At 27.9% G+C, this 144,179-nt stretch overlaps 10 protein-coding genes, 1 long non-coding RNA gene and 1 pseudogene across 22 annotated transcripts in view; 4 read left to right on the top strand and 8 right to left on the bottom strand.

The window, feature by feature from the left end:
- Positions 1-16,090: 16,090 nt before the first annotated feature.
- On the bottom strand, positions 16,091-17,081 carry LOC149058872 (uncharacterized; annotated as a pseudogene).
- Positions 17,082-24,020: 6,939 nt separating this feature from the next.
- Positions 24,021-48,543, top strand: LOC107161910 (uncharacterized). Its single transcript, XM_015508527.2, has 3 exons — positions 24,021-24,307; positions 42,918-43,540; positions 47,353-48,543. Exons 1-3 carry the CDS (start codon positions 24,244-24,246, stop codon positions 48,334-48,336), a joined length of 1,671 nt encoding a protein of 556 aa, XP_015364013.2. The 5' UTR covers positions 24,021-24,243; the 3' UTR covers positions 48,337-48,543.
- Positions 48,544-53,898: 5,355 nt separating this feature from the next.
- Positions 53,899-69,741, bottom strand: LOC107161911 (acyl-CoA synthetase bubblegum family member 1). Of its 2 annotated transcripts, none has more exons than XM_089219054.1 (17): positions 69,583-69,741; positions 60,625-60,710; positions 60,428-60,474; positions 60,279-60,307; positions 59,925-60,123; positions 59,717-59,851; positions 59,353-59,548; positions 58,315-58,416; positions 58,088-58,234; positions 57,963-58,031; positions 57,699-57,880; positions 57,022-57,187; positions 56,821-56,955; positions 56,574-56,723; positions 56,363-56,503; positions 56,033-56,279; positions 53,899-55,679 (listed from the first exon to the last, which is right to left on the bottom strand). In XM_089219054.1, the coding sequence occupies exons 2-17, from the start codon at positions 60,691-60,693 to the stop codon at positions 55,603-55,605; spliced, it is 2,091 nt and encodes a 696-aa protein (XP_089075180.1). In that variant the 5' UTR covers positions 60,694-60,710; positions 69,583-69,741; the 3' UTR covers positions 53,899-55,602. The 2 variants fall into 2 exon arrangements, with proteins under 2 accessions (XP_089075180.1, XP_089075179.1); XM_089219053.1 differs by lacking the exon at positions 69,583-69,741 and adding an exon at positions 68,986-69,530.
- Positions 69,742-70,595: 854 nt separating this feature from the next.
- On the bottom strand, positions 70,596-72,816 carry phr6-4 ((6-4)-photolyase). The gene has a single exon (XM_015508475.2). It carries the CDS (start codon positions 72,532-72,534, stop codon positions 70,927-70,929), a length of 1,608 nt encoding a protein of 535 aa, XP_015363961.1. The 5' UTR covers positions 72,535-72,816; the 3' UTR covers positions 70,596-70,926.
- A 17,513-nt stretch (positions 72,817-90,329) lies between these two features.
- Positions 90,330-93,348, top strand: LOC107161892 (mediator of RNA polymerase II transcription subunit 27-like). Its single transcript, XM_015508489.2, has 6 exons — positions 90,330-90,886; positions 90,973-91,117; positions 91,198-91,322; positions 91,404-91,497; positions 92,383-92,610; positions 92,696-93,348. The coding sequence occupies exons 1-6, from the start codon at positions 90,705-90,707 to the stop codon at positions 92,828-92,830; spliced, it is 909 nt and encodes a 302-aa protein (XP_015363975.2). The 5' UTR covers positions 90,330-90,704; the 3' UTR covers positions 92,831-93,348.
- A 2,001-nt stretch (positions 93,349-95,349) lies between these two features.
- TSG101 (tumor susceptibility gene 101) lies at positions 95,350-103,278 on the top strand. Its single transcript, XM_015508477.2, has 10 exons — positions 95,350-95,774; positions 96,106-96,176; positions 98,135-98,219; positions 98,701-98,766; positions 98,852-99,015; positions 99,086-99,206; positions 100,281-100,597; positions 101,557-101,757; positions 101,843-101,976; positions 102,035-103,278. Exons 2-10 carry the CDS (start codon positions 96,132-96,134, stop codon positions 102,219-102,221), a joined length of 1,320 nt encoding a protein of 439 aa, XP_015363963.1. The 5' UTR covers positions 95,350-95,774; positions 96,106-96,131; the 3' UTR covers positions 102,222-103,278.
- A 2,649-nt stretch (positions 103,279-105,927) lies between these two features.
- Positions 105,928-108,513, bottom strand: kud (oligosaccharyltransferase subunit 5 kud). The gene is made up of 3 exons (XM_015508511.2): positions 108,371-108,513; positions 108,196-108,308; positions 105,928-106,172 (listed from the first exon to the last, which is right to left on the bottom strand). Exon 3 carries the CDS (start codon positions 106,166-106,168, stop codon positions 105,935-105,937), a length of 234 nt encoding a protein of 77 aa, XP_015363997.1. The 5' UTR covers positions 106,169-106,172; positions 108,196-108,308; positions 108,371-108,513; the 3' UTR covers positions 105,928-105,934.
- Cdc6 (Cell division cycle 6) lies at positions 106,586-108,189 on the bottom strand. Its single transcript, XM_015508509.2, has one exon. It carries the CDS (start codon positions 108,006-108,008, stop codon positions 106,827-106,829), a length of 1,182 nt encoding a protein of 393 aa, XP_015363995.1. The 5' UTR covers positions 108,009-108,189; the 3' UTR covers positions 106,586-106,826.
- Positions 108,514-108,555: 42 nt separating the features above from the next.
- Positions 108,556-117,374, top strand: LOC107161899 (USP6 N-terminal-like protein). Of its 4 annotated transcripts, none has more exons than XM_089221757.1 (11): positions 108,556-108,697; positions 108,863-109,114; positions 109,182-109,296; positions 109,377-109,606; positions 109,688-109,907; positions 110,108-110,387; positions 112,142-112,302; positions 112,399-112,545; positions 113,378-113,551; positions 113,647-113,734; positions 115,019-117,374. In XM_089221757.1, the coding sequence occupies exons 4-11, from the start codon at positions 109,449-109,451 to the stop codon at positions 115,351-115,353; spliced, it is 1,563 nt and encodes a 520-aa protein (XP_089077883.1). In that variant the 5' UTR covers positions 108,556-108,697; positions 108,863-109,114; positions 109,182-109,296; positions 109,377-109,448; the 3' UTR covers positions 115,354-117,374. The 4 variants fall into 4 exon arrangements, with proteins under 4 accessions (XP_089077883.1, XP_089077882.1, XP_015363994.2 ...); XM_089221756.1 differs by having other exon boundaries at positions 109,380-109,606; XM_015508508.2 differs by having other exon boundaries at positions 108,863-109,296.
- A 9,059-nt stretch (positions 117,375-126,433) lies between these two features.
- Cpsf5 (cleavage and polyadenylation specificity factor subunit 5) lies at positions 126,434-131,944 on the bottom strand. Of its 3 annotated transcripts, XR_016190269.1 has the most exons (7): positions 131,414-131,944; positions 130,789-130,989; positions 130,590-130,653; positions 130,333-130,498; positions 129,985-130,059; positions 127,954-128,068; positions 126,434-127,880 (listed from the first exon to the last, which is right to left on the bottom strand). XR_016190269.1 is itself a non-coding variant. In XM_015508520.2 (6 exons), exons 1-6 carry the CDS (start codon positions 131,542-131,544, stop codon positions 127,859-127,861), a joined length of 699 nt encoding a protein of 232 aa, XP_015364006.1. In that variant the 5' UTR covers positions 131,545-131,939; the 3' UTR covers positions 126,434-127,858. The 3 variants fall into 3 exon arrangements, 2 of the variants coding, with proteins under 2 accessions (XP_015364006.1, XP_015364008.1); XM_015508520.2 differs by lacking the exon at positions 129,985-130,059 and having other exon boundaries at positions 131,414-131,939; XM_015508522.2 differs by lacking the exons at positions 126,434-127,880; positions 127,954-128,068 and having other exon boundaries at positions 129,365-130,059; positions 131,414-131,943.
- Positions 131,945-133,764: 1,820 nt separating this feature from the next.
- Positions 133,765-134,961, bottom strand: LOC149058873 (uncharacterized). The gene is made up of 2 exons (XR_016190392.1): positions 134,757-134,961; positions 133,765-134,585 (listed from the first exon to the last, which is right to left on the bottom strand). It is a non-coding gene; the product is annotated as an uncharacterized LOC149058873 (long non-coding RNA).
- Positions 134,962-141,375: 6,414 nt separating this feature from the next.
- MEP-1 (zinc finger protein MEP-1) overlaps positions 141,376-144,179 on the bottom strand; it is a 13,326-nt gene continuing 10,522 nt past the window's right edge. For 5 of the 6 annotated variants that reach the window (XM_015508498.2, XM_015508496.2, XM_015508501.2 and 2 more), the window contains 6 exons: positions 143,875-144,148; positions 143,260-143,348; positions 142,672-143,090; positions 142,353-142,611; positions 142,135-142,291; positions 141,376-141,835 (listed from right to left, as the gene is read on the bottom strand). In XM_015508498.2, coding sequence (XP_015363984.2) covers positions 142,148-142,291; positions 142,353-142,611; positions 142,672-143,090; positions 143,260-143,348; positions 143,875-144,148 — 1,185 coding nt within the window. In that variant the 3' untranslated portion in view covers positions 141,376-141,835; positions 142,135-142,147. The remainder of the gene's footprint in view (positions 141,836-142,134; positions 142,292-142,352; positions 142,612-142,671; positions 143,091-143,259; positions 143,349-143,874; positions 144,149-144,179) is intronic. The other variant, XM_015508504.2, reaches the window with a different exon arrangement.

Raw genomic sequence — 144,179 nt, forward strand, 5'->3', positions numbered from 1 at the left:
AATTTTTTCTTTAGGTGCTGTAGAACTTTGAAAACTAGATTGGAATAAACTATCATGTGTGGAGTGTGGTGTATGACGTATGTGTATTTACAGGCTTACATTTAATTGTTGGTTTTTTAATTCTGGGCTAGAATAAAATGATTTAATTGATTTTTTTTTATGTTGAAAAATAATAACCAACCAAATTTTTTGATGGTACAGCATTGGGTTAAGTTTTCGTTGATGTTTAGTAGAATACTCTAACATTCTTTGGATCAATGGTTTTTCATAATCAGATGAATCAAAATGTAATGAGCATACTCGTTCTATAACGTTTACATATATTTTAGGTAAATTAAAATAATTATATACTTTTTTTTTTTTTTTTATTGAAAGAAAATATATACAATCTGTATAAATGTATAAACAATACAATAAGTAATATGGTTGATTAATATACAAAACTGGACGGCTTGATGGAAGGGAGTGTCCAAACGACACTACTTCAATCTAGACTTTTGTTGATATTTTTTTTTTTTTTATTTTTTTTTTTAATGATAGAGGAGGTCCCTGGGAATTATATACTTAAAAACCAAATTAATCTATAGTTATTAATTACTATGTATCCTTGTAGGAGTATAATATAAAACCATATATAAATTTTATATGATTTGCCTAATAAATAACCCCCAAAACCCCAAAGTTTTTCGCTTTATTAAATGAAACTACCGACTAAATTTCATACTCAATAGCTTCAGCGGTCCGGCTAGTCGATGATGAATCACTCGGGACAAGTCATTATTTTATATATAGAGATTTATATCTATTTTATATTTTATCTATTAATTTTCAATTGTACAAAGGTATATCATACATTTTGTATTTTTTTTAAGCAATGACATGATACCAATATTTAGATTAATTTGCAATTTGGTTATTTTTTCACGGTACCAATGTACCATGTTATATGTACACGACAATCCTCAGTTTACTGACCAGAAGAAATTTTAATTTTTTCAGACATAACACTAAGTTCAATCCACAATTTTTGCAAATATTCTTCCTTACGTAAACGATGAAGAATTGGTTTAATTTCTGCAATTTTTGATGTACGACTGCCACTCGTACAATTTTTTACTACGCAAACAGGCATGATAAAAAATATAAATAAAAAAACAACAAACAACTCATTTGCAAGTATACATCCACAAATAACACATTGTGGTCGTGGATTTTCTTCGTCTCCGTTCCACGCAAATATTCCGGACAATATTTTCTGCAATTTTTTTTTTTGTTTTAATTCCGAAGAACTTGTTGAAGGCTCATCGTAATTTAATTTTCTTTTTTTAACTGTTGACACAGATATTGTCTCTATTTCTTCTTGACTTTGACTCATTGACTTTTTGTTTAACCAATTATCCATAGTTGTACAAAAGTACAAAGAAATGAATTTATTTAAAACAAAAAGTACTATTTAACATAAAACTGCGTACGTGTAACGTATTCGATGTGGCGCGTGTTACTGAAAATAATCAAAAGTTTTGAACGTCATGCGACATTCACGTATCTATTAATTTGTTTCGGATAGGTAAATCGTTATATTTTCAATAACTATTCTTTATTAATCTGATTGTGTCGATTTGACACGGCCGCTGGTAGACTCGTAATTGTCATACTCACAGATAAGGATTGACGATAAAACTGAATTTGAACTTTGAACATCAACGAAAAGTAATAGATGATTATATTTTTGTATTATTTAAAAATATAGCGCGACCCACCAAAAGTATAATCGCGACCCACTTTTGGGTCGCAACCCATAGTTTGGGAACCTCTGCTCTACATTATGAATTATAATCACTATAAATATGCTGCAGTAATAATAATAGTATAATATATTTATAGAAAATGTTCAACTCAATACAATATATTATTATAGTACAATAAGAATCCCCGCTAAATAGTTTTTCAAATTGTGGGACCGGCTGACGTTATTTTTCAAGTGATAACAATGAATGCGCGTAACAACTGAATATCGTCAGAGTTGCTGTCATACAATGTTATTTAGCCATGCAATTAGTATGCAACAGACAATATTCTTATCAATCCGATTTCTGTATTATCGAACCAATAACTACTTATCGATCATTTATGCAACCCGGCATAAAGTACTACAAGACATTTTTAACTACGCCTCTTTTAAAACAGTCCTAACTCCACTATAAAGTGAGAAGGAATTTGTGTAGTAAAAATACTGGAGCCGTTTAGGAATTAACCTGATTGTTAGACTTTTTTTGACGGGAGCCGTTTGGAAATTGAGCTTTATGTAAAACGGGAGCCGTTAAAAGAAACGGGAGCCGAATGGACTATTACCCAAAAACCAAATCATTTACCACCTACACGTAACTCATTTTAATCTATAAGCTTTTTAATTGAAAATTAATTTGAGACGTTTTCGGCTAATGGTCTATAGGCGTACCGTACCTGCATTGTTTTCATTGTTATTTTGCACGGTCAGCACGTACATAACATGAACGATGCATGTGATTGAGGTTACCTATTGACAAGCATTCATTTTTCTTGTTCCTATATAGGTTTACTATATTATTCGTTATGAATAATTTAGTTTTAGGAACCGATTTATAAGTATTTTATTATGTAATATACCGATATTGCTTTGATCCATTTGATGTAGTGTTAAACCTTAAATACTTATACTTTTCAAAGTATTGATACTATAGCTATTACTTTATTCAAATTCGATTGAAATCAAAAATGTATTAATAAACATATAATATTATTTGTACATATAGTATTAGTTACCTATGCTAATTGATTATTTATTTATTTATTTCATCTATCTCAATATCGTATTGTAACAAAAATATGATATACATTGATAAAATAGTTGCAAGTGTTCATAACTATATAATGCTTACTCTGTAGTAAGAGATAACATCAAATTACTCATGAAAATTATTCAAAATCACGCACTATTTTTTAAGTCATCGAAACGTTTGTGAAAATTAAAAAAATACTCACAAACATTATACACCCTTATCTTAAAAATGCGTACGTATTTTTAACGCGTTTTCTTCTTATTATTGTTGTTCACATTGTTGACTTCAATTATTATTGTGTATATTTTTGATTTTAATCAGTTAATTGAATTAGGTTTAAAATAATATATAGTTTTTCATTTATATGAATCATAAATTAAACTACTTTAAATAGGTAAGTTACTTACCGTAAGTATAATTTTTAGTGTAACTATTAATTATTTACTACAAGTTTTAATGGCTTTTCAAGGCATTCCAAACAAAATAATAATAATATTAAAAAAGCGGGTAAGAGGATGTCGCTCTTCTGTACATTAGGTGGTGGGGTGGACCTCTAACTAGGGTAGGTTAGATTTGAATGCAATGATAGGTATCATTGTAAACGAAAAACGATTCTGGACGAAGATGGTTTGTCAGTCTAGGATATATTATATTTAAATATTGTCATATATTCTATTTTGAAACAAATATATTATTTTTCAATTAGGACGCATTTTGAATAAGGCATGGTTAATCAATATTCTAAAAGCATTGCATGTAGTTATCATAATTCATAATACCTTATATATTATCATAGATATACTGCATGATATACATATACCTGATTTCATAAAAATTTAAAACTCAAACGCTCAAAACATTTTTCCTATAATGACGCTTCAAATTTTCTCTATAGCTATTTAAAGAAAAACTTATCTAAAACTTAGTGTTGAATTTTTTAACCTTAGATATAAATACAAACAATATTATGAATTTTGAACTACAAAATAATTTGCAACTATTCATGGTTTTGAGGAATTTTTGTCAATATTGGAACATCAATTAATAATGCTAATAAAAAAAAAATTTCATATGTATTTTTATAATTTTTTAATCACTAAAAAAATTACTTATGAGAAACTTTGTATTAAATTTTCATGTATTTTGATAGGGCCAAAAAAATTTTATCTACACTTCAAAAAAATTTTCAGAAAAATTTAAAATTTCAGTTGTCTGTAAATACCTCAAAAATAGTCAGAATATTTTGAAAATTAAATCATGTAAAGAAATTACCAATCTAAATAACTGCTAAAATGTTCAAAATCGTTTGAGGACAAATCGTTATCGTTACGCTATTTCGTAAAAATTTAAAATTCAAACGCACTTAAAATTTTTCCTATAATGATGCGTCGAGTTTTCTCTATAGCTACTTGAATGAAAACTTATGAAAAACTTAGTGTTGTATTTTTAATCCTTAGTTATAAACACAAATAATTTTATGATTTTTCAACTTCAAAATTACTTGTAAATTTTCGCGTTTTCGACAGATTTCGTCAAAATTTGAACTATAAACGCTTATAAAAAAAATTGTGACTAATGATTTTTAAATTTTTTTAGCTACAATAAGAACCACCCATAAGGAACCTTGTATTAAATTTTCAAGTTTTTTTGGTCAACTTAAAAATTTCAGTGGTCTATAAATGTCTCAAAAAAAGTCAACAATTTTTGAAAATTAAACTGTATATAGATAATACTAACACAAACAAATTTGGTGAAAATTTCATGTATTTACAGTGATTAGTTTTTGAATTACAACCATATAAAAAAATCGGTTAGGTCGAAAACTAGTTTTGCGTAAAAATTCCCGTTTTTCTGTCACTTTTTTTTTGTTTTTCTCGATTTTTTTTTAAAACTGTTGGAAAATGTTAACTTTTGACCTGTATAATGCACCAAGGATATTCACTTTTACATCGGAAACCACCCCCAAACTTTGAAATTGAAGCATTATTTCGACTAGTTAAGCTGTACACAGACACAAAAACAAAAAAAAAAACACACATCATTGTAAAATCAATACATTCATCACTTCGTTCAGAATCTAAAAGAAGTGAGGGAGAAATTGTTTATTTAATATTTATTACTTATAACTTATAAGTTATAAGATATCATAGAGTGGTCAGATGAGTATCGTCTATCTATTATTTAATTATTTCAAAATTCTAAAACGTTTAAATCGATAACCTATATTAGCTATATTATTGTATTAATTATTTTTCAGACATCAATAACGGCATTAATAGCTAAAATTACAGTACTATTTTTATTTATGATTATGTACTAAACATTGGCAGAAATAAATTTAATATGACCTGTTGACTGCATTTTTTAAAAGTGCTAGAATTCCTAAAAGTCTGTGTTTATGATTTAATTCAGTATTTTTTCAACATTTATAAGTATATTTTAAACTACGTGACGATAATCTGCAAAGTGCTAGGTGTAGCTAACAAGTTGACCGCAATTCCCTTTCATCATTCTTTGAATTTGTTTCGGTAAAAAAATAAAACAGTTTTTCGTAAATTATTTTATCTTTGTTTAAACCACAAATAAAAAGTTAAATAAATAGCAATTAATAATTATTCAAGTTGAAGTATCTAAACCTTATCTCTCTGTCATTTTCATATCAATATTTATTATTTTCATAACTTAGGCTTACTATTTTAATTGAAAAGATGGCATAAAATACAATTTCCTATGTATATACATAAGTATTGATTCCTATTCACTCATATCACATTCGTATAAAGCTATCAATAATTGATATAATTATATAATACATAATTTTATTTAAATATGACTTTGTATCTTTGAATGATTTCCTTTTAGAACTAATAATAATTTTAAAACTTTTTTGTTTTGTCGCAATAAACCTAAAAATAGTTAGTATTCGAACACAAGTCTATGCAAGTTAATCATCCCTGTAATATAGTGTAGGTATCTTAAGCTAAAATGTCTTAAGTGTGCCTTAAGCTTGGTGTAAAGGTTAACCCCTTCCTTCGTCCTTTAATAATGCGATTGAATTTACTTGTAATTATACATAAATCTAGACACATTGCCAAACAATATTTGACATAAAACGTTCAAATAAGATATTATTGTGTAGATATAGTGTAAAACTGGATAACAATATTATGTTCCAACTGAAACATATATATTATAATTAAATATACATGAACACGTGCTTTTCCAACTACGTTGTAGTAAATTTTTACATGCTAAAATAAACACACGTGAAAATTGTATTACAAAATCAGCGAACCTAAGCAAATAGTAAATACACCACAAAAGTTCACAAAGGTATATTTATTTATATATTATTTAGTATTTATATTATATAGGATATTCAAATTAAATATGCACAATGTAAATACGTTGTATGTAGAATATACATAATATATATAGTTATGTATACCAATTATATACATATGATTTATGCAGATGAGTTCTATAACAATATAATATACCTACAAAGCGAGTGTTAAATTATTTCTTTGTAGTTCATAGTATAATATAGTATAAACGTTTGTAGTTTATAATTAAAAATATTAAGTATGTATATCACCGAGGACATAATACTTAAGAAAAAAAAACAAACTTGAATCAACATAATATTATCATAGTTATCTCCTATCTAACTAGATGTTTTGTTAAAACCTAGTGTTTACTTTACATCCATTTTACATAATATTGTAGTTATTGTACCGACACATAGTTTTGGTTTCTGGTTATGGTAATCTACACACCACGCAGATTAGTCTGCCTAGGCAGTCGTTTCGAGAAAAAATAATAAATTATTTATCACACGAAGCATTGGCAAAGTGCACATCACACAATTATTCTCATCAAACATAAAATAAATGGCATCGCGTATACTTTGTAAACCGGATGACAAAAAAACACATAAAAGCACACATTGTGATAATCGACGGTTAACGAGATGAAAGCTATAGATCTATATATAAAATCCGGCTTTTCTATATTTTTTCCTCCTGTTGAAGAGTAGGTATATGAGCGAAAAATAATAAGTTGTCCTTTTACAATGTAAAAATAAAAACTTTTATTTTTATTCACTGCCTGTAAAACTATTTTTTGTAGTTTACTACATTAGGTCTCGATTAGGTACAATACACGATTTACTTTATCTATATCGTATTTGAAATATCACAGCATTTATGATGATAATACCTATACAGAGTGATTCACCAAGTATGCTCATCCCCTTTATTTTCTTAGGTAACGCATTTATTCAAAACTGATATACCCTTGAAACTAGACATCTAGTATTCATTATACTTGGACCATTGATCACCATTAACATATCATCCAAACCCATTATCATGGACCTATTATTCTTAGTACATATTATACAAAGTTAAAATTTTCAAAAACTCCTTGTTTGAAATTTTATTTTGATACGTCAAGATATTTATAAAAATCAATTAGTCGGCAGGACGTTGTTTGAAAACCGTTGTTTTGGACACTTCCTAAGTAATACAAAAATTCAATAATTTAAAAAAATAGAATATATTTAAAAATTTAAAAATCTGAATTTTAATAATTTAATTGATAAAGGAAAAAATTTGGATAAGCATGCCTGGTGAATCACTCAATATATTCTAAGACATGTATATAATTCATTGAAAATATTCGATAGCAAACCTGAGTTAACGTGCCAACAATTATATTATGTTGTTCTCTAACATTCAAAAACGATTGGTCAACGAATAAAACTATTCATTTATTTACTGAAAATTGTATAACATAATAAATAAAAAGAACCTAACCCTAGATTCCTAAGTTCCCAGAGTCTTCATCCCCTAAATACGATTTTGATTCAATCCAACAATCGGAAACTTATAACAAGTGCCAAGAAGATTACGTACACGTAAAAAAATGTAATTTTATTCCCTGAATCTAGAGGAAAAATCCACTAAAAAATAATCGCTTGAAAAACAAACACAAATGGCAAAAACTAAAAATGAATTCACAATTGTATACAGTATTTTATTTTATTCAATTCGGTAATTACAACCTGCAAATCATGATTTAAAGAGGTATATTTGAAGAAAGTAATGACAGAATAGCAGAAAGGCAAAGGCTATAATATCAATACTGATAATTAAATTAAAACAGGCTAGATAGTATAGAATCACCATAAAGTATTAAATAAATAAAAACAAATACTAATACTGGTCATAACAAATTATGCAATTTTAAATTTCTACAGGAAAACATTATTATTATTTTTTTTTCATAATGTAACCTAAGTCTACTACATACAGAACAACAAGTAAAAGTAATGGTTGAGTACAAGACAATAATGACAAAGCTATATTTTACTATTATATAAAAGCCAAGCGTTTTCAATTTCACACACATTTTAATGCAAAAATATGTTCACTACAAAATTATAAAATTACTATATTTTAGATTCTAGGCTGAGCGAGGAATATGTATTGATTTTACAATGATGCGTATTTTTTTTTTGTGTCTGTCATTACGTTTTGGGGCAGTAATAATGCTTCGATTTTCGAGTTCAGTACCTCGTTTGATCAAAAAGTGATTTTATTTGATAATTTGGAGGGTCAAAAGTAAAAAATTCTCAATATTTTTCTAAATAATCAGGATAAACAAACTAAAAATTAAGGGAAAAACGGTAAATTTTACGTACAATCAGTTTTCGACAAAATCAATTTTGGTTTTTGATGTAACTTTAAAAAAAACGACCATATATTCATGAAATGTTCACCGAATGTTTATAGAAGTATATTCTATCCACCATGAAATTTTCAAAAATTTTCGACTTAAGTGGAACTATTCATAGGCATTTGAAATTGTCGATAATTATTAGTTTGTTTTAAATTAATATCGATAAAAATTTATTTGTCGGGCAGAAAAGCTTGAAAATTTAATACAAGACTCTTAACATATTGCTACAATAGCAGTTGAAAAATAAAAGAAATTCAGTCACAATTTTTTTTTTATAAGCATTCATAGTTTGAATTTTGACAAAATACGTAAAAATAACAAAATTTCGCAAATTATTTTAAGCTAGAAATTCATTAAAAAAATTCTTTTTGAATCTAAGATTTGAAATTTTTTAATAATCTATAATATATCCTAGACAGATAAACCGCCTTCGCTCAGAATTGTTTTTCGTATACAATGGTATAATATCATTGGATTCAAATTTAATTCTATCCATTACAGTAACCAACTTGTAACCTACTGTACAGCAGAGCAACATCCACGACTTACCCGCTTTTATTCTTTTAAAATAAAAGGTGTGAAACTTAAAAAATAGTAAAAATTATAGAGTTAAAATGCCATCATAAATTATTACCATGTACTATGGGGTCTACACGAACATATTCAATGGGATCCATTATTTTCTTGGAGAATGATACAACTGTCAACTATTAAAAAGGATCCATCCATTTTTTGATGTTTAATTTTTTTAATTCTATTTTATGGTATGTTATTGTATGTGCGTTTTATATATTTACACTGAATAATATTTTTCATTTATTTTATTTTTATTTTACAGTACGGGAAGAGCCCTTAAGATCTGACAACAATAAATTTAACAACAATAAAATGTTTTATAGAAACCAGTCTCGAATTTTAGAGGAAGAAGGGTTTATATTGGCAATATGCGTAAGAAGGATGAGATTCTAAAAATAGATTTGAATTTGATTAAGTCCACAACAGACCGACTTCCCGTATATTTTAATCCCCTAAAATCTAAAAAGATACACTAAAAAAATAGAAATTATAAAATTCTGAAGTCTGTATGAAGTAGATTTGATTATAGCTTTCAGAATTCTCATCGTTTCACTAGATCAATCTATCTGTTAATAGGAACGGTTGAACTAGAACACTTTTAAAACCTATTTCGCGTAGATATTTAAAAAATCACAGAAAACCGTTCTTTTAAGAGGTACCAACTTAATGTAAAAATGTATATTATATAAAATAAAATAAAAACGTAGAATCAAAATTAATTCGAAATAAAATGATAAATAAAATATATTATGTTATACATTGTATACGCCTAGCTATGTATTATTTTTTTATAAACCTGCATAATTGTTTCAACATTTGCAAGAATTTATAATTTTGTGTAGTTGCACATTGTATATGTATGCACATATTTTATAATACCTAAAATTATAGAGTATGTTTGTCAGTATTTTTCAAGTTATGGCCAAAATTGAAATACACCATAAACTATATAATTATAATAGGTATTTATAAATTATAATACACCATATTCGTATTTATAAATCTGTGTTCCTGAAAGTTGAAAATTTTATGAATTTTATTGTATCAAAAAGCGATGACAGGCCGAAAAATTGTATTACTGGCCTAGGCATACCGCATACGTCATAAAAACAGCAGCAAAAATGTCTTAGAATAACCAACCCGACGAGACGTCATCCGTGCCAAAATATTATTATATAAATATTGATAAATAACGTCAAAATAATAATAACGAGATTCGTACAACGAACACGACGAATATAATATACTTTTATATTTATATACGCCTCTGGAGTTTATACATTAAAAAACCTGTCAATCCGAGAGTATCCGATGTATTTCCCGAACAGAGAAAATGAACGCAAAAATATTCAAATATAAAAAATAACAATAATAGTAATGACAATCATAATAATAGTATATACCAATAATGTGTATAAAAGCTAATATTGGTGAGCGCGTGCCCGCGTAATGCTATTTATTACACGCCGCTTCGGACCATCTAGATAAACATTCTTTAATTTCCTCCGGCGCTGACGGTGAAAGTTTTTCACCATTTCACGAATTTGATGGATTTAATATAATAATATAACATAACTGTATAAAATAAATGTGTATATGTTTTTTTTTCGACAGCCCAGCAATGATATAACACGCTCGCGTTTTCTTCGTGTTAAATAACGCGTTTAACGGGCAAAGAAAAAAAAACCTTCGACGTCAGCAAAATCGCAAACGTATTATATAATATAATATGATGTAATGTAATGAAATAATATTATTTATATATTATACACACGTCGAAGTTCACTGCAGCCGACACAACATTATAACATATTATATAATATATATATATATGTATGTGCAAGTGGTGTACAAGAAGAGTTCGTTTAAAAGTTTGTTTTCCAGTACTCGGTAATTTAATTTATAAATATATATATAATATATATGTGGCAAATGCACATTATTTCGCTATTAAATATTTCTTCACTGACCGGTCAGCAGCAGTTTCTATCCGACGGTGGCGATCAGTGGCGACGAGCTGTGGCGGGTGTCGAACTACATACGCACAATATCTTATAAATATTACAATAATATATATCATTATTGATATATATGATCGATCACAATGGCCGTAATCATTGCGGCGCTATTACGGTTCTGTTTATTTTCTCCTATCGCCTCCGCCGCGGCGCAATCTTACATATGGAACATAATATGCGGAAGAAAAAAATCATGAAAATATTCAACCCGTAATTCGATTGAAATTCGTACGCCGCGGAAAAAGTTTGCTCGTTTGTGGAAATTGACGGGACACAACAAAAATATTGCTCTACAGAGATGATTACACTCGACATCGGCGGTTTTTAAAAGTCACTCACCGCGCGCCCGGAACACGGGAAAATGTTTCCCCGAAGTTTATGCGAGCGTGGAGAGAAAAAATATGTTCTGGATAAATATTGTATATAATATGTATACATGCGTGATTATAATATAAATTTGGTTCTATATATATCTACCAATAAAAACTTACTGCTGCTCGCGGTTTATCAAAAGATCGGATAAGAAAACTTCCGATCAATACTAAAAAATTGTTACATATTATCCAAGGATGCATGTGTGTGTGTATGTGTATATGTGAAATTGTGAAGAGGAATCTGTAGAAAATACGGTTTAAAATCACATGTGAATTGAATCATAGGTGAACAGCGCGCTTGAAGAAAATGGTGCATAGACATATATCTCATGTGAGTCGGTCTCCGTGCTGCGAAGTCGTTTTCATATTTTATGAATCACAATATCATATCGCGCCTACAGTATAATCTATCCTCATTACAAATTATACACACGCAATATTATAATGCTATTATTTTATTCGACCACAACATTTTTGGAATATTTTATTCTTCGAAAAATTATTTACTTTATGAAACCGGAGTTAGTTTTTGCAGATTTTAGTATATAAAATGTATATAATATATATAATAAGACAATTATTATTTTTCAAGTGTTTTATGTTTAAAATACAATCTTGAGAATTTAATTTAAAAAAGTCGTGCCAACTTACTCCACTTCTAATATCATGTTGGTTTTCACATAACTATACGGGATTTATTAAATCAAATAATAAATCACAATAAAAACTTAACTTTTTGATGTCAATTTTGTATGTGTCAAATTTGTGTATAATTTAAAATAAATAACGAAATAAGAAACACAGAAAAAATCCAGCTTACAGCATAATAAATTATTATTTATAAGTATGAAAAACAGATGGGTGCAACACATTAATATTTTCAATTAGTTAAATGATATCGTCTAACTCAATGTTGACTTGTATTTGACGCGGAACCACGGTCGTCGTCGTCGTCGTGTTCGTGCTATTATTTCCGACATCGACGGCCGTTGTACCGATGATCGGCTTCTCATTTCCGGCGTGGACAACAACGACGACCGTCGCGGTGACTACTATCCAAGCACTATTATCGCGGTGGTCCAACGTGGTCGTTTTCGAGGCAGAAGCGGAAGCAGTCACATTGTCTGCGCGGAGACGACGGCGGGGATACGTCTGACGCGTCTCTGGTGACACGTGCTCGTTTCCACATCGGTCGTAAAATCTGACCGTAGGCGTCTGCAGGCCTCCACGAGTAAAGTTAGGGACGTTATGGAGGTTATTAAGGTGATCACCGCTCCCACGATGCCCCGACAATAATTTTTGCTGACGTGTTCCATAGACGTGTATCGAATGAGTGCGCACGTCCTTAAGGTCGTCCCGCGACTGAAGTGGTCTTGCGACCGGTCCTTTTTTTCTCGCTCCTGCTTCTCCTGCCCCACCAGCACTCATAATCGTGCCACGCAAAACAAATGATGAGCTAGCTGACAACGACTCGAAATGTTTCACTAACTTCAAAACTGAAGGGCCGGATACACCGCGGTTCCGTACACGGACGTGGGTCGTCGACATAGTATATAACTGGACAAGCGTAGATTATATTATAATATATTTAATACAATACGATAAGATAATATAACAAGCTGCAAAAAAGTTAGTCGGTACCCGAGCGCTGAATAATAGCAATAATAATAAGTAAACTACAAATGATTCCCATGGATATAATATTATTTGTGTATTACTTAAAGTAACAGTTTCATATTTAGTAGTTACTTTATGGCACATTATAATCGTTTAAATCGGCTATAGAATAATCATTAATTAATATAATAAACTATACAAGATAGTACAATAAATAGCCAGAGACTTAATTACTATTGAGGATAATTATAATTTCGTAAAAATGTTGAAAAAAAATATTATAATGAATACAAAACAAAAAATCCAATCAAAAAATTAATACAAATTATTTGCAACTAGTTTATTATTATCGCGTTGCCAAGTATACCTACGTGCTCTTGACATTTACAGAATTACCTGTCCACTTGTATAGATGCAATAACATCGCGAATATAAAACCAAAAAAGATAGACAATTGGGTACCACCTTGCTGTACAAGTGTCGAGTGTGACCACTGTAATCAATCTGCAGTTAATTAATATCAATGCAATAATAGTCATTGCACACGAAAAACGATTCTGAGCAAGTCAGTCAAATAATATTAGGCACTCATCCTATATTATAAAGTATATAAAATATATTATAAATTTATGATTAATGTAATTCATAGTTTTCTATTAGCTATACAGTAGGCTGAATTAATATTCACCAATGTCCCCCAAATCCAAACATTGCATTTGAAAATGTCTTTATGCGTATACAATTATTATTTTCATACACGCAATAATCAGTACATGTTATAACAGCCATAAATACCATCTAGTTATAACTAACATTGTTATACCTAACCTGTGTGACAACTAGCCCCGGTTCCTAGACTTATTATTTTTACCTATATGAATTTTATTATTTTATATAAAACCAATATTACTGACTTTTTAGTCTATTGTATTTAGTACTAAGTTCATACATTTTAACTACAAAATAACTTAATCAAATTTTGATTTTGATACATCAAAAAAATCATCCACTTTATTAACAATAAGAATGGGGTGGTTCTCATTTTTAAAAATAATATTTTTCACCAGAACACAGTCTTTAAATGTTTTATAAATGCAAAGTATTTAAAAATATGACCCATAATTAAACATGAAAAATCAGAATTTAAATGAAACATTATTAAAGGAGAAAATAAAGTTGGGGTGAGCAAAATAATTCTTGGTAAATGTCCTTGTTTAATGTATATACTATATAGGATATATGTTGTATGTATACACGTTATATCTTATATATATATATAAGATATAACGTGTATACATATAATATAATATATAATATCGTTTCCAATCAATTAGATTAATCCACACGTAAATAAATATACGCATTTTATGTATACAATATTTTTTTTATAAACTAACCATGAGCTTTCGATACCTCATTATACAAATGTGATTTCACAAGAATTTTCGATGAACAATTTGTTTTATACATTATGCTCTTCGTAAACCTTAAGGATTAGAGACACTCTGGTACACAAATTATTAGATTATCATGATATGAAAAAATATGTGCTTACATTATTGTTGATGGGTACCGTTTAGTATTTGCCTGTTTATTTTTTTAAATTCATATAACAAACGTGTTGCACCGTTAAAATTTGTTCGAACATTTAGTATTGTACAAACAAAAAAGTAATATCAAACAATAGGTTTAAGTGTGAAATATTATTTATTCATTAATTTTAAAACAATGATAAATCTTAAAATGTTACTTACAACATAAGTATATGTGCATAACAGTGTTCAGCCTAATACTACTAACATACTTCCTGGGATTTCGCAAAGTAGTAATTTTTATTCTGTCAATTGGCGCTATTTTTTGGCCAAATTAAAAAGTAAAAAAAATGTTAGTTATTAAATAAAGAATTAAGCTTTTTAGTACATATATTTCATTCTGTAAAATGTTTGGTAAAGTGTAAACACTTAACATTTTTTTAAAGTATACATACTATTCTCGCTCTTATCTATATTTTATACAATTTACTAACACATATCACTGATTATTAACTGCAAACATAACCAAATTTTATAACATTTTGCTCATGGACGCGTGATATATCTATTTATAAGTCCAAAAATAATATTTCATTCAAAATAAAATTTAAATTAACAAAATGGTTATTACCGAGTTGCGGTCGGGATTAAATTAGGTAAAAAAAAAACAAAATCTAATTGCGGTTGGGAAATATGATTAATATAAATTATTAATTAAATATTAATTATTATGTTTTAAATATTGATATAGTTGCATGTTATTGTGCTACGGTTAGATTCAAAATCGTGTTTAACAAATGTCAGCAAGTCAATAGATTCAAAATACAAATTTATAGTTACACTGACACATTTAGTTATAATATAGTTTAGTCACATTTAAAATACAAAATACATATTTATCGAATAAAAATAATAAATTTATAATATTATAATGGTTCATATTTGTATGATACGCTTTTAACAAATGTCTGCGAGTCAATTTCGTTATTTAAATACTGTTTAATTTTATTTTTAATAAACTCCTGACTTATGCTTTCCCCTATTTCTATTGCATTCCAAATCTACTGGACTGATTTTTGTATATGTATCAATTTAAATATTTTTGATAGGTACACTTTAAAAATTCAAATATGTTAGGATGTGCATGGTGATCGGTTTTCAGTTTTGAATTTAGAATTGAACGCTTCACTTCCATTATTCGTTCTCCAAACATTGTTATTGAAAACTGTCCAATGTGTGGTTGGAAAAGTAGCATCCCTGTTAATATAATTATCGACCAAATAGTCACTAAATTCAGTAACTTTTGGATCTATAGGTTGTTCGGCGATTAATTCCAAAAACACATTTCCCACTTCATCTGGAGGGAGAAAAGTCAATCCAAAAACGTAGTACAACCATTTTCCAATTTCTTAGTTCTTATTTTTGTACTCTAAAGTCAGTCCTAATCCCATGATTTTTCTCCACCAGGCTTGACTGAGATGAAACCTGCATCCAACCAAAGTAGTGTTCGGAAATTCTTTTATTGCAGCTTGAAGAATTCCTTTTTCAAAATCAGAAACTACATGTTGTGGCTTAAATATTAAATTCATTTCCAAACATTTACTTTTTAGCGTAGACATAACAGTTCTGTACGATAATTCTTTTTTATATTTTAATAAACTAAGTGCAACAGAAACATATTTGTTATTTTTGAAACCAATAACTATAAACTACTGCTGAAAGAGTTTCGTACAATAGTCAAAAGTGCCATCCACCAAAATAATTTCAACACTGCACATGAATTTCAAATTACTTTCACAAGAAAATATTATAACATTGCTCGATTTATCGTTTAGTATTACTAAATTTTTCGCTTTCGTAGATATCACTTCGTCCATAACCAAATAATCATGTACGTTATCCATACATTTTGGTAACTTTGGTAACTTTGGTAACCATTGTAATTTAGCACGATTAATATTTTGCCCTAAAAACTAACTTTATATTACTTATTACAATTTACATAATAATATTATATTATATTTCTGATAGGATCATAATATTATGTACTTATAAAATATTAATATATAAATAAGTTTTGCGTTTTTGTTTTTGTTTTTAAACATAATTTAATTTCTTCTAGACGAATTATTTCCCTTGGCTTTTCCGAAAATGATAATTCATCAGCCTTTCTTTTTACAGAGTTATTTGTTTTTTTTGTCTGTTTAATATTTGAATAGGATCTACTTCGTGATTTGTATGATCATTTGTCGTTCTATAAAACACGTGTTCTTCGCCAATACTGTATATTTTTGCATTACAATTTTTATTCGTACAACTCCAGGACATTTCTCCCGTTTTTAGAGGAGGGTACTGTCTAAATTTAAAATTATTTAATAAACGTAACATTTTTTGTGACATTTTTAAAATTTAGCCCAATATGATAACGTCTTGCAATTACCTAAACGATATAACGTCAGACTACAATTTGGATTTTGGATAAAAGCTTATCGGATAATCGATAACTGAATACGGACCACAATTACGTGCGTGAAGTTGGCCCCCCCACCGTGGCCGATTTTTTTAAAAGTCATACACTCATTTTGCAAATAATTTGCAAACATTTGCAAATTGGTTTTCAGAATTTGCAAATCGTTTCCCTCTGCGGTATAAGTAAAATAAGACAAGGGGGGGGGAACTTCACGCAGCCCCCCCCCCTTTTGAGCTACGTATTTCAAAATGCCACCAACATTTTGCAAATAATTTGCAAACATTTGCATATTGGTTTTCAGAATAGGTTATTAGGTAGTATAGCCAGCACAGTTGACAGGGCCGGCTCCAGAGACATGATTAGGATTTAGGGGGTGATAATTTTCAGAAAATGTTGACGATTTTTTTGGTAACTTTGTTTTTAACAGTATACAATTGTTTAGAAATACAGCTTGGGGGGGGGGGGTGGAACCACCTAACCTCCAGTTCAACGGATAACGGTCTGTAGGGTTTGGTCTGCGCAGACAAATTCCCTACTATAACGCAAGAGTGGGAATAATTTAGTGCAGTCAGAAAAAATCATTAAAAAAAACCCCGGTAGACAATATGACAATATTTTTTGAAAATTTTTATGTGTATAAATGTAAGTATTAAACATAAGCCCTATAATTAATGAGTAGTAGTTTTAAGGATGAGATAAGTGAGTCACCACCTAATTTATACAAAATATAAAACGATAACCTGTTAATATTTTGGTAAAAATAATTGAATAACATTTTTTTTGATTTCAATATAAATTTTGAATATTAGTGAAAAAAATATTTGATTTTGATATTATTTGATTTCTTAGATAGACTAGCGATTTGAATCGATATTTAAAATCGATTTTGAAATTGTTTTCAAGTCCTGAACATCAGTAACTTAGTTTTAAATTTTCAAATCTAAGATTTAAAAAGTAAATTTTTTATACATTTCTAACTCAAAATTTTTATGATTTTCACGTATTTGTCAAAATAAAAAAGCGGGTAAGTCAAGGATGTCGCTCTGCTGTACAAGTAGGTTACAAGTGGGTTACTGTAATGGATGAAATTAAATTTGAATCCAATGATATTATATCATTGTATACGAAAAACGATTCTGAGCGAAGACGGTTTATCTGTCTAGGATATATTATAGATTATTAAAAATTTCAAATCTTAGATTTAAAAAGAAAATTTTTCATGAATTTCTAGCTTAAAATAATTTGCGAATTTTCGTAATTTTAGATTCTGAGCGGAGCGATGAATGTATTGATTTTACCATGTGATTTTTTTTTGTGTGTCTATCATCACGTTTTGGGGCAGTAAAAGTGCTTCGATTTTTGACTTCAGTACCTCGTTCGATTTGAATTTTGACAACATACGTAAAAATCACGAAAATTTACAAATTATTTTGAGTTAGAAATGTATAAAAAATTTACTTTTTAAATCTTAGATTTGAAAATTTAAAACAAAGTTACTGATGTTCAGGACTTGATAACAATTTCAAAATCGATTTTAAATATCGATTCAAATCGCTAGTCTATCTAAGAACTAGTAGCATTTTGAAATTCGTAACAATAAAGGAAAGGAGAATTTCATGAATTCAGAACATATAATGCCAATGTTTTTAAAATTAATTGCAAAGTGGTTTACACTGTGTATAGATTACAAAGTATAATTTAAACAAAAAAAATCCAAATAAAATAGAAAAATCTTAATTCAATAAATAAAACCAAGCTGAATAAAGATCTAATTAAATAAAAAATATATAAATTGAATAGAAAAATATAAATTTGATGAAAAAATCCAAGTTGAATAAATAAAATACAAATTAAACAAATACCAAATAGAATAAAATATATTTTTTTTTTTTTTTAATTTTAGATTTTCAATCAAACTTGCCCTTTTTTTATTCAACTTGGTATTTTTTATTTTATTTCAATTTTTTTATTTAATTTAGATTTTTTTATTTATTTATATTATTTATTTATTTATTTAACTTATCTATAAATCAATTAATTTTCAAAATATTAGAATATTTTTCGAATCGACCGGGGAAAATAAATATCGATTTGCAAATTCTCTGAAAACCAATTTGCAAATGTTTGCAAATTATTTGCAAAATGTTGGTGGCATTTTGAAATTCGTAGCTCAAAAAGGGGGTCTGCGTGAAGTTGGCCCCCTTGTCTTATTTTACTTATACCGCAGAGGGAAACGATTTGCAAATTCTGAAAACCAATTTGCAAATATATGACTTTTAAAAAAATCGGCCATGGTGGGGGGGGGGGGGCCAACTTCACGCATGTGACCATTATTGTAAGAATAAATATTTATGTAATTAATTAAATATTAAAAAATTATAAGTGTTTATGTAATTAACAAACATTCGATTGGCTTATAATTATTGTTTGAGTAGCTATACTCAATAGATAGTAAATATCTAAAATGATCTTTGATACAACAGAAAACATACTATTTGTAAATTATCGGAAAAAATACGATGGTGTACATTAAACATATTATGATTTATAATAGTTATTGTAACATAGTGTAACGGGGTTGGGGAACCTGTTATATTTAGATAATTCAGTGAGGGTTTTCAGAGCCCTATGGCCCCTATGAATTATATTTTAACCGTAACTCTGGAGCTTCAGGAAAGATAGATCAAATATTAAGCTCTAGTTGATATGTTTTTTATTATAGCACCATACTTATTACATACATACACAATATTCATTAAACAATATTCATAAAATACGCAATACTTAATAACTACAAAAATATCGAAAGGCTTACTCACAGTATGGTCTTCCGGAGTTCGTTGACTTGCGGGCAGCTCTACTGGACGCAGAACTAACGAACTTAACATTGTGTGTCTCTTATATATGTCAACAGTTGTTTGTGTATTTGTGTACGGATAACCCTACTGTGTATATAATGCCTTCTTCCTTATTATTCTTATTTATACTCATATTTATAATTTAGTAACATGTAGCAGTGTCACATATATGTAATATGTTACAATAGCTATAAGTATTTCGAAAAACTCAACTGGTGAGAACACTGTAATTTTTCGATAAAACCTTATTAGAATGGACTTGAATACGCCTAAAACAATGCAAATAGTATTACACAATGGGCGTGTTTAAAGCGAATAAAGTAAAATTCTTAACACATTGCATCATTGCAACAAATTATAGAAAGAAATTTAACAGTTATATTCAATTCCATTTCATATCGTACGAATAAATTTTATTGATTTTATTTTTATAAAATACATAAAGAAATCCAAGACTCGACATCCAATTAACATGGAAAAAACATAAATATAATTTAATGAACATGAATCCATATAATAATAGTACAATAATTATTCCTTATTGGCTCAATAGTCGTGGTTAAAAAATATCTGATACTTAAAATAATTGTATTAGTTATAATATTGTCTAATTGTCATAATAAAATGTTCAGCAGCCCATATATTTAAGATAGCCGGGTGTTACTGTGCTATATCAGGTGTCCGCCTCTACATTTTATAATACTAGTTCATAGCTACATTATTCTTATTTTTAAAAAAAGGAGTGATTTTAATTTGCTTTAAGAATTTTCTATTTATTTATTTCTCGGCCACTAGATACTTATATTATGTTGATATTGCATATATTATTTAAAGCCATACTCAAACTAAAGATCATCAATACGGGTCTCCGAACACCAAACACTTAGAGGCCCATTCTGCAACTCTCAAACTTTAATCATTCTCACTTCAAAAAATATGTTGTAATTATTATACTTTTTAACAGCTGTATATTATAGTTTGATCATTTTTTACCATTTAAAATAAAAATAAAAATAATATTATTTAATATAAATATAAATAAATTATTCAAACAAAGACATAATATTTAATATTATAGTATATTACATAGCCACCACATTACCACAACCACCACAGTAATAAATTATATTTTAAGTGTTTCACGTAATTATAATATATCATTACCTAACTACGCCAACAGTCCAAATCATCTAATATGAATATTGAATAATATTCATTGAATATTAATAATTAATCATGCTTATATATATACATTTCGTATTGATCATTATTCTATAAATATAGTATGATTTACCGCATACTAATCTGAAGACTGAAATACACATTCTTTACAACTCTCGTTTTCACTAAATTACAAACTTTATTATCTGACATGGATTCCAGTGCATACCGGTATCACAGGAAACGAAACTGCGGACACCTACGCCAAAATTGCCATTTCCGACAAGGACACTCCATTACTAGACTCCCTTACCTACGATGACTTTAAAAACTCACTGAAAACATACATAAGAGAAAGATGGAATATAGCTTGGAATAGCCAGACCAAAATTAAACCAGATCAAGTCATCAACCTTCAGATGGGATAATCCCAACCTCAATCGAAAAGACGAAACTTCTTTAAATCGTTGTAGAACCGGACACACTAGACTTACCCACGGATATCTCATGGCAAATGACGAACCCCCCAGCTGCTAAGCCTGTGGTAAACGCCTCACCGTCAAACATATGCTGACTGAATGGACATCAACTTGACCGAAACCCTTGACGAAACTCTCGGTCTACACCCAAATCAGAACAAAAAAACGCTGAAATTTCTAAAATTAACTAATTTAATTGACAAAATATAATTGTATAAAAGAACTTAATGTATATAATTTAAATAGTAATTAAGAATTCTGAACTAATGGCCTATGCTGCCGAGTTGTATTTTTTTAAGATCAATAAATAAAAAATTATTATATTCCAATAAAAAATAAATTTATCATCATTAATAATTTTTGTGATATGAGCCTTTTAGTTTTGCTTTTTTGAATTTCTTATGAATGCGTCCATTCAAATATTGCTTATATAAAAAAATGGGGCCCAGTACGGCAGGACCATGGCTTATATTGCCGGCCATAGCCATTTTCCTCCAATAAAATAAAAAACAATTCTTCGCCATTTTCCTTCAATAAATAATAAAGAAAATAGTAAAATAGCTAAAATAAAATATAGTTTATGAATATAACAAAAAAAAAAATTGTAATATTATTATTATTTTTTATAATTATTTCATTTCAGAAACAAATGAATATGTATATATATTATATATATATTAAACGAATGTACCCGTTTAAAAAAAAGAAAACTTAAACATAATTTGAATAATAATATTATTATATTTTTTTTTTTTAATTACTCGGACTAGCATTTTTCGATAGCTTATTTAGATAACCGATATACCAGAATGTATAATCTTCAACCGATAAGTGCAAAATGTGATCCTAGTCTTAACGTAATACTAAAATATTGGAGGAAAATAAACATAATTTTAGTCGAAAATATTGTGGATGAAAATAGAAACCAACTTTTTTTTGTGGTGGAAAATGGACAGTGTAGGAAAACGGTATCTCGTTTTTGGAGGAAAATGGAACCACCCATATGACCCCCTTCCATCCGACCGGCCGAATCCTAATCCCAGCTCGTATGCAGTGTTAACCTAACCTAACCTAACCTGACATCTAAGTAGCTACCTAAAGGTACGTATAATATAGGTTTTATTACATACATTTATTTGTGAAAATTAATACCATTGACAGATATTGCATAGGTATAGTATTATGGTGTATAATAATTAATAATAGTTCAAATCATCTTTTTCTTGCCGTTCGATCTCTGTGACGGTACCACAGAATTTCAAACGTACTATTTCAGTTGGTATTAACCAGCAGTGGAGTTATTAGTACTTGGTATTATATTATATAATTATATAATTATATACTGTTGACATGTCGTGCGAATCACATTAATCACATTATAATTAGATAGTATAATCCAGAAAGTGTTATTAAAATATTTTTGTGTTCATAATTTCATCATAAATTATTTACAGCACGACAATTTAACACAAGTTATATTGATCGTGAGATAAAAATGTATATACAATTAACAATAATAATAATATAACATTAAGTATAAATTATTTAACAAATAATAATAATAATGTAACCTTCTAACTTACAACAGCATACGTATACCTAGGTACATGCATTACGTAATAATAATATTTTATACTTAAAAATTGAACTCCCAATATTGAAAATTTGTTTATTCAGTCTATACTTTCATCATGTCATCAGTCTATCACATTTATAAAAATAAGTTTTATACATAACAATACTGTAAGTTATCAATCTATACAATGTCCACCTTGAATTTTTTAAGCATCGTAAACACATTTAAAGCATAGCATATTATTGTATTCTTTGGTAGTTTGATAAATATTTTTTTATGACGAATACTGCCTACCTATGAGATTGCTCAAAAACAAAAAATTATCCGCTGCCGAAGGATAGTACGAATTACGTCTGGTGGATAAGAAATTAACTTTTTTATGAGGAATTAAATACATAATATGACGTTTTCATTACCTTTTATACTATTCATTAATTTTTGTCTTGTATATCATATTGGGTAAACGCGTGATTGGGTAGGTATAGATGCCTACATTGCATATTTTTAAATTCCTTAAGTGGACTTCAAAAAATATTAATTGATGACCCCTGCTTCATTCTATATATATACGCGTAAATTTAAACCGACAATGAGGCAACAACAAATAATCATACAACGCTCCCGCACTACACACACAATACCATATTATATTATCATGTTTAACATGTCTTTATTATTGTTAGAATAGTATTGTATACAAGCATAATGATATAATAAAATATATTGTCCGTTGATAAAACCGCAGCGGGGTCAGCGGGGCAATCCTAATCTCGACGGCGGCAGAGTCCATCACGCGTCGTGTCGGAACGCCCGCAGTTACTCGCAGACTCGCACACACAACTCGGCCCACCCGTAGTATACGGTATAATAAAATAGTTCAACCGTAAGCGACAATAATTCGTCGAGTGCCGACGATCGTCTTAGTCGCGTCGCCCGTTTTCATCGTCATCATCGATCGATCCGCGAAATCGTTTGGTCGTTGTAAAAATCCGTCTCCTCTTCAGTCGTCGTCAACGACATGAAGACGGCCGTTGCAGTAGCTATCGTTCTGTCCCTGTGTGGAGCTTTTCCGTTCGTCTCAGGTACGTATCATAAAATAATATTATAGTTTCATTAATATTTTATAACTATTATTGTTGTTGTTATTCGCTTACACACGACGCACTCACCCTCCCCCCACCAAAATGAAAAAATAAAAATTTGTATTGTTTTATTTATTTTCTATACCTATGATAGCTACATAATTATTATACCTGCCGAATGTTTAACCGCACGGTCCCCAGTCGTACAACCATTTTACGATTTCTCAACATTCAATAATAAGTAAAATTCTTCTTCGTTTGGCATTTAATACTCTCTAAGAGTTTTTGCCGCCATCACAATCCCTTTCTACTTCTCTCGATCGTGCAGATTTATTTCTCTCCATTCCTGTACTCCCGTCTTGTTAACGTCTTCTTCCCAAGACACTTTCCTAAGTAATAAGTAACGGTCCCCATATATATATATATTATATGCCTATAGTTTACCATTATGACCGGACGACGTGTTCGCGCGAGTGGTACAGCGGATATTTCCATTTGCAAATTGTATTTTCCGTCCGCGTGGTGTATGATAACTAATGTTTCCTTAATCTCAGGTCTGCAGTGCACCACATGTTATTATTATTATTATTATTACTATTATAATATATACGCTGCCTATAAATCTGACCGCCATATTACGGTACTGAAATCCATAAACACTCGCAATATTTACACGATATATATCGGTATATACCTACTACCTACATATTATTATAATATACGTATTGTATGCCACCACTGCACCACGGCAACTTGTATACACATTTACACACATACATGTATATCTACGGTTTGGAGCAATTAATGGTCACCGTTGTAAACATTATATATTATAATAGTATATACTTTACTCGGCGTTTAGTCGTCGTCGATCAAAAATCATAAAATATAATGGCCTTTTTGATACGTATGATACACGTACAACATAATAATAATCACTATAATGATGATAACCAAGTGCGGATTCAAGGGGACTATAGATGCTCGCCCCCCCCCCCTACAGACGTCTAAGCTAATAATAGGTGATATAAATTACTTAATCCAGTCCTCTACTTTTTTAATATCCATTTACCACCAACATAGTTTGAATATTTTCATGTACCTACCATCAGACAAAATTACCTTTTTTTTTCTATAACAAAAGTGTATACGTTATATTGGAATTATTATTATTGGTATAATATGTAGAATTATTATTTATATAATTAATTATTATTAAAACCTATATCAAATGAACCAAATAAAATAGGTACTGTAAATAATGATCCTTTTCATTTTTCTTTTTTTTTTTTTTTTATAAAAAGAGATTTCTTTGTGTACCACCTATGACCTTTTCGAATTCCACGAGTTTAGAAACGCTGCTTAATCTATAAAACAGATACAGAAAAGTATAAACATTTTTTTATTTTGATCGCCTTGTTAACATTTTCGAAATCCATGCCTAGTGAAAACGTCTCGTAGGTTAAACCATAATACTATAATAGTATTATCAGCAAATGTATCAACTCATATGAATCAGCAGATTGAGGATTATGTACTGATTTTAAAGTTACTTCAAAAATCTATCCCTTACAGTATATTCTATACTGTATGCGAGCACCCCTCACATCATGTGGATTTTATAATTGTTATAGGAACTCGCCCTTATTCCTGGAACCAATCATATGACTTTGTGATTTTGTTAACATCGTTGCGTTGTACTCAACAGTATTGTTATTATTATTTATCGTGATTTGAACTCTTGAACTCTTGATATTATTTTCTCTATAAAAGAAATTTTTTGGTAAAACTCATCTAGTTATACAAATTCATGTTTATTTCAAAGACTAGAATTGCGTAGGTAATAAATTGGTAAATCCCGGTTCGTTTGTGCAAATAAACTATAAAATATATTAAAGAGCAATATTATTTCCGTGGGCAATATTTATAGATAAAATCTAGAAAGATTGTGCTAAAATGACAATATAATAATAATAATCATTGTGTAGACAAATGTTATAATTGAAGACAACCGTCAGTCATAGGCGGTCCCCCGATAATAATCCACTGTATTAAAATCGTGCATTGATGTTAGACTTTTTTTAAACAATCGATTTTTAAATTATTATAAGCTAACGTTTATTATTTTTTAAAATTGAAGGAATATCTCATGAATATTTATAATATACGACCGCTTTTATTTTCAATCATTCCGTTTTTGACGTTTAAATAAATTTAAATTTTCGGTATCATAATAATACACAGGGTTGATATATTGATTTATTAATTATATAATATACAATGGTAATTTATAAATTACCTAAATATTATATGTATATTGTAAGTTTTATACTTTCATACAAATGTATAATCTATGTTAAATAAAACATAACACGTCATATCACGAATTATATTTTATTTGTATTATTTGTAATATATTTAATATCAATAATTATATTGTGCGGTATGTACAAAAATATTATAATATTGGACCTTGTGTGGAGAGCTATTATACACACGATCGGTACAGCAGTCTCGATAGCTATTTTGTTTATTTTTATTATATTAGTATATCACATAATCAATACATATATTATATACATATATATGTAGAGAGAGAGAGAGAAAGACTATAGTATAGTTACACATTAGCTTACTACGCTTGTTAAAGGAACTACGTCATTAGCAGGTTTTACCTATATAGTAGGTATACAGTTATTATGTAAAATAAGACTCATAAACAATAACATTACGCCAATAATATCTTCTAATTCGAAATTTCAAATTTCAGTGATTCAACAAGAAAAATGTTGGACTTGGTACGGCTTATACTTATACATGCGTAACGGCAACTATCCCTTAAACTTTAAGGCTTAAAGCATAGATTCCTAACCTTTTCTGGTCCATGCCTCCATGGACCCCTTTGAAGTATAAAATATAATCAACAGACCCCCCTCACAAAAACAAAATATATATATATATAAATAAACAATTAAATACAATTTTTATTTTTATTATTTTGTCATGATAAATCTAATACCTACGTAATATTAATAATAACTAAAACTATATTAATATATTGTGAATAACCACTTTTTTTTTATAGTCAAAATAATTTTTAATGTAACATTTGCTGTTGTTTTGATTACATTATTGCCTTGAAATCTGAGATCGTATTGGACAGAGTAGTGCATATCATCCTTAATGTCCAATCGATTTCTTGCTTTAGTTTTAATTGTGACTACTGTAAAAAATCCAGACTCACAATGATAGGTGGTATCGAATAGAATCAGAAAGGTCATTGCCCTAGATACAGCTCACGGATAAGCCTTCGTCAACGGACACCAAAATTCGATTTATTAACCCTAGATTTATTGTTTGAAAATCGTGGCGTCCCATTTCTTTCGATCTTAAATTAATTAATTCGTCTTTAACGAGGTCTAAATAATCAATTGTATTTAAGCCCACGAGAAAAGGATTGCGTAACCATATTTCTGATTTCAAAAATGTAGAATCGAAATAATTACCAAATGAATTTTCGAGCACATCAAGATGTTCACAAATTTGTGTTTTTATGAATCTGGATAAAGCAATATTATTTTTGAATAGCTCCTGTTCAAGTGTTAGAAAGTACGGTAAATTTTCCGATTGAAGTCTTTTTTTCCACAGGGAAATAACAAATGCGTTTAATTTTTCGGGCGCGTCCATAATTTTTACTCTCATCCTTGAATCGATATATTTACTTCATTCAAATGACTAAAAATACCTATCAAATATGCCAATCCATGGACGAACTCAATACTATGAAAATGTTTTGAGAGTGAGCTTTGCCTTTCTATTAAAAAATAAGAAATTTCTTGTCGAAGTTCATACAAACGTTTAATAACTTATGCTCTGGAAAGACAACGCACTTCTGTGTATTAAAGAAGAACTTAATGTTCAGATCCCATTTCTTGATATAAAACTTTGAAAAGTTGGAGATGTAAGGCTCTAGCTCTGATGAAATTTACAACTTTATCACTGCAGTCGTCATAACTTCTTTTAAATTGGTTGGTAGAGTTTTTGATGCTAAAGCATGCCGATGAAGAAAAACAATGAGTGATGATGATATCGGAAATTTCCTTCTTTATTAATTCTGTGAAACAGGATGATTTACCAAGCATCGCAAAAGCACCGTCGGCGCACAGCGAACTGAATTTTTTTCATATAATTTAATTTATTTTTAGAAAAAAAAATTAGTTATTATTTCAAACATGTAAATTGCCCTTGTAGTTTTCAATAGAGGTTGACAAAATAAAAATTTTTCTTCACTAATTCCAGAATATATGTATTATGTAACGTACAAAAACTAATAATTGGATGAACTGAGAAATGTCTGTACTTTCGTCCAACTGCATACTAAATGGAAAAGGGGTTTAATCTAATTCCCGAACTACTTGTTCCAAAATGTTAGTAGACATATCAAAAATCCCGGAGTTAATAGTATCATTTGACAAAGGTACAGCTTCAATTTGTTTTCGTTGTTCCAAACCACATACTATATAATTCTACCATTTCTAATGCTCATGGTTCTATTAGTTACTCGCCAATTTTATGTGGTTTTTTACTTCTAACAAATTGCTAGTAGCAATGTGGTAAGCTATTTTGTAAAATTCTTCGAGACAAGGTTTTTGCTGAGGTACTAATTCAAGTTTAAGTAATGTATCGGTTTTTTCAAAATGTACTTTTTTGTTTGAAAGACTTCCTAATTACCTGATGCATTTTGATGATGTACCGAAGCAAGAAGTTTTTCAAGCTTAGTTGATTTCATGGTTCTATTTACACGGAATTTTCCACAGACAAAACATTGTGGTTTTTGTGTACCGTCGCGTTAAATAATAGATTTTAAACCAAACGACATATAAGAGTCATCGTACTTTCTTTTTTCGGCATTGCGAATATTGAAATATTATTAAAATTTAAAAATATAAAAAAAAAAAATGGAACAAAAACTGGAATGAATATTATGTGGATGGTCTAAACAGCAAAATACGACGCACAATGTACGATGCGACGGTGACAGGTTAACTGAAGTGATGGGTTTCCATGTTCAATTTAAATAATCGTTAGATTGTATGCCATATTCCCATGTATTATTTTATGATTACGACAACTTTATAGTTTATATTACATATAAAATTATCGTGATCTAAATTTTATATTTAAGAACATAGTTATTTTTCAAGTGGCAGAATGCGAGCAAGACATTATTATTGTTATTTCAAAAACGCTATCGAATCGAATTTATTTTTGAGATATTTAAAAAAAAAACGCAGCTACTCCATGGACCCCCAAGCAACCATCTACGGACCCCAGGTTGAGAACATATGCCTTAAAGAGATATGGCTCGTCTCCGCAATGCTTCTTAAACTCACATAAACACTGTTGTCCTTAGGACGGAGACTTTATTTACTGTGTTACTAATGATTTACTACTATCAGAGGGCAATTGTTACGTCCAAATAGTCAATATAAAACCATTATACTAACTTAAAGAATGAAATAAAATCAATAGATACTAGAGGTTTGTGTTTGTCTGTGAATCCATGATAGGTAGTAGGTAAGTTATATTGGTTGCATGTCGTAATGTTCAACAACGCCTTTAGATTTGCTAGGATAATAAATTACTCTTGCTTCCTATATAGAGCTTACCAGCTTCCGGACTTCGAATTAAATTAATCCTGCTTCCAAAACTGGCTGTTCTGATCCTCCAATACTCGACTCCAAGTGACCAAGAAAGTCATTGAACTCGTTGGTGTTTGAGCTGGAGCTAGGAGGCCAAAAGAAACTGTTTGGGTAGACCTAACCAGTTAAATAAGAATAAAGTCACCAATCAACTGGCCCCGGTCATAGCTGCTCAATGCTGTTCACTCGGTCTGACGGCTGTCGTCCTGTCGATCGTATCATCAATTATCTGAACGCATCACGGAGGGGCAATTAAATATATTGTTGAGCACATACGTAAAAATGTGAAATTGCAAACTTTGGAAGAAATAATTAGGAATCCTAAAAGTTATAAATTAAAGAGTGGTTATCACTACAATATTTTTGTTTCTAGTATTGCTGTTACTTTTCCTATTCATTATAAATTCAAAATTGTATACCCATCATTAGTGATGTAACTTATTTTAGCAAAAAAATTTGATTTAGAAATTTCCAAGAAAATTATTTTATTTTTATTTACATGAATTTCGTTGTGATAAAATAACAATACTGTGAATGCTACTGCGCAAATATCAAATATTACCTCAATGCTTATTAGTTGTAATTCAAAACAAAATATTCAAATTAATAAAATATGTACAGTATAATTTCAATATTATTAAATATTTTTAAAAATATCAATTTCAAATTATAAAGTGTTACTTAAAGTGTGCGTAAAATGTCAAAAAATAATAGAGATTTAAAAATAATGAATATTTTATTGATACTAATATTACATATACTCTGCTTATATTTATGATGACTAATGAATTAAAATGAATTACAATAAGGTAGTTCAAATTTAATACATCTGAGCAATCTTTGTGAATAGCTACCAGGTGGAACACATGTTTCCAATAAACCATAATAATATAACGATTATAAAATGTTTCACAATCATTTTCCCAATCGACTACACCGTCTTCGACGTTCATTTGTTCTGCATTACGACAATAACAATCGTAAAACCAACTTTCATTCAAGTAACCTGGCCAACAATTTACACCGTAATTGTAATCGCATAATTGTTTCTTATGTTTGGTGTTCAAACAATTGTGTTGGTTGCAAAAAAAATAAGTCAATATTATCAATGATTTTGCACATACAAATGTGACTATGCACATTCGCTCTACAAGACTGTTACAAAGATCACACACCGTTTTACGCATATTCTATCGATTCCCATAATAATTCCACATTATCGCAATTATTTACCTATTCTTGGATGGTCATTGGATCACGGAAGCGTACATATTCGCAATGTGATACACTAGGAATAAAAAAAAAGAAAATATAATGAAAATTATCAATAAATTTGTAAAACATAAGTTTTCATGTTCGTTTACGTTTATGTATTTATATTAATACACTGTATAGAACTGGAACGTTTGAAGTATAATTAGAAATCAAACTTATAGTCGATGGCATTGATTATCACTAATAAGATCTATGTAATTTATTGATTATCATGGTAATGTAACAATTGATGTCCATAAACATTATTATAGTTAATTAAAATTTTTTTTCTCGAGTACCTACTCAAACTAGTTATTAAAATGATGTTGCATTATTTAACTAGACGTTGGTCTTGATGTATTATAAACAATTATTTAATTAGGTGTTTTAGTGATCTAGTATGACGTATCAAAAACAAAATACGTTAATAATTATAGTTGTTATAACTTATATAAGTCTTGTAAATAAAACCAAAAATTATTGTACCCCACTTCTTTCATATCAGTGTTGTACTCAAATGGCTCACGAAGCTTCCCCCCTCAGACCGAATTATTTACCACTCAGTCAATACATTCTTTATATTAATACGTATACCTATGTAGGTTGAATTTATTTTTGTAAAAACATTGTGTTTGTATAGGTACCATTTTTTTAAATGATCGGTAATTTTTTAATTAAATTATGAACTACTAATATGAAAGACTAAATTGAATTTTTTATACATTTTTTTTTACTTAATTTGAACTTGAGACAACCTAAGCGAAGATGGTCTAACCAAAGTTACAAAAAAGTTAAGAAGTTGACGCTGTATAAAAAATTTTCAAATACCTCACTAAATGTCTAAAGTTATTAGATTGAAAAAAATGAAAATAAAATTGTATTCAATTTTCAAACCCCCTACTCTCCGAAGAAAAATGTTGCGTATGCCCACGCCACTACTTCATAGTAAATACCATATATAAAATACCAAATACGAAGGTAATTATTTAAACAGTTTTTATGGCGTGGACTTGTTGATTGTGGTTAGATTCAATCAATGCATTATAGATGAAAAGATGAAAAAGAATATTACTCAATAAGCTCTCAAAACATAAATACCGAACGGGTTCAAATAACGTATCGTATAGTAACACCCACTCACTCGAGGGCTCAATGACACACGTAACGCAGCCCACCCGGAGCATACATCGTTCGAGTGTCGACAATTATAGTCTTGTCCCGTCTCCCATCATCATCATCATCAATCGATCCACAAAATCGTTCGATCGTCGCGAAACCCGTCCGCTCAATCGTCGTCGACGAAATGAAGACGACCATCACAGTAGCCATCGCGCTGTCCCTATGCGGAGCTCTTCTATTCGTCGCGAGTCCGGCAGGTATGTAATAGCGTGACACACTGCACACTTATAGCACCGTTCTTACAATGTCCGGTTAAGTGTCAGCCAATGGTTAACCGATGGTTAGTGGGATTTCTACGGGCAGAATTCCGCCGGTTAAGTGTTCGTTAACTTTAACCGGACATTGTAAGAACGGCCCATAAAATTTTATTATTATTGTGATTTTTATTATTTTAACCACGAAATACTCAGCTCCCAAAACTTACTATTTCCAGGTGATAAGTAACAGGCTGTATATTATAAATGTATAATAATAAGTAACTTCTTCTCTGGAATTTAATACTGTCTAAGAGTTTACGCCGCCATCACGAACTCTCTCCATTTTTCTCGATCCTGAACTATTTCTTTCCATTCCTATACTATATTACCGTCTCAACGCACGCCATTAAGGTCCTCTTTCTTTCCTAAGCAATAAGTAACGAGCTGCATATTATACATTATTCCTTATAGCAGTTATAATCATTGCGGACAGACGATGTGTGATGCGCATATGAGCGACGTAGAGATTCCCATTTGCAAATTTTATTTTACGTCCACATACGTGTGGAGCATAATAACTAACCTGGAAACTAAATATGGGAACTCACCCTTATTTCTGGGACCAAACATATGAACTTGTCAATAATATCACTCTTCACGATTTAAGTTCAATTGTTATTCATGACAACGTCGCGTTGTCCTCAACAGTATTTATTATTATTATTATTATTAATCATAACTTGAACACTTGAGCTCTTGATATAGCGTTCTCTATTATATTGGAAAACGTTTTTTTCGCACAATTCGACGAATTTTATTTCAAAGTCTAAATTTGCGTAGGTACCTACATATATAATATTTTAAAGATAACGCTGTCTGCCCGTTTTGTTTGTACAAACAAAATATTAATATTAAAGAGCAATATTGTTTTCGCGAGTAATATTTACACTAAAATTCAGAAAGATTGTTAAATAATAACTATGTATAGGTAGTCTGTGTATAGTCATAAATATTATTATATAAAGTTCTCTATAGCCATATATGTATATACACTACTGCACTATCTACACTACACGATATTAAATATATTAAATATATAGATAATTAATAGCCAATAGGTATTATAATATTATCATATCCCTGCATTTTTTATCCAATTATATCTTTACATATTACATGTTATGTATTACTATCAAAATTAAATATATAGGTACACGATTGTTTCAATAAATTGATGATAAAATCTATTATTTTCTATGTACTTTTAACTATGGCCACACAATGGATACCTAAGAATAACATTGTACACATAGGTACCTACTGGCTACTGCCATATTAAATAAATTAAAAGACTAAAATCTGTTATTTTGAGGTAATGAGAATAATAAAAAACTATAATAGTTTATTTTGATTGCTTATAGAGTAACACTTCTTACAGAGTTATTATGTAGGTTATATTGGCTTAATATTGATATTAGCATAATAAATAAAATAAAACATACATAACTTTTAAATAATTTGCACTATTCCAAGTGTATATACACAATGTGTCAATGTATAATATTAATATATAATAAAAACCAAAAAATATAGGCTGGAATGCAATATGGACAGATACTGGATGCGGGGTACTCTTCTTAGAGCAAGCAATTGTTATATTATTGAGATAAGCGTGTTCAGGTGAAAATAAAATGATTATATATAACAGCAGTATTTGCTTCATCGAACTTAAATTTTTTATTAGGTATAGGTGGGATTTCATCGATTCCGCCAGACCTTTTTATACTTGGGGATAAGGTTTATCGATTCCGCCAGCATCGATTCTGACAGTGCAGGTAGTCTAAAAACAACCTACCAATTTTATTTATTTAACTATGTATACTGTATTATTTTATATATATTATATTAATTCACATTGCACTAGTTTTGCATCATCATATTAAAACAATACCACTGTATAACTTAAAACTACATTTGACTAAATTAATTTATATTTAAATTAATTATTGAATTATTTTGTAGATAGCTATATTATTATTATTGTAACATTTTATTTCTTTAACTATATTGTATTATTATTATATATATATATATATTAATTCACATTGCATTAGTTTTTCATCATCATATTATAAAAAATATATTTGACTAAATTAATTTATACTAAAATTAATTATTTAATTATTTTTTTATGCATTTGCTAGGCTGAGGTAAAACTTGGAAGGTGGCGGAATCGATAGGTTGTTTTTAGACTACCTGAACTGGCGGAGTCGATACTAGCGGAATCAATGCTACATTGGCGGAATCGATAAGTCCCCGTATAGGTATACCAAACTAAACAGGAGTTAAAAATTATAATAAATAAAATTATAAACCTACCCGTACTACTGTCGTACGATTTTATTTTTATTTATTTAGTGCTATAATTATAAATACTTTTTAAACGATATACATTTGAATATCATTATTAACTAGTAACTACCTAAATAGTTTTGTGTTAGTTTTGCGTTAGTATACAATAGAAATATTTTTATGACAATAATTGTGTGTGCATTCATCCAGAATAGTGACTTCAGGTCTAGATTAAATAAAAATACATAAAACTAATACCATAATAATATTATAATCCTATTCCTTCCCTCGAAATCTAATACAATTGTTTAATATGTACCTATAGCGACAGACGCCGTAAACAGTTGTCAGTTGTACGTGTTAGTCGAGTAAATTAGTAATTCCTTTGATAATATTATATTCCATACCCGCAATACACGTCGTCTGCAAAATTTTGTAGGTTCAGAGTGTTTAGACTGTAATACTGTATTTTATATTACATTATAAAGCTACTAAATAAATGTAGCATTAGAGATTGTATTATTTTGTCATAAACCTACACGGATAGTTTACACTGCATAAGACTCATTATTATTATTATATTTTAATTATTTTCTCAGAGCTTTTTTTCTAAATTCAAATCAGCCTACGTCCAAGGTTCTAAGTAACTGAATAACTGATATTATCTAAAATATCCATAATTGAATTTTAAGATACATATGACACGTAGGATAAAGATTTTTGTATAATCCCCAATATATTATAATTTATAGGTAGGTATAATTGAGCCTGTGTATAAACGACTTAGAAAGTTAAAGTTAAGTTAAAAGCCAAGTTAATTTTAATTTTTAACATAATTTTTTTTTCCTCTCCAATTGTTCCAATTATTACCTCACTTATATCCTTCTTCAACCAGGCTGGTTTAAAAATTTTATTTATTTATTTGTAATAACTAATAATATATTTTCTATCATTAATTGTATATACTTTTACGTACTATATTTGTAATCATATAATTGTCGAAACTAATCGTTAGCAAAGTTTCATTTAGATAAAAAAAAACTTAATTTTAGATTCTGAGCGGAGCGATGAATGTATTGATTTTACCATGATGTGTTTTTTTATTTTTTGTGTCTATCATCACGTTTTGGGGCAGTAAAAGTGCTTCGATTTTTGACTTCAGTACCTCGTTCGATCAGAAAGTGAATCTAGTTGGTACTTTGGGGAGTCAAAAGTTTCTCAATATTCTAAATAATCAAGAAAAACAAACTAAAAATTAAGGGAAAAACGGGAAATTTTACGCACACTCATTTTTCGACAAAATTGATTTTGGTTTTTGATGTAACATTAAAACAAATGACCATAGATAGGTACATGAAATTTTCACCGAATGTTTATACAGGGTGTTTCTGAAGTGTGTGAGGTAATTAGTATACGCATATTTACTGTGATGCCACAATGAAGATTTTTTTGGAATTTATTTTCTAACTTCAAAATCTGGGTTTTTTAATGTTATTTTTAGAATTTTATCTTGAATGTAAAAATGAACACTCTAGTCGTATTTTTTGAAAAATTCTTATACGAATCGAGATATCGCATCATTTTTGCGCTTGTCACGCGTTTTTCGCACTCGAATCGCTAACTAAAAAAAAAGTCGTGCGACACATCGATTTGTATGATAATACCGCAAGAAAACTAGTGGTGATAATTATTTGTTGTCATTGATAATACATAATTAATTAACACATTGTTTTACATTGTCGACTAATAAAAAATATGAAATAATAACAAAATTAGGGATAACAGAGTTTTAAACGATTTTACGTATTACACGTCGCTTACGACAACTTAGTAACGACAAGTAAAATACCTAGAGTTTTGAATAAAATAAATCACCAATTGGTGATATTAGTTAAATACTTAAACTAATTAATTAAATGAATTAGTACTTACCCAACATAAAAACCATGTGCCATTGCGCAAAAATCAAAATTTAAATTAAAAACTTTAAATCTTAAAAATAAATATTAATATTTTAAATGTCGTTCAATGACAAGTATTGGACTGAGCTTTAATCAGACCAACTAATGTTTATCATGTACTCTGTAAGGAGTACGGTCAATTCAATATTAACGATAAAAGTATAATATTAGGTTCACTAATAAATAATAATAATAGTATAAAATAAAATGTTTATCTTATCGAGTCAAAATAATTATGTTAAGTACTGTGATATCCAAAAACTGGAATTTCAGTATAAACACACAAATAGGTAGTTTCTTTTTTCTCTAACTTTTATAACTTTATAAAGTTAAAAGTTATTTAATAAAGGTATTACATAAATGTATGATAATAAATTTGATCGTTTAAAACTCTGTTAACCCTAATTTTGTTATTATTTCATATTTTTTATTAGTCGACAATGTAAAACAATGTGTTAATTAATTGTGTATTATCAACGACAACAAATAATTATCACCACTGGTTTTCTTGCGGTATTATCATACAAATCGATGTGTCGCACGACTTTTTTTTTAGTTAGCGATTCGAGCGCGAAAAACGCGCGACAAGCACAAAAATGATGCGATATCTCGATTCGTATGAGAATTTTGCAAAAAATACGACTAGAGTGTTCATTTTTACATTCAAGATAAAATTCTAAAAATAACATTAAAAAACCCAGATTTTGAAGTTAGACAAAAAATTCCAAAAAAATCTTCATTGTGGCATCACAGTAAATATGCGTATACTAATTACCTCACATACTTCAGAAACACCCTGTATAAGTATATTCTATCCACCATGCAATTTTCAAAAATTTTCGACTTAAGTTGAATTATTCATAGGCATTTGAAATTGTCGATCATTATTAGTTTTTTAGATTCTGGACGAAGTAATGAATGTATTGATTTTACAATGATGTGTTTTTTTTTTTTATGTTTTTTTATGTTTTTTTTTTGTGTCTGTGTACAGCATATCTAGTCGAAATAATGCTTCGATTTCAAACGGTGTAAAATTGAAGATCCTTGGTGCATTATAGAGGTCAAAAGTAAACATTTTCCAACAGTTTTCAAAAAAATCGATATTTTTATATGGTTGTAATTCAAAAACTAATCACTGTAAATACTTGAAATTTTCACCAAATGTTAATGTTAGTCATATCTATATACAGATTAATTTTCAAAAATTTTCGACTTTTTTTGAGTTATTTATAGACCACTGAAATTTTCGACTTTTTTGAGAATTTTTTTGTTTTGAGATGTTTACTGACATTTTAATTGTTCAACTTTTTTGGTTTTTTTTTCTATAAATATCGATAAAAATTTAGTTATTGGGTAGAAAAGATTGAAAATGTAATACAAGGCTTCTAACACATTATAACAAAAGCAGTTAAAAAATATTAAAAATACATAGGCACGATTTTTTTTTATAAGCATTTAAAGTTCGAATTTTGACTAAATACGTAAAAATTACGGCAATGTTCAAATTATCTTAGGTAGAAATTCATAAAAGTTTTTCTTTTTAATTCTAAGATTTGAAAATTTAATACAAGGCTCCTAAAATATTTTTACAATACTTAGCAGTTGAAAAATAAAAGAAATACATAGTCACAATTTTTTTTTATTAGCATTCAAATTTTGAATTTGGACAACATATTATGTAAAAATCACGAAAATTCTTAAATTATTTTATGCTAGAAATTCATAAAAAATTTTACTTTTATATCTAAGATTTGAAAATTTAATACAAAGCTCCTAAAATATTTTTACAATAGCAGTTGAAAAATAAAAAAAATACATAGGTAGTCATAATTTTTTTTACAATCATTCAAATTTTAATTTGGACAACAAACGTAAAAATCACGAAAATTCGCAAAAATTTTTAAGCTAAGAATTCATAAAAAAATTTTTTTTAATCTAAGATTTAAAATTTTTTAATAATCTATGATATATACTAAACAGATAAACCGTCTTCACTCAGAATCGTTTTTCGTATACAATGGTATATTATCATAATTGGATTCAAATTTAATTCCATCCATTACAGTAACCCACTTGTAACCTACTGTACAGCAGAGCGACATCCACGACTTACCGGCCTTGTTTTTAAATTTAATTTTCAATAACTTAGTTTTTAACTATTAATGATAAAAAAAAAGTTACTTATATAATCAAATTCAAGTGACGGTAATTTATAAATAATTAAATAGTAAATATAATAAAACTATAATTGATGATGAATGCATCTTATTTTTTTCACATTAATAATATGCATATTGTATTAACATTTAGGTATTTTTACTATCTTAAATCATATCACTGGCTATTTATATAACAATAAAAAAATAAGTTAATTGTAAATCTTCATATAACTTTTAACCTATAAAGTTATAACCGAGTTTTAAAAAAACATAGGATAAGTATTAACTTTAAACTTTTTGAATGTTTTTTTTATCAACTTGACATAGCTCAACAAATTATATAATATTAAATTTCCCAGGCTTGAGTGTAATAAAATTTAATATCCATTAATTTACGTTGTAGTTGCAGATATTGGATTCTATTATGCATTTCATACATAATAAACATAATATATATTATTATATTATAATATATAAATTATTTATTTATTCAAATTCGAAATTTTAGTATATATAAAGATCATAATATGAAACAAGCTGGTGTTTTTAAATAATCCCAATCTTTTTTAATGTAAATTGTTAAGCTGATGATTATTTTTTTAAAGGTTAATGCATAGGAAATTGAGCTATGATTATTTGAAAATTAAAACTAATATTAATTTATTCACGTTTTATAATATGTTAAGATTCAGTCAAAGAACTATATTATAATATTTAATGTATTTTTGATTTCATGCGAAACCATTATTAAATCCTATCATCCTCCGTTTTTAAATGTCAATAACTCAATGTCTCGATATGAATACTTACTGGATCCATCCTCTTTAATAATTCACTTAAATAAAAAAAGAAATATTTATTTATCTCTACAGGACACTACGCGCATTAAATGATATACAATGCCTAAGTTATTTTAGTTTTATTAGAAAATAAAATATAATCTTTTAGTAATTAAGTGTACTTAAACATGTCAAAAATCGAAATGCAGATAAATGCATTATTAAAATATAAAGTGATGGGGATGATGTTTCGTGAATCACCTTGTCTATATACAACAATATCATAAAATATCATACTGCTATTATTCCGCTATGAGCTTTCCAATCAATTATAAATTGATCCTTGCATATATAAGTGCATGCAATATTTTTGTTTATACATCATTTATTTAACCTTGAGTTTTCGATAACCCGTTAAACGAATGTATAGTTTCAATGAAACTATGTTAGCGGTGGAAAATTCGTTTTTATAATTTATATTTAAATTTTATTATATTCTTCGAAAACCCTTTACATCTCTGGTCCACAACTCATTAGCCATCAATCATTATCAGGATTAGAAAAATAGATTTTTTATTATTATACAATTATCATTCTTTAATTCTTACCGTTTAAAAGGTGATATTTCTTTTATAATCGTTTGTATTTTTTTCAATTCTAATATTATGAAATGTGTTGCGACACTAAAATTTGTTTGAATACCTATTTATTTCATACGAACAGAAAAGAAATTTGACACCGTTTGTCTATGCGTCGCACTATAACAATATACATTTCATTTGGGGACTTTTTAGCTTTTAGTTAGAGAAAATGTTTTTAAAACATTTTTTGATTATCACGACCCCACATATAATATTATGTCTGCAGCTAACTTTTAGTTTTTGATATATTTTATTAAGATCTTTCTGATATTAATAGGACATTTTTTATATGCACGCTATCAAATAACTATATTAACCAGGTAATGAGATGATACCCACAAGGTCCCCAGATGATTATAACACTACACTATAGTCTTGCATATTAATTATTTATGAAACAGAATGTATAAATTCATTAAAAATAAGTGTTGTCCATCTATAATACACATGAGATCAAAAAGTTGCTGTACAATAATTATGAAGTTCTAGTTTTTGGAAATGAGAAAACAATTATAAATCTTGACATTAAAAATATTATCTATTAGTTATTACATAAGTATAGTTGAAATACACTGAAATATACATTTCTATACATGTTATAAATTAATATTGGTCATGATACTCATGAATATAATAGTTAAATGACGATTTCAAAACGTACCGAATTTAATTTAATTACAGTTATAATGTCTATTAAATATTAGCATGATATGAGTTAACTTTTTATAAAATATGAAAACTTACAAACAATTCCTTATCTGCAAAAAAATATGTCAAAATTCCATTTGCATAAAACGATTGTCATGCAATTGTTTTAATATATGTATATATTTGATGCCTACAATTATTAGACCATAGTAATTTTATTTATTTTTTATGATATTGATTGATTATATTATCTAAATGTTATTACTTGTTTTAATAATTTAAAAATATAATAAAATATAAATACATATTGAAATCATAATATTCATGGTTAACTTGTAGTATATTTTCGAGCATTATAATTATTGTGAAATGCATTATTGTCAATTTCAATTTATAGTAAAAGTACAAAGTAAACAAATTTACAAGACTATTCGAAAACCATTTCATATTTACAAAATAACACATAGGTAACAATTGATTTTGATTACAAGCCACTAAGATAATCGTTTTCTAAATTAAAGCAAAATATCATAATATATTAATTAAATAAAAATATATTTAATTTAAATTCCTAATTATATAAAAACGCATGTGTTCTAAAATATATTTACCAACGTACCAACGCGAAGATTCACTCAAAAATGAAATAATTATTTCTAAGTATAGTTTATTGTTATCTGTTTTATTGTTAGTTAAACATTTTGAAAATTAATTTATTTATGATTTTTAATATAATGTTATATACCTATCTCGGTATGGATTTAATTTAATTTAAATTTTAGTCGCACTGTCAATAAATCCCGGCTTTAAGCCTTTTTTTCCAGCCAATAACGAATAATTCGATTTTTAAATGTGTCAGATTTGATAAATCCCATCTTGCATTAATTTTGAAACTAAAACGATATTTCTTTCTTTCTTTTTTTTTGTTTAATCGAATTTTAAAAGAACATTTAAATTGATACACAAATTAAAGCCAAGAAGCCAAATTTAATAACTAAATTAATATAAGAATAAATAATTATAAAATATAAAAATAAATAGATTTCTTAATTTCTCTATGTTATACATACATATATTTTTACTATAACGAGTACAATTTACACGAGTGTATAAATGTTCTAATCCGTTTTATCATTATTTCGTTGTGAATTTACAGTTTATTATATTGACATTGAATAAGACCAAAATATATAATAAAATCAGTGGCCATATTGCCATAACGTCGGTTGTGTTGTTGTGTTGTGATTGCATCTGATAACTCGTTTATTGCTCGACATATATAAAAATGGTTCGAATAAATATGTCTTTTGCCGTTTTTGTATAAACTTGCCGATAAAGTTTCGAACACAGAAAAGGTTCTTTTGCGAAATAAACGTCCATATCTGTTAACATAAATAATATATCATAAAATGTTCGATTGCAATCTATGAGGGGGAGGGGGGTATATTTTCGTATTATATTATCTAAAAACATACAAAAGGAGTTTTCGATGAAATCATTATTATATATTTGTAAAAACAATGCCCAGGGAACGAAGCTAACTACAACTATACAAAATTATTATTTTCTTAAATATAAAAAAAACCGAATAATAATATAGATTAACATAAAATCATAATAACATGTAGGTACTTGTGTAAATATTTTGTATAAAATCCTTTCCGGAGTTTGATACAGGTTTGATATAATAGGTAAGACTTTCAGTAACTAACCACAATTTTTTTTTTTTTTATCTTAGTCGCCTTGCCGGTAGCCGAAGATGGACAAAATGAAAGTGCGACGACTGCTACCGAACCTCTAATATCCACGACCGAAATTTTGCTACCGACCTCCGACAAACCAATAGAGTCCTCAACTGAGAATGTGGTCCAGACCACCGCTGATCCTACAGATACTACGACTGAAATTGTGTACGACACCACTACCGAACCAGCAGAGTCCACGACCGAGAATGTGGCCCAGACCACTGTTGAGCCTACAGACACCACGGCCGAAATTGTGTACCAGACCACTACTGAATCAGTAGAGCCGACGACCGAAATTGTGGTCCAGACCACCACCGAACCATTAGAATTGACCAGCGTTAACGCGGAAGTTAGTGAATCAACAACAGCGGTTAATAACACGATGCCAGTAGAAGTTGTCAAAGATAAGCTGAGCGAACAGATCAGAAAAATTCTGAAACACTACCAGCGACCTGACCCCGTTGGCTTTCCAGGTGCCCCAATTCCCGATCCACTAAGCATACCCCCAATGAACAAAGACTTTGGCATGGCGTACATGACGTTCAAAAACATGACCGTACACGGGCTGTCCAAGTTCAAAGTGGAAAACGTCAACACGGACTTGAAGAATATGCGGGTAAGTGAAAAAAAAAAGAAAAATATTATATTTGTTTATTTATTTTATTTATTTGCATTAACGAAAATAGTACTATATGGCATAGTAAATAACTCATAAAATAGTGACTGATTGAAAAGTTTAATAACCTAAATTATAAAACTTAAAGAGCTAAATATAGATAATAAATAAAATGAAAGAATAAGAATGGAAGGATATTTACTGCTCATTGGTCAACCGCATCACTCCAACAATAGTTAGTGTATTGTGAAGTATTAGTTATTTGTCAGGTAGGTTAAACATTATTACGAAAGAAACAAAACTGTAATAATAACTGTTAAATTCTTGAATTTCATAAAGCTATTGCCAGACTGTTTCAAAATATAATGTAAGACCACATACATCAATAATTACAAATTGGGACAAACAGTACCTATAATTTCGCTATTTGCATGCTGAGGTTCGTTTTACAGCTTATTTACATTGTTAGAACATTAGTGTTTTTATTGCAAGTCTTGAATAAAAATTATGTCAACTTTTATAGTATTGACGACCGCAGAATAACCAAAATATATTATAGGTAGGTGAAACTAAATCGTAAATTGTATCATATTATATACAGATAGGTCGAGAACATACATATTAATATCTCTGTATGGGACAACAGTTGTCGTGGTAGGAGGAAGGGGTCAATGGGTCATATCTCCCCTTTGGTCTATTTTGTCTTATAAAATATAAGATAAATCAATGAAAATATATATTTACCGCTATAAATAACGTGACTTGAGAATAGTCAAAAATTCATATCCTTTTCACCCCCCCCCCCCTTCCACTCAAAAAAATCTGATCTTGCCATTGACGGACAGTATATATATCATTGATTTTAGTGGTATCCACTGTTATAATATTTAATTTAATTACACGAAATTTGAATAGGTACTTCGGATATACTCAGTCCCGTGACATAATAATATTTTCTTTTTTATCACCTGCATTCATTCAAATTGTGATATAATGGAATTTTAAACGATTATAAGCGATTTCTCCCACTTTAGAAGACTGCAGTAGCAATCAACGTTCTATTTAAAAATTCATTCAAGTGCCAACCGATTTTAGTATAGTACCTAAACCTTTACATAAACAGTCTATAATATGTGATGCAATGTGGCGCACAGTCATACATTCAACTGGGGAAACGCTCTGAGTGTACGTCCCGGCCGGTTTTGCTAACTCACGGATGGGTCACCATCCTGGTTTTTAGCAACAAATTCTTGCCACACTTACAAAACGCGTTCCAACAAACCTCCCCCCCCCCCCACACACACACGCAGAACACCAGACTGACAACTTTAGTAGTTGAAGCCGAAATTCTAACTAAAAAAAAAGTCTATATACCAACTATGGCTATGGCTACAATACTACATTAGATATTTATACCTTTATGCCATTTTGAACTTGAGATACACACGCTACACACGGTAAATGGACGTTTCGCCCCCGTCAAAAAAACCAGTCCACGGACGTTTCGTCCCCGGCAATTTTTAAGGTAGGACGTTTCGTTCCGGAGTGTTATAAGACATAGGACTTTGGTCCCCGGCATATTTTGATTAAAGGACATTCGGTTTAAATTTTATTTTTAATTAAATTATATTAAATTTCGAAGTAATAATACTAAAAAAAAATAACAAACACATGGAAAATCGTATGACTGAGTACATCAATGAGAAGCTTGCGTGAATTGAATACTTAAAGAAAGTTTACTTCAAATTTGCAAATCAACGATTTTTAATAATTGTATTTATTATATTTAATTATTTGTATTTTGTACCTACACCTAGTGATGACTATAGTTAACTTCCAAATCAACGATTTAAAATTATATACCTATATTATATCATTTTTTTTCTGCAATATCTAGTATAGTATATAGGCTATAGGCAAGTAATAAAGATTTTACGTTTAAATTTTGACTACGAGTAATATTGTATAACTATATTGTGTGAATATTGATTATGTATTTGTAATTTTGTAATATTGTCATTTAAAAATTAAACTGTTCATTTAAAATTAAATTGCTTATCAAAATATGCCGGGGACCAAACGTCCTATGTCTAATAACTCTCCAGGACAAAACGTCCTATCTTAACAATTGCCGGAGACGAAACGTCCGGGGACTGGTTTTTTTTACGGTGGTGAAAATACGGGGGCGAAGCGTCCACGATTCGCTACACGCATGATCTTTCGGCATATTTTCACAAGAGTTATGAATGTTATGACATATTATAATAAATTGTATGCCTCTACTGCCTTTAATACGTCATCGGTGGTTGATAATAAAATGGGGCCAAAGAGGTACAGTCCGCAATTAGGTACCATTGCAACCACACTCAATCGATTCGTTGTTGACATTCCGATGCAGTACACCGATTAAGTAAATATTTTATCCAAGTACGTATACCTTTTTATACATGAATAACAAAACGTTTTGACGCGTGAGTTCGTTTGAAATATACCCTAGGCTATTTGATCGTTCCTTTGAAACCGTATATCGTTAGTATGTTATTGGCTACGAAATACAAAGTTATACTGTCAACATAAATAGTTTATAATAACTGATATATTATAATTTGAACCATTATACATATTTCTGGATTATAATAACCATATTATATTATATGCAGTGCGGGTCGGGTCGACGTAGTATTACAGCACACTCGTTGTATGCCGCACATTTAATAACGTTTATACTGTTTATATAGCACTTATAAATGAAAATAATTTTTAAATAACTGAAATTGTTGTTTTTTATGGTCGATTAACAAACATAATTAAATTTTTATGTTCAAAAGTATTACTAGATGTGCCCTTCAGATGCGTATTATAACTTTATCTACCGTTAATACAATTCCAAATAATATAAAATATAATTTTATAACTATAAATCTAATTGTCTAGGATAGGAGGATCAGTGGCGCCAAAATATATATTTACCTATGACAGCTGTCATAGGTGATTTTAGTAGGTAGGAGAGTTACGTTTGTCATTCTAAATATATTAAGATATGGATAATTGCATGTATTAGACATTACTGTCATTGTAAAAGTTGATAATATTTCATAAAAACTAAAGGTAAGGTAATTATATGAAATAGGTGGGTTTCAAAATTTTATGAGGAGGTGTCTGATGTCATAGGTAACATTTTGGACTTTGGCGTCATTGAGCAGGATCAGTAATCAATTAATAGAATAACAGTTATAACAACCTTTATCAATATTACTTGAAAAATGTGATGGCTCCCTCAAACGGCTTCCACCCATTTTTTGCTTATTCCTGACCAGTTATTGTTCCTTCGATAAATATTTCACCCAAAATCTCCCAATGTATGATTGTTATATTTATATATTTCAATGATAAATTTAAAAAAGAACACATTCCATAATATCAAATATTTTTTGAATATTTAATTCACACTATCAAATATATCATGATATTATTATTAGTCGTTGTTTGGAAGTTAACCGTTTTGTAAAAAGGGTCTCGAAAACGATCGATACTTGCCATGTTGTCTTTTAATTTAACATTATTTAAAACATCTCTTACACCAGATGTAGTTACAGTACCTAGTACAGTACAGTAGTTTTATATCAAAAAATTGATTAACGAAGAAGGGGTTTCGGGACAATAAGTTTAGGGTGGCGAAATCTGGAGGAGATCGCAAAGTGTTATGTTTTAGGTAATCTGCAATTTCCACTAAACACGAGCATGGGTACTACTCGATCCGTCTCGATCCGTTTTTACACAGATTAGCTCTAACGGTACAACGGTGTTCGCAGGTTTATGTGCTTCTGAAAATCAAGAGGATGTACGTCCTAGGAAACTACACGTTGAGGTCGTGGCTGAGCCGACCGGCGTCGGGCCCGTTCAACGTGACGCTCATCGACGTGGAAGCCGCCGCTGAGGCTGCGCTCGAACCGGACGAGGACGGCAACCTGCAAGCCACCGAGACGGAGATGGACATGCAGTTCAAGGACTGCGAGCTGGACTTCAAAAACCTCGGGTTCGCCGCTTCCATGATGCAGGGCGTCATCAGCACAATGGGGTCGGTGCTGTTCGAGGGCATCAAGCCGTTTATCATCAGCGAGGTGAACACCAACCTGCGGGCGGACGTCAACGCCCAGGTGAAGGCCATCACTAGCAAGCTGCCCAAGATGACGGTGCCAGTACCGGACCTGGCGGTTGCCGAAGGCCGGGCGTACGTCCGGCGGATGGGCTTCGACCCGTACCACATCGCCGACCGACACATCGCCGAGGGCCCACTCAACTTCACGATCACCGAGCTCACCGTGTCCGGGCTGTCCAACTTCAAGCGGGTGGGCGACATCGGGCTGCAGATCCGCGGCCCCGTGCTCCAGATGTCCGTGCACGTCATCACCGGCGCGGTCAACGGGTCGCTGCGGTGGAGCTACCTGCTGGGCCTGACCAAGACGTTTGGCCGAGCGGGCGTGTCCAATTTCACCGTAGACCACATACAGGTCCGGGCTCTGGTCAACCAGACGTTGGACATCCGCAACAAGCCGGTGCTGGAGAAGCTCGACATCGAGGTCGGCAAGATCGAGGTGCAGATGGACAGGAAGGAGCCGCTCGACTACGTCATCGAGATTGCAGTCAACTCGTTACCGTCGCTGTTGCGGCACATCATCGTCGACGCGCTCGAGGAACCCATCAAGATGAAGGTGCAGACAATACTGGACGACGTTGAAGTCGAAAAAATGGTAGAAGACAGGCTGCCCGAACTCGACAGGATGGTCGGCGATTGATTGTCCACTCACCCACTCTCACACACCCACCCTATCATCATCGATCCTTTTCCATCCACCCACCAGACCGCAAGTTCTTTTTGAAAGTTATGTGATACCGCAAATATAGAAATGATACATGATAATATAATATTTTTAGCCACCTGCACAGGTACGATAATTGGTATCAATAATATGTACCAATAAATATACATTGTCTCTGCTGTAGTTCTACGAATCTAAATCTCTTCAAACACCCTTCTTTCCGTCAAACCAACTCTGTTCGACATTGAGTCTTCCACTTGGTGTTCTTTCAGACCTCTATAGCTTCCTGGATTTTGTTATCCTCTCTTTTCACAATCTACCTATTTGTATCCTGGTAATTTGGCCTATTTGTGTCAATGGCCTCATCGTTGGCCCGTCTTTTTTTGTAGTCCTCTACATATTATTCTCCGTCAGCTTCCTACGCGTAGCTACCATGTAAAGTTTATGGACACATAATGACCTCCAAACGTACAAGACATATTATTTCACTAAACCTACATAATTAGAAAGAACCAATTCTGGCAACACCGATGTTCGCTCAGAAAAACATCATAATATTACACCACCCATGTTTTGAATATCACATAGAATGTTAAGGTATTATACCTACTTACAGTAATTTCTGGGTTTTTTTTTTAATTATTATTATTAAGTAGGTATTTTTATTTTAGTACCTATGGATACTTAATATGTACATAATGTTTTTGTTTTAGATTAGCGTCTATAAATTTCTAAATTTCAAACAGATTTCAATCATTCGACTAACATGATATGATGCATATATTATTATAATATTATATAGCATTGTTTACGATATTACATTTTATATAGGTAGTATTACTAGTATCATGATCATGTAATAATAATATTACCTAGATAACTATTATTGTAAATACGATTTGTAATACAGTAGCTAATTTTATAAAATACACAATAGATTGTTTGTTACAAATAAAATCATAAAATCATAAATGCGTAGTACCTACCTACCTACCTACCTAATTCAGATGATTCATCGTTTGAATTTTCTACGCAGACTTAGTTATTACGAAACTCGTATTATGTGAGTATACATTTCTATTATTGTTTTTTATCTATCACGATTGTAACATCCTGAAAATGTAATGTATGATATTATATTATTATGTGTAGGAAACTGTGCGAACATTATACCTATTTGTGTGTAATTTTATCTCTGTTTCATCATTTGCAATCATTAGGTATATAGAATATAGGTCATATCTATGTATTGCGTCTAGAGGGTTTTATTATACACATGAATAGGTACCTATAATAACATAAGTTATAATTAATAACTTATAGGTAACGATTCGAAAACGTATTATAAAAATTGACCTTTTATACACTTAATAGTTTATGTAGGAAGGTACCTATTAATATTATAATCGTTCAACGCATTATTGTTTCTATATATGTTACCATATTATTTATTATTACACGCACACGCACACATTTCTCATTTGCGACAAAAAAACTGTCTAGATATTTGTATTTGGTACCTATGTGGTCCATCAACGTAAAAATAAAAAAGTACGTTTGTATCGACAGCTCTTTATAGTCAAATTTCCCTATATTATACAAACTTTATAAGTACGCATATTAAAACATTTCCTGCTTGAAAAACTTCTAAAATTGTGTGTGTTTTTTTTCTTAAAATCTTTTTTAAATAAGTATTTAAAAATGTATGGAAAAAACATATTTTTTCCTTCATCCTTTCGTAGTATTTGGGACTTAGTAGTTTCCGTCAGGCAGTGACATTCTTTAGCCTACAATGATTCATTACCTATTGTTTTAGTTTTATAAAATTTATAAGAAATAAAATAATTAATTACATTATTTATAATGATTCAAATGTGAAATAAAACATGTTAATGTTAATTTTTCGTGATGTTCAGCATAAAAAAAACAACAACAAAATAGTAACAAAAATGGCAATGAGGGATTGAATTAATACACATACTGTTTTTTAAGATACTACGAGTATATATACCTACGTGAGTACGTGACTATGGACTAGATACCTACCGACATTAGTTCGACTATTACAACTGTAGTATCGTATGTACATAATTGTTAACAGAATTATTTTGATAACGGGCTTTGAAGTCGCGTCAGGTGGAAGAAAGTGAACTTAGATAGCACTGGAGAAGTGTTTCAAAGCAGTCGTGGGTAGAATTTGGGTTAGACCTATAACCTAACCGGCATAGTAACGCCATAAGTACTCGTATAGAAGATAGAACAAACCCTGCAAAAATTACTAATATAGACTACTAGAAGCACAGCGAAAACAGTTGAATTGACAATAGATTTGGAAAAAGACAGAGTACCTACCCAGTGGCGTACTTAGAGGGGGTGCAGGAGGTGCATTGCACCAGGGCTCTTTAGCTGTGTTTTATAAATGGGGCCCTTGAGCCCTTAATCGGCCTAATCAAAAAGTAGCAACTGAAACTTTATAAGGGGCCCAAAAAATTAGGTGCACCCCTGTGCTTAAATAGATACATAGATACGCCACTATGAAAGTACCTATATAATATGATGTCATGAGATACCTGATAGCTCATATACATATAGAGCGATTTTTCCAGAGGATATCCCACATCCATTGAGAAGTGACCAAGCGACCAAGTGCATATTAATTTTTGCTTATAATAGGTTAGGTTACCTACAGCCAGTAAATTATGTTGGTGTTAGGTATTCGGCAATATTTGTCATCACGTTACATATAATGTTTTGCGTTCAAAAATGGCATAGGTCTAGTTGATTTTTAATTTTTCTCGAATACCGTAGCCCCTTGTGTGACTCCATCACATAGGAATTAGTTTTAAAATTAGGTAATTCCATTACAGTTGCATCAATCTCGTTGTTGCGTGTATAATATGCGCTTAAATGCTTAATAGTTATTAATGACCAATGATCATCAATTTGAATGTTTATAGCCTGTGTAATTTATTGTTGTGCGCATGATATGCACATACCATCTATTATCTTCATCACCAATCGTCGGTCGACAAGATGAAATATTTTTCACCAAGAAACATGCTCATCATAATAATAATAATAATAATCATAATAGCTATAGTATGGTATAGAGGTACCGAAAAAATTAGTAATGCGGAAATACAATATCTGAAATCATATTTAATTCGTATTATGAATTATGATATATTATGAAGTTTACTAGGTCAATAGGTCCCCTCCTCACGTCCCAGTTCCCACCCGCGGTATTTTTATCTAGGTACCTAATAGCCAATGGGTATATATTATACAAACACTTACATGCACTATGCAGTTTTCAGTGTTTTAGTGTTTCAAGGTATTTTGTAAAAAGTATTTTTACGATAATTCAGTTTTTTAGTGAGTTATGAAGATTTTTATTTTACAATTTATTATACATAACTCACTTAAAAACTGAATTATCGTAAAAATACTTCCAACAAAAAACAGATAATGTTCTTACCATCAAGTTTCACAATAAGTCTACTCACTCTAATTTTTAAGCTAACGGAATAAAACGTGAACTGCTGTACATTCTTTATGTTACGCGTTTGTAAGACTGAAACAACAAGTACGAGTGTTTCTCCCTCTTGACACCTTTAATTATTACCAGGGACAAGCAGACATATTGTGGAATTCTTAGCACCTATATTTTTATTTCAACTATTTATATCTGATAAATTCATAGGAAATGAAAATTCACAATATTTGCAACCTTTTAAATTATATTTCTAGGCTTTACGTAAAATGTCATACAAAAAGAGTGCATCTCACAATAATTTAGATACCTACTTTTAAAAAAAAGTTTAAATGAAATTGTTTTCGTCCGCAATACTTTGATCTAGTCCTAATTAGGTATTGAATCCTATAGAAAACCATTAACTTAATAGGTATAACACACATATACTTACAGTAGGTACCTATCTATTCATTAAACTTTTCTGACCAATTTGACAGTGGCGTCATTTCAGGTCTTGAAAGAGGGGAGGCAAAAGTTTTGACCGGCCCATAATTTTAAAAAAAGCCGCTCGCTAATAATTACATTTTTATCTCAATACAAACAGCCCTCTTACATAGTTATATTTATATACATACAAGTTGGTTAACTGAGATAAATGTGGTTACTCTAGGCATAAATAACACACATTTTTGAAAGATAACAATGACTAATTAATACATAGGTATATAAAATATAACATGTTGAGGGATACCCAATATTATCTATTAGTATTTAGTATTAAGCATTGAGTAAACAATATAATATACTCAATGCTATTAGCTACTATATGATGACATATTTTAAGGGGAATTTTACCCCAATTTATGTCCTATTTGCAACAAATATGAGTTTAATGGTATTAACAAAAAATAAAACAAAACATACAGATACAATACATTATTATATATTTATCATTGGGTAATTATAGTTTTTTTAAAGTTGCTTAAAATTTAAATGCTAGGCAGTAACAGGATATCTTCTTGTTTTCATAGCTCCAAACATATCAACAGCTTGATTTAAATTTATCAGTGAAGCTGTTTCCTTCTCCACAGCTAACCTAACCGGACGAACACTTGCCGGTCACGCATTTAAAATTAATCAGAAATCTGGGTTTTTATGCTGAATAATATTATATACTTATTAATTACTTGTCTTATTAGTTATTCGATAACATTTTAATTAATAATTTCACAATAATATTAATAAATATATATATTATAAGAGCAGCGGCCCACAGGGAAGGCGGGAAACCCGGTATTCCGCTCGTCCAGTCCACCATTGCGCATATAGAATACAGATGTCAGATACCTTAAAATTATTTACGTAATTAGTACGAGCCACGAAATCATGGTTATATTTTATTAAGCAATGACATGATTGTTATGAATCATGTTTGCGGGCCAAAACTAGCACCATATACCCGGTCTGAACCGGCCGCGTCGACCGACCCGTTTTAGTAGGCCGCCAGCGGCCCGCTGATGACATGGAGGGGGGCAAATGTCCACCTTGCCGCCGCCGATCCCCCCCCCCCCCACAAATGACGCCACTGCAATTTAAAAAATTCATTTAATTTGTATTAGTTCTCATATTATTAAGTTAATTGATTTTACTGATTTTTAAAACTTTAAAAGTTTAAAAGAATTCAATAATAATAATTTAATGATGCTATTTTTGAACTAAATATGAGCAAAAGTAAATTGTTGCATCTGAATTGCATACAACAAAACAAGTTAACACTGACAAAAATTAACTCTAATAGAATTAATATTATGCCAATGGATTTTTTTTTGCATTAGAAAAATTAATCTTAAAATATGTTATGACTGCTTTTGAGTGTTTTGACCTATCGCTAGATCAATAATTTAAACCAAAATCATAATTATATCATTTAAAGTTCATACTATGTTGCTTGTGAGAATAACATTAAATTGTATAATAGAATGTCAAACATTTTAAAACTCAGTTGTTAGCTGTAACTTATCAATTATAGGAATAGGTAGAAATTTATGTAAAAAAACCAAAAATTGTGTTAGTAGTAACAGAAAATATGTTTCATCTGTCATATCTTTCCGTTACACTCTGTATAATCAATGGTATTAGACAATTTATACACCATATATAGTGAATATATCTTCTTGTCATATCACAAACTATTGATTAATTATTAAATAAATAAATAAATAAGTATAAAGCTACAAAACATTAAAAATGTAATAACATTTCTCATTGTACTTTTTTTTAATAACATTTGACCAGATAGCACATAAAATCAATCACAATTTAAAAATAATAATGTTCTATAAGCTCGTAATAAAGTGCCTAATGTTTTAAACACATTGTTTACATAAAAATGCTCATTATCAAACTGTTAGTAATAAATATAACATTGTACTAAGTTTACAAATATTAAACAAATGAGATATAAATTTCAAAAAATAAAAATATATACTTTTTATATATACTCAAAGTAACATTAAAATGCTGTTAGGTAAAAATAATCATTTTTACCCAAATATTATTGTCTTCTTTTACAAATTACACATTGATAAATTTACAAAAACTCAAAACAGCCAAACAAATATAGATTTTAAAAAAATGTATGGTCTGATGAATGTTAAAATAACAGAAAAAAAGCCACAAGTGCTAGAAATCTAATAAATATCATTGCCGTCAAAGAACTAGAGTATTTTTTTTGAAGAATTATGTTTTATTCTTTCTAATCGAGGATAATCATTTTAAACAATGAACACAGGTATGCATTGATCCTTACTAAGTCAGTTCTAATAACTTAATCTGACTTAACTTTTTGATAAAGTTAAGCAGCTTAGTGAGTACATGTGGTAAGCAGTCACACACACACACACAAATGATTCACATCAATGACAGATTCAAAATAATTTAACAAGTAAAACCAGACTAAGGGAATTAAATTTAAGACTAAACAGTATTTCTGCAATTCAAAATACAAAAAATTAAGACAAAACATTGTTGCACGATTTTCGTTTTAAAATACACATAATTCAACAAATGAAAATTATATAATGGATACTATACTTATAAATTTATGTATTATATTGTTATATAAAAACATTATAATAATAATATAATAACTGTTACTTGTAACACAATATTACATTAAGAAAAATTGACAACATTATCACACATACACATGAAACCGTGCAACAAGTTTGTAGTCTTTTAATAAGTATATATGTGCAAAAATATTAAAATAACAATTAATGTTATGTTTATTAATTTTATCACCAATTAATTAACTTAATTTTAAATAATATTCAATTAAAATATTTCAATAAAAATTCTAACTGTTTTTGTTTGCAAAAAAATAATATCACAATAAAAATATTTCTACTAAAACAATAATAAATTGTCTATTTAAAATAATTAAATTAAAAAGATAATAGTTACCTACAGAAAACAAATTTTGTACACAGCGCTAGTACAAAAATTCAGATCAAAAGGTAACGGGAAATATAATAAAAATAACTTACTCATATTAAGTACAACAACAATAGTTTCAAGAGATAAAGAAGAAGATATACAATAAAAAATAAAATAAAATTTTACAAGTTTACAGATTTGAAACTGGTACAAAATTAAAGATAACTGCTGACCTAACCTAACCTAACCTTGCGTGAACGATTTGTTTTTAATTTCCTTTTCTTATTTAGTAACATGAACAAAAATTGTCTTATGCCGATGTGGTTTCATCAGTTCTTGTAGAATTCTTCGATTAAATCTTTGTATTTTTCATTCACCACGGGACGTTTAATTTTTAATGTAGGACCTAAAAAAGTTAATCATTTACAATATTAGTTGCTTATTAAACAATAACTTAAGTTATTTAAAAACAAATTTATATATATATATATATATATGCAACTCATTATAGTTGAAGAGAAAAAGATAATAAATTATTGATATTACTGTTGAAAACTTAATAATTGAAATAATTAAATTTAATCATTTAAACACATCTCAAGAATGCAAGAAGGTCATTTCAGCTCATTTAATGACTGTAAAGTTTTGAAATATATGACAGTCAAATTAGAGAAATATCTAAGAAATAGTATTAATGGTGGCATAATGCAATAAATAAACAATAGATAAAAGTAAAATCTGGTTTTTTAATTGGCTTACCTAATTCACCAGTAGGCAAGGAGAAGTCAACTGGCAGAAGAGAAAACTTTTGAATTTTTTGTGCATTAGATATAGCTTTTTTGTTGGCTGCATCAATGCCTTTTTGTATTGCATCAAAAACTTCTTTAGGTTTGTTTGCTATAACCTCTGACACTTTGGTAAAATTACAATTAAGTGACGATAGCCATGAAATCACTTCAGGTGTTAAAGTATCAAGTGGCTCAGCAGTTTCAGCATCTACTTCACACTAAATACAAATAAAAATTTAATGTATCAAAATGGATAAAAAAAATTTAATGAAAATAAAATATATATAAGTTTATAATATACCTTTAGGGATAACAATATGGACAAAAATTTTCTCTTGTCACCTATTAAGAAAGCATTACTAACAACTGGTAAGACGGCTTTAACATTGTTTTCGATTAATACAGGAGGTATGTTCTCTCCACCAGCTGTTATTAACAATTCCTTTAACACAATACAACATTAATGAATATCTGTGTAAGATGGAGTTTTTAATTAATTTAATTCTCTTTACCTTTATTCTTCCAGTAATTGTAACATATCCTTTATCGTCTATTTGGGCAATATCACCAGAATGAAGCCATCCATCAGTGTCAAGTGTACTCTCTGTTTTTTCTATTAGATTCAAATAGCCCATAAATACATGACGTCCATATATACACAACTAAACATAATATGTTAAATTAATATTGCCATAAAAATGCTATAAATGATTGATTTACAAGTATGTTTTTGCACAACATACAAATGTTGATATTTACCTCTCCATTACCATCCTTGTCAGGTTTGTCAATTTTTGAAGTGACTCCTTCTAATGTTTTTCCAACGCCAGCAACATTTTCATCAGTTGGATTACTCAGTGTATGTGCACCTCCACACTCAGACATTCCAAATGCCTGTTAAATTTGTACAAAATTAATTTAACGTCCAAACAATTGTTAAGAATATTATTATCATATTACTTCGCACAAAGGTATGTCCAAACTCATAAAATATTTTTTTAGCTCCACTGATATAGGAGCAGCAGCTGAAATAAAATATTTGCATCTATCGAAACCAATAGCACTTTTGATACGACCATAAATTAACCATCTGAAAAATTTATACGAGTACGTTTCTCTTTCAACTCTGTAACATAAATATCAAAATTATTATTTAATAGCATGAAAAAATAATTGATTCAAAAAAAATAATTCAAGGTGAAATATAAACATATATGATTATATAAATAATAATTGATACTGATATAGATACAAGAATCATATTTTGTTTTTACATTTTTATTGAATATCAATCTAAATAAAATTAATGTTTATTGTTACTATACAATAGATAAAACAGTAGCACGCTACTCAATATTTTTCCTCTACAAGAGATCTATACCTTGTACCAAATAAGAGCGCGCCAAATTTACGTAACAAAACCGGTTTTGCCTGTGGCCGCCCGGTGCGCTCTTATTTGGTACGGAGTATATAATATATCATAAATGTTTTTGTTAAGAAGTAACCATGACAACAAATACTTTAAAGAAAAATCAGTCAGAAACAAATAAACGTGTATCCAACCCAAAAATATATTTATGAAAAAGGTTAAAAAACAATTTCTCATTATAGTAATGTCTAGCATTAAATGTACTAACCCTTTCATTGCTTCTTCATAATGATTTAAGCCAACTTCTTTAGCCCAATCAGCAATGTACTTTTTCAATGAACCTGATTTTCGGCCGATACTCACTAATTTTTCATTAATTTTTTCCCAAACACGAGGAACACCCAAAAAAACTGTTGGTCTGGCAGCTTGAAGTGTGCTCACTAAAGAACCCTAAAATTACAGGGAAAAAAATATGAATGAAATAAATACAAAATAAGTAGGTATTTTAATATTTTAATTTTTACAAACTAACCTTAAGAGCGTCTTTTTCACCAAAAAATACTTGAGCTCCTATTGTGATAGCACTATATATATCAGTGATCTGCAAATATTAAATGTTGTTAAAATTTAATTATAAATTTTTGTAGATTTACATACTTGAGCTGCTACATGACTCAAAGGTAAATATGAAACGAGAACTTCCTTTCCTTCCACCAAGGACAAGAATTTTGTGATCATATATGCATTGTATGTTAGATTATCATGACTAACCATGACTGCTTTTGATGCGCCTTCGGTTCCAGACTATTTTTAATAAGTATAAAATAATAATATAATAGATAACAACAGGAATGTTTTGATAAAAATTTTCAAATAAAATTTACCGTAAATACTAATGTACAACATTCATTGACTCCCATAGTTTTCAATACAGCATTTAATTTATCATCAGATTCAGCTGATCCAATTCTCATAACATCTTCCCACTAGTAAAATATATAAAAAGGAAATATATTGTAGGTACAGTAATTTTAAGAGCGATAATAGCCTATATTTAATTCAAAAGTCATAAATATAATATAAGTATACACATAGTGTATTCATTAGAGACTTTATGATATTAAAATGGCCCACATATTATGAATATACTATATTAGTATAGCAATATTTAGCATGCAAAAATAATAACCACAAAAAATATGTTTATTTTTAAACAAAATTTTAATCTACATCTCAAAATGCCTATTATCTATTAAAAATAAATAATGTATAAGAACAGTCAGAAATGGCTATTTATCAGTTTTTTTTATATTTTTTCAATTATAATATGTACCTACATTAAAAGAATATAAATAACAAAAATACCTGTTATCGTAAACTGTTATAAACTTTATAAAAACTATTATCGTGAAACATCTATTAAACTGTTTAGTAAAATTATGCATCTTTAAATACTATTACTTGTACAAAGAATACAGATTTTTATCCACTAAAAAAATATCAAAATTGTAAAAATTGTGAAAATATGAAACAAATATGCAAAAAAAAAATTTGATTTGGGTAATAAGGTGAAAAAGTGCACAATTTTTATTTGATAATTATTATTATTAGTTTATAAATTGATGAGGTATGAAAAGAATTTAAAACAAATTAAATAATTTATAATTAGGTACCTATCTATTTAATAAACTTATCTTTATTTCAATTATTACTATTTAGTGCCTACAAAATGTATTTATGAATTTTATATTTGTCAAAAAATTCTCAAATACGCAAAAACGATTTCCCATAAGTTTCAAACTAATATGATTTATTGATTTGTAATGAAAATGATGAAAATCCAAAAATTTGAAATTAAAAATATACATTTGCAAAAAAACCACGCTATATTAATATATAACACAACTTAACTAACAACTTACAGATAAAACACCTTCTTCAGTAGGTTTGCCTTCATATTGAATTATGGCTTTTAAATGTGGTAGTTGACTTTTGACTGATAATATTTTTTCCAGTTGTTTACTATCTTCAACTACAGCAATATTCGCTTTACTAGTCTCTAAACAATGGAGACAAGCGTCTACAAGATTTGTTGTGTACATTCCAGCAGCAAAACCACTTTATCAACAATAAATAGTTATTTAATTCATTTTAGGATGTTGATAAACATAAACAAAATAAAATAAGACTTAAATAATTTAAGTACACATTAAACATACAGAATAGAAATATTATTCTGTAGTCAAAAGTGTACAGTAAATTACAAAACAAAAAGAATTATCTTACCCAGCATAAATAGCCCCCAAGTCTGAATAAAACCATTCTGGTGAGTTAAACCCGATTATACAGACGCCATGAAATCTTTCAAGGCCCAACTTTATAAATGCTTTAGCAACAGTTCGCACATTCTGTTCATATTCTCTGAAAATTTTTTAAGTTTAATAAAATAAGATATTTTTTTTTTGAATAATTATAATTTTAACAATTAACATACTTATAAGTAACTTTAACCCATTTATTGGCTGACTTATAATTTAACGCTGGTAGATCTCCATATTTTTCAGCAGTTCTAGTCAAAAGTCCAGGTACAGATATGGGAGTATTATCTGCACCAGCCTCAATTCTTAAAGTAACTCGGCCATTTGCTTCACTTGTATATTTTTGTGAAGCAGGTAAAACCTGATCTGGTCCATCTAAATATGAATAATTGAAAATTGTCATGATCATGGTTACATATCATTATTCAATATTAAACAATTCTGAGAGCATCTAATTTAGTTTCTATCTTTGTGTTTATAAATAATTTAATAATTTAATTAATAATAAAAAAAAAGAAACAATAACTTACAGTTTTCTGCTGGTTTTGAGTTTTCAAAACTTTAATATGGGACATAAAAAAAACAAAAGAAAAAATATATGATATAAATAACAATTTTAAAAATTAGCAATTTAAAGTCTAAATGACTAGTTTTTAAAAAATATTTATAAAATACTAACCTCATTTTTGTGTTATTTTCAACTTCAGAACTAGGTAAAAATGAATTCTATGAAACAAAAATTTAAATATTAATATTAATGGACAGAAACAAGTAAATAATTTTTTAATACATACAAATATAGTTGTGCATTAAACTATCAATTTCTCTTAAGATACTAAATTTAAATTAATTATTTTATTTTTGACAATAACTAACCTCTTTTATTTTGTATTGATTTCCACCATTTTGCATAACACTTGGAATAATATCACCGTCATCACTCATAATGAATTAAATAAGTACTGAAAAATGAAAATAGAGATAAATTATTATTAAAACAGATTACAAATCATTAGGTATATCAGTTTGATCCAATTAGGGAAAAAATAAATTTAAAATGTGATAACATAGGTATATCTGATGAACTACATTAATTATAATATTAAATTATTAGAATTTAAAATAGGTAATTATATTTCCACTATTTATGGCAGGATATATGATGAATTAGTCATAAACCAAAGTTCATAATTATTCTCTAACCATACCTATAACAAACCTAAAAATGGAAGATAGTACATAGAAACTATTTATTACATTTTATTACAGAACTAATGTGATTAGGTACCTATTTTACAAACTATTTCATGCAAAATATTATAAACAAATTGAATTTCCACCCTCAAAAATTCTTCAGGAAATTTTCTTTTTATAAATTATTTATCAAAATATCTATGATTAACTATTGCTCAATAGACCTCTAGGTAGGTAAATAGCAGACATTCTCAAATTTTTGTATCCATACAAAAAGGTACCAGTCATACACTACTAATGAATACAAATAACACTATTCAAATTTTTTAATAGTTAAATGTATACTAATAATAATTTACATTTTACAGTATTTGATATTTACACAAAATATAAAATAATATAAGATCAGTCTCAAGCATCAGCAAAAATATTTATTTATTCATTATCCAAACAACCACAACACTTCCTGAAGTATACCACCATGTAACCAGTAGCCTTCAACATACTTCTACTGATAAACATTTGACATACCACAGTTTGAGAATCGCTAATATATAGTATATTAGACTTTATGAAACTTGAAACAAATAATAGCCAAAAAATATTGATTTAAAAAAAAATATTACATCATTGTGAAACCCAGAATCTCTTCAGAATTTAAAATTGTTTTTATCAATTATTGCAACATTTTAAATTTCAACAATAACTTACATAAAAACAATAACCAAATCACCTGTGTTTGTATTATAACTTATAAGTAATTATAATCTATTTATAGTTTATTCTGTTGATAGTGTTATTTATTATGTCATTGAACCTATGTAACCATGTAGGTACAATGTTCCTTTTTTAAAGTGTTAAATTGTTTTTATCATATAGGTTAAAAATTTATAATTTATTTACGTTAGGCATTTTTGTTGAAAATGTTATTCATATGCACACGTTTTAAGTGGCATTTTGTATGATAATATAGATATATGATATACTCATTCAAAAATAAAAGTTTGTATCGCAACAAGACACTTCTTAAGTACTCATATCAACAATTTAGAAACATATTCTATATGTATGATATCTAAATATTCCAAATTTCACTAATGATTATGTAATTATAATATTCTATATAAATGAATGATAAATTGTATCATGTACACACAATAAGAAAGGATTAAAAAAATTTTAAGCAATCCGACCATACAATTTTTAAGTGCCTTTACTGTTTTCATGTCTTCTTTAAAATAAGAAGGTAGGTATTCAAAAATGACCTTCAGTTTATTGACATACCAATATTTGGCATTGCTTATAAATTATAATGTAAGATTCAAGATTGAACAAACACATTCATTAAAAACATAAATCGATGTTCAAAATTACAGGGGGAATTTAAAATAATTATACAGACTGATTTTTCAAGTATGCCCCCCCAATTTTTGTACTTAAATTACACATAAATTCTGATTTTGTAATTTTTAAATAAACTTGATGACCATATTTTGGAATCCTTGAAATTTGTTGTACTACCCAAAGATAATCCTGTATCCTGTGATAGTAAAAACACCCATTTTTTAACGAGAATCCACTTTTTTACATTTTTTATTAAACAGATATTTTTTTTGATAATTTTGATTCAATCAAGTAGTTCTTGAGTTATATATGTTTATGGTAATGAGCTTAATAGATAAGGGAGCTTAAACAATTTGAAAAAGTTAGTATATATAATTGAATTATCAATACAAATTATTTGTAAAAATATTCAAGTACTATAAATACTACATCCAATTCCTATAACATATAGTTTTTATTTTTAAGATTAAGGATTATTATACTTTTAGTATAAATATTTTAACAACTAAGAAATTACTCTGTTATGCTAATTAAAAATTGCAGTAAAGAGACATCTTAAGTACTCATATCAGGAATTTAAAAACATATTCTATATGTATAGGTACCTAAAAGTTCTAAACACCAGAATTTAAATAAATGTACTATTAAAGGAAAATAGGGGTGGAGCATGATTAAAAAAATCACCCTGCATATAATATATATGTTCCTCTTGGTATATAACATCAATATTTTAAAATTGTTTTTACAAGGTTACCAAAAACTCTATACTAAAAAATAATTAATAAAAGTACCTACCTACAATATTAATAATTATAGCATCACAGGTTGATCAAAGATTTATCACTTAATAAGTTTAAAATGTTTTTTTTTACCAATAATAAGCCAAATAATTTAATAGTAGACTATTTAATATTTGCTTAATAAATTAAGATAACATAAAATGAATTTCTAGTTGATATAAATGAGGGATCATCAATAATTAATATATTTTATCAATACAACAGTATATGCAAATGAACTGTTTGAAAAATATTACCTAATTAGACAGTATAAAGATAAATTGATTATTCACCAATAACAAAAATGTATAGTAGTAGCCAATAGGTTTGTTGTAATTATGAGAAGTAGTGAATAATTAGATTAGTAAGACTTTATGATTGACCTCTTCAATTAATTTTTAATGAAAAATTAATGTTAATGGTGAAATAAAAATTATATAAGGATTTTTTTCAGAGAAATTCTAGTTTGTTTTAACAAATTACTTGATTATAGAATATTATATTAACTACTTTTTTTTTAAATTTGAAAAACACAACAAGTGCTTACACACTGACTTAAATTGTATTCATACAAGAATATTACATAATAACAATTTAAACCTTGAACAAATTGTTCAGTACCTACATAAAATAAAATAATTATTTTGCATGTTTCAATTTGTAAAATGAAATATTATGAAAAGTAGATAGTAAATTTAATTAGAGATTTAAAGTTAAAATAAATGTTCATTTATATTTGTTGATTAGCTACCTAACTACATTATAAAGCAATAATTAATTATGAACCAATTCAAGTCTTCTGACAAGTACTTATTGGAGAGAAAATTGAAGAAAAAAACATAAGTTGTCTTAAATATCATCTAAGCTTCATTTATGAATAATTTAAGATGCCATAAAACCCTCATAGCATTCTTGTCTTATTTTTTAAAATTATTTTTATGGATTCAAAAAATAAATTTATCAGAATTTTGTACAGCCAAATAATTATTTTTCATATATTTTCTGAATTTCAAAAAAATAATAATACAGATAAGTAACCAGTATCAGGTCTATGGAGAAACTAGAGAACAAGGATGTGGGCTACTTAGATATTTATTGAAACAGGTTTAGTTGAAAATCAAGTTCATCGTTATTCAAGATGACCTCAAAAATATAAACCTACCTACCTACCTAAAGTCAACTGACATTATTTACAATATAGTTCCAACTTACACATTTTTATAAGTGTATTATCAAAGGTATTCTAATGCATCAAGCCATTTTAAACATAATTTTAAAATTACCTATGCTATTGTCGAAAGCAAAAACCCTGCAAGTCTCGAAAAATATAGGTATAATTGAGGTAAAAACAAATAAATAATTTAAATATTATTACTCCAAAAGTATAATATAAGCAATAATTAAATAACTAAAACACCATAAATCGTACTATCCATTAACAAAAACATTTTCTTCTCAAAATCTTTAATGGTGACTTACAGCATTTTTGCTTATAACAACAGTATAGAATATGGTAAATGTATTAAACACAATGGATTCTTGATATCTCAATCAACAGAGATCAAAAAAAAAAAAAAATTGACTTACCAAATTAATTTAAAATATGTGAATAAATAATTAAGACTGAAAAAAAAATTGATATACCTATAGAAAGTTTGAGATACCAAGGTTACGCTGAATTAGTATTACTTAAGTTATATTTGTTATTTATATAGAGATAATTATTTTAAAACCTCAAATACCTAAAATACCCTCAAAAATACCTAAAATATAGGATGAATAAATTATTTAATTTATTTGACACGAGTATTATGTTTAAATTTAAATACAAAATTAAGGAAAAAAAAATTATTATTCATTTAATAAAATAGTAGGTACATAGAAAATTTTGTTTTTGGTCTCTTTTTAAAATATATTTCAAAAAAATTCCACTTATAGGTAATTTGTTATAGGAATGTACCTACTTATTACTTAATAGAACTTGGATGTTAATGACCAAAATATCGATAAAATATGTATTAAAAAATTTCAAAATATGCAAGTATATGCCTTTAAATACATCAAATATACTTATTTTTCAACAAATATATGCAAAAAAAGGTATTAATATTAATTAAAAATAAATTATAAACACTAATAAATGAGCACTAAATATTATATCTATTTTAAACAATTACAAAAAATGGGATAATAGTAATTCAGAATAATTTAATGCTATAAATGTATAAACTAAAATACATGTTACGTAGGTTAGATAATTTAAATAAGATTACACTGTATGTTTGTATAACAATGATTTTGGATAAATTTTCAAACTTGAAAAACTTGGATACAACAATCTAATAGTATGTTTTTGTAAACTGAAAAGATAAGATAATGATCATTGACAGGCAATTCTGCTATTCTTGTGTACATAGTGATATCAATATTTCAGTATTTATTTTCCAAAAAATTATACCCGTCCTTATAAAGTGTTATGTTTATATTATATTTAAAATATTATAAACATGCTATAAAATTTATAAATGATCAATATATGCATTTATATGCTCAAAAACGTCAAATATGTATAAAAAGTTTACCTATTTGTAACAGAGACTCAGTGAATCAAATATATATTACACTCCGGTGTATTTCTGGCTGTGTGGAAAAAATATACTTAGTCATAAGAACTAAATCATAAGGTAATCAATGACAAAAAATCAGCATATCTTTATCTACATTTACTACCCAATATTTATATTATTTTGGTAAATATATTACAGTGTCTAGTGGAGCCTAGGGCCAAGATAATATACCTGTTTTTTTTTTTTTAGGAAAAGAAAGAAATGTTATTATCTATAAATACAGATAATAATCAGGTAATATTGCAGTAATGATTTGAGGAGGGATTACTTAATAATGATCATATAAGCAAGAAAATTTGATATTTGACAGTTTTAAAATGAACACACTCACTGATCAGTGATCAAGGTTTATTCTTGCTACTTATGTATATTATACACACACACACATATATATATATAAAATTAAAAGCAAATTAGTAAATAATTTGATTAGAAGATAATTAATTTGCATAGTATTATGAGTTATGACTCATAAAATACACAAGGTCTAGGAGTAGGTACTTATTAACTAATTGTCTACACACATACAGTAGTTCATTCATAATTTTGATGGCATGATTAAACAAGAATTTCAGCACTTAGTGGAAAAATGATTAAGCACACAAAAATAGACACTACCTATTAAAAAAAATAATTTTTTGAAACATTTTAAATATTAGATACAAAAATATTTTTAATATACCAAAGACCAACGTAATTAAAAATAACACCTAAGGATATTCAAATTTAAAATACACTTACTATAGGTACCTAATTTGATTTTGTAATTGCTAATTAGTATCTTATTACATATTTAACAACATATAGATAGAAAAATACCTACGACCTACCTAACCCAGTACCTAAATAATGTAAAAATGTAAAACATGTAGGTAACTATCTAAAATTAAGAAGTGATGACTGATAAATAATTTAAAATAAGGTGCCTAAGGCTGGGGCTATACAAGGAGTATATGTCACGTTTTCCACCAAAACGCAAGATGGCTGGTGTTTTCTACCGCAGATTGAAACGCGGCGTATAACATCGTTATGTATAGCTACTTCAGTATAAAACAATGAGCTTTAACTTCAATTGGAAAACGCCATGTATAGCCCCAGCCTAATAAACTGGAACTATATATTAAATTTTGAAATATATTAATTAAAATTATGCAAAACACTTTTACCGATAAAATACATATTGGAAAACATAATATGTTTTGTATACATAAGATATAGTTTATATAACTACTTTAATTTATTCTAAGTTGATATATAATTATTGAATTACCAATGCCGGGATAAATAAATACCCAATTGTCATTAAATAAGAAAATAGATACATTCTACAAACCAATTACCAAAGTTAGGTATTTCAAAACAATTTTTAGGACATACCTATTAGATATTTTAATGTATAATTTCTACACTATTTAATTTTAAGAAGAAATTATACATTGTAAAAAACTGACTTAAAATAATAAGATAATTTTAAAATTTAAATATCGATTGAGCATTATAGTTCATAGAACCTTGTATTTAAATTTATAAGCCTAGCATGCTCATGGACACATCCAATTATTACCCAAGAGAAATTAACAGACCACCGAAAATATCTTATTTAATGCTTATTTTTTTTTCTCTAGGTAGAAAACTCAAATAACTTAATCACAAAAAAAAAAGTTTATTGGACTCAACTATAGAACCAATTACAAGCCCTGGCCTAACTCAATTAGACAATAATTAGTAAATATCGTATCTAACGTTCAAATGTGTATGATATTTTTTATTTTTTTATTGTTTTTAATTAACTGTAATGTATTACTTGCATAAATATAAAGAAATTTGTTCAATATAAATATCATATAATATAGATCTCTTTGTCTTTGAGAATATGTACTTCTAGGAACACAGGTATCCATACAAATGACCATAAAATGTCACAAATCTTCTTCAAATTACCCAGATGTGGACAATAAAAGCTTGAACTTTTGCTAACTGAATTTGGATTTTTAAGATGAATTGGTCGGAACTAAGTTCAAATCAATACATGTTAAACAATGTATATAAACAATAGGTTAGTAAGAAAAACTTTCAAGGACAGCTATTTAAAGTTATAGGTAGTAAATGCAAGTGTATATATATTTTATTAATAGGTTTATCAAAGTATATTTATTACAACATAAGAAGGTACCAAATATGTTTAGAAAAATCCGAGGAAAAATCATTAGTTATTTTACATAATTAAAAATATCAAAATGCACATGTATTTATTGCAATTAAGCAGGTACTGACACTACTGGGTATCTACCTAAAGCTGGTATTACACAAGTTTTTCATCAGTTGATCAACATTGTACTTATTTTTGATATTTATCGACTTTTTTTCAAACGAGTGTAATAGATTAAACTAACTTATACCTGCTACTGATTACAATATTCAAATTTGGTAATATTATTTAATATTCATACAATGATGAGTACCTATATGAAACTAAATTAATAAAATATGATACTTTTAATGGCGTAATGGTGTAATATTCAAATAGCAGATAATATAATATATATTGTGGGCTTATCTTGTGTCAATAATGATATTTAAAATATATAGGGCTTCATGTGTTAATGAAGAACATACTCGAGGGTATCTGAAAATAAAACTAAAAGAAATGGTCTATAATTAGGTACCAAGAAAAAACCCTAAAGCTAATGTTTTTGGACTCGATCAAATCAAAAATGTATTAGCGGTGGTAAAACAAAAAATAATCTTCAAAAACAGTTAGGTACATAAGTACAACGAGCACACGTTTACTTACTAAAATTTAATGAGTTAAGAGATGAAAGAATTGCATAGTATATTTTGTACTATACCTAATATTATAGAAATAAGGTATACAAATAAAATATGAAAATATGTCGGAGTACACACCGTCATCTATTTGAAGAACAATAATAATAAGATGTAAAATATGTACAAAAAATAAAAACATGTAAGGTATTCAATTCAAATTTATCAGTGGGTTGCGCGAAAAGTCCTGACCTCTGTGTCGGACGTATTATCATATATCACACGGCACACGCACACAAGCATAAAATAGGTACACAATCCTCGGCAGGAACTGATGTCGAAGATAACACGTATGGTAAAAGTTCGTATGTTTTACAGAAATTATTCACAAACATCAACTAAATACGAATTACGAGTTAAAAAGGACAGTTTGTCGTCACGTATATTATTATATACAAAGGTGAGGGCCGAATCGAAGAGTTCTTCGGACCGTCCACCTTCGTGCAAAATAAAATGCAGTAATTTACCTTAACGTCGGAAGTAGAATGTGTTACAGAAAATTCGGCCACTAGCCCACTACGTGTCTACGGGAGCCCGACCGACAAGGTAACGACAAAGTATACGACCGACTGCAACGACAATACTGACGTTACGTCTCTCATTAGTCATTAGTCGTTTTCGTGTGGATCGCACGGTACGACGGCGGCACTTGAACGCGAAAACTGCAAGTGGCGGTGGTTTGTGGAACCGGCTAGTGGCTACGAAATCCAAATGACTCGTGTGCAACTTCCTCCTCCTTCTACATACACTCTATATAGGCTATATAGCTAGTACTCGAACCAGTTGTTGCCTACACTTATCGACTTATCGTGTTGAAGACGACGACGACGATAAGCGAATTTAACGACTGTTAATTATAGCCCGGCCGTGATTTAAACAGCGAAACGATTTTTACAATAATAACCAACGAAACAGCCGATAACGCGAGAGAAAGATGTTCCCCGCGACCCACGTCGGTGGACGACGGATGAGTGTTGGAAATTATTTATAAATATAATTGCACATACATATATACTATAGATCTATAAAATATTGAATTATTATTTATTATTATAATTTATTACCGCTACGACAGCGGATGATCGACACGGTGTTTGTGTGCGCAGAAAATAATAATAATAATTACGAGTATTGTGCTGCGTAAATAATAATTATTGTTCTACAGTGGTTGCAATTTTCAGTAGTAAATCGCAACACTCGTGCGAACAAATAAATTTTTCCACGGTGACACGCACGTACACTGGCGAGCGTACTCGTCTCGGACCTCGGTTCGCGGTCGCGGAAACGGTTACGGAAATCGGCGTCTGCGCTAAAGGTGATCGCGATGACGTGACGTCACCTACCTAGCCCGCAACCCGTACGCGTGGCTGCCATCATCATGGAACAACCGCGTCCGCGACCACACCTAAGTCCCAACCACCCGACTTGAACGAAACGGCCGTACGCGCACGTGACGACGTGGTCGACGCTCGACCCGTCGGCGCCGAACCGACAACGTATCACTGGGCGGGCTTCGCGATCGCGCCACTTCGGCAGCGGCCAATGGGAAACGGGCACAACACCTGGGCCACGACGCCAAATTTGACGTAAATAGTAATTATTACCGAAATGCGAATTCCGCAAGTGATGACCGAACGAAGCGGGGCTTCTCCGTTATCGTTTGAATTTTTTTCACATCAGTTCTTCTGATGTTTTAGAAAATTATTCGTACACGAACAGATTAATAATACCGACGACATTAATTGTATTTGTATTTAAAACTCAAGTCATTGCGACCCGTTTCTTCGCCATGACTTGTTTTAAATATCATAACGATATATTATGTGGCCGACTGGATTTTTAGACGATTCAAGGTTGTCGTTGTTGTTGTTATCGTCATCGTCATCATCACCAGTCACCACTTTCATTATCATGGTCATCGTAATAATATTATTAAAATTGGTTATATAACTATAAACTAGTTGTTAGTTGTTATATTGTTGTCTTGAAGTAATGTGTAATAATACAATATTGCATTATTGTATTATTTCATAACAAAAAACAAGTAACGTTAAAACAAACAAAAAAATCCAATAAATAAGGTTAATAGTTTAATACCATACTTAATATAGTTAGACAGTTTGTTCCAACAAGGTTCGATTTTTATTAGAAATAACTTAGATAATAATTTTAAAAAATAATACATTGCAAAAAAAGTTAATATTTTATATTAATTAGGTTTGTAAATACTTACCAAGTACCAATATACAAATATGTTGATTATTAAATTTAAAAAAAATTAAATATATGACAACAATCATTTAACATACAGTATAACAAAAATATAATTCAAAAAATGGTTAAAAAACAGAAGATCACATAACCAATAATTTATCCAAAACAAATTGGGTAACCAAACAATAAAACAATCATTTTAATTTAGGTTTTTTTATATTTTTTTTATCAGGGGATGATGACATATCTCTTGATTTTTTAGTATTGGAACTCTTGCTGGCTTTGGAACTCTTATAAGCCAATGACATTTTTGTTATATTATTTTTGTACACATCTTCATGCACTACCACTCGTTTTGGATAATGCACTCCAACCACACAACCAGCTCTTTCTTGAATAGACTTGGGTGCAGACCATGGTTCATAAATATATTGATCGGGATATTTGGCCAATTCTGGGATATATTTTCTGATGTAATCACCACTCTTATCAGTCTTTTTACCAAATGCAACTGGACTGTAGACTCTAAAAAATTGATGGAAAAATGCTGATGCTGACAACCACATCCAATTCCCAGCATTCAGTGACCAATCCGCATCAAGCAATAATTCTTCAAATACAGCTAAACCTTTTTCCCAAGATATCCACAAGTCTCCTCGGGTTAAAAAACATGCAACAGCATGCCTGGCTAAATGGTGTATCCAACCTTCATCTCTCAATTGTCTCATGATGGCATCAATGAATGGATATCCTGTCTTACCATTAGTCCAAGCTTCTAAAGCATCAGGATTGTTGTCCCACGGTACTTGACAGCAAATTGAATTGCCAACCATTTTGTCAAAATTGGGAGTTGAAGCTCCAACAGTATAATAAAATTCTCTCCAATACAATTGACCAATCAGAGATACAGGAGGTTTAGAATGAGGGCTATTACCGATAACTTCTTTTAATCTGTAATAAAAATGACTAGCCGACAAACAGCCAAATTTCATGTAAGGACTTAGTACAGTAGTGCTAGGTTTTAGGCTATTTGGTGATGTATTAGGTTTTTCAAATTTACAAACCCATGTCTTGTTTTTCATATATTCTTCCAAACGCCTAAGAGCTTCTTTTTCTCCACCAGGATACAAACATGGTTTAAGTTCTGTAGGATTAAAACCTTTTAATGTTAACAATTCATCCAGTGTTGGCACATCAAACTCTGGGTTGTTTAAATCATCATCAAGTAGACACTCAGAAGGCAACATATCTGGTGCAGGTATTGGTCGACGAGGAGTTGGCATCGAGCCGACAACAGATACAAATTTTTGATAAGTCATTGGAACACTGCCTCCATTTGCCCTGAGTACAAGTTCAGTATTATAAATAGTGTGAGAGACTTTTTGTTCTACCTTGACGCTGTGTTTTCTGGCCAGTTGTTCTACTTGATTGTCCCTCTCTCGAGCATACGGCTCGGTATCCAACTCAAAAGTCAACAATTTTACATTCCATTTGACAAACAAGTCTGGAAAGACTTCATGAGGCAGCCCTCTAATGACGTAGAGCCGCGTGCCCAGTTGCCGAAGTGTCGTGTCCAAGTCCACCAGGCTCTGCTGCAAGAACCTCCAACGGTTAGCACCTGCCCTTATGTATTTACGGAAATAAGGGTCCAGTATGTAAATGGGCCTGAGCTTGTAATGCTCACCGCTACCGTTCTTCGCTTCATACGATAACCTGAACGCCGGGTTATCGTGTAGACGCATACCTTTCCTGAACCAGTGCACAGTCGTCTCGTATCCTGCGTCAGAATTGTTCTTGTCCATGTTATTATTTTATTAATATTACAATATTATGATCTTATTGTGCGTAGATACTAGATACAGCAAATGGACAAAACAGGTAATCCACAAATTTCTGTTACAGTAGTGTTTTGGGTGGCGCAAGTAATAAGTTACGAACCTTTTAGCAGTTTCAGCTTTGTAGTCGTCATAGGTATAAAAATAATTAATCATCAATATCATCCGTTAGAAAATTTAAAATTTCATCTAGAATTAATCTAAACGTTTAAAATACAAATCTATAATCATTAATCTTTGATATTATTATCTAATCAAACAATTTCATCGTTATTCGTTAATGCTATATCGTGTGATAAAAGTTATATGTATGTGAATTTGTGATAACTGATAAGCCACTAATCATAGAATAACTATTTATAAAACTCTATTTGGTTTTTCTGTGCCTATATCATCAGGATCGGCTCAATGTATGTGATAGGTACGATTGAAATATTATATTTTTGCATCAGTGACATCAGTGTTATGGTTAGGTAATTTTATTGCAACTGTGAGGATATAAGACAATTACAATGAATACATATTAATATTTAATTTTCTATGGAGACATAGTTAGTCGATTTACCCCAGTACCTACCATAACATTTGTATTAAATAGGTATTAAATAATTGGAGCCATTAGGTCCAGCGGTTCTCAAACTTTTTTGTTCACGGAGCCCTTATAGGTATTCCTAAAAATAATTACGGAGCCCCAAAAATCAGAAATATCTATATGAGACAAAAAAAATTTATAAAAAATGATGTCAATTGTAAATGATTTGCTTTTTATTTTTATATTCTGTAAAATACGAATATACAGGGTGATTCTTTTAAGAGGGTACAATAATTATCTTGAAAAGTATTTACTTTTTTCAAAATATTTTTTACATGATTTCAAGTTGTTAAAAAACCAACGTTTTTATTAAAAAATTATATTTTTAGATATTTTTTATCCTTATCATTTTTTAAGTTTTTTACTTTTTTGAATGACAACATAGAGTTTTAATTTCATATTCCAAAGCAGAATATTTTCCTAAGTATTTTGATTCATAAAAATCGAATTTAGGGCTAGTAGTTTTTGAGTTATCAGTATTTAAAGTTTAGATTGCCTGGGTGGAGTGGTACGGGGCTACCCCGCAAAATGCTTGTCCACTACTACGCTTGTCGAAACTTTAAATACATATAACTCATAAACTACTCGTCCTAAATTCGATTTTTATGAATCAAAATACTTAGAAAAATATTCTGCTTTGGAATATGAAATTAAAACTATGTTGTCATTCAAAAAAGTAAAAAACTTAAAAAATGATAGGGATAAAAAATATTTAAAAATATAATTTTTTAATAAAAACGTTGGTTTTTTAACAACTTGAAACCGTGTATAAAAATATTTTGAAAAAAGTAAATACATTTCGAGATAATTAGTGTACCCACTTAAAAGAATCACCTTGTATATTATATTATATTATAGGTAGGTAGGCGAAACTAGAAAATTTTAGAAAAAAATGTCACGCATTGTTTATTTTGTTATAATAATATTAAATTGCATTTTTGAATTGTTGTCCCTATCTCTTAATGATTCTTATCGCAAGTTGGGATAATAATTATATGTGGGTAACGGTTTTCCGATAATTAACACCAGCTAGGGACATGACAATTTAAATATCTTTTTTATAGCTTATGATATTATATTTTTTCATATGGTAATGATGTAGATGATATTTTAACATACTTCGATGTAACATTTTTAATGGGACGTCAAGTTAATTAATAATACGCAAGTTTTTTGTTTCAAATAAGCCTATCTATGTTTGTTCCATATATTATGTGGAACGTGTACAATGCAACAAAATTAGGATAATATAGTAGGACTAATAATATATCAGAAGATTGGAACAATAAGTTCCGACATATATAATTAAATTTTAACATCCACATATTATTTATATATTTATTGAAGCTTTACAGATGATGAACTCGATAACCTCAATGGAGATTTTAAAACTAAACACTAGTATTCAAATAAATTGTAAAATTAAATGAAATAAAGAAAGGCTTCATGTTATATGTAAAACTTCTCAATACAAAACAAAATACTAAAACTATTAGTTTTTAAAATACGTATCGTATATAATCAAATATAATATCTTTTATTTATATAATATTTATATTAATTAATATTCACAAAATCTTTTATCTTTTTATTTTATTAGAATACATTTTGAATTATATTATTATATTATTATATTATTATATTATATGCTTATTATTAAGTATTTATAAATTTTATATTCGGTGTCAATTGTCCTAATATTCTGTTTAAAATCACTCAATTTGCAACGAATAATTATTTACTGCTGGATTTAAATTTAAATATTTTAAAACACGTATTACAGTGACTTACTCTACAATGACTAGATAGGTACACGGTAGACTTAATCTAATCTGTCATTTGTAATTTTTCAATACAGCAAAGTAACATCCTCAATTTTATTAAATTGTTTACAATAGTTCTACAACTCATTAGTTACTATATATTTACATTTAGTTATGTAGATACTGAGGTTGCTAGAGTATAAGAAACGCTGTATTAAATATATTTTTGGATAATAGTAGGTGCATTACTAATATCATAATAATATACTTATATACTATACTATGCTAGATATATTAAACTTATATGTTTGTATACAAAACTATACACTCCACAATGGTACATGACATGGTACATAGTGACATAATTATAAGGGTGCACATCCGATACCCCTGGGCCCTGGTGTTATGTAGCAGTCGAAAAGATATGCTTTTGCGCCTGTTGAAGCTGAAATTTAATTCAATTAAAATACAATGCTATAGTAAATTGACATTGATTTGTTGATTTTTTTTTTGATAGAGAGGATATAACTGAACAAATAATGAAATAACATTGTGTAATAATTTTGTTGTTACTCATCAATTACTTTAACAGTATAACAATACCACAATCGTAGACTACAGACTACATTTTAACAAAATAACCTTTTTTTTACCTAAGCAATAAACATTATATTTTTATATGTAAATTTGTTTATACAAGTATACAGCGTTTAAAATAATAATATTTTATAGATTTGTTTTTACAGATGAGATTTATTACAGATTTATTTGTGCGCTAAGTACTTAAGCAAATAAAGCATTTATTGGCTTTAAATATGACTTTTTTGTTTACCTATACGATTACTAGACTTATGAAAATTTTGCACATGCTGAAATTTAATGGAATTATACCAATGGTAGTACAGTCTATACAGTGTAGACTAGCTGTTGAGTTATATAAATATAATAATATATGTTGTGTTGAATATTATATTATTATTTATTACAAAACAATTAGTTGGATGTTTTTTTTTCAAGAGCCTCTTGATACGTGAAACGATAATATATAGCCATATAACATTTGTTTGGGTCTCGTATATCAAAGTATTAAAATAGGTATAGGCGGAATACAGTACTATATTATATTATAATAAATAATGATATTATAGGTATAGTATAGCCGTGTATACCAAATTATTCTGATACCTATACTAGCAACTATAGCTGATTGTTCAATTGTTGTAATAACCCATGTTTAAAAAACGTATATATATATATTCAACTTATAATTGATACTACACGTTGTCGAATGCTGACTGATTTGGATTTTGAATCAATATGGACCTTTAGTTATCCCGAATTATTAACATTAGGTATATACACATCAATACATAATGGATTTATATTATGTAAGTATAATGTATATGTAACTATAAAACATCTTAATAAAGTTAAATATTAACTATTGTAAACGAAATGTGTTACACGAAATTAATTCATATTAATATACATGTAATATTATTTTGTGTATACCAAAATCGAACGATCGCGGACTTTAGAATGTACCGTTGTACCTATATTACATGAACATCACTATAAATATAATATCGTGGTGCAAGGAGGTCAGCCACGGGTCGTGTCATTGACGCAATTGCAAGTTTATTAATATACCACAAATAATAATAAATTATTGTTTACCCTTTTATTTACTGTAATATAAAGACGGGCAATCATTAAAATTACACGAAATTTTCCTAACATTGAGCTGTTATGGGCCGATTATTGATGATTATAAATTTATAATTAATTTAATTATAGGTATTAGGCGTAATATTACGTATTTATTATAAAATATGCACATCCGGCACGTTATAATTTATAATATATATTGTATACCTATACACTCTAGTCTATACAGATTACAGACATACAGTATATAATATAAATCGAATGTTCACAAAAATAGACTACCTACGCTCTAAAACTTAGTTATTTATAATATTACTCAGTTCCCTATATATATTTTTGAATTCTGTTTCAGAGAAATGAAACTATTGGTTCACAATTCATATTACTTACGATTTTTTTAACTCTTGTATTATGCTCACCGCTCACGTGTATAATAATAATTCTTTTTTTCTGTTTATCTCATTTTCGTGAACATACTACGGTATAATATATAATATTATAGATATACATATTTCCAGGGACGAAGAGATGTTGGTGAAAATGCCTGCCCTACTTGAGAATCATTTTAGATTCTAAGCGGAGCGATAAATGTATTGATTTTACCATGATGTGTGTTTTTTTTTTAGATTCTGAACGAAGTGATGAATGTATTGATTTTACAATGATGTGTGTTTTTTTTTTTTTTATGTTTTTTTTTTGTATCTGTGTACAGCATATCTAGTCGAAATAATGCTTTGATTTCAAACTTTGGGGGTGGTTTCCGGTGTAAAATTGAAGATCCTTGGTGCATTATAGAGGTCAAAAGTAAACATTTTCCAACAGTTTTTAAAAAAATCGAGAAAAACAAAAAAAAAATGACAGAAAAATGGGAATTTTTACGCAAAATCAGTTTTCGAACAAATCGATTTTTTTATATGGTTGTAATTCAAAAACTGATCACTGTAAATACTTGATATTTTCACCAAATGTTTACGTTTGTGTTATCTATATACAGTTTAATTTTCAAAAAATTTTGACATTTTTTTGAGTTATTTATAGACCACTGAAATTTTCAATTTTTTTGAGAATTTTTTTTTGAAGTGTCGGTAAAAAAATGTTGGAAGACCAAAAAACTTGAAAATTTAATACACGGTTCCTTATGAGTTGTTCTTATTGTAGCTAAAAAAAATTAAAAATCGTAAGTCACAATTTTTTTTTATAAGCATTTACAGTTCAAAATTTTACGAAATCTGTCGAAAATGCGAAAATTTGCAAGTAATTTTGAAGTTGAAAAATCATAAAAATTTTTGCGTTTATAACTAAGGATTAAAAATACCAAACTAAGTTTTCCTTCAAGTAGCTATAGAGAAAACTCGAAGCATCATTATAGGAAAAATGTTAAGTGCGTTAGATTAACTACATGATAACTACACTAATTGATTAACCATGCCTTATGCAAAATGCGTCTTAATTGAAAAATAAAATATTTGTTTCAAAATAGAATATATGACAATATTTAAATATAATATATCCTAGACTGACAAATCATCTCCGTTCAGAATCGTTTTTCGTATACAATGATACCTATCATTGCATTCAAATTTAATCCCATCCATTACAGTAACCTACTGTACAGCAGAGCGACATCCACGACTTACCCGCTTTTTTTTTTTTTTTTGAGTCTGTCATCACGTTTTGGGGCAGTAAAAATGCTTCGATTTTTGACTTCAGTACCTCGTTCGATCAGAAAGTGAATCTAGTTGGTACTTTGGGGAGTCAAAAGTCTTAATACTTTTCTAAATAATCGAGAAAAACAAACTAAAAATTAAGGGAAAAACCGGAAATTTTACGCACACTAATTTTTCGACAAAACCAATTTTGGTTTTTGATGTAACTTTAAAACGAATGACATTAGATACATGAAATTTTAACCGAATATTTAGATAAGTATATTCTATCCTCCATGCAATTTTCAAAAAATTTCGACTTAAGTTGAACTATTCATAAGCATTTGAAATTTTCGATCATTATTAGTTTTTTTTAAATTAATATCGATAAAAATTTATTTGTTTGGCAGAAAAGCTTGAAAATTTAATACAAGGCTCTTAACATATTGTTACAATAGCAGTTGAAAAATAAAAGAAATTCATAATCACAATTTTTTTTTATAAGCATTCAAAGTTTGAATTTTGACAAAATACGTAAAAATCACGAAAATTCACAATTTATTTTAAGCTAGAAATTCATAAAAAATTTTCTTTTTAAATCTAAGATTTCAAAATTTAATACAAGTTTGCTTACACGTTTTTCAATCTTTATCACAAATAAAAATTCCACCGGAAGTTCAAATTAAATTTTTATGAGCATTTGAAATTTAAATTTTTACAACATTGGGTTTTCACTGTATTTCACATTTAGTGATTTTCTTATTTTGGTGTAACTCTAAAAGTCTAAAACAAATGACTGCAGACACTTGAAATTTTCACTGAATGTTTATATAGGCATTTTATATATTTGATAATATTTTCAAAATATTTTGATTTGTTTTGAGCTGATTACTGACATTTTAATTTTTCAACTTTTTTAGTTTTTTTTTCTATAAATATCGATAAAAATTTATTTGGTTGGTAGAAAAGCTTGGAAATTTAATACAAGGCTTCTAACACATTTTAACAATAGCAGTTGAAAAATAAAATAAATTCATAGTCACAATTTTTTTTTTACAAGGCTTCAAGTTTGAATTTTGACAACATACGTAAAAATCACGAAAATTCATAAATTATTTTATGCTAGAAATTCATAAAAAAATTTCCTTTTATATCTAAGATTTAAAAATTTAATACATGGCTCCTATCATATTTTTACTTTTACAATAACAATTGAAAAATAAATCAATGCGTAGTCACAATTTTTTTTACATGCATTCAAAGTTTGAATTTTGACAACATATGTAAAAATCACGAAAATCACGAATATTCGCAAATTATTTCAAACTAGAAATTCATAAAAAATTTTCTTTTTAAATCTAAGATTTGAAAATGTTTAATAATCTATAATATATCCTAGACAGATAAACCGTCTTCGCTCAGAATCGTTTTTCGTATGATATAATATCATTGGATTCAAATTTGATTCCATCCATTTCAGTAACCCACTTGTAACCTACTGTACAGCAGAGTGACATCCACGACTTATCCGCCTTTTTTTAAATAATTATTTCAAATAATTTTTATCATCCTTCGTTAATTTCTGTAATTCTATGTTACCAACGCCAACATAAAATACATAATAATATACAATGTTGGACATTTTCGTACAATCACAAGTAGTCGCAAAAACAAATTGTAAATATTTATTTACATCTATTTATTAATTTAATATAATAAATTTTTAAAAATTTTAATCTTTAAAAATAAATAAAAATATGTATTTATATGAAAATTCAATAGTGCTATATATGTAGTAATGTTTCAAATTTGTACAATGTGCATCATATTAATATGATACAACTTAAAAACATGATTAGTGCTGTATGAATGGTAGACCGTATAGATGGCAACACGGCGTATAGATGGTTAATTGTATATATACATTAAAAAATATAAAAGTACATTGAATTTTGATTGATATTGTTTAATATAACTTACAAAACTGTACAAAAATATTACGAATTATAAATTCCCCTAATATTATTAGTAGACTAAACTAAATAAACTAAAAAGTCTGATTATTAGGTAACAGATTTAGTAAATTATTTTGATACCACTTAAGTCTATGGGTTTTACAAGAGTGCAATATAATCCAAATATTTAAGTTAGGTTTAGGTATCAGATCTCGAAATATCCCACCAATTTATTCATCATCAACGTGGAATTTTCAATTAAACTACCATTGAAAGACATCGTACCAACAATCAAACAAAAAGGTGGGATCATCGTTTTTCAAAATTAGTAAACTAAAATCATCCTTCTCTTTGGACGCCAAGTGATAAAATAATGTGTTTATAGAGTTAACTTCTGACGAAATAAATGTACAATATGTAGTTTAAATCAAAACAATACAAAAAAAACGTATAAAAACATACAAGGCGAATTATACAAAATATGCAACGACGACTAAAAACGGCCGGTTATGGACAAATTTGACCCACCGAACTTTTTGTGCATTATCGGCTCATTTACAATCTTAATATCAACAACAACTACGGCCATAGGTATTAAGGTCTGTGCAAGTTCAACACTTAGACTCCATTTTGTCAACATTAACCTCTTACCACATTTTCAGCCAGCAACATCACGACTTAAAAGGCCTACAATTGTCACGGCCCACCGAATTTACTCGGTAACTCGGCCGGAGTCAATACAGCGCTAGCTTAAGACAACGGAAAATTGATGAATATTGACAGCTATTGCTTATACATAGTATGATTATTTTAATTATTATCATATTAACTTTTTTAAATTATATTAATATTGTAAGTAACAATGATCATACATTTTTGTGTCCGATAGTCTATTTTGGTCCATGATAATGGTACGTGTCCAAGATTTTTAATTATTGTTTAAGATATTTACGCGCGAGATTTGCAGGGGTAGGTACCTACCTATTTGAATTTAAAATTCTACGTATAATAAGCATATCCTTATAGTCTGTGATTTGTACCATTGGAGTTAAATTTTATACCTGTAACCTGTCATAGACACAGTGTCACCTATATCATCTTATCAGTGCACTTCCCCAATATATTAGTTATATAGTTACGATTGTGCCGCAACTAACATGTACCTACTGAGGTTTTAGGGGGTGTAAAATACGCTACCTATATCAAATATACTTTTTGGCAATCGTAGATACATTACTGTAATATTATCATAATATGTGTGTAGATAATTCGCTAGACTATATTAAACTGTCTTGAAACTTTACATTACCCTACAGTCTACATCAGTCCACACAATAAACATTGTAGAGAAAGATTTAAATACGACTTTTTATACTGCAAGCAATGCAATTGATTGCCGAATCACTTGTTGCGTAAAGTACCTACTCCAGTTATTACTTAATTGATTGTGTATTATCTAAATATACTAAATATACGTGCAATATTATGTGTTCCTACTGCAGTACCTCACAACTTAGTCCATTACGACAATATGATGTATACATTTTGCACACCGCGCATGAATATAATATCATATGGTACCGCAACTACCATCTATATCGTATATTTATGTGAATGGTTATATTTCCCAGTACAGCGTTTGATATATTACAGTATTATGCATTATGATTACCTATTTCTTTATTGAATACTTGAGTGTGTATATAAACAGCTATTATGATAATATTGTTTTAATATAATACATGTATATAAAAAGTGTGTGTAGAATATATATATCAAGGCTGAAGTTCAATATTTAGTTTTTTGTTTGTTTTAGCTTTCTGACGTAACTTGTTACCTATAATATGTTATATGTATATAAAAATTGATTCCAATTGTGTATGTGTGTATATATAATTAATAATGGTTACCTATTACACATTGTTTACAATAATTTGAACGACTGCAATAGAATTTAATACAGTTTCGTAAGGTTTAAACTTAAAGTCTTAAAGCCAAATATCACAATACTGGTACATATAATGATCTATGATTATGATTTTACATGACTACACTTTTGTTATACAGCGGCGTATTATAGAGTCACGTAGTTAGAGTTTTCACGCACGAGTTGCATTATTATATCAAAATCAAATACATATATATTATCACGATTTACTTAATATTTATATATATTTACATAATACATTATGAACAGTTAATATATTATTGATATTTTATTCATAGGAATATTGATGCGTAGGCATAAAATGTATACAGGTACACGATTCGATATAAATATATTTGATAATTATTTTTAGGTAGACACCAGATATTAGTTATTACCTACCCGTATTTCTTGTACATGAACTGAATATACTTAGAAATTATAATCGAAGTCCCCACGTAAAAAATTCATGTGTTCCACGAAAACTTCCCAATGAATACCTTCATCAATATATTGACTTTTTAATAATAATAAGATATTATTAGCTAGGTACCTTTATCAAAAATATAGCTAGCCTAGCAGTGTTTCTCAACCTTTTTATTACGATGAGTATAATAACTGGTGACCCACCGTATAACTACCCTTCTTTGGCCAGATGACTAACAGTAAAAATCTAATTGTACTGTTACTATATTGTATTTGGTTCTAATTAATTATTTTATAAATAATATATAACTAAACAAGAACTTAATAAAGTAGGTATTACAGTACCGTCAGTACCATATTTTGTAAGTTGCGATATTATATATTGTCACACTGACATTGTTAAATTTAATTTTAGATTCTAAGTGGTAAGTTAAAAAATATAGGATTGTAGGGTAAATGTTGGTTTTACAATGATGAGTGTATTTTTTTTTGTGTCTGAGCACATATTTTTTACCAAGAGCCTAAACTTATTTGGAGGAGCTGAATTTCTGGTTAGGTTCTATTTAAAATATCTTATTGATATTGATTATATTTTTATGATATTTACATATGTAGTATATTATACAAAGGAACTGCTGCAGAATCGTAATCAAATCCCAGTTATTGAATTCCTATACAATACCGAGATAATAAAGGCCATATTTTCAAGTACAAACTAACGAGCTTTTTTAATTTGACCCAATTTTGTTTTATTGTAAATTTTTCAAGAGGAGATTTTTTTAAAGCTGATACATAATATAAATCATATTTTATTATTATTATTATTATTATTATCCTAGAAAAAACAAATATATAGGTATACCGTATATAATTTATACATGACGTATCATTAACTTTACATATTATGAATTATCTGTTTTCTATTTGTCTGTAAGCTATTTGGTTGTGGCGAAGATAGAGTTACAATTTATGAACTCAATCGAAAAAAAGAGCACAAATTAGTTGGAGGCTTGGAGCAATTTAATTTATAATTTTTTTAAATATAAATACAGATACAACTATACATAAATTAATATAAAGTAATAAAGTAAAATTAAACACTTAATAAGATTTACAAAGATGCAATTAACCAACATATTTTTTTTTTAGTATTGCTATATACTATATAGGTACGTAATTCAAACTGGGTATGCACCAGTACCAGATACCTATACCTACCTATCTATTAGTTTTTAAACTCTGAGTTATTTAACTTGGGTGATTGTAAACTCTGCCAGTTTTATTTTCTTATCAATATGGAAATTATGTCAGTGTTTATACTTTACTTATATAAAACTTGATATAGTATATATGATATATCAGAGGTATTAAAATTATTCATCCTACAGCTCCTTTGTGTCTTAACAAAATGTTGACGGTTACTAAATTATGAGTGACAAAAAATCAATGTTTTTAATTTATATATATGTAATTTATATTAATTATTTATTTATCATATAGCATATAAAAATAAAAAAAACTATAAATATTTAATATTGGTTTTCAATTATAGAACGCGACTCCTTTCGATAACTTCTGTGACGCCCCTGGGAGCCATGACGCACAGTTTGAATACCCCTGAATACCCCTGATATATATCTAAACAATTTAAAAATAAAAAAATGATAGTGTTATAGAACGATGAAAATAGACATAAAATTAGAGTACCTACCTAAAAATTGCACCACGTCATTTTATTTTACAGTTCAAAATTGTATAGGTAACACATAACATAACATAAAAACATATATGCCCACATATATTTTATGATTATTACAATTACTGATTATTTTTTTGACGTAATACACATAGGTAAGGTAACACATATTTGTCTGTTATTCGGACAATTATTACTTTAATTTTTAATTTTTAAGAAAAAATAAATATATATATATAATATATATATATAGTTAGATAATTAATCAACTCTCAATCTCGAGTATTTTACATTATAATTTCAGTGGCATATCTAACTTACCTAGCTATATGGCTATATGGCATTATATAACTAAATAAATGGGCGATTGTGAACTCTCCCGATAGTAAACTCTCCCGGGCCTACTCCTGTACTACCTGATGGAAACATGTAAACTCTCCCGGGTCTAGTAAAAATTAAATAATTATTTATTAATATTATAAATTTAATATACATTTAAGTTGGGTTTAAAGATAATCAATCATATATATAATAACAATATAAATTAATGTCTTTAGTTGCTATGAGCTATAATGATATTATAGTCAAAATACAATAAAAAATAAAATTTCAAAAAATCTAATATAAATTTAAGTTTCTTTTAAAAATAGTCAATAATAATGATATAAGTTACAAATACAAAATATACGTAAAAATGTTAAAATTATTGTTTTTATAATAAGAACATACAGATTTTAAAAAAGTTAGGGAATCTATTTTTTTTCTTAAAAAAAATGTTTTAACATTTAAAACAACTGGGGAGAATTTACATATTTCTTAAAGGTAACTATAAAGTTAACCCGGGAGAGTTAATACACATTTACTTTAGGTAAACATCATTTTGACCCGGGAGAGTTTACACATTTACTTCAGTCTTCAGGTAAACATAATATTAACTCGGGAGAGTTTACCACCGCCCAAATAAATTACATATTTAATATATTATATAAGACTGAAATATATATAAATATATAATTTTTATAGTGTTTACTTTAATCGACCATTGGTTAATGATTGTTCGGGAAAACAAACTTAAAATTTGTAACTACAGGTTTTTGAATTGTTGTCGATATATGACCCGACAATATAGGATTCGTGCAGACATTTAAATAAATATAGGTATACTTATTCCTTGTATAGTAAAAGTATTGTAAATTATTGGTACCTTGTATCATATAAAACACCTATGGAATTATTGACAAGTTTTATTCTATAAGAGGGTGTGGCAAACGACAGTATGACGCCAATATGCCGTGACTCGAGTTTATGGTACCTCCGTTAATGTTAATACTGGTCACTATTGTAATAATATATTATATTAAAGTTATAATAATAAAAAAAAAAAAAAAAAAAAAAAAAAAAACAGAAGCTATACAAAAAGTTTGTATTTTATCGAACACATGACTTGATCGATTTCCCATAAATTATAATAATTATATAATATTTTTTATCTACTATATAATATAATATTTAAATGGAAATTGTAACGACCAGATATATCATATAAATATAGTTATAATATTTTAATTTTTCGACGAGACTTTATCCCGTTCAATGACCAGATTGGGCCATTAGAGTATTTAACTCACAAATATTGTAGGTACTCAATAATAATATCGTGTCAATAATGCTCAACATTAAGGTTTATATCGAAGTATAGCTGTATTCTGCTATCGTAATTAATATTCAGAAAATTATGATCTCTCTAGACTAAGTACAATAGTAGCTATATAAATTATTACTGACAAAACTTTTATGTTAATCTAATAAATAGGTATAATATCGATGCTCCGTCGGCCAAAATTACCACATTATTATATTATACGTATACTTAAATTTACTGTATTAATTTTTAGAATTATTATAATATTATTATAAATTATATAAGTACCTACCTATGAAATAGGTAATATTGATATTGATTATTAATATCTATCTGAAGGTACGTTTTCCCGAAAACCAAAGGCAATGGCAACACAATTTCGATGTTTTGTTATACTGCAATTATTTTAGAAGCCGACGAAACACAAAATGCCAAAATGGTATAACTTGCTAGATCTACTTACCAATTACCACGCAGCGGAAGTAATGTATTATAGATCCTAGAAATATTTAATTTTTATAGTAATATAATTAGGTATATAGGTACATAGGCGCAATTTAAATTTTTTTCTTGGGGGGGGGGGGCTTGTGAAAATGTACAACACAGACTTGTGGGTGGCTTTGCTCCCCACACCCCCTTAGACATTTTAATTATCTTATGGCTTATTGCCTATTACTGGCATCGTGCATTTAGTAAAGATAATCTTGTATTATAAAATAGGTACATAAATATACATTATACATTTAGAAATGAGTATATAATATAATATATAGTATATACCATTGTCTGATACCAATAATAAAACATTTTAATAATAATTTCTAATAATTTACGATCAAAATTATACATTTATTTCTATATCAGCGATAATTTATATTTTATAATTATAAATTAACATGACCGTCTCATCTATATATATAAAACCGAAATCAAGCAAAAAAGGAAATCTTTGTTACGGTTTGGCTTCGAAACTACTTATAAGATCGTCTTGCAATTATTTTTAAATTAAAGAGGACCTCACAGAGAAGGTTTTGGGCATGAAAAATTTGAGAAAGTTACCGGGTTAGAGGAATACGACGAGGCGATGATGAAATGACAGTTTCGCCATCTGTCCAGCAAAAAATGAGCAAAAATATATATAAATATTGTTTACAAACAAGTATTATAACCTTAATAGAAATAAGTACAGAGATAATATATAAATTAATAAATAAAAAAGGTACAAAATATAAGAAAATAATAGTTTTTTCATCCTCATTTTTTTTATATAAAATAGTTGAATACCTCCCGGGTTATTTTTTCCCTGGACAACGCCGGGTAATTCAGCTATCTATTTATATGTATAAAAATATACTGCTAGCATAATCAAGGATTTTGTATTAATTGATTATATTAATTCACCGTTAGTGGAATTAAGTAAAAATGGAAACTTGGTATAACTTTAATACTTTAGAGATTAATCATAAACTTACGTACAATCAGCACCAAGTCCGCGATCTACCGCAGGTAGATTGCCTACCTGATAATATTATACTTCTGCAAATCAGAATTTTTATTCCAGGTAACGGAAAAGTTAAGATAAGTTTTGAAATCCATACACCGATTATTAAATAACGAATTGAACAAAGTTTGAGTCATATAAATTTAGTACATTTATTAACGGGCAACGAAGTGCACGGGATCAGCTAGTAATATACAATATTATGTAAACATAAAAAAAAATACAAATTGTACATATTTAAAATATACATTTTGAAATTTTTTGTCCTGGATTTTTTTTTTTTTTTTTGGGGGGGGGGCTACGATCAAGTTTGGACGGGCTTAGTCCCCCTCCAAGCCCCCCCCCCCAGATTTGCGCCTATGAGTAGGTATATATCTGATACAAGGAAAATGAGAATTTGTTAACATGTCGTATCTAGGTATAGTTCATGCTGCATATATAAATACAATGCAATATATTATTGTAAAACATAAACCCAATGCAATATATTATTGTAAAACATAAACCTACTACCAGCTACCAGCGGCATGCGTACCTCATCTGTTTATGGTATTTATTGACTATTTTACCTATTTAGGACGTTTAGACGTGACAATGTGGCATACAATACATAAAAATTATTTATCCATAATTATATGGCATAATACCATAATAATATTATCATATCTTTCAGCTTTTATTAAACACCAATAACTATTTCTCGGAAAATTTCAAAATAGTAATTTTCATGGAGCCCACGATGTCATATTTAACGAGTCAAATGTCTTATTCAATATAATTTTATAACGGTGGCACGAAATTTTACTGCAGAGAAGAATTTCAGTTTCAAGTGCCACTCACATGATATTTTTTTTTTATTTACGTAGAATAAAAATATCATTAAATTAACTCAAAAACGAGTAACCGTATGGAATATACATATGGAATTTTCAACAAAACATGTTCGACGTTCATATAAGCATTTCCTACGAATGTTATTATTTTCAAAATATATATATATTTCAATATTTGAGACTCTTTTGAGCATTTAACTATAGGTATTTTTAATTTTTTTAAGTTTTATTTCTATACATTTCAATAAAAATAATTTCACATTTTCAATAAATCAAAAAAGTAAAAATTGGATACATGATTTTTCATAAGTTGTTCCTTGTTCATATTGCCATACTGGTTTTTAATGGTTTTTAAGTAGATTTTTTTTATGAAGTTTTGAAGTTCAGTTTGGATGAAAATAAAACGATTTTAGATTCTGAACGAAGTGATTTTACAATGATGTGTTTTTTTTTTTTTTGTTTGTTTTTGTGTCTGTGTACAGCATAACTAGTCGAAATAATGCTTCAATTTCAAACTTTGGGGGTGGTTTCCGATGTAAAAATGAATATCCTTGGTGCATTATACAGGTCAAAAGTAAACATTTTCCAACAATTTTCAAAAAAATCGAAAAAAACAAATAAAAAATGACAGAAAAACGGGAATTTTTACGCAAAACCAGTTTTCGACCAAATCGATATTTTTATATGGTTATTGTAATTCAAAAACTAATCACTGTGAATACTTGAAATTTTCACCAAATGTTTATGTTAGTGTTATCTATATACAGTTTAATTTTCAAAAATTTTGACTTTTTTTGAGTTATTTATAGACCACTGAAATTTTTGATTTTTATGAGAATTTTTTTTTTGATGTGTCGGTAAAAAAATTTTGGATGACCAAAAAATTTGAAAATTTAATACAAGGTTTCTTATGAATTGTTCTTATTGTAGCTAAAAAAAAAATTGAAAATCTTTAGTCACAATTATTATTTTATAAGCGTTTATAGTTCAAATTTTCACGAAATCTGTCGAAAACGTGAAAATTTTGCAAGTAATTTTGAAGTTGAAAAATCATAAAACTTTTTGTGTTTATAACTAAGCATTAAAAATACAACACTAAGTTTTCCGTAAGTTTTCCTTTAAGTAGCTATAGAGAAAAATCAAAGCATCATTATAGGAAAAATTTTAAGTTTGTTTGAATTTTAAATTTTTACGAAATAGCGTATATAACGATAACGATTTATCCTGAAACGATTTTAAATATTTGTTATTATTCAAAAAGTATATGTAGTAGATACTTGAAAATTTTACCAGTTATTAAGATTGGCATTTCCTTTACATAATTTAATTTTCAAAATATTTTGACTTTTTTGAGATATTTATAGACAACTAAAATTTACAATTTTACTGAAAATTTTTTTTGAAGTGTCGATACATTTTTTTTGGCCCTATAAAAATAACAGAATGATTTCATTTCTCATATTTTATTCCGTATTGTAATTGTAATTTATTTTTAGTATAAAAGGGCATAACGCATGATAACGCCGGCCGTGTCCCCCCGCACAGAACATCTTTCCCCGTCGATTTGATTTTAATAGTACCTAATTTATTTTTCGATATTCCAACTGAGTACGCTATCTATTGAGACGCTGTGCTATTAATTTAAGTGTTTCCATATCACATATACTCGTGGGCTATCTATAGTATATTTAATCCATGGCGCTACTTAGAGCGGGACCAGACAGAATTTCCCCTATGATCGTGTTTATTCACATTTCACAGACTTCATAATCTGTGGTAATAGTATGCTATATCATAGATATATTTATGGTGAATATTAATAAATGTTGTATTGTATTTTATTATTTAGACTTGTTGTTTGTGATAAAAAAAAATTATTTTGTATAGATAATTTTGTCATTATTATTTCATTTTACCTTCAAAAATATATATAATCAATCCCATTTATTCCTATTTTCCTAATACATTTTATGTATGCTAAACAATATTTTGCCAACCGACAAAATAACAGCACAGATCTGTGATAACAGCTCTCCACCTTATCAGCTTCACTCATAACAAAATAAATTATATGAGTTAGTTATCTAGTGTAAAGTATAGAAGTCGGGTTGCGCGGGTCAGAACTCAGAGCGCGAGTCAGAGTGTTTACTGTTTACTATATAGTACTATCAGGTTTCACTTATTCTACTATCGTTGATCACGACTAATATACAATGTACATGCTATTTGTAATTGTAACTTAAATTATATGCATATATAGTTATTTATTTAGTGAATTCCTAATTCTCAGTAAATAATATTAGTATTTAATCATTTTAATTTTAAAATAATACGCATAATATTGTTCACTAAATAACACGACAAATAAATATTAATTTTGAATAACCATTTCGGTGTATTTTTGAACAGTTTTCTTTACCAAATTAAAAACAATTTGTTATATTAATTTCTATTATATTACCTCTTTGATAAACACACAAATAAAAATATGGAGTTGAATCCTATGCAAGTCGCCTTAAACACCGTTAGGACATTAAGATTGGAACTAATGCAACTTATTATTGAAATTGGTGAAGGAGTTAAAGATGATGGTTCACAAACAGATTTAAAAGATAATCGTTATATGTATTCTATGAATGAAATGATTGGAAGACTTGGACTTCATATGAGGTTTAGTTTGATTCATAGTACATTTTATTAAATTTTAAAATTAAATTTAACTTATTTTAATGGTGTATGTACTTTTTAATTTTTAGGGATCTTGAGCAAGTGGTTGGGTCCTTATCTAGTCCTCCAGGTGCTATGTTATTATATAACACATCATTTTTAACGCAAGAGAGCACATCCGATAGACAGGCATTGTACACTCCTCTGGTTTCTTCTCATAAATGGCTTGACAAAGTATTACAAATTATAGTTTAATGTATTTTAATTAAACATTTATAATTTTATGTTTAACTAATTAAGTTATATGATTTAAGGTACATAAATTCAGTTCAAATGCTGTACAAATTTTAAGTCATAATTCATTAAAAAAATCCTATTACAATTCCAGTTCGAATAAGAAGAAACGCCAACAGTCTAGTTTGCATAATATATCACCACAGTAAATATCTATATACATTTTAATGATATTTAATAATTAATGTTTAATTAATTAATTAGTTATCTTATAAATATTTTTTAGAGCTGTTGATGTACTATTAACTAATATTGATAGGATGTTTCCTGATATGAGTATTACAATAACAAGGCCCTGTGCATCAAATGTTGTTCTACTGGTAATTTTCTTTCAATATTTATTTTCTACTTCACAACTTGAGTAAAACAAAAAATTTTATTATAATTATTGAAAATATTATGGGGAAAATACAACTTAGTATTTAAACTTATATTTTAATTTTTCGAAGTTTGTACTTTAAGGTACCTGCATCTTAGTGTTAAATTCAGTTTTAGTGATTGTTATTTTTTTTTTTTACACGGTAAGTTATTAAAAAAAAAAAAAAAATTTGTTGTTACCCTAATAAAAATGTATAAACCCAATTTTTGAATTTTATATTATGTCATATTATGTTTAAGTAATAAAAAATCAATATAAAAAGTTGGGGACAAATTAATAACAATTATCTCCTATTGTGAAACTTATAAAAATTAATGTTAAGTAGGTATGTTTATTTTTATTTTGTGATTATCAAACTTAATATTATTTAAATTTTTTTGACATTATATAACAATAATGATTTACAATGATTGGGCAAACCGCAAATATAAAAGTAATATTAATGTTTAGATATTGATTACAAATAATATAAGTAACCTAACTTAATAAGTAAGTACTATTGCTTAAAATATTGAATTTTTTTATTAATACCACTGTGGTTTTTCATAATACAATTTTCAAAGTATTAAAGAGCTACAATTTTTTCAATTACTTTAATTTAATGTATTTAAAAACATTAATTTTGAAAATAAAATAAAAAAACAAGCATGGATACTAAATTGCATTTATTCCACATTAAGTGTTGATTAAATAAATAATATCTAAAAACAATTTTGAAGATAAATAAATTATATGCAATATTTTCTTATTAAAAGTACTTTTCTCGAAAGGTAAAATGTATTAACTATTAAAATTAATTAAAACTTTGTTTATATTTACTATTTAGGTTGGCTTAGGTAGAGTTTTACAAGCTATTATATCATTTAAAGGAGTTATGATTGAATGGGTTATTGTTAAAGGATTCAATGAGCCTATTAACCCTAATAGTTTACAACAAGAGCTTTGGCAAGAATCAAGATATCATGTTTTTCGTAAGATAACTGATCATGCTAATGCAGCTATGTTACATTTTTCTTCACCAACATTGCCAGATCTTTCAGTTCGGTCATTCATGGTAGTTTTAGATAAAAAATTTTGGTTTATAAATATTAAAAATATCAAAATAATTATTAATATCTTTTTTGTTTATTTGTTTATAGACTTGGCTCAACAGTTATTTGATATTATTCAATTCAGTATGTAAAGCGTGTGGAAATCGATTGCTTAATGCATACCCGCCAACTTGGAGAGATCTTAGATCATTAGATACATACCATTATGAATGTAAACCATAATATTATATATTTAAAATAATCATTCAAAACATTTTTTAATTTATTTCATAGCTTAAGAATAGTATTAATTTAAAATTTTACCTTTATTAAGTTAAAATAAATTAAATATATATGATAAAATATAATATTTAATATGAATATATTAACTATTTTATAAACATATTTATGATTAAATATTTTTTTCTTCTTTTTGCAATTCAGCATTAAATAAAATCGCTTAATACACTTTGTAAATGATCTAATCATTGATTTTTTTCATGGCTCATTGCACTAGGTTTTTATTTTATTATGTCTATACTCTATATAGTTCTTAAATATTGGATGTTAAATCAAATTTTATTGAAATATTTTCTTATAGTTTTCGTATTGCATGTAACTGATACTAGAATCATTTTATCTTGGCCAGTTGGCCAAACCCAGTTCATGCGATTGATGGTATTTAAAGTGAAAATGGCTTACCAAAATAAAACTAGTTTATAATAAATTGATATACAATAAAATTATTATTGTGCAATGTATTATATTTAAATACCTATACAAATTGTAACGATTATTTACATGTTGCATTTAATATTTTTTACTACACAAAAGCTGGCCAAAAAGAAAATAGAACGAGCATTTTTGAGTGACCCTTTTAATCCCAGACTGACCATGTAAACTGAGAAGATCTATATTTTATTTTGTGAGGTGTACTTCAGTTATAACTACCATAATTTAGAGGCCAATTGGTTTCCAACGGAAAACCCAATTTTATTTTTGCCAGGACATTGACACAAAGGGGTTAGGGTATTCTAACTTCTCTTACAACTTAGAAAGTGTATAAATGTATTTATTAAATAATATGTAATTAGTATAATAAGCTCCCTTCCATATTAAATTCCTGTCTACAGCCATTTGGTTTTTGTACTTGGAAATATTTTAATTTTATTTTTGTTAATTAAATTAACTTTACTTCTATAAATTACATTCTATGTGTATTAATACGGATAGATAAATGAGTAACAACACACGAGAAAAAAATCTCACATTTGTGACACCTCTTGATTATTAAAAGTTTTCAAGTTGTGGCACCAGTTTCATTGAGTTGTTTAGTTGGGTAATGGGTTACCATAATGAGTGAGAGATGCTAACTAAATGATTGGGATTATCTCGCAGTTTGGCATGAAAACTTTTTTAGTAGAGAGCAGCAGTGGTTAAGCAAAGATAGGTGTTTTAAAAAGCTTATTTGGTTGCTTTGTTTGAATTTTTAGCAAAGTCCTAGATGACAATGCTATACCCTCGATCTGGTTGAGGTTTTTAAAGAATATTTTTGATAGGTAAGGTTAGGTTAGAGTGAAGGATGGAATTTAGTTTCTTACTCTTATCTTTGAGATGAAGTGACCGCACCTGTCGAGTGAAGACTCAAGTCTTAGAACTACATAGTTTGTATTTATTTAAGCATCATTATATTTGTTTTTATTAACATATATGATATTAATATAGGTAGTTTTTAATTATAATAGAACTATTTATATTATTATTTATCAATTATATTAGTTTTATAAAACAACAAATAATAGGTAAAAATGTGTTTAATAATGTAATTCATTATTAAAATTAATATACCAAAGTTATACTTTTATTTGTTCTTATGTTGAAGAAAGATAGGTAAGCATCTAACATTGAAAATTCTGTTCCAGAGTGATTTTTCTGCTCTTTAGCTGATTGCTGTAAATGATAAACCTTCAATATTTTGAGCGTGCACTCCACTAATCAGATCAACAAAATTATACATAAGATTTACCTGCATATTATGTCAAAATAACACTAAATCACTTAATAGTACAACACCCGATAAATACTTTTTATGATTCCTATGTTACCAAAATTATGATTTTTAAAATATTTTTGGCATTTAAAACTTGTTCTTTGGTTTGTAAACCTTAAAATTACTTTAAGATTGTATTTTAAAAATATTTAAATTGATACTATAATAATATAAAAAAAAACTTATGATAAGTGATGATCATCTACTTGCATTTTATTGGAATAATATAATATAATATTAAATTTCAGAAAAGAGAGAATTACACTCTTACAAGTATAAAACAAATAGTAAGGGTTTTGCAATGAAGGTAATAATATTATGTAAGTATTTGTAACATTAGTACAATGTAGGTACTATATAGGTATTTTTAATTTTAAATAATTAATAATTATTTCCATATTTATGATTATTTTATTAATTTTAGTTGTTTCTTATCTAGACAATCGTGGCTAAATAATAATAATAATAATAATGTTATTTAGCCATGTAGGCACTAATTCTATATTATTTCCATTGTCTTATTTTATTTTTTATTATAAAAGCTACCAATATAAAATTGACATAAAATAACAGTTACAAGTCTTATTTTATATCCGTCAAAAAACAACATCAAATCACAGAATAATTAGTTACTTATTATTTAGCAATTTAGCTACCTATTCAATGCAGCAATGTTGAATGGCGCTGTTATCACTTATCATTCATACTTGTACCACAGAATATTCAGTCTGTGGCTCTGTGCTTGTACTTTTATTTATATTATTTGTAGCTAATACCTATTATTGTAATATACACAGCTTAGATATTTTATCAAGCCGAGGTAACATACGATTCACGGATCACAGTTCTTGACAGTTGATAGTAAATACTAAATAGTAATAAATAATAATAATATACATGACAAAATATACATTGTCATGATAGTATGAACATAAATTACGAAGTATACCTAATCATATGAAGTATAAGTTTTGATATTTTAATCTCAATTTTATTTTCATATGTTTGACGGCTAATGCTTACTTGTTAATTATGTTTCTAAAAAGTGTTTCTTTAAATTAATCTTTAAAGTAAATTAATAATACCAACTCAATTTGACAACTTCAGTGTGGCCCACTAACTATATATACGTTCTGTGTAAGTTCTATTGTTCATTAAAAGTATTTTGTATCTAACAACCTAATATTGGTTGTAAATTGTAATATATTAATTTTTGTTCAATCGTTTTTATATTCCATTGAATTACCTTCTTTAATTCTACGTATTGTTAAACAGCCATTTTCATCTTTGTGCATTGTACATTTGTAATTTAAAACATTTCTAATCCTTAGGGCATTCAGTTATTTTTCAAATTTGATTTTTAGTCATGTATTAATTAACTATTTATAGTTATGTTAACAGACAGCTATAATTAGTCTGTGTTATATTTTAATTAATAAATTATTATTATAATTTTATTTTAATATAGTTTAGGAAGATAAATACTAATTCAAAATGATACGAGTTGAAGAAAGTCGTATAAAATCATATCTAACTATGGTAAGTCTTAAAATAAAGTTTTAATTACAATGATATATTATAGTGTTTCTTTAATATTTAGAAATATTTATTCTCTATTTGTTATATTACACTCACTTATAATGTTATGATAAAAAATGTCATATATTATGCTCATTATCTTACACAGAGGATAGGCCCTGGCCCACTCTGCAAGCCGTATTGTTCTTGTTATATGTATTGCGACCTGATAAATTTTATCATGAAACTTTATTAATAAAATTACAAATTACAATTTTCAATAATAATAATTAATTACATACATTGAAAAATTGAAATCTGAATTGATAAAATATTTAGTATATCTTTAAGGATCTTATTTTTATAATTTTATTGCCTACCTTTTGTTATACAAATAATATTAACAATTATTTGTTAATTATCAGTTACTATTTAAAGTTCTAAACAAAAGTTTAGAAAACTTATATCTCCATTGTGTCCATCCGTACGTCACAATTTTTTATGTTAAGTTATTTGTTAATAGTCTGAAGACTGATTACTGTACATAATTATGATTGCTTACATTGGGATTTTCTAACGGCGCTATTCAAAGTAAATTTATACCTACCATTATATAAAAATATCCACATTTGAGTATTTGAAATAGATTCATACTAAGTAATATTAAATAATTGGTACCAAAATATCTAAGTTATCACATTATTTTTAATGTGTGTGTGTAATTATGAGTTATTGTGTTGTATTAAAATACCTACATTTTAAAGTATACTCATAGTGTGAGGTTTATCATTTCTATTAAGTACTCTTTTTCTAAAAGGAAAAATGTAAAAATTAAGAGGACACTACACAACTATTTGTTGTCTCCATCTTACAAGTAGTTACCTACATTGCAAATTTACGCTCAGAAAATCATGTTTAGCTCCGTTAGTTTAAAAATTAGAGTAAATTGGCCTATTATGAAACTTAGTGTTAAGAACATTATCTGTGTTTGTATGTGGGTTTTTTTTTAAGGTAGTGCAATTTTGTTACAAGTTATGCATGTATAAAAAAGCGTAAATTAAAAATGCTCTTAACTCACTTAAAAACTAAATATTGTAAAATATCTTCATACAAATATATATAATATTCTTACCATCAAGTTTCATAATATTTCAATTTACTCTAATTTTTAAACTAATAGAATTAAACACCATCTGCTAAGTGTAAATTTGTTATGTTATGCACTTGTTAAATGGAGACAAAAAATATGTGTGTAGCATTGTCTTAAGAAGTTATATTAAAAAAACATATATGTAACTATTGAACAATTGACCACTGCTAAAGGTGGCATTTTGTTAAATTTAAAAACTTCTTATAAATTGTAATCTTTAACAAAAAAAAAACTGTTATTTCATCAAATTGAAGGGACTTAGAGATATACATCTTTGTGAAAGTGTATAGAATAGACTTTATTTAGAACCATACTTAATGTTAAGAGAATTCGATACGATGATATTCTGTCTGGTTAACACTTGCACAGTTTAAGATTTTAGACTTGTTCTTTGCCAAACATACCAATTAATAGAGTGAAGTGATCAGAATTCTAAAAATATATTTAGATTTTTCGGTAAGTCTATTTGAGATCAACTTTTCTATATTTTTGATTTTTTGATTTTAATTTCTATAGAAACTGAAGTATAACAATTTTTTTATATAACATTTTTAGTTGTTTGGGAGATAACATTAAAAATGTGGCAGTCACCTTCTAGTAGCCTTAATAAATTCAAACAAAAAATTGCAGTATCAAATCCCCTTAATATAAAACAATAAAAATAGTTGTTATTTATAATATATTTAACCATATTATTTTATAAATAAGAAATATATTACAACAGGTCGATATATTATAAAAATACTTTAAAATATAGAATTTAATATAATTCTATAATTTTATATTATTTTAAACATATACCTAATACTTTATCTTTATTTTATTTCAGTATAAATTTCCTGAAAATACAAAAAAAGAAATTATAAAAACATTAAATTATTATCATGGACTCATTTGTAATTTTGAGACATTTTGTAAGTTATTTTTATGATATTTGTTTTTTTTTGTACTTAATTCTTAATTGAGGTGAGTCTAACTGTTTAAAGTTCTTTTAATCCAACTGAACTTCTAAAGTTTTTAATTTGAATCTAGTTTTTAAAATATTTAACCAAACTCAGACAAAAAGTTTGAAATTTAATAACTAATTTTAATTCAAAAAAAATGTATGGATTCTAAAAAAAAAAATTGGAATACATCATAGTTTTGACATAAAAACTAAAATTTTTGATTTCTAATTTAATTCAAAACTTTTTTTCAAATTCAGTTTGGTATTAAACAAAAAATATTTGATTTAGGTTTGGTTTGATGTAGAACATATCATTCTGATCTACATTAAATTAATAGGTTCAGTTTGTGACCATATTTTTGAATTTTTGAGTTCGACCCCCTAACTCTTACATATGAATTTCAAAGTATTAAATTATAATAAAATATATTTCTTATTTTTTTTTACAGTGTTTTCAAATAGAATTGAAAAGAAACTAGTTAATTTAAGTGGTACTGTTCCTGTTACATTTAAAGGTAACTGCCAACTTATTTTAATTTATAATTTTTTAATTGTAATATTGCTATAAAAATAATTAAATATCTTATTTCACTTTTAAAGGCACCACTTATCACATTCCAATTTGTATCTGGCTAATGGATACACATCCAAATAATGCACCAATCTGTTATGTAAAACCTACATTGGATATGCGAATTAAAATGTCAATGTATGTTGATCATAACGGTAAAATTTATTTGCCATATTTACACAATTGGACTCCGGTAATTACATTAAATTATGATTACATTTAATTTGTGCCAATTTTAAATTATACGTGGTATACCATTTTAGACTACGTCCAACCTTCTTGATTTAATCGGAACAATGACAGCAACTTTTTCAGAAACACCACCTGTATATTCAGTTATAAGAACTGAACAACCTGTAAACCCTGGTTATCCTACTCAAATGCGTAAGTGTAATTTATAGAATGTTGGTTACCTATTAGTATGATTATGATATTTATGACCTTGAAAACACTAAAAAAATGTATGCAAATATGTTCAATAAATATCAAATTATATCATTAAAAAAAAAATCAAATGTTCATCATTTTAATCACAATGTTCACAAATATTGTTTTGTAATATATACTTTAATTATCTTTGTTATATTTTAATAATTGTTGAGCTATCATAGTTACACTAGAAGCTAATAAAAATAAAAATTAAGTCAAATGTTATATTTTAAAATTTCATCATTAAGTATAAATATATACTCAGTTATTATTAAAAAAAATTATCGTCAAAAAATACTAATATGAAGAAAATATAAACTTGCACTTTCAATTTGTTAGGTAATATAAATTATTTTCAGATAAAATCATTAATAAACATATATGTAGTGACAATAATGTTTTTAAAAACTACGCATTTTACATTGTTTAAATTTGCTTTAAAACCAACAATGCCTACTTAGCTACCTATGGGTGTATATAATATAATATTAATCAGTTTTTAGTTTTAGTTTTTCTAATTTAAATAGGTACTTATAATAAGTACCTACATGCTTTCATAATTATTTTATGGATACACAATTTATTTATCAGCCAAATATCTTATAAATTTTCAAAGAAGTATAAGCTTGTTGAATTTTTTTATATTATTGGGCTTGAAATAGTTCAGTGTTTTGTTTAACCATGTAATTTATTATTTTTTTAAATTGAAGACTTCAAAAACTTTATAACTTAAAAAGGAAACAGGAAAAATAATTTAATTTTGTCTGGTTATAAAACCTAAGTATATAAATATTATGAACAACTAAAAATAATAGGATATATGCAATTTTTAATTGACTATACCTCATTTACATTTAAAAGGAAACTCGGTAATTGACTTGTGCACAGTGGTGTGGCTTAACTACACGGCCAATCAAGTGTTGTCTGACCACCGCCCGACTAAAATTGGTCACTGCCAAAGTCTTTACTTAATGTGAATAGAGTATAGTTTTATTAATTATTATTGATTTGTTATGTATTTAAATTTAGCATATGGTGGCACTGGTTCAAATGTGATGTTACCATATTCTTCAATACCAACATCATCTACTGCTACTTCAAATCCTACTACTGCGTACCATGGAAGTTCTAATACTCCTTATCCTTTATATAATAATCAATTTCCAACACCTTCTCCTTATCCAACAGGTTCTGCTAGTACATCAAATTTTCCTCCATATACTCCACCATATACAACTCAAAATTCTTCTCAAAACTGTCCATATCCTCAGCAACCTGCACCAATAAGACCAGAGTATCCTCCTTACCCATCAGCTACTAGTAATTTGCCTAATCCTTCTACAGGGGTAAGATTATTTTTTTTATTTTTTATTTAAATTTATTTATTTTTTTGGAATGAACCTCTAAGTATAAATAAAGGAAAAATCTTAAAATAATGGTTATTTGTAATGTTTTTAATTATATAAAAATAATAATTATTTATTACCTATAACTTCTCTATAGCATTATTCATATGTCAATCAAAAAATGCTTTATTAGATGATTATCAATATGTAAATAAAAATAGTCAGACGATTAAATACAAAATACAATTTTTATTGTATCTATTGTGTAAAGTAAACTGTAAAACCTCTTTAAAGTGGACACTTACAAAGAATTTAAACTCTAAAATTTTGAGCAATTTTAAATGATCCTGTATGCTGTATACAATATTTGTTTGTATAATGTGTATATTGGGTTATTCTATTTATTTAAATTAAAGTAAAATTTTATGATATATTTTTACTATTTTTGGAAATATCTTTTAATTTTTTATTATTATTCATTTTACATAAATTTATAGCACTGTTGTTTCCATAGTAGTATTTCCTTCTACACAACCTATATTTTAAAAATTCATCATTTTGAATAATTGTATTTATAAAATAAGACAATAATTAACACAAGTTAATTTTTATTATAAAATATTTAACATTAATTATATTGTAAAGAAACATAAAAATAAATTCAATTTTATTATATAGTTTTTTCCCTTAATGTGTAATAGATTTGAAAATAAGTATCTATTTGTATTATCTACGACCATTGTTAAGAGTGGCTCCACCTTTTAGAAGTTTCTATTTGTAGAGATTTCACTGCTTATGTATATTTTAATGCAATGTCTACTAATATACTGTGTTGTATAGCATAGTTAATGTTGATTTTAAGATTTTTTTCCTCTACACTTATTTTGCTTATACATTCATTACTTTAGTACCTCACAATAAATAATTATTACTTTTCATACATTTGTTACAACCCCTAGTTAAATGATGGTGGTACGATAACAGAAGAACATATCAAAGCTTCTTTGTTATCTGCTATTGAAGATAAAGTACGGAGACGCTTTAATGAACAAATGGCCCAGAATAAAGCCGAATTAGATATATTGCAACATTCTCAACGAGAACTATCACTCGGAAAAAATAAATTAGACTCCATTCTGACTAGTCTCAATAAAGAAAAGGTAAATAGAAATATTCATCTGACTAAAATTGTCCGGTGTTGTGTTAATTTTTAATTTGCTAATTCATTAAAATATATTTTTTTAGTCTGAACTAGAACAAAACATTCAAGTATTGCGTGATAAAGAATTAGAACTTGAAATGGCTATTTCCAAGTTATCTAAAGAAGATAATATTGATATTGACGATGCTGTAACAACAACTGCACCTCTTTATAAACAGTAAATAAATACACATTTGTATTCTGAGATGAACTACTAATTATTTTATGTTAATTAGAATATTGAATTCATTTGCTGAAGAAGCTGCAACTGAAGATGCAATCTATTATATGGGAGAAGCCTTAAGAAGAGGTGTGATTGATCTAGAAGTATTTCTGAAACAAGTTCGTTCACTCTCCCGTAAACAGTTTATGTTACGGGCTTTGATGCAACGATGCAGGCATAAAGCTGGTCTAGTGGCTTAATATTAATAAATTTTACTAACAAGATGAAAGATAACATTTAAAACATATTAAGATATTTAATTTCTACAGATAAGTAAATTAGGGTAAAACATCATTTGTGATATACATGTATATAATATTATATTATAATATGTCCTATTACTTTTGTTATCTGTTTTGTAACAGTATATTTACTTCTGTTAACTGTTACAATAGAGATCAATAATATGCCAATTTTTATTAGTATCATATTACATTTTATCAACCAAATACTTTTATTTTAATACATCTTAAATATTTTATTACTGTACAAATTATTACATGAGATTAAGTGAATTGATATTTCAATTATTTTGTCTCTAAAATACATTATTTTTTTTCCAATTTAAATCCTTTATTACTTTTTCTTGATACTTTAATATTATTAATTTTATATTTTATCATGATATTTTGTTGCAAGTTAAAAAAATAATTCTTCATATTACGATACTAAATTAAAAATATAAATATAATTTTATTGAAATTATTATAATTAAAATCTGTATTTAGTTATAAATAATTATTATTAATAAGTTGTATAGGTCATATCCACAAAATCATTTCATTTTAAAATTGATTTAGATGTATTCCATTAAATATCCACTTATATCGTTTTTAGTTCTTGTATAAACATTTAAATGTATTAATGTTTTCTAAAAAAAAAAAAAAAATAGTTGAATTATTATAAAGGAATACACTTTTATAGCCAAAGATATGTGATACCTTATTTTATTTACAAACAAAAATATGGGCATATGTGAATATGACCTGAAGAAATTATTAGTTGTATTAAATTTTTAACACTTATTTTAGAGATATGTTAACCAAGTGATTTTATATAAGCATTGTATATTCATAAAGACTTAAGTATCTAAGGAATGATGCTACTTATCTCATATTTGACCCATTATATTTTTAGTTTGATTCATGCCGTTGAATTTGTAAAATATAACCTATCGTTGAAATATCTTTATATTATTATGCTTTAATATAACTTAATCAATTATGTATAATATACAATTTTTTATCTTTTTTTAAATCCTAGCTCTCAATTCTAACCGCCAGCACTATATATCACTTTATAATCTAAAAAAAAAAACTGAATTTGTGTACTTAATTGTTATGAAGACCTAGTACTATCCACCATCCTAAGATACTTGCTTTTACAAAAATTAACTGGACTAACAGGTCATGCCCAATTTATGATTTGTTCAGGCTAAAAGTTGTTTTTTTATGATTAAAATATTAATAGATAAATTGATCAATATTTGCAACTAAAAAATTTATGGTTGATTTATTAAATGCTAATTTTTTTTACTATCTGTGTCATGACTTAAAATGTTGACACCACACCACTAATACTATGGATTATACTTATTTCTTATTTTTAAATGCTTATTAGGTACTTAGTATATTTCCAAAATATTTAAAATATTAAAATAAGTATTCTGTCATTAGAATTGTATTACTGCGGGAAACACATAATTTGTAATTTTTCATCATAAATGCATTCATAGTGCTTTTATTTTTTGAGTACATAAAAACAATACCATTTCATCAATATATGTTTTTTTTTTTCATTTATTCACTAGAAATTATTGATTATCAATATAAAATTTAAAAAAAGTTATGACAGAGGAAGAACTTTTCCGTGTGAGTGAACAATATTGGTAAATAATGTAATCGTAAATTTATCCTGCCGTAACCATTGTACTTTGATATATTTTCATTAATATGAAACAACCATTGTTGATATTGACAGATACTTCAATTCTAAATATATTTAATTCAAAGTATTTAAATATAGAGCAAAAACCAGAACAAGACTATGTATTACAAACATATTTATGAAGAGATCCATAACGTGTTTTACTTTGCTTCATTATTAATCAAAGATTTTTTTTATCTTAAATAATGTTATCAATAAATATTTAATATTATCCAGCCAATTGAAATTAAAAGAATTTCTAGTGAATTATGAACATATTTTTTTATGTTACCAGGCTTGGATTTAGGTATATGGTAGCTCTTGGGCGGAACATATTGTGATTTGTGGGGGACCTGGAGCCCAAATAAATAAACAAAAAAATATATATTTTGCTTATTAAATAACATTCAATATTTTCAATAGTACTTATACTGGCTATACTATCTATTAATTTAATTTTACTTAATAATAATATTTAAAATTAAATGCCTGCAACTATTCATGTTTTTATTTTTACAAAATCTTCAATTACACTTTCAAAATCAATTTTTCTTAGAACCTCTACAGCTGAACTCATTCTTGTCAGTTGATTGAGATTTTAGGACACCAATTTTTTTTTTTTTTTAAATACGACAAATTGAATTAATTAATAGATAAAATTTTATTTTGAATACAATAATTTCCAATTTCCATTCATTATTTTCTGTAATTATAAAGTAATAACTATCTATGGGGGAGGGGGCCTGGGCTAAAGCCCACCACTAATTTCCGGCCTCATATGTTACAGCATAATATGTTAAGCAACAATATGTTAGTATGTTACATACAACATACTCATAATTGGGCATAGGATTTGAATACCATAAAAAATCTCAAAAATGCACTATAAAACTCCATTTAAATTATTATAGCTTAATCATTGGAAAAAAAAATTAAAAATGTTACTATGGTAATGTATTTAGTTATTAGTATGGTGTAATAAAATTAATAATATATAACGGCAATTATTTGAGTAGAAAGGCTAGTTATAGTTAAATGTTGCCAACAATGCCAACGATAACTTCTCATGCTGTATCATTCATTATTTGTACCGTTGGGAGTTGGTTAAGACTTAAAAGTCTATTGTTAATCGCAAAAATGTTTGTATCATGGTGAAAAATCCACTAAAAACTAAGAAAATGTACTAAAATAATAATTACTTAAAATTAATCAGTATCACCCAAAACACATTAAAATTCCAGCCCTACTCAAAATTAATTAAAAATTAAAATATCTTAAAAACCCAACCAAAGAACACAGATAATGTAATTATGTTTAAGTTTGATGGTAGATTAATTAACTTTATTAGTTAAGTTAACAAGAACAACACAAAATTGAAACTGCCAGATGTATATAATTATATATCACGCAAAAGTAAGACAAAAATAACACAAAAGGATAAAACGTTCTATTAATGAATTTTTTATATCAATAAATATTGTAACTCAAGGTCAAGACTAATGTAACATAAATTTAAAAAATACTCTTGAAATATGGGTTATTCATCATCCATCATCTCTCTAAAGAATTAAATGTATAATGCAATAAAAAAGTGCTTTTATTTCTAATCTAAATTTTATGTACTCTATGTGCCCCCCCCCCCCCCCTGCAGACGATACTATCAATAAATAGAAAATAATGTTATGAACACATTTATTATATTTTTAATAAAGAAAACAATTAGTTTATAAAGAAAGTAGTTTCAATTGATGACATGACAGACAAAAATAGGGATTTCAATTAATATTACACAGTATTTACATATAAATATTAAGTGTTTAACAAAAAGATACATTTATCCATATTTCAAATACTGAATAATATAGATTGTATGTATTCATATTGTTTTATTGCGTATAATAATAATTCGAAATTATGTCTTTAAATTAGGTGTAGGAAAAAATCTAATAATAATAATAATAATAATAATAATAACAATAATAATGCATTATACATATATTCCAACCCATAATAATAAGAACAGAATACCAAAGCCGGTAAATAGAGCAGCAACAAAAGATATGGTCAGTTCTTTTTTCAAATTTCTGGTATACTTTGTACCAGTAACTTCATAGACAAAAAACCATGCCGTGAAAAACACACCAATGCTGAGCAATAATAAAGTCAGGTGTGGATATACTGCTGGGCTAACTGGAGACACATACCGCTTGTACAGTGTCATTGTGCTAAACAAAAATAACAAAATTCAATACAAAATTAGGGTACAAAACATAATAATAATAGACAGTAACATATATTGAGAGATAATATATACCATATATACCATATTATATACCATAATTGTTATAAGAAACGTTTTAAATAAAAATAGTAGTTCAAGTTTAAATATTAGGTCTATGGTATAAGTACAATAAGACAATTAGACAACAACCAAGCAAAACATAATCCTTCATTTTTTCAAAACTGTACAGAATGATTTATAAGACCTATTCAACTGTTACTGAGTCAGGCCAAATTAATTTACATTACTTCATAACTGTATTTACGTGTCATTGAAGTTAGAATATGCTTACTATTGAAAAAATGTAGGTATTATTTTTTTTATTTTATAAACAAAGAAAATAAAATAAAATAAAAGTGAATAAAAATAAACAAGATTTTATTAAAAAAATATACAATTATTCTAAGATATTTATAAAAGTAAACAATCTAAGTATAAAATTAAATACCCTAAACATAATAAAAAAAATTACATAAAAATAATGCATTTTCTATGGATAATGCTTAGTTACAAATGTAAAAACAGTGAAAATATTTGCTACAAATGTTGAAAGATAGTGAAAAGAAAAAAATCTATATATTTTGATTTAAATAAAATATCATTGTATTAATAGAGATTTATCATTTAAGACATCAACCAAAAGTTGTTTGTCATGTAGTACATCATCAATTTCATTTTTATCCCAAAGTAACAATACTTTGGATAATCTGTTTACACTCTGTCCTAGAATCTTGATTACACCTCTTGTTTCTAATAATGAACACATGGTTATGAATTCGCTTAGATCCCTTACTTGAATGTTGCGTTTTTTACAAATAGTTGTAAAGACATTGAATACTTTTCCTATGGTAATAACTTGACTTTTCTTACCAGAAGATAATAACAATAATATTGCGCAAACCACTAATTCTTGTTGTAATGGTAATTTTTCAGAATTTTCATTTTCATTATCGAGTGCACCAGAAGTGGAATACACATTATTCAACACAGCTATCACATCAATTAATTCAATTTTTTTGTCAGCTTTATCATCTGCTAATTCAATAACTCTTCTAGTAACATCCAATGCAAAACGAATATCACCTCGAATAGAAGCTATTTTAGCAGATAAAAGCTGAATCGCATTGGTAGGAAATATTTCCTTAACCCCAGCATTTTCTAATCTATGAGATATAATACTAGCCAACTCTGTTTTCGTATAAGGTGGAAAATTTAGGAGTTCCGGTTGTAAAGAAACCTTAGTCTTTAACATTGGCAACAATCGATCAGTAAGATCCAAAGAGTTTGCAATACCAATGACGACTATATTTGATTGAGGAATGATAGGCCATTCAAATATTTGATACAATATCGATTGATTTTTAGACGACAGTTGATCAATTTCATCGAGTACCATGAGAATAGATTTGTGTTTGCTTTTTAAGTACTGCTCAATGGTCGAAATGCATTCCCTTTGAGTACCAGATCCAATTTTTAAAATTTCAGCGATTTTGGCATACACACGGTTTGCTGATTTAATCATACTACAGTTCACGTACACCAGGGTGAAATTGTCAATGACCAAATCGCTGGCAAACAATGAATGAAGTGACACAGTCTTGCCAGTACCCGGCGGTCCAGATATGTACATAGAAACAGAGCGGTGGTCTTGGACGTGTTTTTTTAAGAACGATTTCAAACACTCAATATGCTTCTCTCTCCCCGGCAGCGAATCCGTGTAACCGCTGTGCAGATTCAACAGCGCCGTGCCAAAACTCGATTTCGCCTGAATGTCCGTCATTTTTATCGGAATCGACCGGAGATTTAAAGTGATTCGATTTTCAAACCAACAGCGCTAAAACGAACTGGAAACGAAGCGCGGAAAAGCTAAGAGGTCAAAACAAAAGAAACGCCGGTCACGAGAACAAAATGCAAAAACCGTAAATCATAGTAAAATGTGATTATAGATAAAAAAAAAACCGATTTACCTCGTCGACGGGCGAATTCCGTTCCGTTTAAATATCTTCAGGAGGGTGAATGAATCGCCTCTATTGTCGTTACTTCTTTAGTCGGCTTTTCCCGATGGCCGATGGTAATCCCCCTACAGTTATATATAAAAATTAAAATAATAATATGACCACGACCACCGTGTAGTGTGTATACGTATCAGCAGATAAAAGTTGGCAACGAAAATCGTCCGGCGTCCATGCGTTGTTGTACATATATGAACGTAGCACCAAGTTTCCGGTTTTTTCTATGTTTTAGTAAACAAAATAAACTTAATAAACCGATAAGCGAAGACCGAACCACCGAACCAAAGTCCAAAACCGCGTACGGCGTACACGCGTCGCTATTCGGTTCACGGTTGTCGGGTTGTCATCGAACTATTGACATTTGACGAACATAATAATGTGTCGATATGACAATTAATAATTATTATTGACATATATTATTATAAAAGAATTATATAGAGTAGATAAAATTTCAATGGTATTTGATTATTTGACTTGAATTTCATTGACATTTCGGTATTTCATCTGTTTTGTGATAGTAATAGATATTATATATTATTGTACCACACAAAACATGCAAATCCAATAATAACAATGGTGAATATTAAATAATACAATAATTACAATATTATTATTATTATAGGTCATTATCATAGAAGCATGATGGAGTTGTCGGCGGTTGTTGTAACAGTGGAAGGAGTCTGGGGATAAAAAAAAGATATGTAATTAGTGATTATAGTGGCTGGTGCAGTGGTGCGGTTTATATCGCATTCGAAGACTTCGAGTGTAGCACATTGTGTGTGTGAGTGTGTGTGTGTGGGTCCCGTGATATCATTTATATCAGCGTCGACGGACGACGAGTGAGTGGTCGACGACCCTATCCTGTATAATTCCTGTGCGTCTGCGTTGTTGAATTTTTAGGACGGTTTATTTATTTATTTTTTTTTTGCGTGATCGTTCAGTCGTTGTCACTCCGTCACCTCACGTACGGCTGCCTACCATGGCCTACATAGCAAAATGCTGCTGACATCTCAGATTCGTCGACGTCTAACACGGCACGATACTGCAGCGTAAGATGTACGTACTCAATCTCGATTTTGTTGACGAATGATTGTTTCTTCTGTAATGACCGTGCAACATCTTTTTTCCGCGTCTAGCAGAAAACGCAACGATACACCATAGTCGTGGCAGACATTGCGCGACGGCCATGAGAAACATTTGTCGGTGTGATGAATGAGGACGAGATAGCCGATAAAGTATACGAGGAGAGAGAGAGAATTGTCGATCTTTACAGGAAAGGACCCACAGATGGAACGATCATAGATCCTGTCGATGATCCCGCTATCAACGACTATTTCAAACTTGACAAATTTGGATTCATAGTGAGGCATGTATCTTCTGCCTTTTAACCTATACAATATTACCATAGGTAATGTTTGGTACTAATTATTTACAATTTATTTCTCAGCGATGAGTCCAAGTTAAAAAAAGAAGATCCTCAAGAGATAAAACTCGAAGTAACCAGAGAACAAAAATGGCTGAAAATGATCAACAATTGGGATGGTGTGTCCAGAGACAAACTGAAAAGACGCATTTACAAAGGCATTCCAAATTCATTACGAGGAAAAGTGTGGGCCAAGCTATTGGGTGTTGATCAACTCACAGATGATCAGAAGAATAAATACAAAGTAACTACATATTATTTAGTATAAAATATTTAGATATGGATAGTTATCATTGTTTTCAATAATCTATTTTGCATTATAAAAAATTATTTAGATAGACTAAATTATTAGTTATTTTTAATTTAATAATATTTAAGTTTAAAGTTACTTAATCTTAAATAAATATTATGACTGCAGAATTACTAATCATTTGTTTTACTTAGTATATGTGTGAATTGGCATGGGAGCATTCACCGGATGTGAGGCAAATTGATTTAGATGTGAATCGAACATATCGAGAACATATCAACTTTCGAAAACGATACAATTTCAAGCAACAAGAGTTATTTAATATATTGTCTGCATATAGTATCTATAATTTGGATATTGGTTATACCCAGGGAATGTCACAAATTGCAGCATTACTGTTGATGTATTTAAGTGAAGAAGAAGCTTTCTGGGCATTATCTACTCTTATTTCCGATAGCAAGTATTATATGCACGGTGAGTTAAATATATAAATAAACAGTAGACTTATCATAAATTAAAATCTATAAATTAATTTATTTATCTCCTTACTAAACAAATAAACATTATGCTAATTTTTGTTATGATCAGTGGTCAAAATATGGAGTGGATACGGTGGAATGGCATCCCACCACTTATTTTGTTCTAAAACACAAATTCCCCTAATAATTATATGCAAATAAGATTATCGATTTATATTGGTGTTTTTTATAAAAATTGTATTTTTTTACTTTGATTTTTAAATATTACTAGAATAGAATTTTGTTTTTTTGATATGAATTAAATATTTTTAACTCATTTAAATTGAATCATTTGATGTCTAAATCTAATAATCTAAACATCAAATCTTATATTTACATGTTTCAAATTGATGAAGTTTTTTAGTTGTGCTTTGTGCAAAAATAATTTTATTGATTTTCATATTACATTTTGGGAAGATTTTATATAATATAATATTTATTTTGTAAAAAAATATCAATATAAAAATGCGTAGTGAGTATGTTTAATAATTTGTTTTTGAGTTATTACTCTTTTATGTTTTATTACATTATATTGATTTGATTTACTGCTCAACTAAAAGTACAGTTAAATCCCATAGCTTAATTTTGTATCAATAAACAATAGCTATACTTATTAGCTATTAATACAAAACCTTTATATATAAAAGTTACAATATTTAATTATTTATTTGATAGTACTGTTTTGCAATATAATAATAATGTCATTACTCATTAATCAATAATTTGAAAATTATTAATATGTCATTACAGGCCATAGTCTATAGTAATGTCTAAAAAAGTTTAGTTATTTTTTTTTCATATCTAATATATAATGCATATTATGTTACATATTGGTAAACTCTATGTAGATCAATTATGTATATATGCAAATATGTTTTACTAAAACTATAATTATTTATGTATAAAAATTTAAATGCATTGACAATTAAGACACCAAACTCAAAAACAAAAACGTATATTAATATGTATATAAAATTGTATTATAAATAAGGTATAGGGCTCAACTCATCTCTACCTCCAATCTCCCCTGTGTGTAAGCTATATTAATATAAAAAAATTATAAAAAGTTGAGCATCTCTCAACTTAGTTTGAGCCACTTCTACCACTGGTTATGATATATCAGAATTGTTTTTTTTTTTTTACCATAATCTTATAGTTATTAAAAGTCGATTGCTAGTATGAATAATTTAGATCAGTGGTTCTCATACTGTAATTTTCATACCACTAATGGTACACATTAGACAGTGTGATGGTAGTACAGAAATAATATTTTCACTAATGTTTGTAATGGATCTAATAGTATTTGAGGGTTTGTGTAAATAAGTACTAAATATACTGATAAATCTATCTTTATACTCTATGAGTCTGTCTAGTAAGAAAACCCACTGATTCTGCGCATCCCGAATCAGCAACCTGTTATGAGACCGGTTATGGACTACAGCAGTATTGCGAGAGGATGCGTGGAAGAACCGATTTTTGTCGGGGTGTGGTGAGTTCTAACGGTGGACAGAGTATAAATTATTATTTGTATACATAATTACTGTTCAACATATATTTAAATGTTAAATAGTTCTAATTTTAGTCGTTAGTGATTTATGAAAAATCCATAATACACATGAGTGGTATGCCAAAATAAATTTTGAGAACCTCTGATGATTATATGAACAATTTTATAAAAATCTTAAATAACAATTGTATTGAACATTTTAGGTTTTTTCATTCCTGGTTTTCCTAAGTTAATACGGTTTCAAGATCATCATGATAAAATAATGAATAAGTTATTACCAAAATTAAAAAAACATTTGGATAAAAATGGAGTTGAAACTGGATTATATACTTTAAAGTGGTTTTTCCAATGTTTTTTAGACAGAGTATGTAAATTAATTGATTTATCTATTTTAGTAATTTTATGGTTTAATATAAAGTATTAAAATTTTAAAATAATTATAATTTGTTTCAATATTAAGATACCATTCAAATTGACTTTAAGAGTGTGGGATATATTTTTACTAGAAGGCGACAAAATATTATCAGCTATGGCCTATTGCTTATTAAAATTACACCGCCACCAGCTATATGCTTTAGGAATGGATGATATACTTAATTTTTTGCAGGTGAGTTACAAAAATTGTAACATTTTTATTCCAAATATTGTATTGCATGAAATATGTTTTAAAATAAGTCTATGCTTGTATTATTTTTAGTACAAAGTTTAACAATTTATCTTGATTTACTATTTACATATTTAATGTTTAAATTCATTTTTAATCAATTATATTAAAATTGTCTTTGATTGGTTGATAATTTGTCAACAATAAATAAAATAAATATTTACAGAACAATTATTCATTGTTAAGTTATTTGATACTATTTACAAGAAATTTGTTTTATCTTTTATAATGGCCATATAGGTATTATAAATATGTATACTAGGTATAACAGAGTAACCTGACAATTAAAATAATATTTATTCTGTTAAAATTTCACATAGTATAAAATAGTTTTAAAAAAAAAAAAATTTAAGTAACTTAAATACCTAATTTTTAATAAACTGCTTATATTAGTTGACTAGTTAATTTTTTACAAAATTTTTGGATTAAAATAATTTGAAATGTAATAACTTTTTTTTAAATATTTATTTTCGGAATTTTCAGAGAAGTAAATCTTAAACTATTTATTATGTACATAATATTTATAATGGTTTTCATATGATTAACTAGTATTAATTCTTCATTTGTCTGGTCTTTCTGTGTGAAACCGGCAAGTGCAGCAAAAATCAAAACAGCTTGTATTTCACCGCATTGGATGCACCGCACTTAGGCGGAATAGCATGGTCAGAATAGAATTAGTTCGCACTCGCCGGATTCACATAGGACAGGATGTAAAACTATAACTTCTGTATTCTTTTAATTATAAACATATTTAAAGGCCATTTGTCAATGATAGGTAAAACTGGAACAAAATTATTTACATACAGCAGATCAAACAATTGAAAAACTTCAAGAATGTCTTGTTGAACTGAAAAAATACAAACTTGACAGTGCTGGTCAGCCATCTCCAAACGAAAGGTTGAAAAGAGAGCTTGGAATATTTAATCCTGATGATATCCCAGTTAGAAAGGTAAAACTTTTAATGAATCGTTATTTTTCAATAAAATACGAATTTAAAAAAAGTATAGTAAAATATGATAATAATTTGAAAAAATGTTATTTCAGCCTCAAATCAATGGAGTGGAAAAAAAAAGAAAACCTATCAACTCTGATCAACTTCATAGTTCACCAGAACAGGATTCACAACGCCAAGGTGAGTGGACTAGATTGTGAACACTTGCCTGATGATATATAATTAAACTTATGGTGTCTATAGAAACTAGTCTTCCATTTAATGTTAAAGCACATATCATAAAGTTATTTGCATTTAGATTTAAGATACCTTATTAGAAAAAAATCGCTTTCATTTTTTTTAGTTAAACATTTTATTTAATACAGCATCAACATGTCGTGGTAGTTATTAATTTGTAGACATTTTAAACATATTTTTTATAGTTATTATTTTTAAATTATACCTATTGCATTTTGTAAAATAACCTTAATATTTTTGTTCATTTTAGTTAAAAATTATTTATTATACATTTTATTTAAATAAATACTGTAAACAGATGTGTTGTTAGCTTTGTTAAATGTGTATTAAACTGTTAAATTATAGCTCGCATATCTATTTATCTGAATATTGTTGGAATTAGTATTGTTTCTTTGAAAGATATGGCTATTGAAAAACAATAATTATCAATAGTCCTAAGTTGTTTATATTATGCATATCAATTATTAACTCCAAAATTTAATGCAATTAATTTTAAATTACAAACAAAAGATTATTATTTCTATTAATTGTTTATTTTTGAGTTCAAATTTACAACAAAACTTTTTTTCATAACTATTCTTTAGGCTTATTTATTTATTGTAAATTTATGTACAAAATATTTATTTTTTATCTGTTTTATAAATAAAAAAGTATTTTTTAATTATTTGTTTTGTTTTAAATGTAATTAATATTTATCGATACCCTGAAGTTAGCCAATTTATTTAAAATATTGGGCATTTAGTATTTTGATGTCATTATGATTTAAATTGCTTCAATGCAAACAAAGCGTTAATACATATTGTTTCATTGGAAGATATTTTACAACACATTTGTAAAAAAATTAATTTGTAAGAAAATCATATTATTATTACTTATTATTTTGTAATAGCACTTTTTCTTTTTTTAATTAGTAGATGTGTTTGGCAGATTTAATCTGTGAAAAATGTCTGTTGCATGTTAAATTTGTATGTAAAAATTGGTTTGTTTATTTTGATATTCTCTTCATTATACCTATTCAAGGTGAGTAAGACAAAATTAAAATTATGTTTTACATATCTTACTAATTTTGTAAATTGTTTAAATTCTTAGTAATGACCAAAAGAAAGTCAACCCCTATTAACAAATTAAAATTAAATTCTAAATGACTTGAATTGTAATATAATCTATGTTTTAAATACATTGCAATGAATACATATACTTATATTTATAAATAATAAATGTTTTCAGGTTCAATTATTACAAATGGTAAAAACAGTTTGGACGATGTTAGCTCAATTGTTGGAGACAGTTCTAGACGCTCATTGGTGGACACTAGTGTCACTTCTGCAGCCACGACAACAGTGTCTCCACAAAGTATACAAAATGATGATGCTGGATCAGATGTTACATGTGTGAGTCCTCAGCCTGACGTGCTTCGCATATATGTGCCATACGATACTCCAACAAAGAAATCTCCTACTTCTATTTCTAACAAAATTACAACAATCCAGGTGATGGATGATATGGCCACTCCTACTGTAGAAACAGATGGTATGTTTAATGCGGTGTCCACTAAAAACTAATCTTTTGTTGTATAAGTGACATCTACATTGGCTGTGATTGAATATATAGATGGTGACTACTCTATGATCATAAGCAGTACTACTTTACATTTATGTTAGTTATACCTCTTGTATTGATGTATGCCGTATATAATGTTTTACTTGGCAATATGCTCAGATGTACCCTAAATCCAGCATTTGAAATAACATGCAATAATTATATAATTTATATCCGAACAATAGTCATTAATTTAAATTATATATTAATAAAATGGTGCAAAAACTATGTAAGCAACTATTAACACCTATGTTAATTTAAATCATTTTACAATATAATATATAAAAAAGTCCACAATTCCTTATGTATTGCACGACTTCATTACTTCAATAATCTATACTTCTTTTATTTTCTATCGAACAAATCTTAAAATACCTTTTGTCTAATGTTAAATGTGATAGAAGTTTCTTAATATAATCATGAATATAGTAGTTGATTGATATAATTTATTTACCTTGCATAATATTTAAATTTTCAAGTTGAATGAAAATTATAAGTAACATTAATTTGACTATTTTGACTATCTATAAATGTTTTTTATGTTTTTATTGTAAAATAACCAATGTATAAATATTAATACCATTTATTTATACAGTTATTTTTAATTATGTGAATTAGATCTCTTACTTAAATTGCAATTATATTCATATATACTATTATACTTGTACGTGATTTATAATATAATTAGTTAATAAACTATTGTAGTTTATGCAGTTGTACACAACGTATAACATATTTTTATTTATATTATAAAAGAATACAATTGAGAAAATTGTACCTCAAATTTTTATATGTAATATGTTATAGCACATTTTGCCTTCTTTTCAGAATAAATTTGATTAAATAATTGATAAAATTGATAAACAAAATCATTAATACAATTCATAATGTTAATAATTAAAATATGCATTATAACAATATAAATATCACGTGCCTAATATAATTATAGTTTCTTGTTAAAAGTATATATTTTGCTATTTTACCATCAGTATTAAAGTTTAAAAAATAAGTATCAAAGTAATAAGAATGTTAACTAATTTGTTTATGTTTTAGTTGAATGATTTGATAATCATTTTGGTTAGTTATAAAAATTAATTTTATTGTTTATTTATATGTTGTTTGTTAGAAAAAAAATTTTTCTGACATCATATTAATTTAACTGAATGCTCTCTTTCAATATAAGACTATTCATTCCAAACTTTTTTTTATTTTGCGCAAATAAATAAAATTTATGTATTAAATGGGTTAAGAATGTATCAGTTGACTATACAATTACAAAATGTATTAAATAGAATTAATAATTTTAAGGAACAATTTATTTTATGAAAAAAAAGTGAAATGTATTTTGACATGGAAATATAATTGTTTTAACAAACTCCTTTAAATTTTCTTATAAATTAATATATTATATATTTTTAATAATTCCATATGGTAATTACTACTTCTACATTATTATTAAGTTCTATTTTATGTCATTAGATGTTAAATTTGTGTTCAAAAGACATAATATAGGTGTTACAACTTATCACACTTAGAATTGTTAAAACTTGTTTTGTAATTGTAACATTATATATAGATTGTGGATTTTGAATTAAAATCTTCTTGTTATAAATGGAAAGTTGCAACTTGAACAAATGGTTATGTTTATAATTTATTTATAATAAACAAACTGAACAATTAATGACAATGAAAACATTTCATTATTTTCATTGTATAAAAAATATTCTTCTATATAAACCAAGTACGAGACTGTGGACATTAAAAAGCAAGGACAATAGTTTCTTGAACGTTCAATCTGTATAATTTATTTATTAATAAACAATATGTTTGTAAACATTTTAGTTATTAACTTATTGTAATCGATAAACATTGTACTGTAGCTATTTAATAATATTAAAATTGGTCAACGACAATATCATTGTATTTTTAATGTAATTACTAATTACTAATACATTATATATATATACCTGAATTCATGTTTAAATCTGTTTATATTATTTTATCAAACTGCAAGACTACTTCTATTATTATTAATAGCTAAGAGGGATTAGATATACTTTATAATGATATTAAGTACCTACCACATCAGTCTTTTTTATTATTTATGATAAATTTAGTATTTTGTGTTTGTCCGTTATCAAAATTTGTAAGTGTAATAAAATATCTATATTGACGTAATATATTTTGTTGGTTTATATGTAAGCAATGTAGTATTTAAGGGGTAGGTATAAAATACATAGATTATATATATTATCTATGGTAAAATAGTCAATTTAATGACAATTTCATATTTTCCTTCAAACAAGATAAAAAAAAAAAACTACTTAAATATATTTAGTAAAAAAAGCGAACACCTCCTCAAAAAAGATACATTAAAGTAAATATTTTGCTAAAGACCCTTCATCTCTTATGTATATAAAAAAAAATAGGTACATTGTATTGACCATTGTTTTGAATAATAATGAGGAAATGAAAAATAGTAATCAAATATTAAGACAATAATATTGTTTAAAAATGCGTTAATTTTTTTATTGAATATTATTTATGTGTACTAGGGCTGGGCCGATATATAAACCGATATCGATTATCGGCCGATATTGGCAATATCGGTTTTATCGGTATCGGTTTTTTTTTAAAACCGATATTTGATCCGATATGGAAAAAAAACAATTTATCATACATAGATTAAATATTTGATTGTATTAAAAATTAAACACTTTAATTGTTACAAAAAGACTTAAACAAGGAATGTTTAATAACTGAAAAAGGAAAATTATTATTTTTTAATTATTATGTGATTTGTTTTTGATTATAATTTTTATTTGTTTTATTAAAAAGTTAAAATTATACTTATAGACTATAGTTAAAACTTATAAATGTATAACTTAAATTAATAAGTTATAATTTATTATCAACTAACAAGAAAGAAAAGTGTTCATTTTAAATTTGTAACTTTATTGTTATTTAATATTTAATATTTGTTATTTATGTACAACTGTGTTAACTCTATTTGTATTAAATATTAATTATATAATATAATTTAATAATTAATTATTATTTAATATTTAATATTTAGTAACTATTTAATTTAATCATTATATAATATATTAATACATAATAATATTGATTATTACAGTATTACTAGTTATACTACTTAGTGCTTATAGGTAAGTATTATCGGGTATTTTATAATATTGGTTCATGCTTTTGGATTGAAATTCAAAGTTTTGAATACATCGGTTATCGGATTTAAATCTGCATAACATATCGGTTTATCGGTTATCGGTTAAAAGTGATATCGACCCATCCCTAATGTGTACCAATAAGGCAATAACCTATGTATTACATATTTATTTTAATGTTATAAAAAAAAAAAAATGTTAACAATTATTTCTGAAGAAAAAAAAAGGTAACGCTTACCAATATTAACGAAGATTGATGCCTTAACATGTTTACCGTCATGTTCCCACAGGTGGCAATGTTCAAAATTTTAAACTAGGAAAAAAAAGTCAAATTACAATAATTTAATATACCTATAACAATTAACATTAAAGTATTAAATTAGGTATTATTTAAAAATTGTTTACACATTATTGGTCAAATATATAAAAAATAATTATAATTAAATATACAGAAAAATAAAATTTAAAGTATTATTCAAAATTGTTAAACATTGGTCATATTGTATACAATATACATACATATTTATATTTAAAATTATTAATAGACGGGTTAATTAATTTAAAATTTGTAACACAGTTGATCATACTGTATTGTCCTTATTCATATATAAAAATAAAATTGTTCATAATATATTATATATTGAATAAAAATAATATGATATTTTGTGGATATCATCTTGAAATCAATCGATTTATGTCTTACACCCTAGATATGTATAAGTATAAACTATAATGTATATACTTTGTACAGGGTGACTCTTTTTTAAATGTACTTTTTTTTTTTTTTTTTTTTGAACGTTACAGCTTCGGCAGCATAGGCCATTAGCTTTGAGTTTTAGTAGTAGTATGTACTTGTTGCAGTATGAAATACATGCTATCTTGAAAGAAATTAATTTATATATATTTTTAATTTACCTAAACTTCTTGTTTAATAAAATCAATACATTCATTGCTGTTTAGAATCTAAAATATATTTATTACTATGAATAATAAAGAATAACTTGTCTAGCTATTAATAATTATATATGTATACATTATGACCAATAATGTGTATACATTTTTTAAATAATACCTAATTTAATACTTTAATTTTAATTGTTATATATTTAATTATTGTAATTTGGCTTTTTTTTCGTGGCTTATTTTTCCCTGGATTTTTTTTCTTGGCTTTTTCCTACATTCGGCGCCTATATAGTTTATCATGATTACCACACCATATTACCTCCGGGCTCCGGTGACCTAAATTAATATGATTGATTAAATACGTTAAAAGTGTCAAGTACCTATACCTATGCCAGTGGTCAGTAGCGGTCAAATCTCTTATGTATGATATAGGAGGGGGGAATATGGCCAATTTTTTTAGCATGCACTAGGTATTTGATTATAGAAAATATAATTCATAGCTATGGCTATCAAATATTAACATTGAAAAAAGGCCACGAGGGGGCCTATCCTTTCATACCCCCATTCAAAGGTTTAACCGCCATCTAGTACCTAGATCCAGTATATCTATGAATAATATTTTTAAATTAAAAATAAATAAAAACTTAAATGAAAGTGTCATCATTGCGTATATAAAATATAAGATTTAAATATGAACTTACAATGTTAAAAAAAAGCGGTTAAGTGGTGCTGTACAGTATAGTTTACAATAAGTTGGTTACTGTAATGGATGGTATATTAAATTGGAATTCAATGATATAATATCATTGTATACGAAAAACGATTCTAAGTGGAGACGGATTGTCAGGCTATAGGATATTTTATAGTTTTTTAAACTATATTAATTATAATGCTGTTTAAAAAAAAAAAATTCAAGTACCTATAAAATAAATTCCAAATTAATCAAAATCAAGTTCATTATTTCATTAATATAATGAATATATAAATATTATAAATATTTATATATATTTTATTATATAAATATAATAATTATAACCTGCACACTCGGCACACTCACTCGGTTTTTCGACTTTCGTAATATAAGTATAAGTTACAATTTATAATAAAGTATCAATATTATTAATAAGACATTAACGACAATGTTTAACTTTTAAAAATAAAATATAAAGTATACTCTACACTGTTGTTTGGAAATCATGAAAATAAGAGTTGGTAACGTGAACGCTTTTTAAACTGGAAAAATGGAGTTGCTAAAATTATTATTCATGAAACCTCTGAAAAGCATATAACAGCATCAATTAAAGCTATGTACAAAGAAGCTTCATTTCCTCTTTTACCATCAATAATAGAATGAAATAGCCTATTTCGACCTATTTCAAATGGGTCAAATGTTGCTATGAATAGAAAATTAGTTAGCCATTTAGTAGACCTGACTTGTTTCTTGGTAGACAATGTCTTCCTTTTAGAGGGCATACAGGATGGCAAGATGAATTGAGAGGTAATTTTAAAGATCTAGCTTTGCTTTTAGCAAAATATTCTCCAGCTTTGGCTTCATATATTACAGAAGACTCAAGTACAAATTAGAGGGAAGAAGACACATAACTTTTTATCTTGGCAAAAACAAAACCAGTTAATACAAAGTATATCTATTAATATTCGTATTGTGATACAAAAAGAAATTTTAAGTGCTACATTTTTTAGTGTTTCGTTAGAAACAACTTTTGACATATCACGAAAAGAACAGCTGTCATTGGTTATTAGATACATAGGTACATAAATCAAAATTCGGGATTGGTCTGTGAAAGATTAGTGGTGGTTCGTGAAACTTTAATCACAACTGGAGATCACCTTTTTACCATATGTTTAAAAAAAATTGTAAAGTTATGAACCTAAATTGGAAAGAACACTTGATTGAACAGGCTTATGACGGTGCTGCATCGATGAGAGTAGCCTATAGAGGACTTCAAGCAATTATCTAAAAGGAAAACCCTAGAGATACTTACGTTTGGTGTTGGCCACATCGATTTAATCTCATAATAATATAGATGCAGTAAGTACCTGTGTGGTAGCTCTTGAACTTTTTGGAAATTTAGAAACGCTTTATGATTTCATCGGAAGCAGTAAAAATCGAGTTGGATATTATTCTGAGTATCAAAAAAAAAAAGATACCCCGGCAAACCTTTGCGTCGATTAAAACGAGTAGATACCATACACGCTGGTCATCTCATTCATCCGCACTTTACACTGTTTTAGACTCTATATTTTGATTCAATTATTGATACATTACATTTCATCCAAAATGATCTTACCACTGATCGTGTATTTTTTATCCTTAATTATAAAATTTAAAATTTTTATTAATTTTTAACAACTAAAGAATTTTTAAATTTTCAATTAAACAAATTTTGTCAACATTTGGGCTACAACTCGTTTACGCACAAATATTTTAGCTACCTGTGACAAAAATCCTTACTATCATAATAACTCGTTTGCCCACACATTTTCCTTCGCACTTTAACTGGCTTAAGTCAATGCTGATAATGTTTTTGTTCTGGATTCATACATTGATCTTCGTAGACATTTTACATCATTGCGGTGTTCTAAGTTTGTTCACTTTGTTGTAAAATTATCTTATGTTACACTTCATGCTAATGAATGTCGGTTACTTTTATAATTTTGTTTAATTTACTAACAATAACACTCGCAGGACATTTTTTATTAGTGCATCTAAAATTTGAATATCTACTCATTAGAACATGGTATTTACTTGAATTTATAATTACTGATCTTATACTGAATCATAAATATTGAAACTGTACTAAAAGTATTTAGGTTTGAAAATTTCAAAATGATATACCTAATCTACACAATCGGTCATTATATTGCTATCAAATATTTCATACGGTGTACACAGAATATTTTCATTATAATATATTATTCTGTGGTTTGTAATTGTATTGCAATCTGCCAGTCTGTAGCGATACACCTATACATGTGTGTCGTTATGCGTAAACAATTGATCGATTTTCAGGTAAAAAACTTCAAACGTGCGAAAACGAGTTGCAGCGAAAATTTGAACTTAATGGTTATAAAAATAAAACGTGTGTATTTTTAATATTTTCCAACTGCTATTATATCAACTTATGAAGAACCCTGTATACAATTTTCAAGTTTTTTGACTCAATGAATAAAATTGTATTGATATTTATAAAATAATAGAAACTAAAAAAACCGGAAAATTTCAAATGTCTATAAATAAATTAAAAAGACTGAAAATTTTTATGTATTTACGGTAATTTGTTTTATAGTTAGGTACCTAATTACCTATACTAATACCCAGTGGCGTAACTTGGAGTCAATCCTGGGGGTGGGGGGGGGGGGCAAGCAGTAGTTAAACTAAAAATGTATATATATATAACTAATCTTAGTTCGCATTGTGCTATTGTGGTAATAACTAATAACCCGCCATGCCATCACTGTCATCTATCTGCAATTCCTTGTATTACGATATGAAGGCGCTCGGTTTATAATGATACTGTTAATAAATAATAATCTCAAAAGGCACTCAAAAAGTCGAAAAGATAAATCTATTATTATTAATTACTAAACAAACCATTATGCTGTTTAATTTTGATATGATAAAATAGAAATTGAATTATAAGTTATAACTTTTAAAGGGGGGCAAAACGATACTATTGCCCCCTCAATAAAATATCTGGAGGGGCAGTTGCCCCCTCTTGCCCCCCCAGATTACGCCTATGCTAATACCAGTAATACCTAAAATCAATTTTTTTTTAAAACCAATTTTGCGTGAACATTCCCGTTTTTAAAATTACTGGAAAACTTCAAAATTTGACTTTCCCAATACACTATCCAATCAAATTGTATGTAGATTTATAAGCAACCATAAAATCTAATATATTATGTTTTAGATTCTGAACGGAGCGATGATTGATTGGACAATATTGGTCTTACAATTTTACGTTGTGTGTGCCCTGTGCAAGTACACGATAAAATGTTGAAATAGTGCTACGATTTTCAACTATTCAGAAGCTTTTCCGGTTTGCTTTTATTAACATGACTCAGGTGCTTACTTTGCGATTGTAACGCGTACATGGGTATATTACTATAATGGATGACAAGTGACAACCGAAGGTAAACCACGATTGAAAATACAGTGAAAGCTCTTTATAACGAAACTCTTTACAACGAAAAACTCTATATAACGTAAACATTACATAATAATGGTTGGTTTGCTATTTACAATATTTACAATTCATTCTCTATAACGTATTAGTCACTCTCAATAACGAAACAATATTTTATGTTTCATAATACAATTTACGTGTTATCGTATCTATTACATAATATATAAACTATAAAAATAATCGGCAATAATGCCGACATTTCCAAGAAAGATTACATTCTATCATTATCTACTTTTAATATCGTTATTATCGATATTTAACAGGTACAATGTTAATTTTATTATCGACGTAATGTCTAACATTGTACACATGGCCACAGTAGTGCGGCTAGTGCGCCAACATTCGTTATGGCAAGTAAAAGAAAAGCACTGTGTGTTGATCAAAAAGTCGCTTTAATACGTGCGATTGAAAAAGGTGAAAAAAAAGTGATGTCGGGAAACGTTTTGGATTCAGCCCATCTACTGTCGCTACAATCTGGAAGAATAAGGATAAAATATTGCATGCCGAAACAGAAGGAAGTTCTTGTAAAAAAATAAGGAAACCGAAATTTGAAGACTTGGACCAGGCCATGTTAACGTGGTTCCATAAACAACGTTGTAATAATGTCCTTATATCTGGGCCTGTTTTGAAAACTAAAGCTGAACATTTTGCTCTACAACTTGGTATTATAGATTTCAAGGCCTCGGAAGGATGGCTTGGGAAATTTAAACAACGTCACAATATTACCTATGGGAAAATAAGCGGAGAAGCACTAAATGTCGACTTGAATGTTACTAACAGCTGGTTAATTAATGTGTGGCCAAAATTGAATGAAAAGTACACTCCGGATAATATTTTTAATGCTGATGAGACAGGTATTTTTTACAAAATGACACCAGATAAAGCATTAAATTTCAAAGGGGAAAAAAGCGTGGGAGGTAAACTTTCTAAAGAACGTATCACTGCGTTTGTAGCAGCCAATATGAGTGGCACTGAAAAAAGAAAGATTACGGTAATAGGCAAATCAAAAAACCCGCGATGTTTTAAAAATATAAAACGGTTGCCAGTCACGGTTGCAAATAAGTCAGCGTGGATGACATCAATACTTTTTGAAGAAGAAATAAGAAAATGGGATGCAGAATTAAAGGGGCGAAAAGTTTTGTTACTCGTGAACATACAAAACTATGTAGAAATGGACGAGAATCTAGTTACAACAATATCGTTAACTGATGAAGAAATCCTAAATGCAGTGACAAAAGGCGAGGAGGAGCAAAAGGAAGATGAAGATGAGGAAGCACAACCTGACGAAGTCGTAATACCAAGTATTCAACAAGCACTTGATGCGGCTAAATTATTAGAAAAGTACTTGTTTCATGAAGATGATCCAAAGTTATCCCAAAACATGGGAGAAATTCATAGAAAAATACAAAAACAGTATTGGCAAAATAAAAAAGTACAAACTAAGATGACAGACTATTTAAAATAAAGTATAAATATTTATAGTATAAAAATTAAATTATATTTAATAAGTATGTACAATAATAATAATAATTTAATATAATACGTAAATATATATAAAATAATGTAAAAATAATGATGTGTTTGATATATAATATCACATACCTTTATACATAAATAATAAAAAATTTTTTTTTTATCTCTCTATAACGAAAGAAATCTCTTGGTCCCTTCAGATTCGTTATAAAGAGTTTTGACTGTAGTCTGTAATTGTTATGCAGAGAAGTTTAAGAGTATACGGTCCAGTCTCAAGTAGTCGTGTGGGGTCCGATTATTTATTTTTGTTTATGTTTTCGACGATCTAAAGATCATTAAAATGTTTATCCTTCATTGTAAAATCATTTTATATTCATCGATCAGCATATAAATGCACTAATTTTTTTTAAACGTGTAGGTTAAATTATTAACATTCGTCTAAATATAAAACAAAATATTTTATTAAATTATGGCTACGACTTACCTATTTACAAAGTTGCTCAAAACGCATATAACGGTATAACATAATAATGATGATATTATTAATATTCAATAATATTGTAATATAAAGACCAATAAAAAATAATTGATACTTGTCACTAGATATTTGACTAAAATAAACATTTTCCGAAAAAAAATTTACAAATTGGCAATTTTAAATTTTCAGTATTTAAAAATTAAAATTTATATAGTGGGTACTTGTAAGGAATGTCTATGAACAATTTAAAAAGTGAAATCTATTAAAGTAAAAGAAATAGTCATTTGAAAAGGTTAATATGATTAATTAATTACATGTTTTTATTTATGAATATATAAATATTATAAATTATGTTAAAGTGAACAGGTAATGGAAGCTACTGTATGTCTGTACGTTATGTCAAAGGTTTTTGCTCAAGATAAAATGCAGTAATGATACACATTAAAACAGTGCAATTAATTAGAGCATTATTAAAAATGTTTGTTTGTGGACCTGCAATACTCTGGTCACAATAAATTGATACATACAAAAATATCAATCAAGAAATAATAAAAAGTAACTATAGTGAAGCAATCATAAAAGATCGAAGGTGCAAATTTAGAAAATATAAATGATATTTTTTTTCTTTATGTTGACATTTAAAATATCATAATTTTAGAGTTATACACCCATGATTAGACTGGAGCAGCGGCAGAGCTAGGAAGAAGGGCTAATAAGAGATCCAACAATTATATAAGGTTTGGCCACGCATAAATAAAATTTTACCACTGAGCATTAATATGAGCTAATTATGATAACCTTTTTAAAATGAATGAAGAAATCGGTTATATTATTTCTGTTTGACAATTTTTTAAGACAATAAAACACAATATACACAGTATTAGGTACAGACGTATAAAAAAAATAATACAGATTACAGGCAATACAGCAAATCAACAATATGTCAATACACACTTATCGCACTACTGGAAAAATAAATATAATAAGACAATTACAGTGAAAGTTAATTTTGAAAATAACTTATACAGAATAATTTATCCGAGCATGCTCATCCCCTTTTTTCCTTTAATAATACATTTATTCAAATTCAGATTTCTGGAATATGTAAATAATAAATATACAGAAATATGATGTGCTATCAGTTATTACTTGAGTCTGGACCATTTTACAAATTATTAATCTTGCCTGATGATAGATTATTATAAATTACAACAATTTTTAAACAACCATATTTATACCTACAGCTACCACACCTTCCAAACCCATTCTAATTGAATATCAATAGTACAAAAAGTATAAGTGTAGAAGTCTAAACCATATTCAAAGAAAAAAAGGGTTAGCATGATAGGTAAAAAACACATAATATATCAATCAAATATATATTAATATCCTATAAAATACGAAGGACTATTATCCTAGATGATATCATTAATTATAAATAAAAGTAGGTTATAGGCAAAATTATTATATAAAATATAGTAGTATATTATTGTTAATTACATATTTTTAGGTACCGTGGATGGACAACTTAAATTTTTTAAATATAAAACATGACCAGATTATAAAGTTTAGATCGAGCTAGGCATTTTCAGATAGGGCAATGAGTCTAACTAGTACAGTTATGATAGGAAGTAAAAATACAATGTTGAAAATAATAAATACATTTTTCGTAAGACATTCAATCACAAAATTAAAATCTATAAGATCAAAGAATATTATATGAATTATGTTGTATTAATAAAAAAAAAAGGTTCATCTACTAAATACAGACACAGTAATTTTGTTGTGTATTACTAATTTGATTATAGAACAAAAATAACCAGTTAATCCATAACACAAATCATTATAATACAGTAAAGAGAATTTGGTTTGATGTATTTATTCAACCAACAATAATGAAAATAAAATTAAGATAGATATTTAAAATTCTAATACAGTATCAAACTGTGATTGATGGGTAATTGGGCAATTTACAAAAATCAATGGCTATAAATCACTTAAAACCCACAACAATAATTTAAAACATTAGGTGTATATATGTAAATATAATATTTCATAAAATGGTGACGATAGTATGTAATAGTTTCAAATGGTCAGACAATTTCTCAATTCATACAATTTACTGATAATAAATCTACTTTACAATTACATTAAATCGTAGAAAAATCTGTTCAACGATTGATGGGCAGCAAATGTTTAAAATATCCTACAGCTAAGTTCTAAATTACATATAAATGAAGTTGAATCTGAAAAAAAATATACATGTTAATGAAAATACTAAAAATATTACAAGTATTAGATATGTGAAAATAATATTACCTTCCAAGTGCTTGAGGCAATGAGGAAATAATAGATCCATATCCTTGAGCGTTATCAAACAACTCAAACAAAGGGGCTGCCACCAATTTGTAATTTTTCGGCACAGCAAACAATGCTAAAGAACAATCAAATTACCACATAATTTATAAACAGAAAGTTTGATTATATAATCTTATTGAATTTACAAATGAATCAATAAATTTAATACATAGAATAGTATATTTCAATTAAAAAGTGTAACAATTTACGCCTATATATAATTTTACAATTGATTTTAATGTTCATTAAAAACATCTGTACAGAACAAATGTACATGATAAAATTTAAGGATAAGCAGATGTTGAATGACAACTTTGTACAATAGTTCTTAAATTGTATTTTTAAAGTTTAAATGGAATTTTTTGAAATGCTTACAAATACAATATTGGAATTAATACATTATTTTAGCTGCCGACAGATTAATATATTTAAATAATCACTTGACATTATTTTTAACAAACATATATGCCAACAACGGCTAAGTAAAAATGTTTATAAATAAATACTTTCTTTAATACTTTAAGGACAATTTTAATTTTCAATGATCTCACTAAATAATTTAACTGAAAAATAGTTGATTTAGATAAATAATCTTAAATGTAATAATTTTATTAAAAACATTACAAATCTTGTACACATAATTAGATATTTTAAAATAATTTATTGACAAAATAAGCCCCCAATCAATTATTACTATACCGATATCAATTAATATACATATTAATTTTTGTTTTTATAATTAATACATATTACACTACTCTTTATTTATTAATTATTAACCATTTTAACATATAGCTCATAATGGGAAATTAGAACATAATATAAATAGTTAAATAATTGCAACAAAATTATAATTTAACTACTAAAACAAAACGAGATACACAGTAAACATAGTTGTTAGTTTTACTTTCTGTCAGAATTTAATAACATGCATTCTTAATATTCTAAATTGAATATTATAACTGTACATTCAAAAAGACATGATATTCTTGTTGTTTATGAATAAGTGTAAATCATATCAATTTAAATATTTTATTTCAGTAAATCTGTAGGGTTTAGATTAATATGACTATCAAGTGATCAATTGTGTTAGTTTTTTAATTTTGTATATATTTTAATTCTAAACACAATATAATTAATTATAGAACGAATTTTTTTAACATAAATATCATAATTTAAAATTAAGATATAACAAAAAAAACAACATTGTGACAGAAGATGACGATGATAGTACTTAAATTAGATATTAAGTATATTATCATTTTGTTAAGTATTAACCTAAACCCTAAAGTTTCTATCACGCAAAGTGTAAATTTGTTATGTTTTACATATAATACAACAACAAATCAGTTAATCGCATTCTCATAATAAAATTTCAGAAAATGGAAATAGTTAAAACTTAAACATTTTAATTTATACAACCTATAAATGAAGGTATGTTAACAAAACTCAAAAAATCATCCCACCAATAATTTGATTTGAATACAAAAAAAATAAAACTAAATACAGAGTGTCAACATCAAATTTAACTTAAGATTTACGCCAAAACATTGTAAACCTTACTGACCTTTAAATTTTAAAAAGTAACATTCAATGTTCTTTACAAATAGAATAAAATTGGTTGCTTTGAATCTAGTTAATAAAAAAACAACCGAAAATTGGTATTATGAGGCGATTTTTAGCAAATCTTTGTATTTTACAGAATTTTATAAAAGATTTATGACACCCTGTAAATCAGAAAATAAATTTAAATACCAGAGAATATAATTAGTTAATTATAATAGAAAATACATTTAAAATGCACTCGATCCCAGTCAGAGAATGCATACATTCTTTAATTACCATCTTAACATTAATTTAAGCCCCTTTTTTGGTATTCAGTTTCAACCGATTTAAAATCAGATGTAAATTAAACAACAGTGATTAGAACAATAATCTTAAAAGGAACCCCTATTATGAATTTTCCTAGACAATTTTCATAAAAAAAAATACATTTCTTGTATGTGGTGTTTTACAATCAACCAGGATGATCCTTTCTGAACCAGCAAATCATGTTGCCATTGCAAACTGTGAAATATAAAATAATATAATGTAATTTAACACAGGTCTTAGGTGATGTAATATACACGTAAGTTAAAATAGAAAATACTCAAATTTAACTTCAGAGCATGTCAACTATGACCCAAAACATAAAATAATAAATTTAGAAATTAAACCTTAGGAAAAAAAAGAATAAACCTCATAATAATTGTTTTCTTAGAAATTACTAATTGATAAAATAACTCTTTATACTTATACTCACAAATCTTGGGGTTTTGATTCACTATAAATTTATCTTACCTTTATCAGGTAGCTGAACTAAGAAAAGTCTTTTATGTTCTTTGGGTTTAGTTATGTGAGGTGGTATATATGGATAAGTTGGAGGTTCAAAGTTGGGTCGCCACCAATTGCCAATGGTATCTTCAACAGTCCATTCTGGCTGAACACCATCTTGTCTGCCTAAAGTCTGACATAAGTAAATGCAATAAAAGTAAATATTTTAAAATATTTTTAAGTATAAACAATTGTCAATGAATGATAAAGAAATATAAAGTTACTTCAGTTAGTAATCGTTTAAGTCCTTCCACCTCATCTTCTGCTGGATTTAGTTCTCCACCAGGCCTAAAAAGATTATAAAAAAAATTCTTAAATCTTGCTAAGTATTAAAATCTTAAATTGATAATATTTAGGTTTTTCGCCATTACTCATTTGGCTATGTCACAATTGTCATTAATTAAAACATTTAATTGATCTTACAATTTAAAAAATGTTGTGCCCAACTGCAATAATAATACGTGCGGCAACCCATGTTTATGAACTATTAAAACGCCTTCAACACTTCGGCGCATACCAATTTTTTCAAATTCATCACGCATTCGTTGGAATCTAGCTGGTACAGATGGATCTTTTTCAAATAAAGGTTCTTTTGTACCAAATTTATAATTTGATAGAGGATACCTAAAACAAAAGAAATAATGATAACTAAGCATTAAGTTTTTCAACACTTATATAGTACTTTGTTAGGCATTTAATATGAAATTTTACAGTTATGATTCAATTTACATTCACAGTTTACAAAAACAATTGTATTCATTTTGAATTTGACACAAACACAAATTATTATTATCTGAAATACCAAATAAAACCAAGAACAATTGTTTTTTATTCAATTTATTAATATTATAAATATGTGCATTCATGATCATACTAGATCTAGTAAGTACCTAGTTACACTATAGAAAATAAGTGTAACATACAATAGTCTTAAAATATTTAATTGATGACTATTACAACTAGTAAAAAAAAAAAAAAATAGTAGAAATCATTGAGGAACATCCGAAAGCTGTTCAAAAATTATCCTAGTTCCCAATTTTATACTAACAAATTTATATGTCTGTTGAGCGATGGGCACGTAGATGATTTGACTGGTGCGGTGCGCCTAGGCCACCCGGATCCCGGAGACGATTGGACATTGTTTTGTACCGGTTGGCTGGCCGTTGTGCTCAACGCCATTTCCGATACTGCGTTAGTCGACAGCTTGACGGTTTTTGATAAACAACTGTGATGAAATAATATTTAAAAATGTACAACAGTGTCACACGTCTTGACGTCAACAACACATAATCCGAATGAATATGTCGTTAACAGACAGCTACACGATTGATCGAGCCGACGTACTTCTTCGATGGGGACCAGTTTAACGTTGTGTAACACACGAGTATATGACGCTATATAATAATAATAATTTGAAAATTACTGCTGACAACTGAGAAAGGACTACGGACGACGGGAAATAAGACGTATAACGAAACGCCGCCTGCTTTTTATACGATATATGATGAACTATGAAGGCATGATGCCTACAAAATGGCGGACCGCGTTTGTTTTTGTTTGACGGGCATGACTATAGCGACGGTTAAGCCGGCTGTGCCATCGCGGTTACTATACCATTTACCAGAGTATTGAAATACCAGACCTCGACTTCTATGGGAGAAAAATAGTTGTCAAAAAATGATAAAAACTTAATATCACAAGTAGTAGACAGTGACACCAACGTTGAAAACACAAAGTACATATTATGCAAAATAATCACAATGTTTAGCAAATTAAAGCAAAGTAATTTTAAATTTTTAAATTAATTAACATAATTACATTTTAAGACAATGTTACACTTTTGTAATTATTCTAGAGAATTATAACAATATTTTCTGTCTGCTGCCTTTCACAAAACTAAATTAGTATTAAGTTTAAATTCCTAAATTTAAGATAGTTAATAGTTAATATGACTTAATTTTTTTATTAAATAACAAATATCGTCCTATATTTTAAATATAATATTAACAAAGTTATTTGTGGTTTTTTAAAAAAAACTTGTTATTTCTTCAATAATTTACAGTAATTATTTCAAAAATATCATATGCTACGGTCTACGAACTATACGAGTTTAATAATAAGTGCAAGGCGGAAGTCTAGTTCATGATATAATTGTCTTTGTCAATACTTTGGCAAGTTAGTTAAATTATTTAAGACCACTAGATTACAATATAATATATCATACAATAATTTGAACAACTTGGTACAGAATAGATTATAGACCATTATAGATTATGTATTGGTCTTCCAGGAGAAATGGAGAATCCTATAAATTATTATTTATATTTTATAACTAGAATATTATATTTTAAAATCAAATTGTTTTAATTTATTCATATTTTATTTTTTTATTCTTTTTAATAATTCTAAACTAGTACCCAAGGTAAGATTTTTAAAAATTATATATTCGTTGAATTTGTGACTAAAGTATTGAAAACTTTTTTTTACAAATTTTAATATAAGTAGTATCCACGGTTTAAGATATCTTAAACCATGATAATTATAGAGGTGCCGTTACCTATCACATGTTTTGAAGTCAAACTGTCGGTCATTCACCCCGAAAAAGAGGAGTCTAACAATGATATTCTTTTCCTTTAGACCGTAATGCACTTCAACAATTCAATAAATATTGATATCTCAATGATAACCATTTTGGCGCAACTATGGTTCTAATCTATGTATACTATAGCCCTGCACGCCGCACGGGACCAACTTTTGAAGTCCAAACCCGTTCAAAATACAATTTTACTAATGATATCCGGGCCGGCCTATTTTATATCACTTGGATTTACGGTCCGGCCCTGCCCGATTCATTCCTTTAAAATATACGGTCCAGACCAACCCAATACGTTTTACTTAAATATATACAATATACTATATAGTGTATCCTCCTGAGGCCCATCACGTATTTCCATTTTGTAGTACTACAATCCCAATGTCTATTTCAATGGACATTTAAAAAAATTATCAAACACATGTTTTTCCTCCCAAATTATTACTAGTTTAAGGTTATATTGATAGAAGTATAAGATAAGCAAAGAAAAATTGGCGGGCTTTTGTGGGGATAAGAGAAAATGTCCACTGTAATGGACAACGGGTTTATAAAAATACAAAAACTAAATTAAGCTTGGGCGCTAAATCAGTGATAATAATTGTCCATTATAATGGGCATTGGGCCTCAGGAGGGTATACTAAGTAAGGCCCAGTCCACATTTTTACTGAATTATATGGACTTTACCATTATTCAAATTGTTAAAGACCACTGCAGATCTACAGTGTACACTATCATCTAGCACCTAAATTGTGTAAAGTAAATAGTAAAGCGTAAAAAAAATAATAGGTAGTCTAAAGTATTCAGTATACTATATCAATCTTCTTTTTAATCAAAATACAAAATAAACATTTCATTAAAATACAAAAAAATAAAAATGTTATCAAAATACATAATTAACATTTAATTAAAATAAAATAAAAAACAACTTAAGAGGACGCTACACCCGCATGTGTTGTCTCCGTCGTACAAGTGCGTAGCATAGCAAATTTTACGCTCAGCAGATCACGATTATTTCCGTTAATTTAATATTAGAGTGAATTGACCTATTATAAAAATTAAAGGCAAGATTATTACCGAGGGCTTTTAATTATATTTTAATTTTAAACCGAGTTATGACTATTTTAAAATTGTAAATTATTTTTACATCTAAAAATACTCATAACTCGGTTTAAAATTAAAATAATATAATAAAATGCCTATGAGTTGCCCTCGGTAATAATCTTGCCTTTAATTTTTATAATAGGTCAATTCACTCTAAATTTTAAATTAATGGAGATAATCGTGATCTGCTGAACGTAAAATTTGCTATGCTACGCACTTGTACGACGGAGACAACACATGCAGGTGTGGCGTCCTCTTAATATTTAAATGTACTGCCTTAAAAAATTATAAAATAAAGATTCTTCATTTTTCCTTTTAATAGCCTTGTAAAAATAACAATGCGTCGATAGTTTTTGCTTTAAGACAAGATCTTCTTTCCTCGATTACTCTACTTGCAGCACTAAATCCCGTTCACTAGCAGGCTTGCAGCACTAATTGTTGCTGGTAGAGCCAGAATTCTTATTGCCAATTTAGCCATTGTTGGTAAAATGTATTTATTATTATATTCATTACCTATTTATTCTTACTAAAATAAAATTCAGGTTAGACAGATAGAAACAAAAATACGAATTTTAGTGTGAGGTTATATTATGAGTTATGACTATCATGTAGATTATTATTAACAATTAATAAATTTAATTAATATGCTTTAATATTTTCTTTTTCCTCTAATTATTATTTAGTAGTTAGTACTTACCTAATTTTGAAGATCGTAAAATGAAGTAAATATTTGCTCACTAGTTGTGTCATTCGACCAGTCTTCGACAGACGACATAACACATTTACGCCATTTACGGTATTTACGCACAAGGCACAACGCTCAATGCACTTCAATCATTATTTATAGCAATACGAAAATTAACGAAATACAAAAATATAATCTATATAAACTACAAAGTGTAAAAGTGTCAATACGTTAAACTTGTCCCATTGGTCGGTAATATAAAATGATATCTGATTATCGGATACGGACTATCTAATTATTGAGAAGAAGAATTGTATTCCCATAATTATAAATAGATTACTGTAAAATACACATTTCCAAAGTACTGGTTATCGGTAATTTGTTTTGTCAATAGAAATCAAATGATAAACTAAATTTAAATGAAATCATTTATCAATTAATATTAATAATATTATAAAATATAAATGAAGCCTTGCCCATAAGTGTATGGTAAGTACATTATCTGTGTTTGTACGTTAGTTTTTTACGATAATTCAATTTTTAAGTGAGTTATGAGCATAATAATTAATAATATACAGTAAATTAAAAATGCTCATAACTCACTTAAAAATTGAATTATCGTAAAAAATCAACGTACAAACACGGATAATGTTCTTACCATCAAGTTTCATAATTGGTCGATTCGCTGTAATTTTTAAACTAAAGGAGCTACAAGTGTTCTGCTGAGCGTAAATTTGCTATATTACGCACTGGTAAGACGGAGACAACAAATACCACTGATACGTACTCTTAAACAGTGGTGCCCACTACCCAGAGTTGTGCGAGGAAGGAGGAACTGATTACTGAGTAGTGAGTACTGAGGAATCTTCAGCTGGTGGTTATTTCCCGACCCGCGACGATAATGTCAATTATATCCACGTATTGAGATATTATTATAGACTGTGCAGAGACTTCCCGAGTCCTTATATTTGCGCCACGATTTCGCTTCACAAATATATTTGTGTTCGTTGTCACTTGCCACTGGGATTGTGTTGCACGGCGTATTGTATAGACAAAATAAGTACATTACTGCAATGTTCAATTAATAGCCAATTGCAATTTGCAAGTATATATTCCATACGACTATATCCAACAATTATTTTAAAATATTAACCGTTGGTACTTTTTAGGGTATATCAATGTTATATATTTTTTATTTACATTGCCATTTTCAATTCCTTCGATAAAAAAGAATTTAGCCTACTGTAATAAGTTTGTTTATTAATATGACTAATAGTATAATAAATTCCTGTTAATCACAATAATATAAATAATACAAATACCTACTTATTATTATGCCTGCCTGATTATTATAAGTTAGTATATATTTTTAAATATTGTATTCAAAGATTTATTAGTCATATACCTAACAAAAATAACATTACTTCATAAGTCAGTTATCGACTATAGAATTCAACTACCTACTACCTAACCTACTAGAACAATATTGTAATTTTTAATGTTCATTTTTAAATTTTTACAGTTTATAGGTTTATAACTTTTAAGCTTATAAGTTATAACTATTTAACTATTAACTATTACTATTTATTTATTCTATACTTCTAAAGTATTGTGTTTAAGAATTAATAAACAAGAGATAAATTGGATCCCAATTAAATTAATAGATTGTACATACCTTTATATGAAATAACCAAAATGCATTCTGCTGTTATTTTTCAGTACGTCAGTGTCCATTTATTATTTAATAAATACAGTGAATAAATAAATTAATAAATAAAAACAGTGATAACGGATTTTGGCGAGCTGAATAATATATAGCGTTTTAATGTAACTCTTTTAATATACCTATCACATATGTTTTCTGAAAAAGTGTATAGTTCCTATTTTTATAGCATAGGATTAATAAATTATTATACGAAAGCTGATCATTTCTTAGTTATAATTTGTTTTTTAAATCGTCCAGATAAAAGAATGCTTTTAGAAGCTGATTTTGTATATCACTTCTTAGTTTTCATGGTTCATACTACGATTCTTAAATGACATTACAAGCATAGGCGCACATAGGTTGTAAATTTAGGGGGTGCTGAAATAATTTATAGTACACAGACCCGTGGGGAGCGAAGCCCCCCACTACACCACCCTAATACTATAATAATTGCATTGCAATAATTATAAATTTTATTAAAAATAAAAATAAATATTTTGTAATTATATTACAAGTTATAATAACATGTAATCATTAATTATTAATGTTAGACAAGATTTAATTTTCTGTTTGATATAGCAAATGTTTGCAATATAATTTCCCCCTCTATTTTATTGGTAAGATCACTCTCAATGCTAAGCGTAGATAGCTTGGTAAATCTTTCTATCTTTCTTGGTCCATATTGGTGCGTAACCAGTTTTTCAATCTACGCATAGCTGAGGAGTGTTCACACGTTGACGAAGAAATTGGAATTGTTATTCCCAATAGCTTACAGACATTTGGAAACGAACTTTTATAACATTGATTTTTCATGCCTTCATATATAAAGCTGGCTGGTAGACTATTCATTAAAACCATCATTTCTGCTGATAAACTAACTGTTGATATTTTCAAAATATCCTGATATACATAAATAGATTTATATAATAATATTTCAAAAGATATGACTATGTAATAAATATTTTAAATAGTTTATGCGGTGCTAATTTTAAACCTGGGAGTGCTAAGCACCCCCAGGCCCCAAGCACCCCCCTATGTGCGCCTATGATTACAAACAATATATTTTTTATTTTTATTTTTTTATTTGAAGTTCATTGGTATATTAATGTAGCCGAAATAATAAAATTAATAATTTGGTAAAAATCCGAAGTAAAAAAAAAATAATTAATCATCGAGATAATGAGAGTTGATGATGAAAGCCATATAATATGAAGTCAGTGAGCAGCCATCACCCATTCACCCATACCTAAGTTATACATCAAGAAGTAGAATTATTTACAAAATTATCTTAACAATGTGCACCTAATAGTAATAAGTATTTCAGAATTTGTGTAGTTTACACTCGAAAAATATTGATAAAAAATGTTTTCTGTCAAAAACCTTGAAAATGTAATCTAAGTTTTCTTTTACGGCGTATCTTATACGTTATACATTTGCACTAGGAAATTAAATACCTATGCGTTACGACACTTGGATAGCACATTCTTAGTGACATTAAATATTTATATTTTATTCTATTAAAAAAATAAATGTATGCTTTTATCTCCAGAAGCATATGAAAACAAACTTACTTTTAAAACATCGACTCTTTCAGTGAAATCCATGACGTGCGTGCACTGTGATGCTTACGCCAACTCTTCTGATACTGAACTTAAGTCTGAAAATAGGAATGCAGTATGTTTTTTGTTCATGTCTCATCTCTCATGTCTGCTTTAGTGATTGAAATGTTATAATCTTAAATCGACTGCGTCTTCTGCAACTCTGAAAATCGCTATTCGCCATAGATGATATATTACGTCAATAAGATAAATCCATTGATATTTGTTATATTTTTTTATATCAAAGATATCCGTGTTTATGATTTTTTCATTGAAATAATGAAATGGTACAAAGCAGTAATCAAAACAATTGGTGTTTAAGATATTATAGAAGCAGAAGTATATTTTTATAAAAATGTTTTTTTTAATAAATGTGGTTACTTCTTTTTAGAGTAAATATAAAGATATACGCAGTGAATACATTAAATTCATATGCAGTACAGTACAACTTACAATCATCACATATCATTCTTAGCAAAAAAAAAAAAAAAAATAGCAATCCACTAATCAAAATAGCTAAAGCTAATGACTAACGATGAGTTTTCAATTATATTTGTTCTTTATTTAAAATTTTTATTAGCTAGTTTGAGGTTATTAAACATCAGTTTAGAACCTTAAGGTTATATTATATTCCCGTTGTGTCTGTCCGTCCACTGTTCAGTACATCTATAGTTACGCAAACAACAATACGAATACAGTATTACCTATAGTATAGTTACAACAATGAATACACTCATCAATCATCAATAAAATGTCGTCACCAAGCCAAGAAAATAATTTCTTATTAAATTTCGTCAACCAATCAAATGATTAACTCGATTATTATATTATATTTATTAAAATAATATTGTTTTCCAACTAATGGTGAAAACTGCAATAATAATACTATACAAGTACCAATAAAACTGTATTATATAGACATATAGTATATACTACATAGGTAAAAATATTAAAATGATGCTATTATACCTTCCTCGAGAGATTCGGAGGACTCTCGACTCTTAAATTTATTTATATTCAAGAAATTGATCCAAATATATGTACGCCATACAATACAATTTTATGTAAAATATCAGTCATAACACTTATAACGTATAACATGTATTACACATGAGTACATGACGTATCTATTGGAGATCGGACAATACAATCTACGCTGGTCAGAGAGTATAGAACGACTAGGAAAAAAGCGTCAAACTATGTAAATGTCCTATACTTAGAGAAAATGGGAGTATAACAATTTAGTGAAAATATCAAGCATATTTTTGGTATTACATGCAGATACGCAGTGTGTAGGTATACTCGTATGTTAATATGTGTACTACACTATTGTACAACATTAAAATAATGTTTTGAATTTGAATATTGTATTGATTGCTAATCCAACTGATATATTATGTTACACTACAGTATGAGTCATACTGTATGACAACTGACAACGTTGAAGAGTAGTTTACGTCAACGGCCAACCACAGACTTTAGTAATTCCGTAATCATAATTTTTCAAGACTTCGCAAAAGAAATTTTTCGTATTAAAATTAATTTGAGAGAATTTGGGATGAATGTATTGATTTTACAATATGCGTGCAGTATATGCATGTGTTGGTTTTTTTTATTGAGTATATAGATATTACTATATTAGATACAAATGGTACGATAAATATAGTCAAAATAATACTATGGTATTCAACATGAGTATCTTTTCCGATGGGAAAGAAAATGAATGTATTTGGTGCAATGGCGTACTTATTTTTCAATTAACATATTGGATGACGTGACACCTGACCATAACATTCAAAATTTAGAAATTACCGAGTAGTGAAAAATTAAAAATATGTTCATCTTCATTAACTGAAGATTGAAATTTTAAATAGTTTTTAAGTAGTTAATTTTGTAGCCATACATTTTTTTCTGTAATTTTAAGTTCAAATTTGGGCGAAATAACACGATTAAACCAAAAATAATGATTTTAGTTATTTTGTTGTAAATAAAAAATATTTAGGTGGGTACTTGGAACATTTAAATTAGGCATGTCATTATATTTTTACAAATGCAATATTTTCGATAAAAATTAATTTAACCTTCTACAGTACAAGTACCTATTAGTACTATAATAATTTAGAAATGTATAGCTGTGTTATCTACTTACCTGCTTACTTTTTGTGTTCATGATAAATAATAGAAATAATTGTCACAATTTAAAACATTCCTACTCGTTTTGAGTTGTTTCCATTTTTTATACTTTATAATTAATTAAAAATTAAAATTTTAAAATTTTAAAACTTATTTAATTTTATCCTAACTTAACTAATCCTGGTTACTTGAAACTTTTAAATTATATTATTATATAATTTCATACACACTGACATTCACAAATGCAATTTTTTATATATATATAAATACCATATTTCAATACAATTCTAATGCCATATTGCATTACAAAAATGATTAACTCTTCAACAGTTCAGTCAAATTTTAATGGATAAATCAGGTACCAAATCTATTTTAAAGGAATACAATAAAGCATTAACATCAACTAAAGGGTTAAATATAGTAATTTATTTTAAGAATTTAAATTTCTATTATTTATGAAAATTTACCATTGAATTAAATTTAATATATATTAATTTGGTTATAAATATATATATAAATTACAGTAATAACCACCAGCAGAGTGACTTCCCAACTTTTTAAATTTCAAAGTTTGTGCTCATATCTTTATAATTTTTAACTTCAAAAATGTAGAATAAATAAACCTACTAGTATACTGCTTAAAAAAAACTTGATAAGCTTATCTTATCATTTGTTTGAATAAATAAAAATTATATTTATATCACAAGACCATAACAATTTATCTTTAGTTTTCATTTTATAATTAAAAGAAATATTTAGACTTAAATGTCAAAAACAGCATAAACTATAAATCACCAATAAATATAAACATTGTTTTCACACTATTTCAGACATTTATTAGTAGGAGGTATAAAAAATAATAATAATAATAATAATAATAATCTCCAAAGTATAATAATTGTATTTTTTTTAAAGTTATTACTAACTTTAATAACTTATTATTCCATCAGTCTGATTAGTCTGAATAAAAGAAACAATTAAAAATAAATGTTTATAGTACAGAAATATAGAATTGTTCTATATTTTTAATGTACACCCAATATGGTACAATAATAACATTGGCATATTATACACTGATCTAAACTAGTATTTAATTGTTAGAATATTGTTTTAATACGTTTATATATAAATATATAAACAGTACAAGTGCTTTCAGATAAGTAAAAAAAAAAAAAATTAATAATTATAAAATAAATAAAGGATGGGAACAACTTAAATAAAGTGTGTAATTGATTGTTTGATATACAAAAATAATAGATACACCTCCACTGAGAAAATAAACATACTGTTATTTACAGTCATGGATAGATGATACACAATATACATAATATTCTGGGGAATAACGTTAATATAAAATTATTTCTAATTAGTAATATTTATAACAAATTGTATATTCATAGATTACCTTTTAGTAATATATTATTAAATATAGGTCTACACACTGTTTGTCGTGGTCAAAAAACAGAATACAATTTTGAAATCAACAATAATAATATTCATTATATTTATAAAAATTGTAATTGGCAAATTCTTAAATTCGAATAGAATTGTTACCTGCCATTCTTGTGACCAGATAATATGTTAACAAAATTAAAAACATCTTGAGTAAACAGGGTAAACCAAACAACCTTTGATGTTGTTCATGTTCTTCAAAACTAAAAATCAAATATCTTCATATTACTTTACATTTACACGAACAAATGTATAATGTATATAAGAGTTTATCAGCTAATAGGTATTTTTTTATAGTTACAATTAACTGAAATAAACAAATTATTAAAAAATTGAAAAGCAAATTAAATTTAATACGCATAAGATTTTTATCGCTAAAATAAATAACAGTTGAATAATCACTTTATACATTGTAAAAAAATTATTTTAATATTTAGGTTACTTATATCATGATATGATGATGTTTTAAAAATGTATATTTTGAAGAAAAATAGTATAGTACCTATTTTAAATTTTCATACTTTGGCCTTTGCTGACTGAGTTGAACTTTGTTTTCCAACAGATGTAACTGGTTTATTACTATTACTACTTTTAACTGACAGATTTTGAATCTTAGGTGGTTGTGGTATTATGGTAATTTCATCGTTTATTTTTAATGGCTAATAAAAAAGAAACAATTAAAATAAACAAAAGTATATTTATATATATTTAATTATTTACCTTTGGTGAAGATGTTATAGAAGTTGATGAAGAAGATGAAGAAGCAACAGGTTGATTACTGAGAGGTTTCTTGCTAGAGTTTTTAGCTACATTACTATGTGCTGAATATACATGGTTTTCAAACTGTTTATACATGCCAAATGTTGCAGTACAAACAGTACATTTGTAAGATAAATGCGCTGGCTTTAATGATATAGAGTGGTCACGGCTTACATGGTTTAATAACTTCCATTGATAAACTCTACCACATACTGGACATCTAATTTTGAAATTAAAAAAATATAAATACATAGATAATTATAAACATTAATGATATTACCTTCCACCATCTTTGCCTTTGTTAGCAGCTTCTTGCATACTAGATGTGACCAAACCATGTGATCCTAATAAATGTCTTTCAAGACCTTGATCAGTAAAAAATCTAAACTGACACTTTTGACAGTTAAGCGGTGGTCGATTATAAATCATCTTTGGATGAATTTTCACTTTATGTATCCATTGCATATGGTTACGCAATTGTTCTAGGTCTTTAATGTAGCCATCACATATTTCACAAATTACAAAAGTTGGTTTGTTGCTACTATTAGTTGAAGTGGATGACGACTGAGTTTGTTGAGGTTTAGATTTAGATAAGGTAGATACAAAAGCTGACTGTGTGCTATTTGATGGAAATGATCTAGGCAGAGGTGTTATAGATATACTTGGCTGTTGAACAGATTTACTACTATTTGAATTTTGCTAAAAATAAATACATAAAAAGTTTTCTTTATTAATTGAAAGTAATATTTGTATACAGAAATAACCAATTTATCATGTTTAGTAAAACTCTATCATACAATCAGACTGAAAACTTATTTTATTTTAAATCTTTAATTTTTACTTGTAAAATAATTCAAATATTAATTACCTGATATGTGTGATTATTCATTGAATAAGGTGTAGGGACAATAATTGGTTGATTGATTGGTTTAATACTAGTATTCTTAAGCAAAATTCCTGTGAAAAAATTAATGATACATTTTTATTAAAAATATAATTTATAAAAATGAATCAAACTGCAATCTGCAATAGATAGTAATTATAGTTAATAGTTAACTAATAAAATATTTGAAATATTTAATTATTTTCTAACTCTAAATGTTATTTTATAATATGTACCTAGTAACTACTACCAAAAACAAACTACACTATTTTTTTTTTTTATATACTCTGTCCGACAAGAGAACATGTGCATTTAGAATGAACTATAATAGTCCACCGGGCCAAGAAATCCCCTCAACACATGTTGATATCGGCTGCTAGCAAAGTTGAGCAGTAGCATTACAGTCACCATTCTACAAACAATGCTACAATCACATTTGATCAGTTAAGATTTTGGTGGGGGATGCACAAAATCAACTGGTTTTTGTCTTTGCACGGCATGTTCTATCGTGGAACAGGGTATAAAATAAATATAGCAGGCATTGATAGTTATAAGGCTATTTTTTTTTATTTAATAAGATTAAATTTATAAATGACGAACCTCCAGAAGTTTGATTTGGCAGTGTGGTTGGAAAAGAAGGCACCATTCCTGGAAACCGCTGTCCTGGTAAAACATTACGGCCACGGGCTCTAACACCAGATGCAAGAACCATTTTATTATATTGTTGTTGTTGTAATTGCAACATATTAGGATTGGGAAATTGTTTAAATCCAGACATAGCTGCTTGGTAAACAGCATTACCGGGACTCATTGATGGTTTATTTCGCAACACCCTAGGTATTTTTGCTGGAGGTTCCCAATCTAATGGAGGTGCCTATAAGAAAACAATATTAATAAATAACATA

The sequence above is a fragment of the Diuraphis noxia genome, unplaced genomic scaffold (genome assembly GCF_037042655.1).
Source record: "Diuraphis noxia isolate RWA-SAM2 unplaced genomic scaffold, SU_Dnox_SAM2 contig0002, whole genome shotgun sequence".
In the NCBI taxonomy this organism is placed as follows: Eukaryota; Metazoa; Arthropoda; class Insecta; order Hemiptera; family Aphididae; genus Diuraphis; species Diuraphis noxia.

What these genes read in the sequence shown, in the direction of transcription:
- TSG101 (XM_015508477.2), top strand. Translation starts at nt 96,132, where the DNA reads ATGATACGAGTTGAAGAAAGTCGTATAAAATCATATCTAACTATG. An exon ending in ATTTACACAATTGGACTCCG is followed by an intron (nt 99,016 to 99,085) that starts GTAATTACATTA and finishes ATACCATTTTAG; the next exon opens with ACTACGTCCAACCTTCTTGA. An exon ending in TGCCTAATCCTTCTACAGGG is followed by an intron (nt 100,598 to 101,556) that starts GTAAGATTATTT and finishes TACAACCCCTAG; the next exon opens with TTAAATGATGGTGGTACGAT.
- Cdc6 (XM_015508509.2), bottom strand. Translation starts at nt 108,008, where the DNA reads ATGACGGACATTCAGGCGAAATCGAGTTTTGGCACGGCGCTGTTGAAT.
- kud (XM_015508511.2), bottom strand. Translation starts at nt 106,168, where the DNA reads ATGACACTGTACAAGCGGTATGTGTCTCCAGTTAGCCCAGCAGTATAT.
- Cpsf5 (XM_015508520.2), bottom strand. Translation starts at nt 131,544, where the DNA reads ATGGCGTTGAGCACAACGGCCAGCCAACCGGTACAAAACAATGTCCAA. An exon ending in CTCAACAGACATATAAATTT is followed by an intron (nt 130,990 to 131,413) that starts GTTAGTATAAAA and finishes CTTTTGTTTTAG; the next exon opens with GTATCCTCTATCAAATTATA. An exon ending in TTAAACGATTACTAACTGAA is followed by an intron (nt 130,499 to 130,589) that starts GTAACTTTATAT and finishes TACTTATGTCAG; the next exon opens with ACTTTAGGCAGACAAGATGG.
- LOC107161899 (XM_015508508.2), top strand. Translation starts at nt 109,449, where the DNA reads ATGAATGAGGACGAGATAGCCGATAAAGTATACGAGGAGAGAGAGAGA. An exon ending in TAGCAAGTATTATATGCACG is followed by an intron (nt 110,388 to 112,141) that starts GTGAGTTAAATA and finishes TGAACATTTTAG; the next exon opens with GTTTTTTCATTCCTGGTTTT. An exon ending in TCCAATGTTTTTTAGACAGA is followed by an intron (nt 112,303 to 112,398) that starts GTATGTAAATTA and finishes TTCAATATTAAG; the next exon opens with ATACCATTCAAATTGACTTT.
- LOC107161892 (XM_015508489.2), top strand. Translation starts at nt 90,705, where the DNA reads ATGGAGTTGAATCCTATGCAAGTCGCCTTAAACACCGTTAGGACATTA. An exon ending in CTCATAAATGGCTTGACAAA is followed by an intron (nt 91,118 to 91,197) that starts GTATTACAAATT and finishes ATATGATTTAAG; the next exon opens with GTACATAAATTCAGTTCAAA. An exon ending in TTGCATAATATATCACCACA is followed by an intron (nt 91,323 to 91,403) that starts GTAAATATCTAT and finishes AATATTTTTTAG; the next exon opens with AGCTGTTGATGTACTATTAA.
- LOC107161910 (XM_015508527.2), top strand. Translation starts at nt 24,244, where the DNA reads ATGAAGACGGCCGTTGCAGTAGCTATCGTTCTGTCCCTGTGTGGAGCT. An exon ending in AGCTTTTCCGTTCGTCTCAG is followed by an intron (nt 24,308 to 42,917) that starts GTACGTATCATA and finishes TTTTTATCTTAG; the next exon opens with TCGCCTTGCCGGTAGCCGAA. An exon ending in CGGACTTGAAGAATATGCGG is followed by an intron (nt 43,541 to 47,352) that starts GTAAGTGAAAAA and finishes CGGTGTTCGCAG; the next exon opens with GTTTATGTGCTTCTGAAAAT.
- phr6-4 (XM_015508475.2), bottom strand. Translation starts at nt 72,534, where the DNA reads ATGGACAAGAACAATTCTGACGCAGGATACGAGACGACTGTGCACTGG.
- LOC107161911 (XM_089219054.1), bottom strand. Translation starts at nt 60,693, where the DNA reads ATGAGTGATGACGGTGATATTATTCCAAGTGTTATGCAAAATGGTGGA. An exon ending in GTGAAAAAGACGCTCTTAAG is followed by an intron (nt 57,881 to 57,962) that starts GTTAGTTTGTAA and finishes CTGTAATTTTAG; the next exon opens with GGTTCTTTAGTGAGCACACT. An exon ending in ACAAGGATGGTAATGGAGAG is followed by an intron (nt 56,724 to 56,820) that starts GTAAATATCAAC and finishes TATTATGTTTAG; the next exon opens with TTGTGTATATATGGACGTCA.